Below are 142,731 nucleotides of genomic sequence, written 5' to 3'. Positions count from 1 at the left end.
GAAGGGGAATGGGACTTTATTGGGGGGCATCTGGGGACATGGCCATCTGGGTTAGGGAGGACTCAGACACACTGCCCCCAGAAACCAGCATCATGAGGGGCTGCCTGAGATGCTTCCCTAGTGGGGTCTGTCCCGGCATGAGGAGTGTAGTCTGCCCTAGCTCAGCAAGTGACCATGTCGCCCTCTAGTGGCTGGCCACAGGGCGGATAAAAGGCTCCTATTGCTACCAGCTCAAGGAGCTGAACGTCCCGCCCACAATGCCACATGGGCAGCGTTGCCGGTGAACATGTGTCTGCACACACACGACTTGGCTGAAGTGTGAGCAGTGCAGCCAGGTGTGTATGGGGCCTGAGGAGTGTTGGGACTTGCCGTTCAGTGCTCAGACAGTCCCCTGGGACAACGGTCTGAGCAGATGGGGGAGATGGGAGCAAAGCAAATCAGGTGGACAATGTCCCTGTGGGGTGGGGAGGACCAATCTGGGGGTCCCCCTCTGCTCTCACACTTCAGATCCCCCAGGTGACTGCCAGAGCTGCTTGAGTGACTCAGCCCAATTGAAGTGGCTCTTTGGGCTGTTGACTTGCAGGGTTGTGAGGTGGACTGGAACAGCCGCGTCTCAGACAAATCGTGCTGTGATGAGTCCGTTCACACAAGGCAAAGCTTCCTCTCCTCTGCTTCCCCTTTGGGCCGATGGAACCATGCACTGGAGGGGCTGGTATGTCAGGCAGCGCCCAGGTAAGTGGGATGGGATGACACTGACCAGAGGCTGAGGGCTCTTGAGGGGAAATCTACTAGACTCGGGTGGGGGGACAGTTTTCCAGGGAGCCCCATTGCTTGGGTCTTTTGAAAGTGGACGGGGGCAAGTCCAGATGGGAGTAGTCCTGCACTGGCCAGGGACAGGGACGAGTGCAGAATACAGGTCCCCATTCTGCTGCTCTCCTGTCCTCCTTGGCTCCCTCCTGGCTCAGCATCGTGAGCGCCAGCTGGAGAAACTGAGGCAGAACCATGACTTGCCTAAGGGCACACAGCAGATCTGGGGCTGCTAGAGCTCTAGATATGTCCTCTGCCCACTCAACCATTGCTGCTTCCCCAGGAAGCGAGTCTGAGCCCTCCTCAGCGCCCACAGCTCATCCCTCATGTCACGTGAGAGGGAACGTGTCTCTGTGTCACACAGCGAAGAGGGCATATAGAATCATAGAATCACAGATTATTAGGGTTGGAAGGGACCTCAAGAGATCATCTAGTCCAACCTTCTTCCCTCCATCCTGCCATGGAGCCCCGAGTGCACCACATTGCCTTTCCCCTCATTTGTTGGAGATTGGTCCTGCTTTGAGCAGGGGGTTGGACTAGATACCTCCTGAGGTCCCTTCCAACCCTGAGATTCTATGATTGTTTCGCAGGCCCCATTCCTGGGCCCAGGAAGCAAGACCTCAGAGCAGCTCTATATGTCGCTTAAGTCAACGCAGGTTACGTCGCTCAGCAGTGTAAACGCCCCCTGAGTGACATAACACGTTTTCCCAGGTCACACATCTGGTTCTAATCCCAGCTCCGCTACTCACCAGCTGTGCGACCTGGGGGCACGTCTGTTTCCCTTCTCATCCTTTGTCTGGCTTGTCTGTTTAGACTGTGTTTGGGGCTGTGTTTGTGTAGCACCTAGGCACAATGGGGCCCTGAGCTCAGCTGAGGTCTCTAGAGCCCTTAGAGCGCCCAGCGCCCCTTGAATCAAAGCTCTGCTGAGCCTAACAGCGCAGGTGCCACTCCCATGAGCAACCATGGTAGCGCTCCGCCACTACCAGCAGGGGGGAGCCAGCCCTCACAGTGTCTGGCCTGCAGAGCGTGTCCGGGTTGCACACTGATGCTGCAGGGCACGATTTAGTGCCTCTCCCCTCCCCGAGTGGTTGGAGTTAATCCCAGTGACTCTGGAGGCTCAGGGAAGTTAGTACTGCATCCTCCCACTGTCGGAGGGGCTGCTTTGGTTCTGCAGTCTCATTTCCACATTCCCGGAGATCACTGACTCCGAACTGGAGTTTGTCCCGAGCACAGGTCCCATCGCTTGGCAGGTGGTTTTGGCCAGGTGCACGTGTGCAAACGTGGATCTGGGCATGAGGGGGTGCACAGAGTGTGTGCAGACATGGGAGCGCACACCCCTGTGCTGTACATGCACGTATAGTGCGCACATGGGTGTGCAGCTGTATAACGGTGTGTGTGCAACAGCCTGGCAAAGTGTGTGCCACAGCCACCTCTAGTGGCTGGTCCCCTCGAGGATAACAGCCCGCTTCTGCCAGAAGTGACTGGAGATACCAGTGGGAGAGACGGTGCTGAAGGTCTGGGGGTTGAACTCCGCTGGCCACCCTGAGGGGGCCATTCCACGTGCGCTTACAGCCGAGAACACACGTGATCACACCGATGTGAGCATGACGTGCGAGTTCACGTCCTGTCCCAGCAGGGACGTGCACTGAAACACACACAGCGGTGGTGAGTGCCGTAAGTCACATGGCATTGTGTCCGCACTCTGATTGGACGACTTGCTGGCTAGTTATGAAAACGATCCACTTGGAGCACAGCAACGGCACCATGTGACTGAACCAACACCATGAGAACTGCCTAGGGCAAGAGATCTCCAGCTTTAGCACCCAGGCCCAACACATGTCACCCATGTCACCTCCTGCCTGGACACAGGAGGGCAGGGGAGAGCGGGGCAGGGGCACGCTCAAAGCCTGTGCTGTTCTTGTTTGAAGTTAGTCCAAGAGAGAGGAATCACTTAGAAGGGTTTTTGTTTCTCTCTGCCTGCCTCCCACTGGGCTGAGACTCAGGGAGTTAGATCCACACACCAGAGTCTCAGCCACCTCAAACGAGCTCACTGCATCGACTGTGGTGGAATCTCCTTCCTCAGAGGTTTTTAAGGGCAGGCTTGACAAAGCCCTGGCTGGGATGATTTAGTTGGGGATTGGTCCCGCTTTGAGCAGGGGGTTGGACTAGATACCTCCTGAGGTCCCTTCCAACCCCTTAGATTTTATGATTCTATGCTATCAGTTACTGTGTCACTCGCTGCATTCAGCTAGGAGCATAAAAACATAAGAGCTGCCATACAGGGTCAGGCCAACTGTCTGTCTAGCCCAGTATCCTGTCTTCTGACAGTGGCCAATGCCAGGTGCTTCAAGAGGAGTATATAGAAGAAGGCGATTTTGGAGGCATCCATCCCTGTTTTCCCCTCCTGGCTGTCAGAGGTTTAGGGTCACTCAGATCATTCAGTTGTGTCCCTGCCCATCTTTGCTAATATCCATTGACAGACCTATCCTCCATGAACTTATCTAGTTCTTTTTTTGATTTCATCTGTACTGATGGCCATCACAACATCCCCAGGCAATGAGTTCCACAGGTTAACTGTGAGTTCTGTGCAAAAATATTTCCTCTTGTTCATATTAAACCTGCTGCCTATTAATTTCACTGGTGACCCCTGGTTTCTGTAGTGTGAAAGAGAGTAAATAACACTTCTCTACACAGGTTTTCCACACCATTCACAGTTTCATAGGCCTCTATCATATCACCCCTTAGCTGTCTCTCTTCTAAACTGAACAGACCTCACCTCCTCATATGGAAGCCACTCCAGATCCTAATCAAGTAAATTGAGGCTGATGTGTGTTATGCCAAAGCACTTAGATAAAGGGGTAATGCACAGAGAGCAAAATATGCACTTTCTATCTCAAATGGTAGTTGGTTTAGATAAAGGGAAGCACAGAAGAGCTAAAAGTCAACTCTCTGGGAGAGAGCAGAGGGTGTGTGTCATTCATGTAACAGTTTGCAGCAACTTAGAGTCCCGAATGGACTCCGAATGCAGGGACAGTGGGCAGCCATTTAAAGAAAATAAAGGCACCACTGCCTTCATGAATGGCCAGGAGTTTCTAACACATTACTTCCCCTCTGGGTCAAAGCTGTGGCGTGTAGCTGCAGGGTTTCTTAAAGGCTTTTGAGATGTTGTGAGCTGGATAAGAGTTCTGTGTATTTTCCCTGCAACACTTGCAGACATCAGAGAGCATCAGGCCTTATGCAGGTGCCTCAGCTCCAGGCAGGGAGACCCCAGCCCTGATCTCACGGCTTGCAGGGAGAAGAGGAGGGGTGAAGTGTTGTGAGCAGGTGGGCTGAGCCAGCAGCTCAATCAGCCATTCCCAGTGAAATTTGGTATCAAAGCCAGTCTCTGGGCAACCTCAGGAGTGCAGCCAGCCTGTAGTAGATGGCTGATTGGCTACAACAGACTGTGTGATCTTGTACATCCTGCCAGGACCCAAGCTTCGTGTGGGTGCTCCTACTGCTAACTGAGACATAGATGCAAACAGGGAGGCCCCAACCTGGGCAGTACCCTGACACGGCATATGCCACTCTGCCTCCATCAAAGGCCATGCCCCATTCTGATTACCAGGCAACTCAGTAACCAGGTGATGTGGGTAACTAGCACTCCCTGGACACCCTCTAGGGTGTAATTGGACATTGAGCCTCCAGCAGTGCCCTGTCTGAGTGTGAGTTAACTCCCTGTGTGTAGTTCATACTTGGATACAGGATAACAGCCTACTACTGCTGCCAGCAAATTTTGTGCTCTGGTACTGAAGATGCTAGGTTCAAACCCTGCCGATGACCACTATGGAGGTGATAACAAAAGTGATGCCCCAAGAGAAACGTAAACAAAGTCCTGTGGTTCTCAGATGCTCTGGACAAGTTTCCCCTGTTAAACAGGAGTAGGTGTGTGTCTTGTCCCACTGTTGTGGCTGATCTGTATAGAAGATAACAGCCTTCTATTGCTACCAACTAATGGAGTTACTCCTTTACCTTCAGTGGCAGAGATCAGTGCTTTGGGACTGAAGGTCCCTGCATTCTCACCCTGCTGGCTGACCACTGGTGGACCCACTGTTGCCTTTGCTGGAGAGTGAACTGGACTTTGGATCCAATGGTTAATAGCTTGATCTACCGATTTTCAGCCTGCCAAGCTCCGACCTCCAATTGCTGAGAGAACAAACGGCAGCTGCTTGAATCGTGACTCCTTTAGCCAGTTATTTCCTGGCACCAGACTTTCCATGCATGTTCTTCTTCTGCTCTGTTGTCTTAAGAAGAAGCGATTTTTCCACCCGCCAGATTTCCAGGCAATAACAACGGGCTCTCTTATGACACACCTGCTTGTACTTCAGCACAAAGGGGAATTACAGTTAAAAGCATTGGCACAGCCTTGATGTCAGGGCTGTTTATTGTACGGAGAGGCACTCTCTGCTCTGTCATAATTAATCAGGGCATGTGTCCTGCACTCTTCATTAATAGAACATTCAATTCTTTTTATCTTGCTACCTCTCCCGGTCCAGGAAACAGGTCGGCTAACTAATCTGATTTGCCTGCTCGGAGTGGCTCACACAGCTGGGGAGAGAAGCTGAGAGCTGGAGATTTTCCATGACACCTCCTTGGTAATTTTTATGGCCCTTCCTTCGCTGCAGGGAGAACGGCTCCATTTTTATTCTTTAAAGCACTGATCGCCAAGCTGAGCTGAAATAGAACGTAGACCTGTAGACTTTAATGCCAGAAATGATCATCGTGATCATAGTCTGACTTTCTGTATAGCACAGGAGGTCATCCACCCACCCCTGCTTTAGGCCCATCACCTCTAGCTGAGGCACTGATGTCCTCAAATCACAACTGAAAGACTTCAAGTTACAGAGACTCCACCATTTACTTTACTTCAAGCCAGGAAGCGACCCATGCCCTGTGCTGCAGAGGAAGGCAAAAATCCCCTAGTGTCTCTGTCAATCTGATGGGAAGGAACATTCCTTCCCTACCCCAAATCTGGTGATCAGGGAAAGAATTCTCTGTAGCGACTCAGAGCCCTCCCCGTCTAGTGTCCCATCACTGGCTGTTCAGGATATTTGCTATTACCAGTCACAGATGGGCCATATGCCATTATAAGTAATCTCATCATACCATCCCCTCCAGAAACTTATCAAGCTCAGTCTTGAAGCCAGTTCAGGGTTTTGCCCCCACTGCTTCCCTTGGGAGGCTGTTCGAGAACTTCACTCCTCTGATGGTTAGAAACCTTGGCCTAATTTCAAGCCTAAACTTGTTGATGGGCAGTTTATTGCCATTTGTTCTTGTGTCAACATTGACCCTTAACTGAAATAATTCCTCTCCCTCCTTGGTGTTTATCCCTCTGATGTATTTATAGCAAGGAATCATATCTCCCCTCAGCCTTTGTTTGGTTAGCCAAGCTCCTTAAATCTCCTCTCGTAAGGCAGGTTTCCCATTCCTTGGATCATCCTAGGAGCCCTTCTCTGCACCTGCGCCAGTTTGAATGCATCTTTCTTAAACATATGAAAGCAGAGTTGCACAGTGATGAGGTCTCACCAGTGCTGTGGGTATAACAGTGCTAACACTTCCTTATCGCTACGGGAAATACCTCGCCTGATGCATCCTAGGACTGCATTAGCCTTTTTCATGGCTGCATCACATTGGTGACTCATAGTCATCCTGTGATGGACCAATATGCCCAGGTCTTTCTCCTCCTCTCTTGCTTCCAACTGATATGTCCTCAGCTTCTAGCAAAAATTCTTGTTGTTAGTCCCTAAGTGCAATGACCTTGTGCTTTGCACTGTTAAATTTCATCTCATTTCTAGTACTCCTCTGTATTGGTAATATTGTCCAACTTTGTGTCATCTCCACTTTTTGTGCCAGGATCAGTAATAAAAATGTTAAATAAGATTGCTCCCAAAATCAATCCCTGAGGAACTCCACTAGTAACCTCCTTCCAGCCTGACAGTTCACCTTTCCTCTCCCCTTTTACCAGTTCTTTACCCACCTTTCAATTCTCTTATTAATCCCCATCTTCTCCAATTTAATTAATAATTTTCCATGTGGGACTGTATCAAATACTTTACTGAAATCCACATAGATTGGATCTACTGCATTTCCTTTGTATAAAAAATCAAGTATCTTCTCAAAGAAAGAGATCAGGTTGATCTGGCATGATCTATCTTTCATAAAGCCATGTTAGATTTTATCCCAATTACCATTTTCCTCTATGTCCTTAGCTACTTTCTCTTTCAAAGTTTGTTCGAAGACCTTGCACACAGTTGAGATCAAACTAACGAGTCTGTAGTTTCCTGGATCACTTTTTAAAATCAAGAATGGGTACTAATATTAGCAATTCTCCAGTCCTAGGGAGCAAGCCCTGAGTTTACAGATCCATTACAAATTCTTGCTATTGGTCTTACAGTGTCATGTGCCAGTTCCTTTAATATTCTTGGATGGAGATTATCCGGACCCCCAATTTGGCCCCATTAAGCTGTTTGAGTTTGACGTCCACCTCAGATGGGGTAATTTATACCTTCATATCCACTCCCATTAGCCACCTTGCCTCTACCTCTAAGCTCTTCATTAGCCTTATTAAAAAATGGAGGCAAATATTTGTTTAGGCGTTGGGTCATGCCTAGATTATCTTTAATTTCCACTCTGTCCTCAGTGCTTAGCAGTCTCCCATCTTCTCTTGTTTTTTTTCTATTTACCTTTTACTGTTGGTTTTAATTTCCTTTGCAAGGTCCAACTCTGCTTGGCTTTGGGCAGTTCTCACTTTCCCCCTACACTTTCTGACCTCCAAGAGGCAGCTTTCCCTGCTGATTGTAATGTTCCTGCGTCTTAAGGCCAGGGCTCCCCTGCTTCAGCGGCATTGGGGAGTCAGTACTCACCTGGATTAATCGATTGGGAGTCCTGGCCTGCGGCTAGGCAGCTGAAGAAGTAACAGTGCGAGACCAGGGGTAGGGGGACCTGGCTCCACCCTGCTCCACCGGCTCCCAACCCAGGGCCCTAGATGCAACCGTTGACTGCGTCATGGGGTTGGTGGGGAAATGTGAGGTCACAGCCTCGCCTCCTGGCAATGGAACCAGACCAATGTTTTGTTTCCCTGGCATTCATCCTACCAGAGTCTAGTGACACTGGGGCCTGATTCCCAGTCTCCTTGCTGGGTGTCTCACTCTCCACGCCCTTTTCAGGTTGTTCAGTCTCCCGGGACAGCGGCTGGCCTCTCCAGGCCGGCTCACGAGAGACGTCACCTGCCACAAATGGGCATGGGCTCTGCTGGTTGCTCAGCTCCCTGGAAGGACGTCTGGCTCCTTCCCTAGTCTGGCTCCAACTGAGCTGCAGGGCCAAGCTCTTATACTTCCTGCCCTGCCCCCACACTCTCTGCCAGGGGATGGGGTGGGATTAGCTGGACCCAACAGAGTGACAGTCCCCTCTGGGCCAGAATGAAGCCACCCTGCCTCATGACACTGATCCATCCTTCTTCCATTCCTTGTTGGCTTTCTGCTTCCTCTTAATAACCAGCTTGAGATGCTTGATCATCTAGCCTGGTCTGCAACCCTTCCCTATGAATTTATTCCCCGTGCTGGGATGCAGGCTTCAGGTAGCTTCTGCAACTTTGACTTCAAATAATTCCAAGCCTCCTCCATGTTCAGATCCTTGAGCTCTTCAGTCCAGTCCACTTCACTAACTAATTCCTTGAGTTTTCTAAAGTCTGCACCTTTGAACTCAAGAACCCTAGTGGCAAACTTATTTCTGGTTTTTCCTGAGTTTAGTTTAAACCGAATCAGCTCATGATCACACAAATCAAGGCTGTCTCTACCACCAGTTCTTCTGTGAGGGCCTCACTATGCACCAATACCAAATCTAATATGTCATCACCTCTTGTTGGTTCAGTGACTATTTGGTGAAGAAATCTGTCAGCTTATCACATCCAGGAAAATCTGGATCCTACTATTATTAGTAGCACTTGTCCTCCAATCTATAGCTGGGAAATTGAAGTCTCCCATAATCACACAATTCCCAGTAGCATTTATTTAATTAAAGACATTAAAGAGATCTCTTTCCATACCCAGATTGGATCCTGGGGTCTGCAGCAGACCCCCAGCACTGTTCCCGTGCAGCCTCTGGGAGATTTCTTCCCTAAAATTATTTTGATCCAAACAGATTCTATTTTATTCATTCCATCGCATCTCATTTCTTTGCAGTCTGATGCATCATTAATATACAATGCTGCTGCACCACCTTTACCTGTAGTTCTGTCATTCCTGAACAGCACGTACCCTTCAATACCTGCACTCCAGTCATGACTCCAGTTCCACCATGTTTCTATTATCCCGAAAATATCTGGTTTCACTTCCTGCACCAGGAATTCTAGCTCCCCCATTTTGTTACCCTGGCTCCTTGCATTGGTGAGCAGACTTCTCAGTCGTTTCTGCTCGGCTTTGCCCGGACTCCTCCTCGATTAGGTCCAGTCATTCCACTGCCAGTATCTTGCACCAGCCTCTTAGTGTCACTGGTATTGGCACTACCTTTCCTCTTGTCCATTCTCCTGCCCTCTGCTGGGCCTTTCCCCACAGCTGGGCCCTCTCTTACCTGATTTGCCTCCCACTCATTATTAGAATCAGGAGTCGAGATTACACGAGCATCTCCCAGCCATCTCCCCGAGTTCCTGGTTTAAAGCTCTTTTAATCAGTTGTGCCAACCTCCATCCCAGAAGTCGATTTCCCTCCCGACTCAGGTGGAGTCCATCCCAAGGGAACAGTTCTCTGTCTGTGAGTGCCTCACATGGTCAAACATCCAAAAGTTCTCCTGTTCATCATTGTCTCACCTTCATTCTCCCCCTCCAGGGACAGGTAGAATCCCACTGACAATCACTTGAGCCTCCATTTCTTTAAGCATCTTCACCAGCCTGGCACAGTCTCCCTTGATGTGTTCCAGCAAGAATCTAGCCATATCGTTTGTTTCCACGTGAAGGACAATCAGTGGATTCGTTCCTGTCCCATTAGGATCCTCTTCAGCCTCAGGTCCACATCCCATATCTTAGCTCCTGGCAGATAGCACAGCCCTCTGTTCTCCAGGTCTGCTCTGGTGACAGGCTCATCTGTTCTTCTTAGTATGGAGTCCTCAGTCACATAGGCCTGGCTATTCTTGGTGGTGGTGCAATTCTCCAGCCTTTCTCCTCCTGTTCTCTCTGGTAATGTCTGATCTGCAGAAGGCCACACATCTGCTGTTGCAGTTGGAGTCAGAGGAGCTCAACACATCAGCCCTGATGAATCCACTGTTCTGGGGTGTGTGGGTAGTAATATGGGCTGTGTCTCAAGTTAGGCATCCAAAAATCAGTGGCCACTTTTGGAAATTTGGGTCATAACCTCCCTGTGCCTCAGTTTCCCCATATGTGACATGACTAAGGAATAATTAGCCTGTTTTGTCCTTTCTAATACACCCTGAGATCTAGGGATGAAAAACTCTACAAAAATGTTAAATTTTGTTGCAAGCTACTCTTCACAGCAGGGGCTTTCTAAACCTTTGCCTAGGGCTGACCTCCTGTCCACGGAGAGATTCTCCCCTGGACCCACCTTCCCCATCAGTTCCTGATTGTATGACATCCTGGGGTTACCACAGTGGCTGCTGGCATGGAAAAGTGATGCTAGTATTTTCTGTTTCTTTGCATGTGATTGGCAGCTGGATACAAGCAGGCGCCAGCCCCATGTGACCAGCCAGCTCTCTGTGCACCCCACCTCTGCAGACCCCCACTGTGATCCAGGCTCTGCAGACTGGAAAGCACACCTGTAGAGGAAACGCTTTGCAATGGCTGAAATGCAGCCATCTCTGGGGTGAGATGCAGCACCTGTTTAACTTCTCACAGCAACACCACACAACAGTTCAGGGCAGGAAGTGAAGAAGAACATGTCACACTGATACTTCAGGGATCATGTCAGGCTGTGGAATGGATGTGCTAGAGCTGAAATTTCACTTTGAGTACCCAGGTGAACCCCTCTACTCACCTGTAAAGCACTATGGACTCTTTCTCGAGCGTAAGTGAACAGGGCTTCTGTTTCAAATCTCATTCCAAGACAGCATGAAGCCGGGGTGTTGACTCAGAAGGGAGAGTGCCCCCTGCTGGATCTCCAGCACCTTGATCACATATCTCTCAAAGACACGGCTTTGCTGATTTCCAGGGGCCAGCCCCACCCCTTGTAAGGCACTGAAGTGTGGGAACTGTCTCTATCTGCCCCAAACCGCCTTCTTGGTGTACCCCAGCTGCCAGTGCCTTGCTGAGAGCCTGCTCCCCCTTTCTCATAGGCAGGGTTTGATTTGTCATGGAAGTGGTGCAAGCAATTTTATTTAATTTCATAACTAATGTGGCAAATCCAGCTCTGAACTGCCAGGCCCGGAGGTGTCAGAACTCAGCCCTGGCAAGTCCTGGCACAAATTAAGCCCTGCCCATGGGTTTGAAGCTGAAGAGCTGGTCAGCTGATGGAGTTACCCTGTGATCCCAAGAGGAGCCAAATGGGCCCAAGGAGGGAGAAGAGGCTCAGCAGCGGGACAGTGGGCAAAGCAGTGATGTGGGGGGCAGTGCTGTGCCTTGCCAGGCTGGAGATTCCCACATCCAACCCCAAGTTGTGGTGCTAACATAATGTGCACAGCCCTCAGTGGGCGGGCGGGCGCCCCAATCTCCTGCAGGAGAGGCCTTCAAAGGCGAGGTCCATCCAGCAGGCCAAGGTGTGATGCCGGCCATGGGTGTTCTGGGGGCTAGGGGAGTGGGCAATGAACGTGGGGCCCAGATAGCAGGTATCCTTCCCTCCCCCAGATTCAGGCCCTCTCTGGCAATGAGTGGCAGCCCTGCATGAGAGGGCTGAGCCCTGGCTGGGAAAAGCTGATCTCCTCAATGGACTCCCAAGGGTAGCACCAGACGAGCCACAAGGATCACCGTGCTCCTTCTGACCAGAGACTGGCCAAATCGCCAGCCAGAGCTGGGAGTTGAATCCCCTCCCATTTGTCCTTATTCCTAAGTGGAGTTTTCCTTCTCAGGCCTCGTCCCAGTCATAGAGAATTTTCAGGTCCAGTGCTGCCCTGTAAAGCCATCGGTTTCCATGATACCCGGGCAATCCCCTTGGTTTCAATCACAGCAGTGTAACCGAGGGCACCATCTGGCTCTGCGTTTGCAGTTTGGCTAGGGAATCTGTTGCTGATGCACGGGCCAGAATGAAATCTGGCTTGCTCTCCCCAAGCTGCACAGGGCCAGCAGGCCTAGAAGGTAGCGAGCTCTTGTTTTGGTCCATAGAGTCAGTTGATTTGACCCTGAGATGGACACAGGCCAAGGGGGCAGAGCTGCATGGTCACAGCGGGACAGACTCCAACCTACAAACATCCGAACCCATATACTGATGGGGCTGAAAAATCCAGCTCCCAGCTTGCAAAGCATGCTGGCCTCATGAAGGGAAGGGGATCAGTCGGGAACCATGAGCATTGCACCAGACGGCACCTCCTAGGTCATCAGACCCAGTCCCCTGCTATTGCAAGCACAGAATGCTGTTCATAAATGCATCAGACTCCCTCTTCAGAATCTCTCAGTTGTTTGCCTGTCAGCATCTCTTTCGAGGACGCCAACAGCCACTCTTCCCTGGACCTGATCAGCTAGAAAGGGCGGCTCTGAGCCAAGGCACGAGGCAGCAGCAGAGTCTGAAAGCTGCCTGCCTAACCTCCGCAGGGTCACCGGGGGGAAATGGTCTGCCTTTGACCACGTCAGGCTACAGCATCCTGGTCTGTCACGCGGATTGGTTTAGATCCTACAAGCGAAGCAGGGTCAGGGCTGGTTAGTGTGTGGATGAGAGACTGCTATGGGGAACGCAGCAAACCGCTGCAGGGACTGAGCCATGAACCAATCTGGGTCAGCAATGAACCAAACTCTAGGATGGTGCTAGCTGGCGATGCTCATAGGGCAACTAAAACCAAAGTCCTGACCCGGTCTGATCTGCTGAACGATCTCCTGAGTAGGGGTGTTAATTCCGGTATCCTGGCCAGAGTCACATTTGGATAATAACACTGCCTAGCTACAATTCCCTTCACATTATCCGCTGGAGAGAGAATCGTTCTACATGCTGCTCTACACTGCTGTGTTCCACCCCAGAGGTGGCTTCATGTGCAACTGTTTGTCTGTAAATGGGCATTGTATGAATGGCAGTTTTGTCATTGCTACCCACGGGGGAGGAGACTAGGTAAAGAATCTAGTGTTTCCATGATCATTCGCATGCTGAATCTTTTCCTTAGCTTGCGGCTCTGCACAGGCTCACCCCAAGACACGACTTGAATTAAAAGTTGCTAGTTGTGCTGGGTGATGGAAAACCAGGGAGACATGAAGCCAGCATTTTCTGGTTCTTGTCTGAAGTAGCAAAACAAGTAGTAAATTAAAGGTCCAGGACCTTAGTCAGGGTTGGAAGGCTCAGAATATCACCTCCATATTTTCGGTCTGTTTGCAAAGTCTGTGCAATTTCTTTGATTCCCATTCCCTTAAGAAAAGAAATTACACCAATAGAACTCATGTGCATGCAGGCCTGAGTTCACAGGCAGCCCTATAATAACAAACCAACATATGTAGTCCCCCCAACTGAGCCACTCTACAATAACAAACCAATGCACGCAGCCCACTTTAATTGAACAACCCTATATTAGCAAATTGGTGACTTTGGCCCACTCTGAATAAGCAAACCTATAACAAATCCATGCACTCAGACCCTACAATAACAATCCCCTGTATGGAGGTTGTCCCAGCTGAGCAAGCCTACAGTAACAAACCAACCTTAGCAATCCACCTCCAGTGAACAACCTTACAAAAACTAAGCGGTGTGCTTAGCCCAGTGCTCACGAGCAGTCTTACAATAACAAACCAGTGCACACAGCATGTTTTGCCATTATGAGAGGGGTGTGCAGCCTGGCCCAATTTGTCCTAATTGCCGATCATTGCCCAAGGGCGGCTGAGGGTGTGGGCAGCACGTGGGCAGATGTAGGTGCCTGGAAGGAGTTTGCCATGAAGCTCACTAGATTTGAGGTTGGATTAGATGAAGCATGTGTTGTTATTGCAGTGGGTCACAGAGGGTGAAATTCACACCAGGCACTGATTAAGCTGCACTGCCAGCCCTCTGTACGGGGGCGACTTGCACCCAGAGTTTTATAGGTGCCCGTTCCTAGCGATCTTTTCGCCATACAGAGACTGGGCCCAGATTCCAGCTGTTGCTTAGAAATGTTACACAGCTGCCTTAGCAATAACAGGGCTCTTTCCAGTCCAGGCTCCTCCCCGTGTAAGCAGCTTGTGGGTCAAGCCGGACGTTTATCTCTCCTGACAAGCCAGAGTCCTCGTCTGACAAATGGACTCAAATCCATCCTGTCACCCTGCCCGAGAGGAGAAACGCAGCAGGAGATCAAGGGAGGTTTTTCCACAGATGTCAAAACTGGCTCGATTCTGGTTGCGTAAATTCATCTGATTATACTCCAGAGACAACTGCAAACTTGCAAAGCTTTCCTGCAGGTCCCTGTGGTGCTGGGCAGCCCCTGGGGACCTCCCACTTCAGTGTGTTCTTGCAATTCCTATGAGGCCCTTGTATGGAGCTTTCCTTTGCTCCCATGGGTCCTTCACAGCAGAACATCCCACAAGGTCTCCGTGGTTCCTTCTAAGGGGACTAATGCCCCAGTCTCCCTCAATTCACAGCCTCCCTGCTGGGCCAGTTGGTCCCTTATGCGGTGCAATCCCTGACTGCTCGGCAGCTTTTCAGTGGCTTATCTGGAGGCAGAAGATTTCTACAGAGTCCTTCAGAGCAGAAGATCCATGCAAGTCCCAGTGGCTGTGTTATAGGTACCTCAGGGCCGAGCAATCCCAGAGACCCTACATGGCTTAGTCTGTCACTGCTCAGGGTAACTGCATCTGTATTCCTCATGATCCACCCAGGGTCCCTAGACTATACCCCAGGGTCCTCTGCCACCACCTCTCTTGGGTAGAGATCTGCATCTCTCTCCCTCCTCACTGGGCTTTGCCCAGGCTTCCCACTTCCTGGTCTACACTGCGATATCCCCAGCAAGCCATACGGCCTAAACAGACCAGCATCTGCACTTTGCTCTCTCCAAAGGCTGTGAACAACTGCACTTGCCAGCAGCTGTCAGTTACCACCCAGCCCTTTCTAAGCAAGCACATTTATTTTTAAGGTGAAATCATGAAAGAGAAAACATCTTTAAAACAATAAAAGAACCTACACTGCCTGCTAACAGGCTTACCAGAGAGCATCCCATCTCCAACAAGGGCTCTAGGAGGAATCGGGCCTTCCAATCCCACCAAGGGGCTTTTGCTGTCATTACAAGCCCATAACAGACCCCCATAAATAGCTCAGTGTTTCCTTTGTACAGCCTGGGCTTTTGATCTTCAGATTCTGGGAACAGGTAATCAGCAGACAGTGGTGCCTTCCTCAGGGCATAGCTTCAAAAGGCTGGGGTTTTGCATCGCTAGGGGTGGGAGTGGGATTTGCATTCACCTCCCACTAGATTTCACAAGGACTCCTCGTTGTTTCTCCCACTAGATATTTCCCAAGAAATCCCATAAGACCATTCTTGTCCACCACATTGGTCAATACAGTCCTTTCACCATCCAGGCCCGCCATCGTAAGTGACCATTGCATTAATACAGTGGACTCTGGCCACACACAGATGTAATTTGATAAGGTTGTTTCTAGGATATTGTAGGGAATTGCCCTGTCCGTCACAAGGTCCCTCCTTTCTCACAGCTGCATCCGAAGTAGGATATTCCCACAGCGCCCCTTCAAGCAGAAGAACCCTGCAGGTCTCAAGGAGGGATGTTCTGAGAGCAAGGACTCTGGGAGGTGACCATAAAAGCACCGCGGCTTGGCTGTCCACTCACATGCCTCAGGATGAATCAGGATTAACTCCACTCTAATTAGTAGGGGTTCCATTGGACAGATGATGGGCTTGATTTTATAGGACTGAAGGGGGACTTGGGAAAGCTGGTGGCAGTTCTCAGCTCTGCTACACACTTCTTGTGTGGCCTTAAGCAAGTTATTTAATCATCCTGGGTCCCATAGTCCTCATCTGTGTGTCATGGAGTTTAAGGCCAGAAGGGACCATCAGGACATCTTGTCTGATCTCCTGTAGATGACAGGCCACCAACACCACCCAAAGCCCTGACTGGGATGATTTATTTGGGGACTGGTCCTGCTTTGAGCAGGGGGTTGGACTAGATACCTCCTGAGGTCCCTTCCAACCCTGATATTGTATGAGTCTATGATCAGGGGCGGTTCCAGACACCAGCACACCAAGCTCGTGCTTGGAGCAGCAAGCCACGGGGGGCACTCTGCCGGTCACCGCGAGGGCGGCAGGCAGGTTGCCTTCAGCGGCATGCCTGCGGAGGGTCTGCTGGTCCTGCGACTTCAGCGGACCTCCCACAGGTGTGCTGCCAAATCTGTGGGACAGGGGACCTCCTGCCATGCTTGGAGCAGCAAAATACCTAGAGCCGCCCCTGTCTATGATTCTATAACACCAGCACAGGGAACCCAACAACTGAAATTAGACCAACGTATTACACTGAAAAGGGGCTGATAATACTTGCCTGCCACAAAGGGGTGTTTTGTGAGGTGCTAATTAACTATAGCAATCAGGGCCACATAAGAACCTTGATAGATAGATAAAATTGATGTGAGATCAGAATCAGGGCCGGGGTCTAGCGTATTGGTCAGGTGCATGCCGGGAATAAAGACACCACTTCATGAATTCCTTTCCTAGTGGGGTGTTATCTGAGACAGTGTGGTCCAGAGAACAGGGGCCCAGAGGTTAGGAGTCCTGGGGTTTATTTCAAGATCTGTCATTAATGTGCTGTGCTACCTTGCACAATTCATTTCCTTTCCCTGTGCCTCAGTTTCCCCATCTGTGAAATGGGGATAATATAATTGACTGATGTGTGCTTATTGCTATTAGCATTTTGACCCAGCCCATCTATGCAGTGTGAGTCCAGCTCAGTTGGAGAAAAAAAATGGTTTGCAAACTTTGGTTTGAATTTGTAAATGAGTTTGCTTTGCTTGTGTCCCTGCCACTTTTGTGTTCATTCCCCGTAAACTTTCTGCTGAATGAGTTTGCTGTCAAGAGAGCCAGTGAAAACAGTGGGTTCTGAATGAAGAGTGGGGAATATTCATGGGAAGTGAAATTCAAATTCACCTTTGTTCTGGGGACATGGATTGTGAGAGGTACGTGTATATGTATCTGCTCAGTTTGTATTATTATAATATTGTTGTCTTTGCGCTTAGGAGCCCCAGTCATGGAGCAGGGCCACATTGCTCTAGGTGCTGTACAAACTCAGAAAAAAGGACAGTCCTTGCCTCAAAGTGTTAACAGTCTGAGGTAGGAGGTATACAGACCCCGCACTGGGCCTGAAGGAGTTAAAGGGCAATACTGGGCCCAGATAGCCCCGCCCCTCTGGTCTTGACGAGTGTGCTCCAGGTAGAGGAGCAGGCTAAAGGGAGCTCAAAAGCCCAGGAAAAAGTGGTGGACAGGCTGCAGGAAAGCCAGACAGAAGGTTGAGTTTGAAGAGGGGAACACAGAGTGGGTGTGGCCCACAGGCCGAGCCTTCTCCAACCACCACCCGCTTTGAGAACCAGCAGGTCCTGCAGGTCCCTGCTCCTTTGGTTGTTTGGTTAAACTATTGGCTGTTTTAGACCATAACTGAAGGTTCACACAGGCACGAAGTAACCCAGGGTGGCAGAGTTAGACTCTCTGCAGGAAGTAGGGTGACCAGATAGCAAGTCTGAAAAATTGGGACTGGGGTGGGGGGTAATAGGAGCCTATATAAGAAAAAGCCCCAGATATCGGGACTGTTCCTATAAAATCGGGATGTCTAGCCACCCTAGCAGGAAGGACCCTGCCGGTGTTACTTCCTGCAGGGCCCTTGGCTGGGACCCGGTGAAGAGGGAGGTTCCAGGTCCCTCTACCACACCCTATGCAAGAGCAAAGGTCCAGATGCAGGTTGGGGCCAAAATACTTCCATCCAGAGGCAGGAACCAGGCACCTCTACTTCCTCCTGACAGAGAGCTAAGGGGCTGGAGGACAGATGCGCTAATTACTAGGCCACCTGCCTCTCCAATACCCCTCTCTCTGTCTCCTCCACAGAGGATGCAAGTCAGTTACAGCACCCAGCTAGGAGATGTTGTCCTTTAGCTCAACCTAGAAAGGCTCATGCTCTTAACTTGGGAGCTCATGGGTTTAATCACCAAACCTTGATGTAACCCCAGAGCCCCTTAATTCCAACTGGCCAGGAGGAGTTACAGGAATAGCCTGATTCTGGTATGTACATTCTAGTTCATGAAATAAAGTCATATGGGGGCTCAAAGGAAAGGTGGTGGTTCACTGGTCCTTCATGTCATGTGTCTATAGACAGGAAATATGTTTTAAACTCTATCAAGGTATTAGTCACCAGCAGAGATGAAGAACAGGTTTCCTGTCAGACAGGAGGTAAGAAATGTGTATAGCTGTCGGGATGTAAGTTAAGCAGCATAAGCTGGCACAATGGTTGCCCATTTTACATACTAAATCAAAATGTTAACCAAGAGATGTGACGGCAACAGGGAAGCAGCACACAAGAAAAACAAGCCACAGGTAGTTATCTTGCTTGTGAGCAAAGACAACGAAATTGAGGTAAAGAAGACCCCCCGCATCCTGCACCTAGGAAGAAAACAGACAATGCGTTTACGTTTGTGACCCAACCTTGCTGCATGAGAGAAACTTCTTTCTACAGGAAGTTAACCTGGTAGTTAAGTTAAGTCTCTAGAAAGCGTGTTGTGATTTTTTTTCACTATGTAACCCTTTGTTTCCAATATCCTCACTCACTATCTCCTGAATCTCTAGTCCTTGGTAATAAATGTCACTATCAATATACCTCAGTGCTGTGGTGTTCAGCAAAGTGCTGGTCCTGACCTGACTCTTACAAGCTGGCGTGTCCTGTTCCTTTGAGAAAAGCAGACCTGGTAGTTTTGTGAGTAGCCAATGTTGGGGCTGGATATTGAACATTTCAAAGGGACTCGGGATTGGGGTGCACCTACTGTTAACCTGCAAGGCGGAGTAAGGACTGGCATAGCCCAGAGGAGAGTGCTTGGGTGGTTGACAGGCTGGAGGTGTTAGGAAGCTGACAGCTAGCTAAACCCAAGCCAAATTCTCTCCTGGTGTACGCCGGGGGTAACAAGGTGACTTGTGGTCTGGAGCAGGGCCGTCTTTAGGAAGTGCGGGGCCCAATTCCAACAGTTTCGATGGGGCCCCGGCAGGGATGAATAAAAAACACACATGTAAAAAAACATGTGGGACTTGTACTCACCGGGCGGTGCTCCAAGTCTTCAGCAGCACTTCAGTGGCAGGTCCTTCACTCGCTCCAGGTCTTCGGCGGCACTGAAGGACCCACCGCTGAAGTGCCGCCAAAGACTCAGAGCAAGCGAAGGACCCACTGCCGAAGACCCAGAACGCCGCCAGGTGAGTAAAAATTAAAAAGATGCCTCTAGCCAGAGAAGGGATTCTCAATGGGCGCGGGGCCCTCTTAGGCATGGGGCCCAATTTCGGGGGAATTGGTGGAATAGGCCTAAAGCCGGCCCTGGTCTGGAGTACCCTGAAAACCATCACACTGGAACCATACTTTGCTCATCCAATCAGTGAATAGAAAAAAAATACCATGTGACTTCTTTGCCCAATGAACATCTCACTGAACAATCTGCCACCTCCTTCCTTCTTTTTGTTTCTCTTCTCTCTCTGATTTCCCTCCCATGTGTATTTCTGCCCCTAACGCACAGGTACGACTACAGAGTTGGTTTCACTGGAGCCTTCAGCAGATCCATGGATGTTAAGGCCAGAAGGGACAGTCATGCCCACCCAGTCTGAGCAGGGCTGTAGCGGTAAACAAAGAAGAGGGCAAACTAACCTTTTAGGTATTTCAGGGGTGTTTCAGTGGCACGGTATGCAAGAAGATTGTGCAGCGATGCCTTTATGATGAATTGGGTTTAGGCTAGGATGACATCAGGGGTGAAAACCAGACGTGCTGTTAAAATATATTTCTGGCTGAGTGTAACCAGCCAGTACGTAACATGCACGTCAGTTGCGGGGGTTGTGCAGCTAGGATTTGCTTGACACAGCAGAGTGGGAATGAGTGAACACTGTATTCCTTGAAGGAGAGATGGGTAAAATGCCATATTCCCCAAATGAGTAAACTGTTTACCTGTGTTTACTCTCCACTCTGCTACTAAGCCTAATCTCCGGCTTAGCTCAGGCAGGAGATGTCACCCTGTGATTCCTGCACCAGACCCAGAACTTGTGATTGCCCTAGAGCAGCTCCATTAGAGAGAGACACCCAGTCTTGATTTAAAGACTCCAAGTGATGGAAATCCATCCTGTCCCTAAGTAAATTGTGCCAGTGATTAATTACCCTCGGTGTAAAAAACCTGTGCCTGACTTCTAGGCTGAATGTGTCTAGCTTCAGCCTCCAGTCACTGGATGGCAGTAGAGAGATTATTACTTCCCTGCTCTATGTAGCCCAAAACACACTGGGCCCAATTAATCTCCACTAACTTCAGTGGATGAGTCGGATGAGTTGAGTGGATGATGTGCTGTGTCACATTGCAAGCTGGCTTCTCACCTGCTGACTGCTCCCACCCTCCGGTTTCCATATCTGGGAAAGCTGAGCTACCCTGTCTACTCTGCTTGTGCAAATGCATTCAGTCCCCAGGCCAACCTGCCTGGCAGGGGATCACTTCTGCTTAAACAGCGCCATACGGCACACGAATCCCCCCGTCTGATGCCAGATCCTGACTCACTCCTAAGACGATGACATAGATGCTCTTTGGGATGGGTGACAATGTGGATGGAGGCAGGCTCCTGTTTCCTGAGCACAATTAGCAATTAGACCGCATCACCATGACATCTCTGTAGCTGATGCTTCTGGCATGATGCACCGCTGGTTGGCTGCGTGCAGAGAGCTTTGCAAACAGCTCTCAGGACTCTTCAAAAGGAGATGGTTAAGACACAGGAGAAGGTGTCAGGAAATGGGGTTTCATTTCCCATCTCTGCAGCTGATATCCTGTCTGACTTTGGGGAAATCACTTAGCCTCTTGCTTTGCTCATTTATAAACTGATGGTAATGAGCCCTAGCACACAGGCTCATTGCAAAGCTAATTTCTTTGGTCTTGTAAAGTGCTTTGAGATCCTGGAATGGAAGACGCTACAGAAGTGCAAGGGATTGTAATGAACTGGGGAGGGGTGTATGTATATGAGGGGGGGAGACACCACTGCCCTCTAGTGGTTGGAATCAGAACCTGTATAGTATGTGTCATAAGCCCTATATTGCTAACAAGTACAAGACATACAGAGTTTACAATCTAAAGGGAAGATGACCTGAATTAGGGCCATAAACAGAATGAAGGAAGAGAGACAGGGAGATGGGAACAGATCATGTCATTCCTCAGCTCTGAGAGTAGGTTCTCATAGACTCATAGACTCTAGGACTAGAAGGGACCTCGAAAGGTCATCGAGTCCAGTCCCCTGTCCTCATGGCAGGACCAAATACTGTTTAGACCATCCCTAATAGACATTTATCTAACCTACTCTTAAATATCTCCAGAGATAGAGATTCCACAACTTCCTTAGGCAATCTATTCCAGTGTTTAACTACCCTGACAGTTAGGAACTTTTTCCTAATGTCCAACCTAAATCTCCCTTGCTGCAGTTTAAGCCCCTTGCTTCTTGTTCTATCATTGGAGGCTAAGGTGAACAAGTTTTCTCCCTCCTCCTGATAACACCCTTTTAGATACCTGAAAACTGCTATCATGTCCCCTCTCAGTCTTCTCTTTTCCAAACTAAACAAACCCAATTCCTTCAGCCTTCCTTCATAGGTCATGTTCTCAAGACCTTTAATCATTCTTGTTGCTCTTCTCTGGACCCTCTCCAATTTCTCCACATCTTTCTTGAAATGCGGTGCCCAGAACTGGACACAATACTCCAGTTGAGGCCTAACCAGCGCAGAGTAAAGGGGAAGAATGACTTCTCGTGTCTTGTTTACAACACACCTGTTAATGCATCCCAGAATCACCTTTGCTTTTTTTGCAACAGTATCACACTGTTGACTCATATTAAGCTTGTGGTCTACTATGACCCCTAGATCTCTTTCTGCCATACTCCTTCCTAGACAGTCTCTTCCCATTCTGTATGTGTGAAACTGATTGTTCCTTCCTAAGTGGAGCACTTTGCATTTATCTTTATTGAACTTCATCCTGTTTACCTCAGACCATTTCTCCAATTTGTCCAGATCATTTTGAATTTTGACCCTGTCCTCCAAAGCAGTTGCAATCCTTCCCAGTTTGGTATTGTCCGCAAACTTAATAAGCGTACTTTCTATGCCAACATCTAAATCGTTGATGAAGATATTGAACAGAGCCGGTCCCAAAACAGACCCCTGCGGAACCTCACTTGTTATACCTTTCCAGCAGGATTGAGAGCCATTAACAACTACTCTCTGAGTACGGTTATCCAGCCAGTTATGCACCCACCTTATAGTAGCCCCATCTAAATTGTACTTTCCTAGTTTATCGATAAGAATATCATGCGAGACTGTATCAAATGCCTTACTAAAGTCTAGGTATATCACATCCACTGCTTCTCCGTTATCCACAAGGCTCGTTATCCTATCAAAGAACGCTATCAGATTAGTTTGACTCGATTTGTTCTTTACAAATCCATGCTGGCTATTCCCGATCACCTTACCACCTTCCAAGTGTTTGCAGATGATTTCTTTAATTACTTGCTCCATTATCTTCCCTGGCACAGAAGTTAAACTAACTGGTCTGTAGTTTCCCGGGTTGTTTTTATTTCCCTTTTTAAAGATGGGCACTATATTTGCCCTTTTCCAGTCTTCTGGAATCTCCCCCGTCTCCCATGATTTCCCAAAGATAATAGCTAGAGGCTCAGATACCTCCTCTATTAACTCCTTGAGTATTCTAGGATGCATTTCATCAGGCCCTGGTGACTTGCAGGCATCTAACTTTTCTAAGTGATTTTTTACTTACTCTTTTTTTATTTTATCTTCTAAACCTACCCTCTTCCCGTAAGCATTCACTATACTAGACATTCCTTCAGACTTCTCGGTGAAGACCGAAACAAAGAAGTCATTAAGCATCTCTGCCATTTCCAAGTCTCCCGTTACTGTTTCCCCCTCCTCACTGAGCAGTGGGCCTACCCTGTCCTTGGTCTTCCTCTTGCTTCTAATGTATTGATAAAAAGTCTTCTTGTTTCCCTTTATTCCCATAGCTAGTTTGAGCTCATCTTAAGGGCTATGTTGCTTTTATGATGGAGACACAAGAGATTAAACTGAAACTGTGGAAATATGAATTTTCCACCCTCTCTAATTTCTGCTCCCAAAGTCCTATCATCCTGAAAAGTGAGAGGTCAGGTCAGGGTCCAGGGTAGACATTCTTAGGAACATGTAAATTCATTTGGCCTCGGGATTCCTGTGGTATGGGGCACCCCTAATAATCAGCCATTTTTAAAGTTGCAAAAATCCTATGCTTGTTTGTGCATCAATAGGTGAAAACGTACTGAAAGCACCAGCTGTGACCTAGACTGTGTCTGTGAGAGAGAGAGAGAGAGAGAGAGAGAGAGAGAGAGGAATGGACAAGAGATGATCAGGAGTGTGAAGGAATTGGCTCTCTGAAAGGAATTTCTGTTATACAGAGACTGTGGAAGTGCACCAGTGGAGCAGTGCTTCGAAACTTGTCACAATATATAAGTAGCCGTGCTGAAAGCAGTAAAGTGAAGGCTCCATGGAAGATTAATGTTTGCAGGCAGAGAGACTGCGGCATCCAAAACACACAGGCCTCACTCACATCACCCTCTCTTTATTAGCTAAACCTTATGGACACATCCTGTTAAAAACAAACTTGATCAATTACTCCTCCTGGGATGGCTTCTCTGCAGCCATGTGGAAGGATTTAGAGTCAATTAACTCCCTTAATTAAATGTATTTGAGTATTTTAATTATCTTCCTCACCAAATATGAACTTACAAGACAGCCAAGGGAACAAGATCAGAACATGTCTCTCTCTACCGCCAGTATGTTTCTTAAAGGGACAATGCCACAATCAAGCAAATTTTCAACAGTTTTAATGAAAGAGCCCATGTTTTTGGCAGTGTTGTGTGTTGGCCCTTTAAGGGACCAACACACAACAGCCTATTACAGCCTTTTCCTTAGCCTTGGATAGTAGTGGTCTGTTGTGTAGTGGGGACATTTCCAAGTTCAAATCTTGTTGCTGAGATAGTTGTAATTTGACATTGCTTTTACAAAACTCAGGATCAGTAGAAACACTGGGCATGTTTAGTTTTGAAAAAAAAAAACAAAAAACACCTGAGGGACCTGAGAACAGTCTTCACACGTGTCAAGGGCTGTTATAAAGAGAATGGTGAGCAGTTGTTCTCCATGTCCAATGAAGGCAGGAGGAGAAGTAATGGGCTTAATCGGCAGCAAGAGAGATTTAGATTAGATATTAGGAAAAGCTTGTTAACTCTGAGGGGAGTTAAGATCTGGAATATGCTTTGAAGGGAGGTTGTGGATCCCGTCACTGGAGCTTTTCAAGAGCAGGTTGAACAAACACCCTTGTCAGGAATGGTCTAGGTTTACTTGGTCCTATCTCAGCACAGAGGGTCAGACTACGTGATCTCTTAAGGTCCCTTCCAGCCATACATTTCTATGATTCCATGATTTCCGGGAGTGTTAAACCCCACCCCCCAAAAAACAAAAGTAGGTTTTAAGAAATCAGAATTTCTGCCAGAGTGTAACAATGCATGAGAAGCTGACAATGAAATTGACCAGAACTGGGAGAAATGTTTTCATCAAATCACTTTTTTCAACAAAAAAGTGGCTTTTAGACAAAAATGTTTCGGTCAAAAGTTTCAATTAAAAGCCTTTTTTAAAAACTCAAACCCTAAAATATTTACTGGAAATTGCTTTGAATGTTTGGTTTTCATATATGTTTTTTCATTTAAAAAAACCTGCTCTCTCCCCCACCCACGGAAATTAAAAAATAAACAAATATCCCCTCTGAATCTCCCACAAACCGTATTTGGTGGGTTTTGAGCAACTCCATTAAAACTGAAAGGGGAAGTGATCCAGTCTAATTGCACTGCCTAAAGCACATGCCCAAAGGCAGAAGCTGCAGAATGCCTAGGTGCTGCAGAGATGCATAGTGGGAGATAGTCTCTATCTGAAAAGCTCTCAATCTAGAGATACAAAGTTAAGTTGTTCTCTCCTTCTCAGATAGGGGCCCAATGAAGTGAGTGGCTGAAGGGCAGACAAGGAGCCTGTGGCTAAATCAGGAACTGAACATAGATCTCCCATGTCCCAGTTCAATGCAGTAGTCACTAGACAGCCTTTTCTCTCTCAGTGGAGGGCCAGTGCTTAGATTCCCAAGTGGCAAATATTTGGGAAGTCCCATAGCTAGACTAGATTAGCGTTACAGGGTATGTCTTTACTGCATTGTAAGCCTGGGTCTGTGGACCCATGCTTATAGACCTGAATGGGCTTGTGGGCTTGCACTTGATTGTCCACACTACATTGTAAACCTGGGTTTACACATTGCTGGACATGGGCCTCACAGCCTTGCTAACACGTCCATACGGCACTACCCTTCTGACTCAGGTCTGTGGCTTGAGCTGCGTCCACACTGCAAAATGCAACGGCACACTTCCGAGTCACAACAGGACTTGGGCTTGCTGAGTGCACCCAGGTCCTGAGTGCTTGCTGACCTGAGTCAAACAGATTTGTGCGGAGATGGGAGGGGGTGTTGGGCTCGATCTTGAGTCTGAGCCCAGGTTTACAACGCATAAAGACATAACCACACTGCAGGACTCTGTAGCAGGTGACTCACATTCCTCACCCTCTCCCTTTGCCGCATGCCCTTGCATCCGTGAGTCTCTGGTTAACAATTCACCACTAGATTCGTTGCCATCATAGGTTTCTCAGCAGCATTTTCTTTTGCACCGAGAGCTGGTGATGACAACCAGATAATTACCCCAGCAGGAGAGGTGGATGACAATTCTCCTCACTTATTTCCTTGGGATCATTTGCATCTTATTCCCAAATTAAGTCAGTGGCATAAATAACCACTAATTCTCCTGTAAAGCAGCTAATGCGCTGCAGGAAGGTCTGCCGTGCTCCCTAATCACAGGGAAGAATTTTAAATAGTTACAGTGGATTGTAAATATTTGTACAGCGATATACAAGGAAATTGGCGCGCTCGCAGGGTGAAATTCATCCCTGTCCAGGGACTGAATATGATGCGTAGGCAGCATTAAAGTCTCACTTTGGCCCGTAGGGCTGAAATAGGACTTAGTGGATGCCTAGATCTTGTGCTGAATTTCCTGCTATGATGTCGGAGTGAGAAGAGCATCAGAAACCAGTTCTCTTGCTCCGGAAAACAGGATTGGGTTAGTTTGGAATCCTCAGCCTTGGTTCCCCATGTGTTGTATGGAAGAGCTCGGTGCCGGAGGCCTGGTCTACCTTCAAAAGCTATGTCACTCAGGGATATAAAAACTCCACCTCCCTGAGCAGTGTAGCTAAGCCAACCTAGCCTCTGGTGTAGACAGTGCTAGGTTGACAGAGGAATTCTTCTATAGACCTAGTTACCCCGACTTGGGAGGTGGATTGCCTACAAGTGAACCCCTCTCCTTGGCGTAAGTAGTGTCTACACTGAAGCGCTACAGCTGTAGCCCTGCGGCTGAAGCTTTCCAAGTGTTGAGAGGCCCTGAGAAAGGGCTTTGCAGAAGCCAGCAAGCTGAGTGGGGAGTTGCCTAAGCTAGCTGGTAGGAAATGCGCTGGAGAGGGGCGAGACCTGTGTTCACCACAACAGTGTCTTAGGGTACGTCTGCCTTGCAATTAAACCCTGGTGGCTGGCCCGTATCAGCTGACTTGGGCTACGAGTCTGTTTAATTGTAAACGTTCGGACTCGGGCTGGAGCCTGTGCTCTGGGACCCTCCCACTACAGCCCAGGCCCCGGCCTAAGCCCATGCACTTACACCACAAACAGCCCCATAGTCTGAGCCTCACACGTCTGAGTCAGTTGACCTGGGCCAGCCATGGATGTTTAATTGCAATGGATTGAGTTTATAAAGTGATCTAGGATGGAAAGATGCTGTAGAAAGAGATAGACGAGAGGCACTGGTGACACTGCCTGCAATGACTCAAAAGCATGATTGCCTACCTCAGGTCAGACAAGTAGGAACCAGGGCACAAACCCCACATTGGCTGCGAGTTCTATACTTAGATTTCACCAACCAGTGATCAAGTGTAAACTCCCCAGGCACTATAAAAGCCCTAACATGGAGTCCCAGACAGTCCCCTTGGATACACCAACCTGTCTTGCCACCCAGGTGAGCCTGCCTTTGTGATAGATGGTCCCTTATGCCAAGAATCACAGCAATATTCAGGTTACTCTCAGTCCCAAAGGACCAGTCACTTACCCCAAGTCAATTGCACCTTAGATCTCACACCAAAGACAAGGCTTGTAGCCAATCCTGTAATCAACTATATAAAGATTAATGGAAAAGAAAACCAGGGAGTTATTTACAAGGTTAAAGCAGGTAAAAATAGACACACAAATGAGTTATACTCTTAAGTTTTAAAAGGTAACAGAAGCTTCTATAATAAGCAAGCTCTCTACGTCCTTTAGGGCTAACACAGGCCAAGCTTCTAAGGATCTCTTATTGATGCCTAGAAAACATTGCCCCATGGAGTCCAAGCAGCAGCGAGCTCAGCAATTCCTTCTTAGGGGTTTTATTCTCTTCTGGCTGATGGGAGCAGTCCCCTGAGTGAGGCATCATCATGGGAGGAGGCAGAATAACAACAAAAAAGTCTGTTGTCCTCTTGTTGATGGTATGTAGAGAAATTCCAGTTGCAATATCCACAGCAGTTCATCTGGTATCAATGGACCTTTCCTTTCCTTTCCTTTCCTTTCGGGAAGGGCGTAACACCTTCTGCTGAAGATCAACCCTTCCTGCTAGTTAACATCTCTCTCCTGTCTGGGCTCACAATGCACCTGTTCAGATCTGACCTTATAAGGTGGGATGTCAATAAGTGAGATGGAGCAACTCACCAAGTATTCAACCAAGTCTGAACACTAAGCACCTTTTGATAACTCTGATACCCACTTCAACAGCACTAACACACATGGGAGCTAGACAGAGTCTAGCTAGGTATCTGTCAGTGTCCCATGGAGACCTGGGGACCTTGGCATGAGCTGGCACCTGGTCTGCCAGTGTCACAGGAGCGCTATGGCTTTGGCAGCTCAGAGGAGAGCTGGGACCTTGGGATCCAAGGTTCTGTTGCATAAAGTAGCTACTGTGGTGGGCAAAAGGAGCAGCCCTGAAGTCAATAGCTAATGTTGCCCTCCAGTGTCCTACTCTGAATGTGTTGGGTGGGCTCTTATGGTAGACAGGATGGTGGGTTGCTACAATTCAGACAGCAACAAGGGAGAACAATCCTTTGCTAGCATATAACTTCCAGGGAGTGTCTGATCATAGAATCTCAGGGTTGGAAGGGACCTCGGGACAGGGGTGGCTCTAGGTATTTTGCCGCCCCAAGCATGGCAGGCAGGCAGGCTGCCTTCGGCAGCTTGCCTGCAGGAGGTCCCCAGTCCTGCAAATTTGGCGGCAGCCTGTGGGAGGTCTGCTGAAGCTATGGGACCAGCGGACCCTCTGCAGGCAGGCTGCCAAAGGCAGCCTGCCTGCCACACTCATGATGACTGGCAGAGTGCTCCCTGTGGCTTGCTGCCCCAGGCACGTGCTTGGTGTGCTGGTGCCTGGAGCCACCCCTGTCTCAGGAGGTCATCTAGTCCAACCCCCTACTTAAAGCAGGATCAATCCCCAGAAAAGATTTTTGCCCCAAACGGCTCCCTCAAGGATTGAGTTTATAACCCTGGGTTTAGCAAGCCAATGCTCAAACCACTGAGCTATCCCTCCCCCCTTGATACCAGAATCTGGTAGTGCCTTACTCCTGTATGCACTGGGGATGGGGCGTCTCATGAGATAAGCAGCTCTCAAGGTAAACCAAGGCAGATTTCTTCCTTTCAGGGTTTAATGTTATTAGATTAGATAGTGTCTCAGGGCTGCTATTGACTTGATGTGAACTGAGCATGTATTATCCGCTTAAAGAAAAGCTGTTGAGAAACTGGCAGAAAAGCAATTATTTGAAAGATTATTGCCAGCTGTGTTGGTGTGTGGCTCAGCACATTCCGCAACCTGGCTAAGGGAAGAGTCAGTGGGCAGGCCTCATGGACTGGGAACCCATCAGCGCTCATGAGTTAAACAGGATGGGACTTGGCCAGTATTGGAGTGGGAGACCTCCCAAGATGCTGTGAGAAGTGCGGCTGCTGCTCTGTCAATAGGGCGCACGACTCCCGAGGTGCTCTCTTTCAGATGCAATGTAAAACCGAGCTCTGGACCACACACGGTCATTACAGAGCTAATCCTATTTGCTCTCCAAGCAGAGGTGCTAGCCTTTGGGTCTTGCCAAATCCCATTGCAGGTAATTCCCTTCTTTTCCTTCCCCTCCCCTGCTTTGGAATACAGAGATTAAAATCACCCCCACTCCCAGGATGCGTTTGATTTCTTGCCCCTAATGTGTATCACTATCCACGCTGGAAAGAGGGTGGCAACACCTCTGTACCTTCCCAATTGACAGCTGGATGCCTGCTAAGCAGGGATCAGGTACTGAAGCAAAAATATCCATCTCCTAATATTACTTGATGTTGGAAAATGAATTCTTGTGGGTGGGCTCAAAAAATCCAGCAGCTGCACCTATTAGGGCATGGAGCAAGGAGACTTTGCTGCTGCTTACTTCTCCCTGCGTGGACCTGCTGAGGTCCTGTGCACAATATCCTCTGAAAGAAGTTCAGTCTGTTTCAGCCACAGAAAAGGTAGAGCATGGGCAGGGGCACATGTCCTCGCCCTCCCCGCCACCCCGCTGCAACAGGCCTGGGATCCCCCTGACCTTCCCACAAGGTTCTTGGCAGCTGAAGTTGTTTGTGGGTCTGTCTGGTGGAATTCAGGGATCCATGAGAGCGGGGAGGAACATTGGGGCTCTGAAGATTCCCTGGCAGTTGGGGGGTGGCTGAGGGGCTGTCAGTGGAATGTTGGGGCTCTGAAGGTTCTGTGGTAGTCGGGGTGGGGGCTGGAGGGCTGTCAGCGGAATATTGGGGCTCTGAAGGTACCATGGCAGTTGGGGTGGCTGAGGTTCTGTCAGTGGAATGATGGGTATGTGAAGGGTCCATGGCAGCTGGGGGCTGGCTAGGGGGTTCTCATTGGACTGATGGGGCTATGAAGGTATCATGGCAGTTGTGGGGTGACTGAGGGGCTGTAAGTGGAACGATGGGGCTCTGAAGGTTCCCTGGCATTTGGGATGGGGAGGGGCTGAGGGGCTGTCAGTGGAATGATGGGGCTGTGAAGGTTCCATGGCAGTTGGGGGATGTCTGGGGGGTTCTCAGTGGAATGATGGGGCTATGAAGGTATCGTGGCAGTTGGGGGTGGCTGAAGGGCTTTCAGTGAAATAATGGGGCTCTGAAGGTTCCCTGGCAGTTGAGGGGTGGCTGAGGGGCTGTCAGTGGAATGATGGGGTGGTGAAGGTTCCCTGGCAGTTGGGGGTGTCAGTGGAATGTTGGGGCTATGAAGGTTCCGTGGCAGTTGGGGGTGGTTGAGGGACTGTCAGTGGAATGTTGGGGCTCTGAAGGTTCCGTGGCAGTTGAGGGGTGTTGAGGGGCTGTCAGTGGAATGTTGGGGCTAGGAAGGTTCCGTGGCAGTTGGGGGTGGTTGAGGGGCTGTCAGTGGAATGTTGGGGCTCTGAAGGTTCCGTGGCAGTTGAGGGGTGTTGAGGGGCTGTCAGTGGAATGTTGGGGCTCTGAAGGTTCCGTGGCAGTTGAGGGGTGTTGAGGGGCTGTCAGTGGAATGTTGGGGCTCTGAAGGTTCCGTGGCAGTTGAGGGGTGTTGAGGGGCTGTCAGCGGAATGTTGGGGCTCTGAAGGTTCTGTGGCAGTTGGGGAGTGGCTGAGGGGCTGTCAGCGGAATGTTGGGGCTCTGAAGGTTCCGTGGCAGTTGGGGGTGGTTGAGGGGCTGTTAGTGGAATGTTGGGGCTCTGAAGGTTCTGTGGCAGTTGCGGGTGGCTGAGGGGCTGTCAGTGGAATGTTGGGGCTCTGAAGGTTCTGTGGCAGTTGGGGAGTGGCTGAGGAGCTGTCAGTGGAATGTTGGGGCTGTGAAGGTTCTGTGGCAGTTGGGGGTGGCTGAGGGGCTGTCAGTGGAATGCTGGGGCTCTGAAGGCTCCGTGGCAGTTGGGGGTGGTTGAGGGGCTGTCAGTGGAATGTTGGGGCTCTGAAGGTTCTGTGGCAGTTGGGGGTGGTTGAGGGGCTGTCAGTGGAATGTTGGGGCTCTGAAGGTTCCGTGGCAATTGAGGGGTGTTGAGGGGCTGTCAGTGGAATGTTGGGGCTAGGAAGGTTCCGTGGCAGTTGGGGGTGGTTGAGGGGCTGTCAGTGGAATGTTGGGGCTCTGAAGGTTCCGTGGCAGTTGAGGGGTGTTGAGGGGCTGTCAGTGGAATGTTGGGGCTCTGAAGGTTCCGTGGCAGTTGGGGGTGGCTGAGGGGCTGTCAGTGGAATGTTGGGGCTCTGAAGGTTCCGTGGCAATTGAGGGGTGTTGAGGGGCTGTCAGTGGAATGTTGGGGCTCTGAAGGTTCCGTGGCAGTTGAGGGGTGTTGAGGGGCTGTCAGCGGAATGTTGGGGCTCTGAAGGTTCTGTGGCAGTTGGGGAGTGGCTGAGGGGCTGTCAGCGGAATGTTGGGGCTCTGAAGGTTCCGTGGCAGTTGGGGGTGGCTGAGGGGCTGTTAGTGGAATGTTGGGGCTCTGAAGGTTCTGTGGCAGTTGCGGGTGGCTGAGGAGCTGTCAGTGGAATGTTGGGGCTCTGAAGGTTCTGTGGCAGTTGGGGGTGGCTGAGGGGCTGTCAGTGGAATGTTGGGGCTCTGAAGGCTCCGTGGCACTTGGGGCTGGCTGAGGGGCTGTCAGTGGAATGTTGGGGCTCTGAAGGTTTTGTGGCAGTTGGGGGTGGCTGAGGAGCTGTCAGTGGAATGTTGGGGCTGTGAAGGTTCCGTGGCAGTTGGGGGTGGCTGAGGAGCTATCAGTGGAATGTTGGGGCTGTGAAGGTTCCATGGCAGTTGGGGGTGGCTGAGGGGCTGTCAGTGGAATGTTGGGGCTCTGAAGGTTTTGTGGCAGTTGGGGGTGGCTGAGGGGCTGTCAGTGGAATGTTGGGGCTCTGAAGGTTCTGTGGCAGTTGGGGGTGGCTGAGGGGCTGTCAGTGGAATGTTGGGGCTCTGAAGGTTCTGTGGCAGTTGCGGGTGGCTGAGGGGCTGTCAGTGGAACGTTGGGGCTCTGAAGGTTCCGTGGCAGTTGAGGGGTGTTGAGGGGCTGTCAGTGGAATGTTGGGGCTCTGAAGGTTCCGTGGCAGTTGCGGGTGGCTGAGGGGCTGTCAGTGGAATGTTGGGGCTGTGAAGGTTCCGTGGCAGTTGGGGGTGGTTGAGGGGCTGTCAGTGGAATGTTGGGGCTGTGAAGGTTCCGTGGCAGTTGGGGGTGGCTGAGGAGCTGTCAGTGGAATGTTGGGGCTGTGAAGGTTCTGTGGCAGTTGGGGGTGGCTGAGGGGCTGTCAGTGGAATGTTGGGGCTCTGAAGGTTCCGTGGCAGTTGGGGGTGGTTGGGGGCTGTCAGTGGAATGTTGGGGCTCTGAAGGTTCCGTGGCAGTTGAGGGGTGTTGAGGGGCTGTCAGCGGAATGTTGGGGCTCTGAAGGTTCTGTGGCAGTTGGGGGTGGCTGAGAGGCTGTCAGTGGAATGTTGGGGCTCTGAAGGTTCTGTGGCAGTTGGGGGTGGCTGAGGGGCGGTCAGTGGAATGTTGGGGCTCTGAAGGTTCTGTGGCAGTTGGGGGTGGCTGAGGGGCTGTCAGTGGAATGTTGGGGCTCTGAAAGCTCCGTGGCAGTTGCGGGTGGCTGAGGGGCTGTCAGTGGAATGTTGGGGCTCTGAAGGTTCCGTGGCAGTTGAGGGGTGTTGAGGGGCTGTCAGTGGAATGTTGGGGCTCTGAAGGCTCCGTGGCAGTTGGGGGTGGTTGGGGGCTGTCAGTGGAATGTTGGCTCTCTGAAGGTTCTGTGACAGTTGGGGGTGGCTGAGGAGCTGTCAGTGGAATGTTGGGGCTCTGAAGGCTCCGTGGCAGTTGGGGGTGGCTGAGAGGCTGTCAGTGGAATGTTGGGGCTCTGAAGGCTCCGTGGCAGTTGGGGGTGGTTGAGGGGCTGTCAGTGGAATGTTGGGGCTCTGAAGGTTCTGTGGCAGTTGCGGGTGGCTGAGAGGCTGTCAGTGGAATGTTGGGGCTCTGAAGGCTCCGTGACAGTTGGGGGTGTTGAGGGGCTGTCAGTGGAATGTTGGGGCTCTGAAGGCTCCGTGGCAGTTGCGGGTGGCTGAGGAGCTGTCAGTGGAATGTTGGGGCTGTGAAGGTTCTGTGGCAGTTGGGGGTGGCTGAGGGGCTGTCAGTGGAATGTTGGGGCTCTGAAGGTTCCGTGGCAGTTGGGGTTGGCTGAGGGGCTGTCAGTGGAATGTTGGGGCTCTGAAGGCTCCGTGGCAGTTGGGGGTGGTTGAGGGGCTGTCAGTGGAATGTTGGGGCTCTGAAGGTTCTGTGGCAGTTGCGGGTGGCTGAGGAGCTGTCAGTGGAATGTTGGGGCTCTGAAGGCTCCGTGACAGTTGGGGGTGTTGAGGGGCTGTCAGTGGAATTTTGGGGCTCTGAAGGTTCTGTGGCAGTTGGGGGTGGCTGAGGAGCTGTCAGTGGAATGTTGGGGCTCTGAAGGTTCTGTGGCAGTTGGGGGTGGCTGAGGGGCTGTCAGTGGAATGTTGGGGCTCTGAAGGTTCTGTGGCAGTTGCGGGTGGCTGAGGGGCTGTCAGCGGAATGTTGGGGCTCTGAAGGTTCCGTGGCAGTTGGGGGTGGCTGAGGGGCTGTCAGTGGAATGTTGGGGCTCTGAAGGTTCTGTGGCAGTTGGGGGTGGCTGAGGGGCCGTCAGTGGAATGTTGGGGCTCTGAAGGCTCCGTGGCAGTTGCGGGTGGCTGAGGGGCTGTCAGTGGAATGTTGGGGCTGTGAAGGTTCCGTGGCAGTTGAGGGGTGTTGAGGGGCTGTCAGTGGAATGTTGGGGCTCTGAAGGCTCCGTGGCAGTTGGGGGTGGTTGGGGGATGTCAGTGGAATGTTGGCGCTCTGAAGGTTCTGTGACAGTTGGGGGTGGCTGAGGAGCTGTCAGTGGAATGTTGGGGCTCTGAAGGCTCCGTGGCAGTTGGGGGTGGCTGAGAGGCTGTCAGTGGAATGTTGGGGCTCTGAAGGCTCCGTGGCAGTTGGGGGTGGCTGAGAGGCTGTCAGTGGAATGTTGGGGCTCTGAAGGTTCTGTGGCAGTTGGGGGTGTTGAGGGGCTGTCAGTGGAATGTTGGGGCTCTGAAGGTTCTGTGGCAGTTGGGGGTGGCTGAGGAGCTGTCAGTGGAATGTTGGGGCTCTGAAGGTTCTGTGGCAGTTGCGGGTGGCTGAGGGGCTGTCAGTGGAACGTTGGGGCTCTGAAGGTTCCGTGGCAGTTGAGGGGTGTTGAGGGGCTGTCCGTGGAATGTTGGGGCTCTGAAGGTTCTGTGGCAGTTGGGGGTGGTTGAGGAGCTGTCAGTGGAATGTTGGGGCTCTGAAGGTTCCGTGGCACTTGGGGGTGGCTGAGGAGCTGTCAGTGGAATGTTGGGGCTCTGAAGGTTCCGTGGCAGTTGGGGGTGGCTGAGGGGCTGTCAGTGGAATGTTGGGGCTCTGAAGGTTCCGTGGCAGTTGAGGGGTGTTGAGGGGCTGTCAGTGGAATGCTGGGGCTCTGAAGGTTCCGTGGCAGTTGGGGGTGGCTGAGGGGCTGTCAGTGGAATGTTGGGGCTCTGAAGGTTCCGTGGCAGTTGAGGGGTGTTGAGGGGCTGTCAGTGGAATGTTGGGGCTCTGAAGGTTCCGTGGCAGTTGAGGGGTGTTGAGGGGCTGTCAGCGGAATGTTGGGGCTCTGAAGGTTCTGTGGCAGTTGGGGAGTGGCTGAGGGGCTGTCAGCGGAATGTTGGGGCTCTGAAGGTTCTGTGGCAGTTGGGGAGTGGCTGAGGGGCTGTCAGCGGAATGTTGGGGCTCTGAAGGTTCCGTGGCAGTTGGGGGCGGCTGAGGGGCTGTTAGTGGAATGTTGGGGCTCTGAAGGTTCTGTGGCAGTTGCGGGTGGCTGAGGGGCTGTCAGTGGAATGTTGGGGCTCTGAAGGCTCCGTGGCAGTTGCGGGTGGCTGAGGGGCTGTCAGTGGAATGTTGGGGCTCTGAAGGTTCTGTGGCAGTTTGGGGTGGCTGAGGGGCTGTCAGTGGAATGTTGGGGCTCTGAAGGTTCTGTGGCAGTTGGGGAGTGGCTGAGGGGCTGTCAGTGGAATGTTGGGGCTGTGAAGGTTCCGTGGCAGTTGGGGGTGGTTGAGGGGCTGTCAGTGGAATGTTGGGGCTCTGAAGGTTCCGTGGCAGTTGGGGAGTGGCTGAGGGGCTGTCAGTGGAATGTTGGGGCTGTGAAGGTTCCGTGGCAGTTGAGGGGTGTTGAGGGGCTGTCAGTGGAATGTTGGGGCTCTGAAGGTTCCGTGGCAGTTGGGGGTGGCTGAGGGGCTGTCAGTGGAATGTTGGGGCTCTGAAGGTTCTGTGGCAGTTGGGGGTGGCTGAGGGGCTGTCAGTGGAATGTTGGGGCTCTGAAGGTTCTGTGGCAGTTGGGGAGTGGCTGAGGGGCTGTCAGTGGAATGTTGGGGCTCTGAAGGTTCCGTGGCAGTTGGGGGTGGTTGAGGGGCTGTCAGTGGAATGTTGGGGCTCTGAAGGTTCTGTGGCAGTTGGGGAGTGGCTGAGGGGCTGTCAGTGGAATGTTGGGGCTCTGAAGGTTCCGTGGCAGTTGAGGGGTGTTGAGGGGCTGTCAGTGGAATGTTGGGGCTCTGAAGGTTCCGTGGCAGTTGCGGGTGGTTGAGGGGCTGTCAGTGGAATGTTGGGGCTCTGAAGGTTCTGTGACAGTTGAGGGGTGTTGAGGGGCTGTCAGTGGAATGTTGGGGCTGTGTAGGTTCTGTGGCAGTTGGGGGTGGCTGAGGGGCTGTCAGCGGAGTATTGGGGCTCTGAAGGTTCTGTGGCAGTTGGGGGTGGCTGAGGGGCTGTCAGTGGAATGTTGGGGCTCTGAAGGTTCTGTGACAGTTGGGGGTGGCTGAGGGGCTGTCAGTGGAATGTTGGGGCTGTGAAGGTTCCGTGGCAGCTGGGGGTGGCTGAGGGGCTGTCAGTGGAACAATGGGGCTCTGAAAGTTCTGTGGCAGTTGGGGGGTGGTTGAAGAACTGAGTGGAAGGCTGTTGAATCAAAGGAGCTGTGGAAGTTATTGATTTAATGAATCAGTTCATTTGGATTGATCAGACAAAGAGGGTGGGGTGAGAACGGGGCAGTTCAGCTGCGTTAGGCGGGTGGCTGTAGGAAGAAGGTGGGTGAGAAGTTCTTAGAGCTTTGCTCTGCAAGTGGAAACCTCTTTCCCCTCTAAGTTGACCCAGCTGACGGGGGCCCCTCACGGCCCAGAAGAGGAAATGTTGGATGAGGGGCAGGAGTAGGGATTCTCCACTTGGTGGCTTGTCGGAGAATCCCCCATACCCTCCCCACAAGGTGGCCCTGGTGGAGAAGCACATGCAGTGCTGTAGGACAGCCCGTCCCCAGGTATTCCCCCTCCTCCCCAAAAGGCTCTTGGACCCATTTTGCCAGCCATGTGCTCAAGAGATTCTCTCCCTGCCTTAGTGATGCCTGCCACTGCCCTAAGCTTTGTTGGTTCTTGTTTGGTGGGCTCCAGTCCGTCTTTAGCTTTCTCTGGTAGATTTGGAGATGACGGGATCTGAGCTGGAGCTCAGTAGCTGGAAGGTCCAGGGACACTGGCACTGCACCTTGCAGCATCTTTGCCAGTGTCAAGGTTTTTCCCCCACTTTGAACTTTAGAGTATAAATGTGGGGGACCTGCATGGACCCTTCTAAGCTTAATTCCTAGCTTAGATCTGGTAACGCTGCCACCAGCCAGAATATAGTGTCTGGCACACTTTCTGTTCCCCCAAAACCTTCCCTGGGGAACACAAATCCAAACCCCTTGGGTCTTAAAACAAGGAGAAATTAACCATCCCCCTCCTTTCCCTCTCACCCAGACTTTCCCCTCCCTGGGTTGCCTTGAGAGGCTTCACACCAATCCAACTCCTTGGATCTTAAAACAAGGAGGAATTAACCATCCCCCCTCCTTTCCCCCCACCAATCCCTGGTGAGTTCAGACTCAATTCCTTGAATTTTAAAACAAGGAAAAATCAATCAGGTTCTTAAAAAGAAAGCTTTTAATTAAAGAAAGAAAAGGTAAAAATTATCTCTGTAAAATCAGGATGGAAAATGCTTTACAGGGTACTCAGATTCATATAGACCAGAGGGACTGCCCCCGCCCCCCCAAGCCTGAGATTCAAAGTTACAGCAAACAGAGGTAAAAATCCTTCCAGCAAAAAGACACATTTACAAGTTAAGAAAACAAGCATAAGACTAATCCGCCTTTCCTGGCTATTACTTACAATCTTGAAACATGAAAGACTGATTCAGAAAGATTTGGAGAACCCGGAATGATGTCCCGTCCCCTCTCAGTCCCGAGAACGAACAACGAACAACACAAAAAGCACAAACAAAGACTTTCCTCCACCAAGATTTGAAAGTATCTTGTCCCCCGATTGGTCCTCTGGTCAGGTGTCAGCCAGGTTCACTGAGCTTCCTAACCCTTTACAGGTAAAAGAGACATTAACCCTTAACTATCTGTTTATGACAGCCAGGAAGCAGGAGTGAGAACTTAGCTGGTCTTTGGTATCTTTCCATTTACTTCAGTGGGTTTTGGATCAGCCCCTCAGATACTATTGTGCTTTATTAATAATCCTGCTACAATCAGAGGCAGAAGCCCAAGTCAGGACCAGGGTGGAGGAGAAGGATGGCTGAGTGATTAGGGCACTAGCAAGGGTTCTGTTCCCTGTTCTGCCCCTGCATGAACCTGAGCAAGTCAGTAATCCACCCTGTGCCTCAGTTTCCCATCTGCAGAATGGGGAGTAGCACTACCCCGCTTCCCAGCAGTTATCAGGATAAACACAATAAAGATCATGAGGTGCTCAGAAACTATGGTAATAAGTGCTGTGTAGGTACTGAAGATAGGTAGATAGCTAGGCTGTCCTATTAATATAGAATAAGAGCCAATCTGGATTGCCTTATTGTTCTGTTTGTACAGCACCTGACACAATGAAGTCCTGGTTTATGATTCCAAGGCACTATGGTAAGACAAATAATAATAATAAAAGTAGAGACAGGGTGGAAAGATGAGATCAAACTTATCTGATGAATTCTGGTATTTCTCATCAGATCTTAAGTGCTGACATACTCCACTGATGGACACCAGTAGAAGACATTAGCTAGCTAGATCTCAGCTCCTTAGAGGGATGTGATCAGAGTGAGAAGACCCAGTGGCTGATCAAACAAAGTAGAAGTCCTGGAAAAACACAACGCTGCAGCTTTTGACATGGGAAATGTCAGGAGGCAGGAAAACATGCTTTTCCAATTAATAAACCTTCACATTTCAGAGATGCAAATTTAAATACAAGTGCAAAGAAATGGCCGATGCCATGGACCCCACTGGCAGACAGATGGTTTAGGATTAGATCCCTGGTCTCTCAGATCTAGGTTCCCAGGCCCCCACACTCCTTGCTTGCTTCATTCCCACACCCTTATTTCCCTCTGCTCCCATCCCCTTTGTTCACCATCTCTTTCCTAGGGTTCTTTCTCTGCTCTCAGACCTCTCTCTAACTGCTGAGGGGCCCTTGGCTCTGCCGACTCCCCCTCTCCCTAGTGGTGCTGCTCCTGGGCCCCCATTGTCTCCCAATTCATTCTCTTTGCAACAGTTTTTCTACCCAGCTGCTCCTAGTCCCTCCCTGAATTCCCATCTCTCCTGGCCCTTGTTTCTGCTCCCATGCAGCATGTGCAGCCCATCGCTCGCAGGCAACTCTGCAACAACAAGCCAGCATGTGCACAGCGAAGGAAATGATTTCAGGAAGGAAACTGCGAATTAAAAATCAGGGTGCAGTACTGCAGAAGGGAGTTCAGGAAGGGGACCAGACTGGCATCTTGCAGCTTGGTTGCCTATAGCAAATATTTCTCATAGACTTATCTGTCTACTGTGAAGATAAAATTCAGCTCCAGCTTGAACCTGAGAAGCAGTGTGGTCCAGTAGGCAGGGCATGGGCCTCAGGACTCCTGGTTTCTAGTCCCATGTCTGCCAGTGACCTTGGGCAAGTACCTTCCCCACTCTTCCTTGTCTATTTAGCTCTTTGGGGTAAGGACTATCACTCGCTATGGGCATGTACAGAGAACCTAGCACAGGGGTGGGTAAACTACAACCTGGGGCCTGCATCCGGCCCTCCAGACATTTAGCTCTCATCGGGTAGTAGAGTTTGGGGCTTGCCCTGCTCTGGTGCTCCAACTGGGGAGTGGGGTCAGGGGCTTGCCCCGCTCCACATGGCTCCCAGACGCAGCAGCATGTCCTCCCTCCAGCTCCTACACATGGGGCAGCCAGGGGGCTCCACATGCTGCCCTCACCCCAAGCGCTGACCCCAAAGCTCCCATTGACTGGGAACCATGGTTAATGGGAGCTGCAGAGGCGGCGCCTGCAAACGGGGCAGTGTGCAGAGCCGTCTGGCCGTGCCTCTGCGTAGGAGTCTAAGCGGGGACATGCCATTGCTTCTGGGAGCTGCTTGAGTAAGTGCCGCTGGGAGTCTGCCCCTCTGGCCCTCTCCTGTGCCCCAACCCCTGCCACAGCCCAAGCCCTGATTCTCTCCCACCCTCCGAACCCCTCTGTCCCAGCCTGGAGCAACTTCCTGCACCCCCAACCCCTCATCCCCTCATCCCCGGACCCACCCCAGAGCCCACACCCCCAGCTGGAGCCCTCACCCCATATCCCCTGCACCCCTGCCCCAACCCAAAGCCCCCTCCCGCACACTGAACTCCTCATTTCTGGCCCCACCCCAGAGCCCACCCCCCCTGCCAGGGCCCTCACCCCCTCCTGCACCCCAACCCCCAATATAATGAGCCTTCATGGCCCCCCATACAATTTCCATAACCAGATGTGGCCCTCGGGCAAAAAAGTTTGTCCACCCCGACCTTGCACAATGAGGCTGTGATCTCAATTAGGTCTGTGACAATAGTGCAAAGAATCATAAGTAATCTGAATATATTCCAAATCATCCCTTGAGAAGAAAAGGTGGAGGCAACTCTGAGCTTTAAATCAGACTTTATTTCTCTCTAGAATGAAAGTAAAACAGCAGTACAAATATGCTTTGGTATGAGAAACAGATAACCTTGGTCTGATGGTGTTTAACTCTCTCCATGTTTAAAGATGAAAAAGATGCTAAGAGAAAATGTCCCAGAGGCATCAAAACCCTGTTCCAAATTCCCCCAAATGCTCCTTTACAATAGGTATTTATATATTTATAGAAATATGATGAATATACCTTCATCTATAATAAATATCTTCTCATATCTAACAGTATGTACATGTCATCAAGTATTAGAAACATGTTTTCTTTCATTAAAAGGTGAGACACAGGTTTGGCTCGTGCTTTGAAAATGCTGCTCTGGGAACAGTTGCGTTCCATCATCTGTCACCGCTAACCCAAATGAATCAAGCTTTGGGTGGGTTAGAAAATCACCATTGTGGACTTTGGTGGAGAATCCACTGCTTAGTGTGTTACCGTGTCCCCCCCTGGAGGTGCCAACAGCTATAAGAGCCTGCTACGGCCTCGCAGCTAGCGGAGTGATGCCTTTTGCGCTATGCTTTGGGTGCAGAAGTTCCCGAATATGATCTCTGCTCATGGCTTTGGTGTCAGTGTGCATGGAGCCATGGAGGGATGGAACTCGGGAATCTACCGATTGGGAAGAAGGGATAAGGGAAAGTGAGAGGGACAAGAGATTTTGCTTTTGCTTTGCAAAACATTTGGCATGAAAATGAAACCAGACAGCTCTCTACGTGCACCCACATAGAACGCCCAACTGCTCCGCGGTTCCCTCATGGCAGCCCTGGGGGCTGCAGCCCTGGGTACAAATTATTTCTGCCTTGTCTCATTGCCCATGGAACGTCTTATCTGGGCAGAACCTGGGCACTCCCAGTATCAGCTTTTCAGTTAGTTTGGTGAAAACCAGTCTAGTTTTCTTTTCTTTTTTTTGTTTGTTAAAAAGTTGTGTCCAAAATGTTTCCCTTTTCCCCTCCATAATTTGAGCTGTACATGTGCTCTCCCTGTGTGTGTGTGTGTGTAAAGCACTAGCTTCCATTTTTTAGGCAAAACCCAATTTCCCCCAGGAACTGAGTGCAACTGATCTCCCTCCCCCTCCTTCACCTTTTCCATAAATATGCACCTTTCCTGATGAGGGTTTCCACCTCTGCCTGCTGTCCCCCCTCCGACCGCACCCCAATAGTCAGAGTTTATGCAGTACATCAGCCTGTTTGACTGCATCTTGCTTTTAAGGGTAAGCTGCATACCAGATTTCAGTGACACAAGATAAGTTCATGGAGGCTAGGTCCATCAATGGCTATAGCCAAGATTCTCAGGGACACAACCCCATGCTCTGGGTGTCCCTAAAGCTCTGACTGCCAGAACCCGGGACTGGACGACAAGGGATGGATCACTTGATAAATTGCCCTGTTTTGTTCACTTCCTGTGAAGCATCTGGCACCAGCCGCTCTCGGAAGACAGGATACTGGGCTAGATGGTCTGACCCAGCCTGGCTTTTCTTATGACATTGCCAATCTGTGACAAATGCTCAGACTGAGCTGAGCTAGAAAGGCAGATGACAAATGCCTTAGAAGCACCTGCAATTGCTAGATGATCTCTGGCTATCCCAGGGCCAATCTGTACATTCTTACCTACAAGCTGACCTTATCTTCATTCGTTGGGATGCTGCCATGCACACTTCCACTGTGATTGGCTAGCACTGGCTCTGTAACATCCCCCATCATGCACTGTGATGTTAGGGCATGAGCTAACCTCATGGGTAAACGCATTTAAGTTGTTGTTAGCAAACGGCCCAAGCTGCCCCCAGTCTCGAGATCCAACCTCTCCAACATTTAGGAGGACAAAGAACCCTAGATCTGAGCTGCCCAGATGTTGGCTCTGACTCCAGCCTCAGGCTTTGCCGCTTGGCTCCATCTGGTTATGACTACAGCTTCACTTTCACAGATTGCCTGTGAACTACAGGCAAATGTAATACATCCTCCTTCCACCAAGAATCCCATAGGACACACCCCAGAAAACAGATGCACAGAGCCAGGGAGTCAGCGGGTAAGTTGCACACTTCTAAACACCAACAGCAACAAACACCTCCCTCAAAGCCCTCCAGCCACCCAGCCTGAGGCTTCCCCGTGGATCCCTCACTATGAGGGATCAAGCATTCCTCATCCAACTCAACCTTCTTGAGAGAGACTACACGGTATGCACACAGAGAAGACAGGCGTTTCTGCCTCTGCATCAGCAAAAAAATGTGCCATTGGCCCTTGAAATGCAAAGGAGATGTACAGCCGGCTTTGGCTACAGTTGCTAGAGATGGGCCCCACTGAATTCAAACACCCCTGGGCGGCTGGCCTCTGTCTTTATAATGGGCTCCGCCTAAGCCCCACCTATGAAACATTTCATCTCTGAGGGCATGTCTACACGGCAATGTAAGTCCAGGGCTAGTGGGACTCGAGCCAGCTGACCCATGTTAGGGGACCCTGGGCTTGAGTAGCTACACTGCATGTTAACCAGGCCTGCTAATGGGGGGTAATTGCCCCGGGGCTCGGGGGATTTAAAAGGGCCCAGGGGCCCCTGGCTGCAGGGGCTCTGGGCCCCTTAAAATCACCTGGGCGGACTGCAGGGCTCCTAGGCACCCGGGGCTTGCACTCAGTTTCCAATCTGCCGGGTGGTGCTACCTCTGGCTCTGCCCAGGCCCCGCCCCTACGCCATCCCTTCCCCCAAGGCCCCACCCCCACTCCGCCTCTTCCCACCATGCCCCTTCCCCGCCCAATTCTGCCTCCTTTCCCAAGCACACTGTACCCTTGTTCCTCCCCTCCTCCCCCCAGAGCTCCAGATGTCGCGAAACAGCTGATCCGTGGCAGGCAGTAGGCACAGGGAGGGAGGAGGAGGTGCTGATTGGCAGGGCCCACCAGCGGGCAGGAGGCACTATGGGGAGAGGACTGCCGGTGGATGCTCAGCACCCACCGTTTTTTCCTGTGGGTGCTCCAGCTCCGGAGCACCAATGGAGTTGGCGCCTATGTGCGCAAAAGCAGCTGAGCGGGCATGTGGAAGCCCTGGCTGTGCTGGAAGAACGTGCCCAGCAGTGCAGCCATCAGCTCACTGGGAAAAGCAAAAGGGTCTGGACTCTGGGTCCTGGCTTGAATTGAGACCCTCCAGCCCTGCAGAGTCCTGGGACCCTGGGTCTGAGCCCTGGGTTAGCACAGTTGCAGCGTAGACCCAAAGGGGCTTAGCCTGGAGGCGGGGCTCCAGCCTGGGCTTACATTGCAGTATAGGCTGAAAGGCCACGCCCATGTGCTATAATAAGCTGGACCCAAACCTGGGATCATAATGGCCCTGAGAGCTGGGTCTGAACTTTGTGCTTGAATTCTAAGTTTGGAATGGGCTGAACCACCCCTCAGGTCTAAATCCACCCTCAACTCTGGGCACTTCTGGCCCAGCTGTGGACTTGGGATCTCCCCCGGCCTTTTCTCTGCAGCAAGATGCGTGGATAATGCATCGGCACAGGGAGCACAAAATGGAAGCCTGTTTCCTTGCAGGATTGTTTCCCTCCGTCTGGATTGTTGTTGCAGGGCTGCTCCTGAGCACTGGGCCGTGCACACTCATTTAGACTGGAGTTGCACAGGAGTCCTGGGCTGTGCACGTTTGTTTGCAGAAATAGGGTTTCTGGGACTTGGCTCCTTGTTGTCAATTTTAGTTTAGCAAGTGCACTGAAGCGCAGGGCTGGCGCTTCCATTTAGGCAACCTAGGCGGTCGCCTAGGGCGCCAGGATTTGGGAGGGCAGCAATTCGGCGGCAGGGGGTCCTTCCACGCTCTGGATTGGCAGCAGCAATTCTGCGGCAGGTCCTTCACTCGCTCCGGGACTGGCCACCAAAGTGCCCCGAAGACCGGGAGCACGGAAGGACACCCCCCACCCCGGCCGCAGAATTGCCGGGAGCGTGGAAGGACCCCCGCCTAGGGCGCCAAAAACCCTGGCACCACTCCTGCTGAAGCGTGGCTTGATAGATCTTTAATGCATGTCCTGGACACAGACGTCTCTGTGATGCAGCAGTGACGAGGGCAGCACCCGGCAGAGATCTGAGACAGATTTCTCTTTGCCTTTCTCCCCTTCATATGACTCAGGGAATTTGTTTTGCTTTTGGCCTCCTGTGTTGCCGTACATGGGACAAACAGTCACACGCTGGGATGAAACCTCAGTGGAAGCATCTGTGTCGAAAGAAGAAGCGATGAAGACTGGCCCAATGTGTGGTAAAATGCTGGCACCATTGAAATCAACGGCAAAATGCCCCCTGATGTCAGAAGGGCCAGGATTTCACCCTGGAACTTTTGGAGACATATTATTTGGTGGCGTTTTGAAATGAATCTCGTGGGCAATCTCTCACTCCTAACTCGGGGTGGGGGAGGGGGAGGGCTGATCGTTTGTATTGCCGAACCGTATTATTTTTTTATTGAGGAAAACAAAAGTTTCTCATTTGTGTGATGTATCAAAAATGGCCTATCTGGAGCTGATGGTTTCTGTAATTTGACGTGGCTATTTCACAGTTTTCCTTAGTGAAAAGCTGAGCGATGGAACTGGAAGAAGGAATTGCCCGGATCTGGCAAAACCAGCCATGGGACCTGCATGGTCTCAGCACCCTGGAGGTGGTAGTCACACCTGCCCAACAGCTAGGTTGGCACAAAGGTGCTGGAGGCCTGGGGCAAGCTGCCTTCCAGGGAATTCCCCATGCAAGTGGGCTCCATGCCCAGTGCAGAGCCAGTTCCACCATCTCTACATCACCTCCATGGGAGCCCCAGGATCGGAGCATGTCAGCAGGGGGCGGACAAATGCAAGTGGATGTTTGGCCTGGGGATTCTTATGTCGTGGGTATTTTGTGAGCAATAGGAGCCATTGAGGGAGGGGCACAGGTAGCACACCCTCAGGGCTGTCCTAGCCTGCACTGGGGGCCACAACTGCCCCAAGACTGGGAGAGAGGGAGCCACCTTCCCTCCGTCCCTGAGCCAGCGTCACTGCTGACACAGAGATGTTAATGGGTGCTCCGTGTGCCGAGGGCCCATGGACGGGTGCTGGGCTGTGGTTAGGCAGGGAACCAGCTGTTCGGACCTGCTGGGATATGTTTCCACATTGTCACTTGACTCCTCTTGCTGCCCTGGGCAAGCCACATAACCTCTCTCTGCCCTCACGTTTCCCTTCTGTCAAAGGGGGCGAATGACCCTTCCCCACCCTGGAGTGGGGCTGGCAGGCTCAGCCCCTTAATGTCTGTGAAGCTCTTTGAGTCCTCAGCTGCTAGAAACGTGCAAAGAAAGAAACATAAGGGGAAGGGGAAAAGGCAGGTCAAATTTTGGGCCCTTCTGTCTTTACTGCTGCCTCTTTAAGCCCTGGGCTCACTGGGAGGGGCGAGGTGTCACTGCAGCCCTCACCTTGCTTTGAGATGTGCAGGAGGGTGGTAAATCCTGGACGAGGCTGTGGGCTGCTCCTGGCATCCCCATGGCTTCCTGGCCCGCCAGGGGCCTTTGATCCCATGCCAGAATCTGTCCCTGGTAAGGACTGAACATTATGATTCCCTTCCGCCGCCTGTGGGGTACCTCGCAGCATGCTCTGGGCTCTCCCCCGGCCCAGCAGGGGCTTCACCTGAGGCTAAGAGCTCACCTGGGTTATGCTGAAGATGCGATCAAGATCACAGTGCAGAAAGGAGAGGGAAGGGTGGGCGAACCTGCCTGGTTATCCCCCAAACCAGGGTGTCTTTAATTAACCCCTTAGCCACAGGACATGGGCAGTAACCAAATCAGTCCTCTGTCTTCACCCTGCCCATCCCCACCATCGCACTCCTTGGCACTTGGATGGAGCCTTCCATCCGCTGGGGGGCTCAGATTTGGGGGTCATGTTTGAGAGCCATCTCTGGTTCCCACTTCACATGCCCTGTGCTGCGTTTGTCCATTGCTGTCCCCCCTACCCAGACATCTCACGTTGCCACCGACAGATGCAGCAACGGGGACAAAAGCTGAACAGGAGATCGGCAACTGAACTGAAGCAATGATCCAGGTACAGAATTGATAATCAACTCTTCTTCTGGTAGAAGGGGAAGAAAGGCACCCAGTGCCATTGGGCGCCCACAAACAGTTAGCAGAGCCCTGCCTGCCCCAGCCTCACCCCAGCAGCAGCCGCTTCCCCACACAAGTTACATATCGAGAGGCGATGTACCAAAAAAGGCACTGGGGGGATACTCCCCAGATGGGGGTGTGGGAGAAGAAAAGAGGGTGTGGCAACCCTCTGTGTGATGGTTGTGCAATGCGGTAGCCCCATCCACTCTAGTCCCAACTCTTCCCCGCCAACCACAAAGTAGCAGCAGATCTTACCTGCCGGTCCCTTGCTCAGATTTCATAAGAAAGTGCAGTTGTGGTCATGAAAAGGAGCATAGCTGTATAGAAACAGCCCCTTCTTACCCATCAGATTTGCCCCACTGGAGTAGCCCAGAGTAGCGGCAAATGAATGTTTTATTCCCATGAGTCCAGCAGAGCTAATCAGGGGCGACTCTAGACATTTTGCCGCCCCAAGCACAGCAGCATGCCGCGGGGGGCGCTCTGCCGATCGCCGGTCCTGCGGCTCTGGTGGACGTCCCGCAGGCGTGCCTGCAGAGGGTCCGCCGGTCCCACGGCTTCAATGGACCTCCTGCAGGTGTGCCTGCGGAGGGTCCACTGGTCCCACGGCTCCACCGAAGCTACGGGACCAGCAGACCTTCTGCAGGCACGCCTGCGGGAGGTCCACCGGAGCTGCGGGACCAGCGGACCCTCCGCAGACATGCCGCCGAAGGCAACCTGCCTGCCGCCCTCGTGGCGACAGGCAGAGCGCCCCCCACGGCATGCAGCCCCAGGCACGCGCTTGGCGTGCTGGGGCCTGGAGCTGCCCCTGGAGCTAATGCAGCTATAGAGGAGGGGGGCTGGAATTTGATCTTTCACCATGAACCGAACGACTGAAGTTCCTGTAACGGTAGTTGATGTGAGAGAAGGAAAGAGCCCAGCTTGCCTCTCAAATGCCCTGGATCCCACTAGGAAAAGCAGCACGGCAACTGGCAAAGTGAGTGCTTTCAGACGGTCCCGTTTCAGAGCAGAACCAAATGTAAGGGGAGGCCACGGCAGCAGCTTCTTCGGAGCATCTTAGGAGAGAATTCTTTCCAGCCCAGCAATGAGCAATTGAGATCCCTTTGTGGCTAAGACTCAGCAAGACAGATGGTTTCGTTAGCCACCCATGAGTAAATGGCAAGATACAGAAACTTGTCCACAACATCCACTCCCATTTCATTATTGCTTACCATGGAAGAGACTTAGACACCATCAGCGACGGAGCAGACACACCCTTGTTCAAAACACAACAGGTTTCTATTAAATAATAAACAGACGGGGTCAGTGGCTTTTATTTCCCAGGCTAGTCTTGCACTGGCTAGGGGGTCTCTAAGCTTTCCTGACATGGATGGATGCACTGGTTTAGTTTAGGGGGTGCTGACCCAAATGCAAGAGAAGGTACCTATCTCCTCATCTTCAAGGAGCCATTGTAGCTTTCAACCTCCTCTCAGCTGCAATCTAGATAAGCCACAAACCTGTGGTTTGGTGAATAAGAAACAGTTAAAAAAGGGGCCCTCCTGGCCCAGATCTGATTTCCATCCCAGCCCTGCCTGAATCGGAGAGCTGCCTACGTGACACTCAGCTTGTTGTCTCAGACGCGGTGGCAGGATCACGTGCATAGGAATCTAAAAAGCTTCTGCCTAAGACCCTCTTAGCCTGATTTGCTTGGTGATGCAGCCGCGACTTTTAACAAGGATGCTTTGCTGCCCTGGAATCCCCCCCTTTTTTTTTTTCTGAATTGATGTTAGCAAATGATGTCGAGGGGACAGGAACAATGTTGGAGAAGGAATGAGCAGATGGGCCGTGGCTACTAATGCGCTTAGATCCAAAAGTCAGAGGTGGGAACCATCCAGAAGTGGGAGTGAGTTGATTTGACTTACCCGGGATAGGGTGGAAGGGTGGCAGCCAGAAAAACAGCCATTCTAGTCGGAAACATCAAATCAACTAAGTCTCTCCCTATGGCGTGTAAGTTACGACTCACTCTGCCTTATCAGTGTGTCAATGGTACCAGTGTTTCTATCACCTCTGGTTTTGATCCACCAGTAGAAAACATAAAATCCTTTCCAGCTGGCCTAAGAGCAAGGACTCGTCCCCGGCACAGATGGGTGTTGCCAAACCTCCCCACAGGTTGCAGCAGAGTCCTGCGTCCCATGGGATTTGAGACCAGCCCATGGGATTACAGAAGGATTATGTTGGGCATCATGTCACAACGCCATTGACGTCATGACATGTAACAATGATGCAACAAAGCGCCGACGCCATGGCGTGATGTGAAGCGGCAGATATTAACAGTGTGGCCACTTTGTGAGCCGGTAGGCGGCCGATGCTAGGAAACTGGAAGTGCATCTTTTAGAGAAACACAGCGAAGATCCTGGGGAAGAGAAGATAGAAACATGAAAAAGACCCCTGTCCAAGGCCCCCGAGGACATATCTTGAGTTCTGCTTGCTTCTTTGGCTGGGAAGCTTTTGTGTGTGCAACTGACCGACCTGCATGGAAGGTACAAAATTGGGAGTGTGCAAAAACACACATGCACGTCCACTCTCTTACAAGCTCCTCTTAACCTCCATTGCAGCTGCAAAGCTAATCCCAACATGTCTGATGTTCCGGCGCGTCTGGTTCACCAGGGCAGTGAGGGGGGGAGGTTAGAAGCACAGCGGGGTGCACAGCCCATGTATTTAGCTAGGGCAGGGTGTGGGCAGGGCGATGTGCTAAGAGGACACTAGGTCCACCTGCCAGTCCAGAGAGGTATAAATAGAGAGATGCAAACGGAGAAGGACCTGCCTGCACCAGAGCCGTTCAGGTGCTCACCTCTCCGTCGGCTGTTGAAAAAGCTATCTGTATATTCGCTTCAAGTTTCACATTTCATGGAGTTGTTGCAAAATGATGCAAAAGAGTTTCTCAGTGAAAGGAACATTAGAGACAGCTTACCAGCTTACACATGTGTATTTCTCTCTCTCTATATATATGTCCATATACCCATGCACAGACATACTCGTCTGCATGTACATTTGTGCATCCAACATACTCCCAGTCTGTCGGGCTGTCCCTTTTGGTATTTGTCTGTTGAATGGGAATAAAATCTGAAGGTTTTTCTTCATCTGGCTTTGCTGGTCTCCATAAGTTTCCTCTCTATATTAAAAAAAGAAGGGTCCTCAGTGTTGTGTGTGCATTGGCGGGGGAAGTTACACAGAGCTACGGCGCTTCATGAAGCCCTGCAAGGCCGAGAGGCTGTGGAGTCCCGTGGAGACGGAGCTGATGGCCGAGCGCTGGGCGTTACAGAAGCATCTGTTGGATGGGGTGTCGGGGTAGCGGCTAGGCGGGGAGTGGCTCTGCTCCACGCATGTGTCCGAGGTGGACAGGTCCCTGGGGATGATCATAGGGATGGAGTACTGCAGCTTCTCCCGGCTCTTGTACCACAGACATGAGCACATGGACTGGAAGTGGAGCACCTCCGCGTAGACGTTGCGGAATCCGCCCCCGCCCCCTCCCCCGCCGCACCCGCCCACCGCGGTGGTAGACGAGGTGGTGTCTGTGGTGTGCACGCTGCTGGCCTGTCCGTTGTGGGTGAGCAGCGCTCGGTGTTCAGCATCCCGCTTCTCATCCTCAGCATTCATGGTCATGAAGCGCAGCACCACCAGGTTGAGGAAGGCCCCAATGACGGTCAGCCCTGTCAGGATGTAGACGAAGCTGAAGGCCACATACTGGGGTTTGGTCTGCAGCGCCTCATCCTTCTGGAGTGCCACGTAGTCCCCAAAGCCGATGGTGGTGAGGGTAATGAAACAGTAGTAGTAGGCGTGGAAGAAGCTCCAGTGCTCGTAGTAGGAAAACGCCGCGGCCCCAATGCACAGGGTGCTGATGCAGGAGAAGAACCCAATGGTGACCATGTTGGCCATGGACACCTCTGCCCGTCTCATGCCAAGGCACTTCTTGATGCGGTGCAGAAGGTATTTGACAAAGGTGTTGATCCTCTCACCCAGGCTCTGGAACATGACGAGTGTGAGTGGGATCCCCAGCAGGGCGTAGAACATGCAGAAGACTTTCCCACCATCCGTGCTTGGCGCCGCATGGCCGTACCCTACGGAGCATAAATACAAAGCACATTGCCTGGTTAGTACACTCCAGACACTACTCTCTTCCCATCTTCCCTTCCTTAGCTATTGTTCAGGGGTGTCCAGATTGACCATACCAATGGATTCCCCTAAATGCGTTGGAGCAAACTACCAATAGAAGTGGTGGATTCTCCATCTCTTGATGCCTTCATGGCTGCCTTTTTGGAAAATGCTGTAAGTCAAACACAAGTTACTGGGCTCAATGAAGACATAACTGGGTGAAATTCTCTGGACTTGATATACAGCTCAGACTAGAGAATCTAACAGTCCCTTGTGGTCTTAAACTCTGTGTCTCTATGAATCCTTTCTGCAGGATATTACTATTATTTATCTTGATTTATTTATTATTTATATAGCTCCTAGAGACCCCAACCAAGATCAGGACCCCATTGTGCTGGGCACTGCACAGTTACATAGAAAGAGGCAGTGCCTCTCCCATAAGGATTACAATCTACATGGACAAGACAAAGGGTGGGAGAAAAGACAAATGCTCAGTGCCCAGGACATCTGCTGTTATGGTACTTGCAGCTTCTTCAAGGGATGATTAGAAATTGCTTGTCAACTGAGTCCAACAGCAATAAAAACCTGCAGCTGATCAGCTTTATCTTCATCCTGCAGTTACAAGGAATAATTACAGATGGCTTTACAGACTAAGAGGATAGCATGACCTCAAAAAAGAAAAAGGAAAAGAAAAAGAAAAAGAAAAAGAAAGAACATATAAAGCCTATGACATGATCAAAATGCCAGCAAAGGATCACAAGACCTGGGCTCTGAGAGTTTCACTGGCTTCTAAGGACTGTACTGCTGCCTCTGACTTGGAGGAGAAGACTTGCTAGTAATCAGTTGCCCTGATCCGAGATACGGGCCAGGACCAAGACCTCAAAGCTCACCATCCCCTACCCTTTGTTTGAATACTAGCTTGTCTTAGAACACATCCTTGAGAAATCACATCATCTAACTTTAGACACAACGCATCTTACATCTCGGCAGGGGGTTAGACTAGATGGCTCTTGTGGTCCCTTCTAACCTTATGGTTCTATGATTCTAACCTGGGGTGAAGCACTGGCCTGGTTGAAGTCAAAGGCAGAACTCCCATTGACTTCAATAGGGCCAAAATTTCACCCACACGACTGGCACTCAGTGTGGATGGGTGCTGGGGCATTTAACATCATGTCAGTGGGTGGTGGTCAGCTTAACTCTATGGTTTTAGTAGGCTTTACCCATGAGAAGCTGACACAGTGTTAAACATCACGGTGCCTGTCTACACTGACAACAAAGTCATATTTAACCTCTTAGGTAACATGACTTTGGAAGGTCATGACCTCATTATCTAGTGAAGACGAGCAGGAACTTGGATCCAGATTTGGGTCTGAACTTGGCATTTCACCCCTTTACTAACACTGAACTGAACCCCTGGATCTAAACGTCCCCCTAAATTCTGGAGAAGGGTCCATCCGGATGACTGGAGATGGCTCACTCACTAGTTACCCTGTTCTGTTCATTGTCCCCATAGCACCTGGCGCTGGCCACTTTCAGAAGACAGGATACTGGACTAGAGGGGTCATAGGTCTGTCCCAATATGGCCGTTCTAATGTACTTCTTGTCCTACCTTCAGTGGACATGGAGAACAATTGATCACCATCCTCTCTATAACAGCCCAGAACATATGTGAAGACTGTTGTCAGGTCCCCCACAATCCTCTTTTCTCAAGGCTAACCAGGCCCAGTGTTTTTAACCTTTCCTCACAGGTCAGGTTTGCTAAACCTTGGATCAATTTTGTTGCTCACCTCTGGACTCTCTCCAATTTGCCCACATCTTTCTCAAAGTGTGGCACCCAGAACTGGACACAGTGCTCCCGCTGAGCCCTCCCCAGTGCTGAGTAGGGTGGGATACTTACTGCCGTCGTCTAACATATGACACTCCTGTTAATATACCCCAGATGGAGCCTTTTTCACACCTGCATCACATGGTTGGCACATGTTCAATTTATGATCCACTGTCACCCCCAGATTCTTATAACGCCCATAAGTTATGGCAGAACAAAGCCAAGAACTGAGCGGGTCATTAAGATGCCTGTTTCTGAGGAGGTGGGAGAAGGGCTAGTAGAGGAGATGGAGTTTGAAGGCAAGTGCGACGGGAAAAGGGATGCTTCCCCCAGGCATGAGTGAAGGCATGAAAGTGTGTGTGAGAGGAAGGGATGGCAAGGTGCAGACTCAGCAAGGGCAGGAGCAGGAGGAAATGAGATGGGTGACATAGAGCAGGGAGGGGGGTGTTTTCAAGGTGAGGCTGAAGAGCTGGAGATGAAGAGTCAGAACTGTAACAGGGTGAGAAAGGCAGCAACAGGGTGGGTGGCCAGGCAGGAAAGCCAGAGAGAAGGTTAAACTGATGAAGGCAGGAGACAGCCAATGGTCACTTCTGATGATCTTGATGGTCCCCTCTGACCTTAAAGTCTATGAGTCCTTGAATCTAACCATGGGGTAAGACAAGGGTGGGGAAAAACTCCATTAGCTCAGCACGGTGTCTCTCCATCCCCCCTTCTCCTGCCCGCATCCTGGCTCCCTTGAAATGCCCATCAGTTCCTCTGACAGCGAGCTCTCTGGAGAAGGGACTGGCACCTTTGTTACGTGCCCAGACAGCCTCTAACACATGGGAGCGCTGCTTCTGGCTGGGGTTCCTGGGCACTGCCTCAGTGAGAATCTGGAGCAGTCGGGGGCACCCGTGCAGTGCCCCCAGGGACATAATGTTCAAGCAAAGCCCCGAATCCATCTGGATTTCAATTAATCTGTTTTCTGCACAGTACAAACCACGTGCCAAATTCTGGTAAAAGGCCTTATTCCTTATGTCTGCCACCTGATTATCTGTATCTAATGGAGCCTGCGGGAAGCCCTTGTGGGATATGCGCTTGACTCACAGACTTGGCAGGGATCAAAGAAACCTGGTAACAGCCTGTTTCTTCCTGACTGGATACCCTGGTCATTGGTCTCTGCAGAAGCCCATGCTAGACCCTCTGCCCCTGATTATAATGCTCCTAAGCAGCCTGGACACCATGCACACAGAGAGGGAGCAGCAATTGAACAGGGGGTTTCCTGTGCCCATATCATGCCCTGAGGACCTTTTGGCTTTCTCATAGCTAGCAAGGGCAGGTCAGAGGAGGCGGCTCAGGGGTCTGAGCTGCAGGTTTGAACTCTTGGAACCACAAGGTGGCTTGCCCCATGGGCTGGACAGCCTGGTGCTAGGCCAACCTGAGTCCAGAATGAGCCCCCCACCCTGAGGGGAATCGGGCACTTGGCCATTAAGAGAAGCAGGTGGCTCCACTAATGACGGAGAGGTGATGAGGCCCAGGAGGCAGGTCCTTATCCAGGCAGAAGTTCAGCCCAAGAATGAAAGCTGGAGGGGAGGGGAGGGACTCTAAGCTGAGCGAGGACAAAGAGAGCCCTGGGAGAGACCCTGACTAAGCAAAAAGAAGGAAGAAGAAGCTGAGAGTCTGGGTAGAAAGGCGCCTGGGTGAATTGCAGATCAGGTGGAGGAATCATAGAATCATAGACGATTAGGGTTGGAAGGGATCTCAAGAGGTAATCTAGTCCAACCCCCTGCTCAAAGCAGGACCAACACTAACTAAATCATCCCAGCCAGGGCTTTCTCAAGCCTGACCTTAAAAACCTCTAAGGAAGGAGATTCCACCACCTCCCTAGGTAACCCATTCCAGTGCTTCACCACCCTCCTGGTGAAAAAGTTTTTCCTAATATCCAACCTAAACCTCCTCCACTGCAACTTGAGACCATTGCTCCTTGTTCTGTCATCTGCTACCACTGAGAACAGCCGAGCTCCATCCTCTTTGGAACCCCCTTTCAGGTTGTTGAAGGCTGCTATCAAATCCCCCCTCATTCTTCTCTTCAGCAGACTAAACAACCCCAGTTCCCTCAGCCTCTCCTCATAAGCCATGTGCCCCAGACCCTAATCATTTTTGTTGCCCTCCCCTGGACTCTCTCCAATTTGTCCACATCCTTTCTGTAGTTTGGGCCCAAAACTCGATGCAGTACTCCAGATGTGGCCTCACAAGTGCTGAATAGAGGGGAATAATCACTTCCCTCGATCTGCTGGTAATGCTCCTGCTAATGCAGCCCAAAATGCCGTTGGCCTTCTTGGCAACAAGGGCACACAGCTGACTCATATCCAGCTTCTCGTCCACTGTAACCCTTAGGTCCTTTTCTGCAGAATTGCTGCCTAGCCACTTGGTCCCTAGTCTGTAACCGTGAATGGGATTCTTCTGTCCTAAGTGCAGCACTCTGTCCTTGTTGAACCTCATCAGAATTCTTTTGGCCCAATCCTCCAAATTGTCTAGGTCACTCTGGACCCTATCCCTACCCCTCAGCGTATCTGCCTTTCTCCACAGCTTCATGTCATCCGCAAAGGATGGAGGAGTGGAGCCAGTTGTTCAGTAGAGGGACCCAGAGTAGAGGGTGAGCCTGAAGGGGAGGACATGAGATGGTGACCCAACTAGGGGGGCTGAGTCAGCAGAAGTCATAGCACCAGAGGCACCGTCCATGGGGCGGCCCTACAGAAGGGACAGAGCTCCCATGCCATTCCTGGCCATGAGGGGCTGGGTAGTGGTGAGTGGACTCATTTATCGTTGGCTAGCAGTTATCTCCCACCCCAGAGTTGGCTGCATTTCAGTGGTGCGGTGCATATGTAGCTGCAGAGTGGTGTGGAGATGGAAGGTTCTATGGGGCGAATTATCAGAGGTGCTGAACTCCCAAACTCCCATTGAAACTGTGGAATCGGGACTGGTTTGAAAATTAGGCCCTAGGAGCCTTTAAAGTGTCATTAACAGAACAGTCCAATGATGGCAGGTTACAGCTCACCTGCCTCAGGGCATAAGATCGCAACCAGTTCAGATCAGGAAGAACTTCTCCGCACTCTGACAGGGCTGCCCTCCTTACTGGTATCTCCCACGCAGCCCTGTCCCTACCTAAGACCGAATACCAGACTAGATGGGACCGTGATCGGATCTGGTGTGAGAGATCAGATGGGCCAGTCATCTGATCCGATATGCCAGAAGACTGGATGAGCTGGGCCAATGATCTGAGGCAGTTTTGCAAGGGGCGGGATACCAGATAGTCTGATCTGGTTTGTCTGGTCCGAGGCCTGGAACCTCGGCTGACATCTAGGGGGTGTCACTCCCATGGCTTCAGTGGAGCTATGCTGAGATCTGCCAGCGGAGGATCTGGCTCTTGAAGCCTAAATGAGCCTTGCAGCGAGACCCTGTCTCGCGCTGATTTCTCTCTTCAAAACTTCGTATTTATTGCAAAGCTCTGGGAACTGCTGATGGAGCTTTGGTAACCAGATCAAAAGGCCGTTCCCTTTCGCTTCCGTAAATACCTCTGTGCGGAAACCTTTCGGAACACCCACCAGCAATGCATCACCCCAAATCCCAACGGCTACCCCATGGCAGCAGCCCAGGAGAAAAAGGGAGGGACTCATTTTCCTTCTTCCCCCAGCAGTGGAAGCGCACCAAACTCATGACAGGCAGCGATGTGTCAGGGAATGGGGCGAGGTCTTGTGGTGGTGAGAATAACAACACCTCACGTGTGGGGACAGAATTGTGTATCCATTACAGCAGATCTAGGCCAGGGCTAAAATAACCCCCTCCTGCTTTCGCAGCTGCTGGGGCTCTGATCCTACTGTGGTTGAAATCAGCAGGAGATTTGTCATGGCTTGGCATTCAGTCGCTTTTGGGCCCTGATCCAGAGAGAGGCTGAGCACCCACAGGTCCTGTTGACCTGAACGAGGTGCGTGGGCAGCTCAGCCCCTCTCTGGATCAGGACTATAAATGATCAGGGTGCAGCCAACTCTCCAGTTCTGTGCAATGTCTAAAAAGTTGTATCTTTGCAAACTACGGCATTTGGTGACACATTCCTCCCCGATCTGGGCAGTCAGGGATGTGGGTGTGCGGAATCAAAGCAAGGGCTGGCTTGTAGCTGGGCTTGACTTTGTAGCCCAAGCTCCAGAGTTCAGGTGGGAGGTTCTAGACTTGTGCCCAGCTCGAGTGTGATGTGCAAACCGGGAGGGCAAACAAATGGAGAAGCTGCTTTTCCTGAGCTTTGAGAACCTTGAAGACAGGGCTGGTGCAAGGAAGTTTCGCACCCTAGGCGAAACTTCCACCTTGCACCCCTCACCCAGCTAACCCCGCCCACCCCACGGCAGCTAACTCAGCCTCCCACCTGGGGAGCCCCCCTGCAGCAGCTACCTCCCCCACCGCAACAGCTAGCCCTTCTCCCCCGTTCCCCCACGGCAGCTAACTCTGCCTGGGGAGACTTCCCCCCCCCCAACCACAGCAGCTAACCCTGCCTGGGGAGACTTCCCCCCCCAACCACGGCAGCTAACCCTGCCTGGGGAGACTTCCCCCCCCACAACCACGGCAGCTAACCCTGCCTGGGGAGACTTCCCCCCGCCACCACAGCAGCCAACCCTGCCTGGGGAGACCTTCCCCCGTGGAAGCTAACCCTGCCTGAGTAGCTCACCCCAGCTCACCTCGGCTTCACCTCTTCCGCTGAGCACGCCGGCGCTGCTCTAATTCTCCTCCCCACCCAGGCATGCGGCGCTGATTGGAGGAGATTTAGAGTGGGCTGTGTGCTCAGCGGAGGAGGCAGAGTGGAGGTAAGCTGGGGCGGGGAGCTGTTCCCCTGTGCGCCCCACCCGTTACTGCGGACAGCACTCCCCGCGCGCCCCCCCAGCTCACCTCCACTCCACCTCCTCGCCTGAGGGGGCTTTTAGGCGCCCCCAACCACTAGACACCCTAGGCGGCCGCCTAGTTTGCCTAAGTGGTTGCACCGGCCCTGTTTGAAGATTCCACCTGACAGCCCTTCATGCCAGGGCTTTAGGGCAGCAGTGTGGAACCCAAGCCAACCTCTCAGCTGCTGAGAGTGGTTGGCCCTCATGTGAAATCGACAGCCTGGCATCTGCCCCAGCCCTGAACTGCTCCCCCGGCCCAATTTCCCTAGAGCCAAAAGGAGCTAGAACCTCCAAAGTTTCAAGTTCTGCTCTAAATCCAGATCCCACCATTGTCTATTGGGTCCTAGATTCTTAGGCAGGGAAGGACCAGTCGCTCATCTAGTCTGATCACCTGCATGGCACAGGCCACTACATTTCACCAAATGTCATCCTTTCGTCCAGCCCAACAGATTGTGCTTGGCTAAAGCATCTTCCAGAAAGGCACAGGCGGCACATGAACCCCCCCAATCGGGGATGCTAGCCCCCCAGCCCCGCCCCGTATACCCAAGGCCCTGCCCATACCCTGTCCCTTCTGCCTCCCATCGCCCACTGAAGCCCCAAGCCCTCCCGCCCCCTGCCATGGCCAGACGAGCCCTGGCTGAACTGCACTGAGCACTTGCCCACCCGCCCCGAGCTCCAGGCTGCTGGCACAAGCTGAGCCTCTGCTGGCTTCGGGGCACCGGGGGAGAGAGGGCGGGACCTCGGGGTGGAGCGTGGGTGGGGCCATGGCCAGGGGTAGGCCTGGCCTATTCTATCTGGGCACCATCCATGCAGAAAGGTATCCCGTCTGGATCTGCAGATGCCAAGAGATGAGAATCCACCGCTTCCCTTGATACCTTGTTCCCATGGCTAATCGCCTGCACTGGTAAAGATTTGTGCCTAATTCAAATGTCTTGCTTTAATGTCCAGCTTTGGTCCTTTGTTCTGCCTGTCTCCGCTAGGCTAACGAGCCTTTTTATAACCAGCATTTTCTTCCCAGCAGGCCCTTCTACACTGACCAGGTCACCTCTCAATCTCCTTTGACTGAATCCTGTTCCTTGCACCTCTTGGCGGAGTGTGAGGGCCACCTTGGGGAGCAGCCAGCCAGAGGGTGGGTGCCCACCACCCTTCCCCATCCTTATATGGGAAGGTGGCAGGAACCTTGTGTGCGTGGGGAACAGATGCTGCATCTGCCATCCCCAGCACTCTGTGAGCAGACCTCTTGGCCCACTGCTGCTGGGTGGGGGCCCTCCTCACTGCATGCCCCCCACCATGGCAGTGGCTTCTAAGGCCACCAGGGAGGCCTGAGTTAGACACAAGAACACCCCCCATCGCAGTGTGGCCCCGATGGCTCTGGGAGAGTTCTGCAGGTGGCCCCTCTGGCACAGCTCTCAGGAGGTCTGATTCAGCTCAGGATGCCCACGATGCAGCCTGGGGGTCCCCAGCAGACACTTGTGTCTCAGGCCTGCAGGAGGGAGACTCTGCAAAGCCAGCTGCCCCATGCACACAGCACTCCCCCTCTTCCCATCCCCCTTCCCAGCTGCCATGTCGTGATGCATCACCCTGCGAGCTGGGAAGCAGTGGGGAGGGAGGGGATGCGAATGCCAGTGCTCGCCTCACCCTCCCATAGGCAGCTTGTCCTCATTAGTCCCCAGTCTGCAGGGAGCTGTCAGTTTGCTTAACTGCAGAGAAGCAGGGAACGTGTCAGTCACCAAAAGAGATGGCTGGTTAAAAAGCAGCCAAACTTTGCATGTCGGCCTGTCGGATCTCCGCAGCCCCCCAGCAGCCCATGTCTGCCTGGCAGCTCACTCCGCAAAGATCACACCTCGCTTTGCAAGGGGAATCTCCTGCACCTCATAGGGGCAAGGAGCTGCTGAAAAGCCTGCCTGGTTCCCTGCCCTCATCCCAGCCCGACCCTGCATCCATCGTTATGGGAAGATGCTGCGCAGAATTGGTTGGAAACACTGCCCAGACACAATTTTTTCTGTGAATCTTTTGGCTTTTGTCCACATTTCCCACCCACCCCCAAACTGACAATTTTTGAGTTTGGCTTTTTGACACAACCTCACAATTACTCAAAGAAAACATTTTGAGTTTTATTGGCCAAAATGGCCATTCTGTTGAAAAGCACTTTTCCATCAGCAAACCGTTTCCGTGGGGGGTTTCCCAGTCGGCTCTAGTCTCAGTTCAGCTAGGATCAAAGTTTCTCTGGTGTTTTTTTCCCAATCCCTTTACTACCTTCCTCACAATGGACCCAATTCGCTTGAAATTTCACCCCTGGGATCTTTGCCTGAGGTTGCCCACTCCTGGGAAGCATGCGACTGACCAGGTGAAGTGTTGGGCACAGTGAGGCAAGGCCCAGGATATGGAGACAAAACATAAATCAGACTCAGGGACTGTAATAGGAGGCCAAATAAATTCTTCAGGGCCCTACAGATGTTAACAGCACTTCTATCCCTGGCCCCCTCACTTTCCCATGAGCGTAAACCTGGTAACCTGTCATCTATACCACACCACTGGAGTTCACACAGCACTCAACACCCATTCAGCAGACACCCCAGTTGTCAGGGGAACACCTCAGTGACATTTAACATAAGAACATTAGAACAGCCAGACTGGGTCAGAGCAAAGGTCCATCTAGCTCAGTGTCCTGTCTACCGACAGTGGCCAATGACAAGTGCCCCAGAGAGAATGAACAGAACAGGGAATCATCAAGTGACCCATCCCCTGTCACCCACTCCCAGCTTCTGGCAAACAGAGGCTAGGGACATCATCTCTGCCCATCCTGCCTAATAGCCACTGATGGACCTATCCTCCATGAATGTATCTAGTTCTTTTTTGAACCCTGTTATGGTCTTGGCCTTCCCAACATCCTCTGGCAGAGTTCCACAGGTTGACTGTGCGCTGTGTGAAAAAAAGCCCTGAAAAAATTGAACAGCAAGGATCACAGCTGGGATGTAACCCAACCCCTCCTACCACTAAACCTCCAACAAACCATTGCTACATCAGGTGGCAATCACAGCCTTACTTCTTTCCTAACTTCCCCAGCAAACTTGGCCCCTTATGGGTCCATCAAGGTCTATTCTTCACTTCTTTGTGGCCTGAAATAAAACAACCTGGAACATATCCACAAAGTTAATCTCTCCAGCCCTGGGTCCCTTTTCCTGGCACCACTTGTCGCCCTATCCCCTCCCCTTCTCCTTGTGGTTTTGCACCCACTGGTTGAGTTGTGTCTTGAGGGAGACTGGAAGCTCTCAGAAAGGGAAGGGCTGCCTTTTATTCCTGCATCTGCAGGCCAGCAGGGACCAGTATGCCCACCTAGTCTGACCTGCAGAATGAGCTTCCTGCACCTCGCCCAGGAGTTCTGGCTGAGCTGGAGTGTAGCTTTTAGAAAGAGACCCCCACAGTCTTGATTCAAGTCCTGCACTCTTCCAAAAAAAGGTCCACCATGGGGAGGAGGATGATTTGGAGAGTGAGCCCGGCCCATGCTCATTCTGCAGGGATGGCCCTATCCTGTGGGGCTGGGCCTGGCTTCCTGCTCCGGGGGCTGCGCCCTGGCACATGGGATCCCAGCATGACTCACTCCAATCTGGCCTGGCCACCCCCCATAGTGACAGAGGGGCAGCTGGGGCAAACCAAGTCACAATGCCACTTGGAAAAAGGGGGCCAGGGTCAAACTGCCCCTTTCGCTCCCCGTCCCTCCTGGGGTGGCCCTGAAGGTGATTCGATTGAGGTGTCTGTGCAGCATCCAGCACACTGGGGCCTGATCCGGACTTCTGGGTGCTAGCAAACAAGGCCTGGTCCGTTGAAGACTCCCATGGGCTCCAGTACCACCAAGCTGCCCAGCTCTGCACCTGAGCACTGGGGAAGTACTGCTCTGTGGCTTGGTTTGCCTCCCTCTCTAATGGGATAAACCAACATCCTAGCTCTGGGCACCCACCAACCAGGGGAAAATGCAGAGCCAAAGGGTGGGTCTCTGTGGAGATCTGCAGGCCTTGTGTCCCTTTCCCGTTGGTGTTTTCAGTCCAGGACTGCTCGCCATGGTGCAGGCGTCCAACAGATGCTGCTTCTGTAACATTTTGCATGGTAGGACTCCCGCCACCATGAGCCATTCCTCACTTGTGCACTGCTGGGGATGTGCATGGGTCCTTCTTTGGGATTCCAGAGATGGTAGGAAGCCACCGAAGGTGTTTTGAGCAGGACTGGACGTGGCTGCAGCATCAGGTGAAGTAGAGATGTTTGCTGGCATGTGTTGGCTAGGCGGAGAGGAGGGAGGTGAGGGTAGGTCAGGCTGGAAAGGAAGAAGTGGCCATAACTGAGGCACAAGATGGTGAAGGCCTAAAGGAGGTGCCGGAGAGTGAGGGGCGGGGTTTAGTGATCGAATCTGTGGGGTGGAGAGAGGAGTTGAAGGGGAGGAGGCTGGAGCTCTGGACAGAGAAATGTGAGGGACGGGAGGCTTTTGGGAGGAGGAATCCAGTCTTTGTCCTGTAGAGTTGGAGGGACACTCAAGAGGAGAAACAAGCCTGTCTCCTGTGACGAGGAAGGATGGTCTCAGAGCTGAAACACGGCACTCACGAAAGCTGGGCCCGTTTCCCAGCTCGGCTGTTAGCTCCCCATGGGATGTTGGGCAGGTCCTGAGGAGTAGGTCTACGCTGGATGTGTACTGCCTGCTCTGGCACTCATCGAGCTAGCGTGCTAACAGCTGCGGAGCCACGGAGGTGCGAGTGGCTGGGGGGACTCACCACCTGAGTGTGCACCTGGCACTCCTGATGGGTCTGGAGCACTCGTGGTGGCAAGCCACTCGGGGCTGCAGGCTTGTTTTAGCACATTAGCTTGATCCAAGCTAGCGTGGGTATGTCTCCTCACGTTTGAACTTACCCCTGTGGCTCAAAGGGGTGATGGCTTGGTGGGGAACATCACTGCCTTCCAACCAGCTGACCTGGGTTTGATTTCTAGCCTACACAGCAGCTGGCTTTGGGGGAGGCTCTCAGGGTCTGATTTTTGCTTTGGCTGTGAGGGGTTCTGGTTCAAATCCTAAACCTGCCTTGGCTTTTTCAAGAAGGATGTTGACAAATTGCAGAGGGGTCAGAGAAGAGCCATGAGAATGATTAAAGGATTAGAAACCTGCCGCATAGTGATAGACTCAAGGAGCTCAATCTATTCAGCTTAACAAAGGGAAGTTTAAGGGGTGACTTGATCAGTCTCTAAGTACCTACGCGTGGAACAAATATTTGGTGATTGGCTCTTCAATCTAGCACAGGTCTAACATGATCCAATAAGTTGCAGCTAGACAAATGCAGGCTGGAAATGAGGGATAGGTTTGTAGCAGGGAAGGTAATTAATCTGTGGAACAATTTATCATAGGGTGAGCAGGGACCGCAAGTCTAACCCCTGCCAAGACGCAGGATTTGTTGCATCTTAACCATCCAAGGCAGATGCTCTCCAGCCTCCTTTTGAAAATCTCCAGTGACGGAGCTTCCACAACCTCCCCAGGCATCTGCTCCATTGTCCTGCTGGTCTCACAGTGAGGGAGTTTTTCTTGAGATTTAATTTAAATTGGTTCTGCTGGAGTTTGACCCCACTGCCTCGCCCTGCCCTCTGTGGCAGGTGAGAACTTTTCTCCATCTTTTTCATGGCAACTTTCCAGGTATCTGAAGACCACTATCACGTCCCTCCTTAATCTCCTCTTTTCCAAACTAAACATGCCCAGTTCCTTCAGCCTTTGCTCACATGCCTTGCATTGCATCCCTTGGATCATCTCTGCTGCTCACCTCTGGGTCCTTTCCAGTTTCTCTCCACCCTTTCTCTACATTGGTGACCAAAACTGGACACAGTACTCCAGCTGAGGCCTGACCAGTGCCGAGCAGAGGGGTACTGTCACCACCCGTGACTTGCATTTACCGAGGGTTGTGGTGGATTCTCCATCACTGGCTACCTTTAATGCAAGATCAGCTCTTTTTCTACAAGATCTGCTCTCGAATGATTGTGGGGCATGTCTCTGGCCTATGCTATAAAGGTCCAATGAGATGATCAGAGTGGCTTCTTCTGGCCTTGGACTCTAAGAAATTTGGACTCTAAAATCGTTAGATTGTAAATTCTTTGGGGCAGTGACTATCGCCTATTTTATGTATGTACAGCATGTAGCACCACAGGATTCTGATCGCCACTGGGCCCTCTAGGAGCTACAAGGAAAAATACATAATACACCATGCAACTAACAGGTGGCATTGTCCAGTGGCTAAACCACCAGATTAGCTTTCTGGCGACCTGGGTTCCATCCCCGCCACTGACCAGCTCTCTGACTTTGGGCCAGCCCCAGCCTGCCCAATATCGAACGCATCTTTCTTCTCCACTCCACCCACACCTTGGCCAGTTCCTCCGCTGCCTGGCTGGGGGAACGGTCCCTCCCCAGAGCGCTTGCAGCTGTGCAGGGCTCTGGCAATTCCTGTGTGAGCTGATTAGTGGAGAATGCAGTCTGGCATGCTTCCTGCCACTTTATTTATAGTGCTGAGTTGCTCAATTATTAAATACTTCGACAAATATGTTCGGAATCAAAGATGCAGCCGTGTTCACCTACGTGTGAAAAACATTTTGACGTGACATCGTTATTGGCAAACAAGGGCCCTGAGATAATTTAGCATCCTCTTGTTTTTGAACTGTAATCTGCACAGGTAACTCCCCCACCCCAGTCTATCTGGTTTCCATATTCCCCGGCCTATTGTGTCATCTTATTTAACCCCGAAAGAGCTGCACTCTCGCTCACTCTCAGGCACTAGAAAAGAAACGGGAGGAAAACTACGATCACCCCGGCTGCCCAGTTTTGACAGTAGTCTGCACATCTTGCAGGTCTTTGAAAAGGTTAAAGAATCAGACCCAAACAAGCTGAAATCCTCATTTTGTATATGTATTTTGTATATGGGGAAACCGAGGCAGGGAGCAATTAAGGCACCAAAATCGCCTAAAGATCCTGAAATCAATGTGGGAGTTAGGCACCTGAATATCATGGTGATTCTGGACGTGACTTGTCTAAGGTTGTCCAGGGCCAGGAATAGGACCCATGGGTCTCTTGCTTTAGCCATAAAACCAGCCTGCCCTTGAGACACTCAGGAAAGGGGACTGCACTGCCTGGACTGCCAATTTCAGCAAGAATTGTGGGGTCCAGGACTCCTGAAATTCTCTGACTTATCGAGGTCACAGGTAGATTTCTTGAGTCCAAGGCCAGAAGGGACCTGCTGCCCCAGCCCTTCCCACCCCCTAAGGCCCAGCCTGCCCTGGTGTGAATGAGGTGCACTAGCGTCTTTACTGAGTGCTGAGAATTGACTCTGACTTGGGATCAGATCCTCCTCCCCAGCTCTCTGGGAGTAGCTAGCGTGGGGGACCAGCCTGGAAGAGGTCCCATTTCCCAGCTGGCCAGTCTATCTTAGGTACTTGGATGGCCTCCATTGCCGCAGTATCTGAGCACTCCCAATCTTCAGTGTGTTTATCCTCCTAGCAGCCCTGTGGGGCAGGGCAGGGCGATTATGCCCCTTGCACAGATGGGAAACTGAGGCACAGAGCGGCTAAGTGACTTGCCCAGGGGCATCCAGAACGTTTGTTGCAGAGCAGCAAATCGAGCCCAGCTCTCTCAAGTCCTAGCTTAGCATCCTAACCCGTAGGCTTTCCTTCCTCAATGGACACACCCAGGGGACAATGCTCCTTTCTCTGCTTTGAATCACCCTTGCTCCGTAAAGCTGGCAGCCTCAGCGGATGCGTTTACACTGCATTGTTAACGTGGGTCTGCGGGAGCCCGTCTAAGCCCATGTTTGAGCGTCCACACTGCCTTGTAAACCTGGGCTTACAATTGCAGGCCCTGGGTCTCACAGCCATGCTCATGTGTCCACATTGCACTAGGCTTGAGTCTGTCCACACATCAAACTGACAGGCTTTGGACCTGAGTCATAGCAGGACTTGGACTCCAACCCACCTCCTGAGCAGGTAGGAAACCAAGGGGGGAAACCGAGGCACAGAGTGGGGAAACCGAGGCACAGAGTGGTGAGGTGACTTGCCCAAGGTCACCCAGCCAGCCAGATATGGGAATGGATCCCAGATCTGCCAAATGGCTGTCCGGTGCTCTAACCACTAGGAAAACTGCTACCCACGTAGACTGAACCAAAGCCCTGAGGCAGTAGAGGAGGGTCATGCAAGCCTCGTTATTAGGGCCCCCAGGAGACAAATCTCAGCTTCCAGTTAAAATTAAGCCTTCAGCCTTTTTCTTGGCGAAGGTAGCCAAGAATCAATGGACAGATGGCCTTCACCCCCCTTGAATCTCTAACCCGGCTGCAGCTGGCCCTGTGCAGAGGAACCTGGGCATTGCCAGAGGGCATCAGACCAGGGCATCATCCACTCCCTGTCCTGGCTCTGCTGAGGACACTGGAAAAGCCCCACTGTGGGTGGCTGTAGCAGGGGGAAGGTTCTCCCCAGCCCCCGGCCTGAGGTAAGAGTCACCTTCTGAATTCTGATCCTGGCTCACGCCATCATGGATGTTCTCACAGTGCGTATGAACACCTGATCCTCTTGTGAATCCAGGCCCAGTTCAGTGCCCTGCCCACCGAGCCTGCTGCCCGCCATACAGCCTGATCCGAAGCCAGCGAAATGCCCCGGAGGCCCCCAAAATCACTAATTGCGTCTGTAAGTCTGAGCCAAAGTGCTGTGGATCTGACTTGTTAGCATTCACGGGCATTTACCTGGCTAGGGCTGTCGGTCTGCGAGTGGCGAGGCCGGAGCTGGGGAAGGACAGACAATGGCTGGGAGAAGGGAAGGGTTATTACCCCTCTTTTACAGATGAGGAAACTGAGGTACAGAGAACTCAATGGGAGTTAGGAGGCTAAATACCTTTGAGGAGCTGCGACCTAAGTGACTGGCCAGCGCGGGTCTGGCTGCAGCAATCAGGCCAGGAGCCGGCTGCTTAGAGTTTGCACAGATCTCTCCGGCTCCCTCACAGCCGGACGCAGAGAGGGAACCAGGCCCCTGGGTCTGAAATATTCTGCAACCACGCTGGCCAGTCACCTCCTGGTCTCAGCCTGCCTGCTCTCCTCAGTACCCTGACAGCAGAAAGTCATCAGGCTGCTGGGGATGGGACGCGGCTGCTGTTGGAATGCCCCGAGCCCCCAGCTGGGACCGCGGCAGGGCCTTTAATCTGCAGCCAAGGGCCTGCTTTCCTTCCCGAATTCTTAAGCCTCTTAATAGACGCTGCTCATGCACCCGGGCGCTGTAGCATCGTAAATCCTGAGCCAGAGGCAAACAGGAGAAGCTCAGAAGAGGGAGCAGCTCCCCCCCATCAACTTATTTCTTATAGACGAGGAGTCTAAATTAATCCCCTTCCCCCCACCAACTCCCCCTGATGCCCGCATGCCCTGCTTATTTATGGGAAAGAGGCATGTGGGGAGCAGGAAACAACTACGGCCGAGTTCAGCTGGGCTTGTTAAAGTGCCAGTACCGCTCTGTGCTGGGGCTGGAACTAGAGCCAGCCTGACAGGCTGCTCCTTCTATCTGCAGATCCTGGTGCGTGGAAAAGTCCCACTAGGGCATCGCTCGGACAGTCAGCTAATGCCAGGTTGTTGCCTGCAGTCGGTTCTCCCCAGGACTGTCTGTTGGGGCATCTCCCATTTCATTTAGGGACTACCATGGAGTGTGGGGGAGTCAGGGCCCTGCACCCCCGGCTTCCTGCGATTCACCATGACTCTCAGCCAGCCAGTAAAGCAGAGGGTTTATTTGGACGACAGGAACACAGTCCAAGACAGGCCTTGCGGTACAGACAACAGGACCCCCTCTAGTTAGGTCCATCTGGGGGCCCCAGGGAGGCCACAGCCCTGTTGGTTGGGGCTCCCCTCTCCATTTCCAGCCAGCTCCAAACTGAAACTCCCTCCAGCGGACTCACTCAGCCTCCCGCCCCGGCTTCTCCCGCAGCCTTTGTGTCCTTTGTCCAGTTTCCAGGGCAGAGGTGTTACCTGGCCTCCAATCCCCCTCCTGGGTTCTCATGTTACATGCTCAGGTGTCCTCCCTTCCCCAATGCAGCCAGTTCCAGCCAAACTCCCCTGCACCCTTCCCAGATTAATACTCCCCACCCAGCATTCACAGAACACATCAAGAACATTCCCACTTCGGCACAGGGACCTCTTCTGCCACCTAACAGGACTCTACAAATAGGTCACCTGGGGAGTAAGGAGCACTATCCCCACTGTGCAGGTGGGTAAACTGAGGCACAGAGAAGCTAAGGCCAAAAAGTGGCTTGAAAGAAAAGCAACAAAATCCTTTTGGAAAGTTAACCTCTGGAACCGATTCCCGGGGTATGGAGCAGCTTCTCCATCGCCTGGTGGCTTTAAATCAGGGTTGGGCGGTTCTTTTGTAAAGAGACACTCTAGCTCAACTGGACGTGCTGACGTGGGTGCAGGAATTACTCGGGTGAGTCCCTGCCCTGTGCTATAAGGGAGAACAGGCTGGCTGGGCATAGCGCCCCCTCTGGGGCTTACCACCAAGGAACGTATTCAGTCACCTACATAAGATTCTTCAAGCACCTAAATATGGACTACGGTGCCTAAATTCAAGGCAAGTTTGAAACACTTGGCCTGAAGGGCTCAGCCCAGCTCACACACCAAGTAGCTGCCACCTGTAGGAACAGACAGAACCCAGGCGTTCGGGACTTTGTCCCCTGCTCTGTTCCTCCGATATACTAAGCGCACAATGTAAAGTGGGGCTCATTGTTCGGCTAGTACAGAGCGCGTTATATCAACGCCTGGCCGTGATGAGAACTGAACTGGCCTAGGGTTTTCCCCCAGTGCTGTTGTCATAAACAGATAGCTAGGGGTTAATGTTCTTTTACCTGGAAAGGAGTAACCTGAAACACCTGACCAGAGGACCAATCAGGAAACAAGACTTTTTCAAATCTGGGTGGAGGGAAGTTTGTGTCTGAGTTCTTTGTTTTTGTGTTTTGCCTGTACTCTCTCTCGACTATGAGAGGATTTCTGTCTCCTGCTTTTCTAATCTTCTGTTTCCAAGTTGTGAGTACAAAGATAGGTTTGTTTTTTTTGTATTTACATGTGTGTAGTTGCTGGAGTGCTTTGAATTGTATTCTTCTTGAATAAGGCTGTTTATTCAATATTCTTCTAAGCAATTGACCCTGTATTTGTCACCTTAATACAGAGAGACCATTTTTATGTATTTTTCTTTCTTTTTATATAAAGCTTTCTTTTTAAGACCTGTTGGAGTTTTTCTTTAGTGGGGAACTCCAGGGAATTGAGTCTGTAGCTCACCAAGGAATTGGTGGGAGGAAGGAGTCAGGGGGGGAAATCTGTGTGTGTTAGATTTACTAGCCTGACTTTGCATACCCTCTGGGTGAAGAGGGAAGTGCTTGTGTTTCCAGGACTGGAAATAGGGAGGGTGGCGTCCCTCTGTTTAGATTCACGGAGCTTGCTTCTGTGTATCTCTCCAAGAACCCAGGGAGGGAACACCTGGAAGGGAGAAGGGGGGGGAAATGGTTTATTCCCCTTTGTTATAAGACTCAAGGAATTTGGGTCTTGGGGTCCCCAGGGAAGGTTGTTGGGGGGACCAGAGTGCCCCAAAACACTCTAATTTTTTGGGTGGTGGCAGCTTTACCAGGTCCAAGCTGCTAACTAAGCTTGGAGGTTTTCATGCTAACACCCATATTTTGGACGCTAAGGTCCAAATCTGGGAAATATGTTATGACAGCTGTTCACTCCTGCTAAACTCCATCCCACAATATCCTGCGATTCTACAACTCGTCAGCCGGCACAAGCCGATCAGAAACTTGTCAAAACTGAGATCCATTTGTTCTGCGTCTTAGTACAAGCTAGGGAGGGACCTTCCTGGACCAGTCCCCGAACAAGGCACAGAACAGCAAGTTAAGGAACCGGGACGAAATGGTGGGTTGGATTTGATGTGCAAAGAGTTGTGTAGCTTGTGAAATCATTCTGTCACTCCTCCTAGCTGACAGGTGATGCTGGGCGCACAGTGGCAGTGTACAGTGCACGCAACAACGCTGCACAGGCCTGCTTCCCCGCAGAACCAGTTTTCTGCACCATAATGTTATTGGCTACTTGGTCTCTTGAGCATACGTCAGAATGAACCAAAGTGTGGTCAAGCACTGACTGTCCATTGCACCAGCTGCACTGCTGTTATCTGATAGGCGGCCTGGAGGGATGGGGTGGGGTGGAACACCAGGCTGAAGCCAGCAGGCCACGTGCAGAGGTGCTGGACTGGACTGGCTCCCTGCTCGGGGGTGAATGATCAATGTAACAGCGTGCTGCTCGGTGGCCCATTGTGCATCCCCAAGGCACAGTCTGCCTGCCTGGCCCCAGCTGGCCAGGACAACGTCAGGGCTGCGCTGTCCGCTCCTGTGCACGGAGCTCCTCTGGGCAGTGAGAGAGAACTGACAGCTTTCCTTAATGCCAAGCCAGATCCAGGGCTGCGGTGGAAACAACTGAGCAGCTACCAGCCGCTGGGACTGCACTAGCAGAGCAGGGGTGGGGCAGGTCAGCTCCGTCCTGGAGGGGAAAATCCAGGGGCCTGCAGGAAGTGGCAGTTCCCTGGCCCGAGTCAGTCCCCTAGCCCGGTGCCACCTCTCATAGAATCATAGAATATCAGTGTTGGAAGGGACCTCAGGAGGTATCTAGTCCAACCTCCTGCTCAAAGCAGGACCAATCCCCAGCTAAATCATCCCAGCCAGGGCTTTGTCAAGCCTGACCTTAAAAACCTCTAAGGATGGAGATTCCACCATCTCCCTAGGGAACCCATTCCAGTGCTTCACCACCTTACTAGTGAAATAGTGTTTCCTAATATCCAACCGAGACCTCCCTCACTGCAACTTGAGACCATTGCTCCTTGTTCTGTCATCTGCCACCACTGAGAACAGCCGAGCTCCATCCTCTTTGGAACCCCCCTTCAGGTAGTTGAAGGCTGCTATCAAATCCCCCCTCACTCTTCTCTTCTGCAGACTCTTCTTTCTCTTCTCCTGGACTCTGCCTGCTTGTGCATCGCCTGGCACTTTTTGCAGAATAGGGGGCGTCAGTATGGGTCAGACTCCAGCTACCGTCTACCTTTGGACCCTCGTGCTGGGTTAATCAGCTCGGGAGCTCAAGAGAACAACAGGGTCAACCTGTGTCTGGAAGCCTCCCTCCAGAATCCCCTTTAGATTCAGTGCAGCCCAGTCCTGCCTCTCCTGCACCACAAGGAATGCGACAAGAGACTGTTGCTAGCACCAGGGCAGGCCCAGCGTGACGTCCGGGTGTCATCTCAGAAGAGAGGTCCCTGCGGGAGTGAGTGGGCCTGGCACAGCCTGGCTGTGTGCAGCTGTCCCGCAGTGTGATTACGGCCATAGGTTATGATGGGCTGGAGGAGGGGGAGAGCCGGCCACTCTCCAAAAGTCGACATGGCTTTGGGGATGTGACGGAGAGGCTGGCCGCATCCTGCGGGGCCCCTCCATGCTCCTGGGAAGTTATTGGGAATGTGAGAAAGCCGCCTCCCCTGCCAAGCCAAACGGACGGATTTGCTTCATCCGTGGCCTGATTTATAGCTGAATCCCCCTGACAGATTCACAGCTCCCTTGGCCAGGCTGCATTCCTCGGGTCAGACTCTTTGGCCGGCGTTTTCCCTTTTGACGACAGGGCTCTCGTTCTGTGTGCAGAGCCTGGAACATGCTCACTGCCCAGAGACCCCTGACCTCCACGTGTTTCTCCACTCTGCCTACTTCCCACGGCTACGCTTCAGCCATGCTGAGCTAACTTCCCAGCATGCCCGGCGTTACCCTCAGCCTGTTCTCTAGCTGCTGTTCGCCCCACTATGCTCTGTCGTCCTTCCTCTCCTTCTCCCTCCCCAAGCGCCTGCTGCTTCGGGTGTGGCATGAAGGCCATAGGCCCCCCTGGGCTCACAAGTGGGGTCAGCTTTGCATTTTGCAGGGCAGCTCAGCACATTGGATGTACACTGGGGGGGCAAATCCTTTGAAAGCCTGCTGGAGAGATCTTTGGCAAACCCACTCCAGTTGTGGAGCCTGTGAACAGCAGGTCCAGAAACCCGGCCCTCTATGTTCAGTCTTGACTTCCAGATTCATAATTAGCAGCTGATGAGATGTCAGGCTTCAGTACCCAACAAATGGCCACAAGTCTGGAGTCATCGCTTCCCTGACGAACTCGTCTGAAGAATAACAATAGCGGCAGGAACACTAGCTAGAATACCAGTTTTAAGGGCTGTCAGCACTCAAGTACCAGGGCATAAACTGCTCGCCAGCTGGGGGTCAGGAAAGAATTTCTTCCCAGGGGATAGTACCTTCCAATTAGATGCATGACGTGTGGTTTATGTCGTCCTTTGATGCATCTAGCATTCGCTTCTTACACTAACTTGTCATATCTTCCTATTCAGAGCAACCGGGGGCTTTCTTATAGGATCACAGGAAAACAGCAAAGAACACAAGTAAAGTCACTGGGCCAGAGCACAGTGTGTGCATCTCCTCCTTCACATGCTCTGCCTCACAACATGGCAGCCGTCTCTGCACACCCTGAGAAATTTAAAGGGGCAGGACACAAAGCAAGAATATACAGACTGCATAGTTACATGCCCCAGAAGCTAAATGGGGCATTGGTCTTGTCTCCTTTTTGGGACCTGCTTAGAAATTGGCTCTTTGTTCTGTGGGAGCTGGTGGCTAACATTGATTTGGCTAATGTCCTAGAATAACTCATAGGCTGTCAGGTTAGAAGGGACCTCTAGGATTATACAATCCAACTCCCTCTGTCAAGAAAGAAGGACCCTGTGAAGCTATTGACCGCAGAATCTGATGTCATTCTCCTGGCAGACATGTTGGAAACCCCATTGCTTGAACTGTTAATAATCCAGGCTGGGCAAAGGACTGGAAAATAGATGGTAGGGTTGATGTCCCAGTGACTAAATAGGTCTCTTCCATCTCTCATCCTGTTGGTAATTACCCACCGAGTCTTGGCAGTGCATTGAGCCATGCTGAGGATCCTGACTCGGGCCGACCTGGGGGGATGGAGAAGACAGACTCTCAGTGGCACTGGGTCAGCTGGGAGGTGGGTTGGGGGCTCCAGAGGTGTTAGAGGCCATGCTCAGGCTGAGACCAGGCTGTCTCTCACCCAGAAGCCCCAGGGGCAGGGCGAGTAGAAATCCCTGAGCTCCATCCAGAGCCCTACCACTCACATTTTGTGAGGGGAGGCCGACGCGAGATGTTGATTTGGGCTAGTGACGGTCCGTGCAGCGAGCTCAATGCCCAGTGGGGAATTAGGAGCCGGTTTAGCCTTGTAGCCAAAAGGCTTCATATCATATGGCAGTGGCATTATGTCCCAGTGACCGTCGGCCTGAAATTGGCAGAGCTGCAGAGCTAATGTGTGTTAATTCATCCTGCATCAGCAGCATGGGCGAGGGTGTCCTTCGGCCAATGGCAGCTGCTGCCAGCTTTGGGCACTACCACCAAAGATGGGCACAACGTGCTGGGGCTGATCCATCCCAGCCCTGCTTGCACGGGCTGCACCTTTCAGCATGGCCAGCCTCTTCGTGAAACGTGCCGTGCACTGCACACGACAGGCCCGCGGCACTGACAGGGAGTGCCGGATCTGGGGGAGCGGGATGAGACATTGGGAATCAGGAGCTAAGGGAAAACAGAGAAACACAGCCCTGCAGGGAAGTCAGGCACTGCCTCTCCTTCCTGTCTGCGTCGTTTCCCGCTCCCTTTGCCTGTCTGTCTTCTCGGTTTCAATTCTGAGCTCACTGGGCCAGGGGCTGTCTCTTGCCACATCTATGAACAGTGCCTCGCGCAATGGGGTCCTGACCTCCAAGGGGGTCTCCGTGCTTCTGCAGTTCAGGTAGCTATGGGATGAAGCCCAGTGCGGTGAGCACTGTCCTAAGGGCAGCTGCAGGAATTCTCGCTCTGAATAGGAGTTGGGGGGCCGTTGGTTCCTTATGGGAAGCTGGTGCATTGCATGCTCAGCTCTGCAGTGCCGGCAGGCGCCTACTGAAAAGTGAGACCAGCCGCGTGGGCTGTCTCTGGCCTGCAGGATGCATTTTGAGCCATCCAGCTGCTATTTCAGCGAGCTGCCCATTTAGTGGCATTGATTTTCTGTGCAAAAATTAAAACCAACCACCCACCCCAGCCAAATCATGAACGTCTCGTGCCAGGCAGCAAAGTAGAATTAAAAGCCACTCTGGGTTATAAATTCTGCCTCTGCTGAATAATACATAACCAGATTCTGTTCGGTGGTATCTTTAACACATGGTACATTTCCTCAGCTGACTATTAATAGCATATGAGCTATTTTTTCCCCTCTAAGTTGTCAGGTTTTGGTGTCACTTAACACTAAATAGAGAGGAAAAACAGCTCGTCAGAATGAGTGATACTAAAAATGAACAGCTGAGGGATGGGGTGGGAGGTGGAGGGGTCTTTTAGAAATGGCAACATGACCCATGTCAAACTCTGCTCGGCTTTAGTAAAAGAATGGCCAGGTCAGGGGCCATCTAGCCAAGCCCCATGCCTCTGACGGCTGCTGCAACGGAAAGTGAAAGAAACCCTGCAGTGACAGCAGTTCCTTCTAACCCCTACCAGGTAGAGGTTGGTTAATTCCCTGAAGTGGCAACAAGATGGTCCATTGGCTACAACACTCACCTTGGACTCAGCAGATGTGGGCTCAATTTCCTGCTCCACTACAGATGTTCTCTGTGACCTTGAGCAAGTTACTTAGACTTGATGTGCTTCAGGTCCCCATCTGTCCAACAGGGTCTCACAAGCTACTTCAGTGCTGGGGGCCAGATAAAGACCATAGCTAAAAGCACGCAGGTCGATTCCTCTAAGAGAGCTTTGGATGCTCTCTCTGTCAATGTCCTGCCCTTTTTGGAATCCTGCTAAGCTCTTAGTCCCAACGCTGTCTTGTGGCAATGGGTTCCACAGGTTCCTTATGCACTGAGTAAGAAAAGCATTTCCTTTTACCACTTGCAGTGTTCCATTGGCCAACCCCTGGCTTAGTGATGGTGAGAGGGCAAACAGGAGCAGCCCCTGGGCCTTCTCTCCACCATTCACTGTTGTGTGTCACTGTCACGTCACTTGTTATTCGCCTCTTCTCTGAACCGAACCAACCAGGGCTTTTCAGTCTCTTTCCATGGGACAGATGGCACTTCAGGTCTTAACTCCATCTCACTGCCCATCTCTAACCCAAGTCTGTCTCTGCAATCTCCTGTGTGAAACAAGGCGAGCAAGCAGAACGAACACATATAACTTCATATAATGGCCCTTCTGGTCCAGTGACTCTGCTGTCCCATCTCACCCCTCATGCCACAGCCATCTGGGGCCAACTCTGCTCCAGCGTCCTAGAGAAGGCAAGGACGGTCTCCAGATCTGCAGCCAGCATGAAGCACAGCTGGGCCCCAGCAAAAACCCAAAAGCTAAAATAAGCCCAAGCCTTGTAGAGTAACCTTGAGATTCCTTCTGTGCCGGCATGTTCGCCGTGCTGAGCGTGGCATTTCTGAGCACTGCTGATGGATGGTATGGCCGAGCGCTTCCCACCCTCCCAGACTACACACCCGCGGGACAGCCCTGTATGCAGAGAGACCCAGCAGCCACTGCTGCGGCCAGGGTGCTCAGACACATGCAGCATCCAGAAGGGGTAGCCTTTGCTAGGGTCACTTAATCACCGCTCTGAGCAGCTGGCCAGGGAAAGGATGGAGGAGAATCATTGATCAAGCATTAAAAATGCCAGTTAGCTAATTTAATCCCATGCATCCACCTATCTCTAGAGCCAACCCTAGCGAGCACCAAGCTGTCTGCCACTTCCGACACTGCTCTAGCTAGACCTAGCCTGGGCTTGGAAGGGGAGATGAATGACTCAGGAGTGGAAGCAGGCTCTGGGGTGAGGCTGGGAGGCGAAGTCTGTCTGGGGTGAGGATCTAAGATGGGGGGAAAGGAGGGATTGGGGGAGATAAGTTAGCGGCGTGAGCCCCATGTAGCCAGCTGGCTCCCTGCAGAGCCCCGATTAGACGCTTGGAGGGTTAAGCGCTGAACGTCATGCAGCACACGTCTTCAGAACGAACTCATGAGGAATCGGCCCGGCTCCTGCCAGGTTTCTGTCTCTTTCATACAAACAACGTCCTTTACAAGATTGAATGCAATCGAAGGCGCAGCGGGACCCAAGATGAAAGGGAGACACTCCCTCTGAACTGAGACGCAACCGTTTATCTGAGGAAACGAAGATCAAACTCCGATTTATCTGCTCTCTGGAGAGAAGACGCACGGTCAAGGGAGTTCGTCTCCTCTGCGTCCTATGTGCTGAGCAGGGCTCGAGTTGGAGAGGATGCAGGGGCTGGTTGCCCACTGTAATGCACTGCATGTAATGGGTGCTGGGCTGGAGACAGAGAGCCCACCCTGGAGGGCTGCGTTCTGCCCTCAGCTCCACCACCAACTCCTTGGGTGGCCTTGGGCCAATCCCTTTGCCTCGCTGTTCCCCAGCTGCAAACGCAGGCTACTGAAGTGCCTCTCCGGGCAGTGGCCATCTCAACATTTGTACAGCACTCGGCGCAACGAGGGGCCAATCTCGGCCGAGGCTGCTGCGATAGACCTAATACTAGATGGCTAATCACTGCAGCATGGCCAGTGACTCGGGGGCTCTTTGCAGCAAGCTGGGCTGGGCCTTGGAGCAAAGAGGGAATGGAGCCCATAGAGGCCTGTCAGCTGGCCCAGCTCCAGCCCAGGTCAGCAGCACCCAGAAGTATTCACTTTTGTTTGGTGGCCTGGCTGAAATGAGGCAGGGAACGGGGTCTCAGCCCAGCTGCCAGTGGGACAAGGGTGCACTTCATCAGACCAACTCCCCCTCGGCTGTCATGAACCCCCTCACATGAGTGGCCTCAGTGGAAAGGCCGAAAGCTGGCAGAGCTCCCCTCCCCCCAGGGTAAAGATGCACGCCCTGCTGCTCTGGGCACAGGGGCATTCAGCCCCCAGGGCTGCGATGCTGGCTCCTGGTGGATAGGTTGGTCCCATGGCTCCCCTCTAGCACTAACACCTTCGCCCTGTCTGGCTCGTTCCCTCTATAACCCTCCCTGCCGCCAGTCCCCTCCCTGGACCCAGCCCCCTGACGGGCAGGAGCATGCAGGCTAGAAGCCATCATGCTCTTATGTTATCATCATAGAACCATGGAATCATGGAATATTAGGGTTGGAAGAGACCTCAGGAGGTATCTAGTCACCAACTAAATCATCAGTGGGGGAGGTTTAGGTTGGGTATTAGGAAACACTATTTCACTAGGAGGGTGGTGAAGCACTGGAATGGGTTCCCTAGGGCGGTGGTGGAATCTCCTTCTTTAGAGGTCTTTAAGGCCAAGATTGACAAAGCCCTGGCTGGGATGATTTAGTTGGTGCTGGTCCTGCTTTGAGCAGGGAGTTGGACTAGATAGCTCCTGAGGTCTCTTCCAACCCTGAGATTCTATGATTCTATGATCTCTACCCTTCAGCATACTTACCTCTCCCCCCAGCTAAGTGTCAAACTTGCTGAGGGTGCTATCCATCCCATCATCCAGATTATTAACGAAGATGATGAATAAAACTGGTCCCAGGACGAACCCCTGGGACACTCCACCTGATACCGGCTGCCAACTAGACATCGAGCCATTGATCACTACCCATTGAGCCTGACAATCTAGCCACCATCAATGCAGTGGTCTGGGAGCTGACCTGGTCTGTGGAGTGGCGGCTGGGAGTGGAATTGGAAACGTTCATAATCCTCCAGTCCTGGAATGCCTGTTTCCCCAGTAATCCCCCCTGGGATGCCTGTTTCCCCAGTAATTCCCTGCGAGGTGCCGGCAGGGCGCCAGGGCTCTCATTGGAGAGATTTGGGGGTGCTCCAGGCTCTCCTTCACACAGACCCATGCCGTGGCCAGCAGCTGGTCTCAGCGCATGCCTGAGGGCTGAGTTCATAACACACAGGAGGGGGGAAGGGGTGTCGGCTTGGGAGGCAGAGACATTCCCAGCTAGCCCCTGGAGAGCTACCCAGCAGCAGCCTGCCCTTCCCCATTCTGCCCTCTGCACCCGCCTCCCAGGACCCCAGGAGCTGCCCCACTCGCAACGCACGGAGCTGGGTATAGCAACGATAACGAGTTGACATTTGGACAAGGTCTCCCGCCCCAGAGGGCTCCACAGACTGGCCACACAAAAGGCAGCCACCTCTAGGGTGGAACATCATGGCGATCTAGCACAATGGTGTAGGAAAGGAAGGACAGGAGCCTTTGTCAGGCAGGAGGTAATTCTCCTTGTATGAATTTGCCTGAGACGCTGGGGTCTAACGTGCTGACTCTCAGGAGAGGGCCACAAATGGTCAGGGATGCATTTTTCCATCTTGCTGGAAAGATTCCATCCGCAGCGCAGCGCCCCCTAGGGGGCATCAGGCTCCCAGGGGACAGTGTCCCCTACAGCGTGACCCATCAGCAGCACAGCACCCGTTAGCGCAGTGCTGGGGAAACCGAGTCCACACTGACTTCAATGGAAGAGCACATGCTATCGAGTCACCCACCGTACTCCCTGCAAACCGGGCCCATTTGTGCTGCATTAGGGGCAGTGCTGACTGTGAGGAGAGACTGCCAGTGCTTCATTTGTGCCACAGCTTGCCAGGGCTGAGCCCTGGCACCTCCGGGTTGGGCAGTTCATACCCTGGCACCTCTAGGCCTGGCAGTTCACAGCCCGGCACTCCCGGGCCTGGCAGTTCAGAGCTCTGGCACCTCCGGGCCTGGTGGTTCAGAGCCCGGTACCTCTGGAATTGGCGGTTCAGAGCCCAGCACCTCTGGGCCTGGCGGTTCAGAGACCGGCACCTCTGGAATTGGCGGTTCAGAGCCCTGCACCTCTGGGCCTGGCGGTTCAGAGCCCAGCACCTCTGGGCCTGGCGGTTCAGAGCCCGGCACCTCTGGAATTGGCAGTTCAGAGCCCTGCACCTCTGGGCCTGGCGGTTCAGAGCCCCGGTACCTCTGGGCCTGGCGGTTCAGAGCCCCGGTACCTCTGGGCCTGGTGGTTCAGAGCCCGGCACCTCTGGGCCTGGCGGTTCAGAGCTCGGCACCTCTGGGCTTGCCACATCAGTTATGAATGTAAAAAAAATTGCTTGAGCCCCGGCACCTCTTTCATTACAAATTAATCCCTGGAGAGCGCCCCCTGTAGATCCTGCCCACTCACTGCACTGCCCTGCGTCTCTCCTAGCCAAACACTGCCAGGCCTGACCATGCTTCGCTTAGGAGATTTGGCAAGATCCCAGCCCCCACAAATGTGGAAGCCCTAAAATCCTGACTGTCCTACACGAAAGGAGGCTCTTTAGATACAGGAACTCAGTGTTATTCAATGGCCTTGGGAAGGGCTGATGGGAATGCAGGTGTGGACTGGCACTTTCCATTTCAATTGCTTCCCGTGTAGCCAGGGGTCTGGCCCGCGAGCGAGCTAGATCGGGCAGGGAGGGAACCAACCGGCCGCAGGGAGCTGCATGGATGGCCCGGGGCGGGTGTCCGGGTGGGATCTGCGGACAGTGAACCCAACAGCTTGGGAGGTGCGCGGGCAGATTCTTGTCTCATGTGTGGGTGGGTGGATCGGTTCCCTGGGGGCAGCCTCGCCCTTGACACCAGGCTGCGTCCGTTCATGTCCACAGGGATGCTCCTTCCCAGCCTCCTCCTCATTCTCTTCTCCGCCCGCCCGCCCTTTTCCTCCTGCAGCCCCGCGCCCGCTGTCAGCTCAGAGCTGTTGTCTGGCCGCTCCAAGCCCCCAGCCCCGTGGTGCTAGGGCGATGGAGCCCTCGGTGAGCTGGGGGCCAGCCAAGCAAACACAGGAGCAGCCGGTGTCATGGAAAATCCCAGCAGCAGCCAAGGGGAGTGTTTGTGCTGACAGAAACTGGCAATTTTTCGCTTTGTGTGGGAGCCTGGCCAGGCCCGTCCTGTGCGGGTCTCATTCCAAGCCCTTCCCCCCAGCTCCAGGCAAACATTCCTCACACACCCCTGCCCTCGCTCGCTGGGTGCCTCCCCCTCTTGTTAATGCAGCAGGGTCACTGCGACCAGGGCTCTCCCCCCAGCCAGCTTGCTCTGCACAGCCACCAGGAGCCAGGCAGTGCGTGGACGGGGACCTCAGCCCCAAAGGGGAGCTGGGTGGAGAGCGCCATGGGGGCTCTGGGTTACTAACAGGCTCGGCTGGAGACTGTGGGGCTGTGCACATTGGAAACGCACCCAATGAAATGAGAAAAGGGTGGCGAGTCAGCGGCCTTGATCCCCCACATCCAGCTGCCTGTCTCCCAGGCCCAGGATGGCTTTTACTCCTACCCGCCTGCCTCCACAAGAGGCTCTGCCGTTCTTCCCCTGTCCCAGATGCTCAGATTTCTCCCTCCCCCTTCAGGGTTAGAACATCTGTCCCCAGAGTTTAAGGCTAGAAGATGCCGTGAGAGCCCCCAGCCTGACCTCCTGGCTAGCATGGGCAGATGCCCCACACTGGAGCCCAAAGACGCCAGTGAGATCAAAGCAGAGCAGGGCTCAGGAGATTCAGGGCCACAGGCAGAGAACGGGGGGGCCGAGCTGGTCCCGCTGCCCAAGGCCTAGCAGAGACTCGACCGTGACGTGCCCAGGGGAGAACAGAAGGGTGCAGCAGTGCCCGAGGCCCTGCAATAGCAGGGAAACGGCATGAGATCCACCTAGCTGATCCCAGCAAGTGACCTACACTTCATGCTGCAGAAGAAGCTGAAAACACCCCAAGGTCGCTGCCCATCTGAGCTGGGGGAAAATTCCTTCCTGACTCCACACACGGGGATCAGCTAGAGCAGGGGTTGGCAACCTTTCAGAAGGGGTGTGCCGTCTTCATTTATTCACTCTAATTTAAGGTTTCACGTGCCAGTCATACATTTTAACCTTTTTAGAAGGTCTCTTTCTATACGTCAGTAATATAGAACTAAACTATTGTTGTGTGTAAAGTAAATAAGGTTTTTAAAATGTTTAAGCAGCTTCATTTAAAATTAAATTAAAATGCAGAGCCCCCCAGACTGGTGGCCAGGACCCGGGCAGTGTGAGTGCCACTGAAAATCAGCTCACGTGCCGCCTTCGGCAGACATGCCATAGGTTGCCTACCCCGAGCTAGACCCTGAGCTTGTGAGCAAGAACCAGCCAGCTGAGCTCCTGAGTGAGAGAAGGCTCCGTGCCACCTCCCAGCCCTGGCCCACCCTGGTCAATGTTCTATCTCCATACAGGGACATCCCTGATGCCTCAGAAGGGGAAAAACAAACAAAAAAAATGCTTGGGGGAGCAGGGAGGACAGTCCTTCCTGACCCCTGCCCGTAATGAGCTGAAACCCTGAAGCATGAGATTCTAGGGAGGCGCTGGGACTCGGGACTTCATCCCCACGGGAGGTGCCAGGATTCGGGGATTCAGCCCCAGCACTTGCTATGAGACTTCAGTCCCGAGTCCCAGCAGGTGTCACAGGGCTGAAGCCCAGAGCCCCAAGCCCCCTTCCCCCATGTGGGGCTAAAGCCCCAAGCCCCCTTTCCTCACCCAAGGGGGCTAAAGCCCCAAGCCCTCTTCCCTGCCCACAGCGGAGCTAAAGCCCAGAGCCCTGAATTGGGTGTGTCTGTGGGGGGGGGGGGGGGCTCCAGGGAATAATCTTTAAGAATTTAAGCCCTGCCCAGAAGGGATCCTGGAGGCTGTGAAGCCCTGCCCCCATGTCCAGGTTTGCACATACGTGCATTTGCACAGGTGCGGGTGCCCACCTCTGGGTGCGCAGCTGTTTACCCTGAATCTGCCACCAGCCTCCCCCCAAGCTGACAGGGATGGTGGGTTATCTAATAGAAACCGTGACAATCCGCCCCCGCCTCACACCCCCCGGGAGGATTTTGATGGGATTGGGTGACAGCCTGCTTGGCTCAGCTAAGCCATGGCTGGAGATAATGACTAACCCAGTGGCTGAGGACACTTGTGCTCAGACCAGCTCTGGCCCACGGTTGCTGGCCGAAAGGGCTCCTGGCCAGCAGTCGACATCACAGCCTGGCCAAAGGGGCCAGAGCTTGAGGCCCCATAAAGCTAGGGGGTGCTCATGCTGGGGATACTGAGCTAGAGGGCACCAGGGACCCAGAAAAGAGCAAAGCAGGGAGAGTGCTTGGGTGGGAGACCACCAGTGACACCCCCGGGTGCTGCGGGAAGTGGGTGCACACTCTCCCCTTGCCCAGCCGGGGGGGTGCTGTGCTGATGGGAGTGGCCACCTTGACCCTGCTGGCCCTTCTGCAGCCCCCCCCCATTTAAAGACATACCCAGCTGTGGCTGAACCTCCCCCTTCCAAAAACAGGCCCCCCTCCCCACTGACCCTGGGGCCAGACCTGTCTCCCTGCCCCACCCCCCATCTCCAAATTTCAGGAACCCCAGAAAGCCAGCATCAGCACCCTGAGCTGCATTTCCCTTTCCCTACATCGCCTCTGAGTTGGTCCCCCACCCCCAGCCCTCCTGGCATCATACCCTTTGTGCTCCTTGGTTATCCACCCCTTCACACCCTCAGGGGCCCTCTCCCCCAGTCCGGGTGGGCACCCGGGTGGGCGGCATCTCATTGTGGAATGCAGCTCATCACCGCCCAGCCCCTCTGGCTGACACGGGGGCCGGGAGGTGTCTCCAGTCCTGACCCTGGAGAAGAGCTCTGGGGATGGGGAAAATCCAGGCAACCCCCGAGGGACTGAAAGCAGATTTGCAAGGCAGGCGGCAGCAGGCACCTCGGCAGCCAACAGTACATCACACAGCCCCTCACATCCCAAGAGGGGAGCAAGCGAACCACACCCGGTGCAAACTCACCGCTCACTGACATGCAGCCACCTCTGAGCTGCAACGAGGCAGCTGTTTACCCGCACATGCAACAGCTTAGGGCCAAGAACAGATCCTACCCTGCTGAAACAGGGGTAGTGTTGGACCGGGAGCACCCAGTGCTTTGGTGAAAGTGGCCCCTGTCACCTGACATGTAACATCCCCATCCAAAATGCTCTGGGCCATGAGCCACGTAGCTCACCGCTCAGCGAGTGCCACGTCCGTGGTCTGGGGCACTGGCCAGGCAGGAGGACCAGGCCTTTAGCACAAGTGATTCCTGCTCTTAGCTCTGGGAGTCCCAGGTTTAGTTGCTGGCAGCTGCTTTTCCCCTCGCCCGGAGGGGAGTTCTCCTTGGGGAACTGAGTGAAGAATTGGGGCCCAATATGCTGCTTTCTCACACAAGCGAGTGGAGGAAACTGCCATTCGTCATAGATCTGCTGCTTATTTACCTCAAATACATCACCAGATTCATCCATTCCATCCTCACCCACAACTTACATTTAACAAGCAGTGTGTCCAAACCATGGGACCAGCCACGGGTATTACAATGGCTCCCCAACAAACCAACCTCTTCATGGGTCACCTTGAGGAAGAATTTCTGGACAAATGCACCATAAAGCCAGTGAAATACCTGAGATACATCAATGGTATTTTCATCCTTTGGATAGACGACCTAAACTCTCTCATAGATTTCCACCCAAAACTTCAACCACCACCAGCCTCCATCCATCAAACTCTCTCTGGAACACTCCCACACCAGCATCAACTTCCTGGACCCCACGATCAGCTTCAACAATGAACCCTACAGACAACCATATACAAGAAGCCCATGGATCACCACACCTACCTTCATAGATCCAGTCACCACCCCAAACACACCAAGAAATCTGTTACCTACAATGAGGGACTCAGATACCACTGAATATGATCCAAGGAGCAAATCAGGGAAATGCACTTTAACTCACTTAGAACTGTCTTCACTAACCTAGGATCCTCCACCAGAGAAGTATATCACATCAGGGAGCCTAAGAGAACCTGCTTCAACACTGCAAAAAAAATCCCAGCAACCACACAACCCTAGCTCATACCTACTACCCCACACTGGGGCCCGTATGGGGAGTCAGAAAACAATTACAACCCATATGTGATGGAGAACATATCTTGAAATAAATCTTTCCTGAACCCCCTCTTCTGGCCTTCAGACAACCCCCAAACCTCACCAAGTCCATTGTCCGAAGCAAGCTCCCCATAATCCAGGATGCACCAACTCAAAGCAGCACCAAACCCTGGCAGAACAGATGCAAACGTGCAGACACATCTCCACTGCTACAATGATCAACACCCTTTCCCACACACACATCTTTCAAGATCCATGAGTCCTACACATGCCTATATCAATCTGTGGTGTACCTCAACCAATCCTTCAAATGCCCCAACAATGGTATGAATGAAACCCGACAATCACTACATCCTTGAATGAACTCGCAGAAAAATGATAAACGACAAAAACACCCCATCACCTGTGGATAAACGCGTTTCACAGTGACTACCATTGACACCAACTGGGGTCCGGAAAGCCCTTTGTAAATGCTAAAGCAGCTTGGGTCTCAAAGCAGATCCAGTAAACCAGTGTGGGCTTTAAAAACCAGACTGTGAAGCCAGGCAGAGCCTGACTGTCCCACTGAAATTAATGGGCTTCCTCTCCTGGGTCAGGGCTCCTTGCAGAAGCCAGGGCAGACAGAATCAGGGCCTAAGTGCAATGGAGCACTCAGGATACACCCCAGAATAAGAGGCCAGGCCCTGAACACAACCTGATTCTAATAATAAAGGCTGTGACTCACCATAGCTCATTTAGGAGAGTGACAAGGCCAGAGGCCAAATCTGAGACCATCTTTCAAAGGACCTTCATGAACGTAGACCCCTCCTATAGACCCCTCCTAGTCAAGGAGCTTATGCCCAGCTCTTTGGAGTAACACACTCCAGTGGAGGATATGCTGGAGAGCTGACTGCAAATGAGCCTGTGGAACTCATTGCCACAAGATACGATGGAGGCCTGGTGCTTAGTAGGTGATAACAAAGGATTGGACATTACATGACTAATGAGAACAATTACAGATCCATTAGATAGAAAATACACAGGGAGGGTTTTAAATCCTCCTGTGTCAGGGCACAACTAATCTCTAAAAATAGGGAGTGGAGCAGAGGGGGTCAGGAAGAAATTTCTTTATAGCCAGACTATTCCAGACTTGCCTGAGGCAGGGGTTTTGTACCTTCCTCTGAAGCTGGCCACGGTCAGAGACGGGATACCAGGCTAGATGGACCCCATGTGTGATGCCCCGTAGCAATTTCTCTATCTCTCTTTCACTCTGTTATCTCTTTGGTTGCAAATGGCCCAGCTGCTAGTGCCCATATATTTAGAGTGAGTTCACTACTGATTTCTCTAGGACCAGTAGAAACACTCTGAATGAAACGTTTCCCCAAGATTTGGTCAAAATCTAAACTTTTCACAGGACACGTGGCACAAAGTATTCCGTTTCAGGTTGACATGAATTTCTGCATCTGCCTTAGTCAGGGCTGGACACGCCGGGGCAGGGAGAAACCACAGTGCCTCATGGGAGATGTAGTCCGGCCAGGGAGCAGAGCCCCTAGAAGAGAATGGGGTCATGCGGAACCCAGAAATACAACTCCCATGAGGAACCACGGTGGCTCAGCGGGATGCAGAGATTCACGTCAAAGCGAAATGATCACAATTTTTCAGATGTTTTCATTCCGCAAGAAGTTTCAAGATTTCAGGTTGAAATATGGGAACCTCCCGCAGGACAGAAATCCCGTTTTTCGATTGTTCCCCCAGGGCCAGGCTGCAGGGATGGAAGGTGCTAGTCTATCAACTGTCATCCCAGGGCTCTGGGGAGTCTCGGAAGCCCCGAGAAGAACCTCCAAATGGCTGGAGAGCTCTAATTGATGGCGGATTCAGGGGAAGGAGAGGGATGTTATGTAACTGCACAGGTTGGGTCTCTGATCAGCCTCCTCTGCTCTGTGCTGCCCTTCCTGCCCCCACTACATTCCTGGCCCTTCTCACTCCACACTCCTCTGGAGCTGGAGGTCTGTTTACATTCCTGGAGCACGGATTGACACATTTATTGTCTGCTCGGTGCAGCTCTCTCTCCTGCTCTGAAGCCAGGCTAGAATGGTAATAAAGACACAGTGTTTAGCACTTGCCTTTTACAAGCCCATTACGGACTTCCAGCCAGCGATGGAGACCTGGGCGTTTCGTGAGAGAACAGCCATGCCAGGGGAGCATATGGCCTTGCTGATACAACGACACAGACTCTATCAGCAGACTGGTTATTTCATTGACTTTCCAGGCAGGCAACATAGTCTGGTGCCAAGGACACTTACCCGGGATTCAGGACACCTGAGTTCTATTGCTGGCTCTGCTGTACAACCTCCGTGAAGTCATCGCTTTGCTCTGCGACTCTGTTTCCCCTTCTGCCCTGTGTCTATCTTGTCTAGTTAGACTGTCTGTTTTCTGGGCAGGGCTGGATGGATGCATTTGTACAGCAGCCAGCACCCTGGTCTCAACTGAGTGTAGAGATGGGAGAATTTTTTCAGCTTGAAACTTTTGGGGGGGGGGGGTGGAAAAACCCTGCAGATTCAGTGACGCGGAAACATTTTGCAGACGGGTGTTCACTTCGCCGAATTGTTGGTGTAATAAACCACATAGGTCCAGATTCCAAGAAAGTCAAAACACTTGGATTTTTCAGTTTATAACAAATTTCCATTTCAGTTTGATTTTTAAAAATCCCTCAAAAATGCTCAAAATCAAAAGGAAATGTTTCAGTTTGCACCGAACAAGATGCTTTGTTCAACCTTATGTATATATTTTACTTTTCAAATCATGGAAAATTTTGGAACATTTTGGTTTTGGTTCAACCTGAAATGATTCCCACCCCTTCCCCAATTTTTGGCATTGCCAGCGAATGGAACAATCCGTTATGCACACAGCTCTGGTTGGGAGTTCTGTGTGCTACTGCAACTGAAATAATAACTGAAGACGGGACAATCGCCCTTCCAGTTCCAGAACAAACCTGTAGTCTTGAATCCCATAATCTTATCCCCAAGGGTCACCCATGTCAGCTGCCTGAGAGGGAAGTGTGACACTCCCATCATACAGAACCAATAAGATCAATTTACAGCCTGACCCCAGTTGGTGACCTGTTTGTGCCCTGAAGAATAAGGATTTCCAGCGTTTGCAGTTTGATCCTCTGGAGAGTCTGCTCTCATTCAGCCAACTGACCCAACCCTTTAAGAAAAAATTGCTAAGTTATATCATGTAGCAATGGGTTCCACAGGTTAACATACTACATGACTCGCATTTATCTATTTATGAATTGGTTACTTCTTAATTTCCTGTTTGTGTCCCAGGAGCACAAGCCTGCCACAGCCCTCAGATTAAGAACCTCAAACATCCCGTATCATATATTATCTCTAGGGTTTAAGACCAGAGAGAGGGACCTTTACAATCATCTAGTTTGAACTCCAGCATAACACTGAGCATGAAATTTCATTTATTTCCATATCTACCCCAGTAACAGCTGGCTGAACTAGCAGGCACCTTTTAGTAAGGCAGCCAGTCATGATTTAAAGGCTTCATGCTGAGCTGTGCCAACGGCTAATTACCCTGATAACAAATGGCACCTTATTTCCAGCCTGAAATTGTCTCATTTCATTTTCCAGCCATTGGCTCTTGCTCTGCCTTTGTCTGCTAGACTGAAGAGCCCTTTCCTCCATGTGGGTACTTATAAACCCAGAGCAAATTGCCCTCTCCAACCTTCTCTTTGATGAGATAAATAGATTGAGCTCTGTAAGTCTCTCACTGTACAAAACACGTAGGTCAACCAGGTCGAAATGATCACTCCTGTTACAGAAGGGAAGAGAAAATAACAATCTGCAGCGTTTCCAATTGTTTTACACCCCTCATTTATTAATTTATTCCCAGAGAGCTGGGTAAGTGACTCTTGCCAACCTGTATTTTACTGCTGCTAAACAAACGGAGAATATTTTCTGGGACTTACCCAGAGGCTACCACCAAGGGGGTTGAAAGCACTTTATAGACAATGGTTATCATGATCCCCATATTACAGGTGGCAGATCAGAGGACGGGTCTCCACTAAGCACTGTTTCCAGTGTGGACGTAGCCTTAGGCATGGAGAGAGGAAATGACCTGCCTGCGGTCCCACAGCAAGTCGGTGGCAAAGCCAGGGAGCGAACGCAGGTGTTCCATCCCCCAAGTTTATGATCAGCAGCCCTCCTCACATCTCTCCCTTGCTCGGTCTCTTTTAGGAAGGCTGTGGACTGGGACACAGGAGAACTGGGAATCAGTTCTTGGCTGCACCATGGGCCAGGGACACAGGGTGCCTTTGTGAATCTGCCCCTTAAGTTTTTTGATTGCCTCAGTTTCACCATCTGAGAAATGGGAATAATAACCCTTTCTTTCACCCACCCTGGGCTTGTGCTATCTATGTAAATGTTGAGTTCTCAAGGGCATGAACTGTCTCTTAGGATTTGCCTTCTCCACAGTATCTAGCACAAACACACTCTGATCTCAGTTGTTATGAATACTTCGGTAACAGTTATGTCTTTGTCTATCATTATTGTCATTGTGCTTTGCATCACTGCAGCCCCCAGAGGCCCAGTCCTGGATCAGGCCTCCGGCATGCTAGGTGCTGCACAAACTCAGCGCAAAATGACACTGAAGAACTGAGAATCGAAATATAAGACAAGAGATGACAGATAGTGACAGACAGAGGGGCGAGGACAAGGAAACAATACTGGTCAGCAAGATGGGCCGTGTTCTTTTTCTCCTTCATGACAGACTCCTCCCCTCCACCCCTACCCAATTTTTATTCAAACCCAGGAAACAAAATGAACATTCTCATCTGCCGTTTGTTCCACTAAACTTCCCATGAGGAGGATGGGGATTTATTCAAGGAGCCAGCGCCCGCTGTAAATCCAGTGAGCTGCCATCCTCTCAGCATGAAAGCTGCTTGATAAATACTTAATCGGCCGCATAAATCAGGGCGCGGGAGGAGCGGGGAGCGATCGCCACGCCGGAATGCACCAGGTGTTCCCACTGCCAGCCCCGCTCACGAGAGCCCTGTGAATCCGTAGTGACCCGTGTTTTTTTAGTTGACATTGGTGAATAAATCACACCCCCCTTGGCGTTTCTGTTCCCTGGGCATGTGCTGTTTACGTGGTGCACTTAGTCAGTCTTTCCCTGGCCAGTTTAACGAGGCAGAGGCCTGCAAAGCCAAGGCGGGTGGGAGGCTGGAGTCTCAGTTGTTATTAATGGGTGTTATCTCTTTGGGACACAGAGGAGGAGAAATTTTATAGACCAGGCGGGACAGGCCCGGAATGCTGACAGGTTTCAAAGCGAACCCTAGAGGCTTTTGTTTCGGGAAGGATTTTTCCTGCAAAGCTGATCCCAGCCTTGGGGGCGCAGCCAGGGCTGTGTCACGAGGGGAGGTTTGGAGTTAGAGGAGGCACAGAGATGTGGCAAAGATGCTCCAGAGGAAGGGACCAATGTGATAATCCAGGGGTCCCCCGTGGGGGCATCGAAATGCGCCTGTGTCCTGGCTGGCGGTCGAGCGTCCACCAAAATGCCGACAAAATTCAGCGGAATTTCAGTAGCAATGCCTGTCAATGACATCGCCTGCCGCTGACAAGCGGCGTCATCACGAGGTGTTGTCATAACCTAGTCCCAGATTTGGACCGTAGCGTCCAAAATATGGGGGTTAGCATGAAAACCTCCAAGCTTAGTTACCAGCTTGGACCTGGTAAAGCTGCCACCACCCAAAAAATTAGAGTGTTTTGGGGCACTCTGGTCCCCCCAAACCTTCCCTGGGGACCCCAACACCCAAATCCCTTGAGTCTCACAACAAAGGGAAATAAACCTTTTCCCTTCCCCCCTCCAGGTGTTCCTGGAGAGATGCACAGAAACAAGCTCCGTGAATCTAAACAGAGGGATTCCACTCTCCCCGTTTCCAGCCTTGGAAAACAGAAGTACCGAGAGCTAATCTCTCTTCCCCCCTCACCCAGAGAGAATGCAAAGTCAGGCTAGTAAATCTAACACACACAGATTTCCCCCTGACTTCTTCCTCCCACCAATTCCCTGGTGAGCACAGACTCAATTCCCTGGAGTTCCCCACTAAAGAAAACTCCAACAGGTCTTAAAAAGAAAGCTTTATGTAAAAAGAAAGAAAAATACATAAAAATTGTCTCTCTGTATCAAGGTGACAAATACAGGGTTAATTGCTTAAAAGAAATATGAATAAACAGCCTTATTCAAAAAGAATACAATTCAAAACACTCCAGCAACTCCACACATGTAAATATAAAAAAACCATATAAATCACTATCTGATCTTTTGTACTTACAACTGGGAAACAGAAGATTAGAAAGGCAGGAGATAGAAAAATCCTTCCCATTGCCGAGAGGGAGTACAGGCAGAAGACAAAGAACTCAGACACAAACTTCCCTTCACCCAGACCTGAAAAAATCTGGTTTCTTGATTGGTCCTCTGGTCAGGTGCTTCAGGTTACCTCTTTCCCGGTGTAAGATACATTAACCCTTAGCTATCTGTTTATGACAGGTGTCGCCGCCGAAATTCAGCGGCATTTCGGTGGATGCTCGACTGCTGCCACAGTCGTTTGTCTGGCACCCACCAGACGAAAAGGTTGGGGACCACGGTGGTAATCTAATCTGAACTCCTGCGTAGCACAGGGCTGTAGCAGCCATAAAAAGCAGCCATAAAACAGCCTGCTCGGAACCAGTCACCCTGACGGAGCTGCTAACGAGGTGCATGCCAGGCACTGAGAGGGAGCAATGGGGTGGGGTAGCCTCAGGTGAGCTGTGTGACCAGTCACGGCCCAGCAACACGTCTTTTCCAGGGCTGTGGGGGCTGGTGGAAGTCACCAGCTGGAGTGTCGGCTGGAAGTCGCCACCAGGGGGAGCAGGCAGGGACCATGGCAAACCCTTCGAACCCCGAACACACCTGCTGTGGGGTGGGTGCGGCTCTGACTGTTCAGGGGACCCCGGGAGCAGGAGTGATGAGAAGCCCCCATTGAGCTCCCGGAGTGATGCAACCTGCAGGAGGAGGACTGAAGGAGCATGAATCAGCTGCTATGAGGCTACTGGGGGTGTCTGTTGGGGACACGGACACCGTGGGCGGGGATGGGCTAAAGGCCTGCCCGGAGGAGAGAGACAGGCTCCCCGATGCTGCAGGGTGGAGATGCACAGAAGCACTGGGAGACTCAGACAGGTCCCTGGAGGGATTCCGTACACAGAGTGAGCCAGGCACATGCACACACGCTGTGCTCCTGATCTTTCTCCTGGTTAGCCACACTCTTTTCATTATTCATGAGCCACGCCAACCTTGCCTCCGCTCCCCCGGCACAGAGGCTGCCTTTGCTCCTTGGGACCCCCATTAGCCCCTCCCCCCTCCCTTTTGTTAGTGAGATCTACAAGCCATCTGCTTGGAATTATACGGTGGTAGCATTGCTTAGTGGTTAGAGGCATCACAAGCCCTCCCAGCTCTGACACTGACCTGGTGGATGACCTAGGGCAAGTCACTTTGCGTTCCTGTGCCTCAGTTTCCCCATCTGTAGCCTGACCCTCTCAGGAGGTTTATGAGGCTGGAATGTTTCTAATGCTTTGGGATCCTTGGGCTGAAGATGCTGCATCGGGGCAGAGGGCGGTCACCGCCTGTCAGTCTGGAGAAAGGCAGGAGCAGGGCTGGGGCAGGGTAGCAAGCAGGGCTAGAGAAAGGCAGGAGCAGGATAGGGACAGGGCTGGAGCAGGGTAGGGAGCAGGGCTGGAGGAGGGTATGAGCAGGGCAGGCCCAGGAGCAAGCCCAGCTGCAGGTGTGAACCGTGAGCATCCAGAGCTCAGTTGCTATTGATGGGCTCCCGATCAGGCTGGCTGACGCCCGCTCAGTCAGGCAGAGTGGTCCCCCAGGCGGCCCTGCTGAGCTCACTGGCTGCCCAGAGACTGGAGGGTCTGGAGAGAGAAGGTCTCTCCATCCAGCCAAAGGGCCTTTGTTTCTGTCCGTTCCCCAGCTCCAGCCCTGCTAGTCCAGATCAATTTGGTCGGCTTCACAGGCGGTCAAGCCAGACTCCCGAGCCAGTGACTCTGCCATTGTCCTGTAACGGCCCTTAAGTAATCGCCATACAGGGGTTGTCTTGCGCTATTTCTCCTCTTCCTGCTTGTTTTCCCAGCTATCCTGGTTATTTAACCTAATAAAAACACCCCAATAGCCAGGTCGCCGTGCAGGGGCGCTGCAGTTCTCCAAAGCAGCTCCACATCCACTGTTATGGAATAACCCATCCACAGGGAAAAGTCCTTCAAAAGCCCTGTTGGTTCAGATATGTGTTAACCACGAGAGACTCCAGGCGAACGGGGCAGCCCCACATGCTGCATCATCCGAGCACCCCACGGTCACCGCGTCTCCCTCAACCCATGAGAGGAAGGGTGGCCTACCTGTCAGGACGCTAGCCAGACACATGAGGGCAAATCCCAGCTCTGCTACAGGCTTCCTATGTGACCTTGGGCAAGTCACTTAGCCACTCTGTGCCTCAGTTTCCCACCTGTACAGTGGGGATCATAACCTGGCCCTGCCTCACAGTAGGGTTGTGAGAATGAATACAGTTAAGATTGTGAGGTGCTCAGGCACTAACGGGGGATGTGTACACCTGAGACTGACAGACCCCCTTCATAGCAGGGTGTGACTGTGTTCCAGGCCTGGCAGAAGGGATGGAAACCGCGGCTTGGCTCTTTAAAGATCCCATGGCAAATTTCACAAGAGCAGAGATGACAGGCCTGGTGTGCGGGCCTGACCCCAGCGTGGGTAACTGCTTTCTGGCAGTTACTCCCAGTGTGGCAGCAGTTCTCGTGCTTTTCCTGGCTGCGACCCCATGGTAAACGCTGACAAAGCTGTGAGGGTCGTGGTGGATAATCAGCTGAACAGGAGCTCCCAGTGGTGGCCAAAAGAGTTAATGCAATAACTCCTTCTCTTTCCCTTCATATCTCTCCCTCACCCCTTTTCTGTCTTTGGTCCCCATTGCCTGTCCCCACACATGCACCCCAGGGCTGCGTTCACATTGAAGCGTGGATCCAGGGCCCAGCCTGGTGCAGGGAGCCTGGACTTCCCCAGTCTGCAGGCCGGCAATAGCCAGGATCAGGGCACGAGGGAGCGTGGCGGGGGGGGGGGGGGGAAGGGAGTGCTGGCTTCTGTGATGTTATGAGTGTGATATAATATCTCACTGAAATCTGACAGGACCAGAAAGAGTTAATTACCTCCCAGACTGACCTGGCCCATGGGTGAAGCTTAAGGGCTGGTTAGGAAGATCTGTAAATGAACAGAGCTTTGAAATGCAGCCTGCAGTGTTAGAGATCCAAGGGGAGCTGTTTGCAGGTCTTGGGATGTAAGCAAACAAGTCTTGTCTATTGCTATAGCTTTGATTCAAAGATTTAAAAAAAAGGATTATTAACATTTAGGAAGACACTTGAGGGAAATTGTCTATGTGTCTCTTTGAAGATTGTGGTAACCTGTATCTGAACTGTTTAATGGATAAATTACCCGGTGCTAATTGCCAGGATGACTGGGAGAAGGAGAGTTAAGCCTATTGTTTTCTCAGACCTAAAGGCTGCTGGAAATGTATAAAAACCTTGGGACACGATCCTTCTGCATCTCCGATCTGCTTTGGGTTTCAAGAGGGGGAAACCTTAAGCCACAAGGATTGAGATCCCCGGTCACTAACTGGAGTCACCCTGAATATGGACATTGGACTGTAACCTATGGGCTATTTCTAAAAGGACTTTTGGCAACTACAAGCTCATCTCTGCTATGTACCTGAACCTCAAGAAGTGAATTCAAGTCTGTCTATATACTGATCTTTAAACCAACACTCTCTCTCTTTTCTTTTTTAATAAATTTTAGCTTAGTTAATAAAAATTGGCTCTAAAAAAACAAAACCCCATGATCGCGATCAGATCTACCACTGCCACTTCAGTCTTCGGTGGCAGTTCGGCAGCTGGTCCTTCGCTCCGAGAGGAAGTGAGGGACCTGCTGCCGAATTGCCGCCAAAGAGCTGAACGTGCCGCCCTGATCCTGCTTGCTGGGCTGGTGCCTGGAGCCGGCCCTGCTGAGGCTGGGCACTTTAAGGGAACTGCGTTGTTTGGACTTCTGAGTAACCAGTGAGGTGCTACAGAAGCTGTTCTGCGCTGGCTGGTAAATCTAAGTATTGGAATATTCACCAGCGTTTGGGGTTTGTCTGTCCCGTTCTGTTTGCAATTCACCCTAATTGAGTGACCTCAGCTGGTTCCCAAGGGCAGCACTGTCACAGCTTCATGCCAAAGGCAGATCTGAAACCCCGTCGCCCCAAATTCAGAGGGGTTGCGAGCCCTGCAGCTGGGAGCTAAGCACCAAACAAAGCAAAGGTTTGTCGAGGTGGAGCTCCCTGCCCCCAATCCAGGCCTGCACCTCTGCGCCCATCTCCTCTATATCCCTGCCAGCTCCCTCTGCAACCTCCCCTGAAGTCCCGTCTCCAGGGGCCTGTGACACTTGGGCGTGGCTCAGGGCCAGGCTGCACTCAGAGGGTTTCCCAGCGCCCGGCTCTGCATGGGAAAGCCTGACAGAAGAGGCTTGTGATGGGGTATCGCAGGGATGACACCCCTTTCCCCGCAGCTTTCCTGGGCCATCCTCAGATTTGTGGGCCACCTTTCTACTGCCCTGGGCAGCACCCCCCTTCACGCCCTATGCCAACGGCTTGACGTGAGCTGGAGAAAAAAGAACACTAGATCCTGGAGAGAAAACGTGCCAAGCCCGGACAGTGGAGCACCGAGAGACCCGATCCCTGCGATTCCAGCCGTGGTTCCAACTGACGGGGGCAGATGCACCCCGAGGCTAGGGAACGTGCCCGCTGGGGATGGCACGGGACGAGGACCTGCCACCCCGTCCGCCCTGGGGAGGGAGGGCAAGAGTCTTCCCCTCACCGGAGGCTGCTGCTAGGCACCTGGAATGGCGCTGGGGCAAGGCCAGGGGCTGCCACCATGGAGGCAGATCAGCACTTGGGGTTGGGGGGATTGAGAGCTCAAGCTGTCTGGCGTGGCTGAGGGGGGCGGGACAGCTGTCTGCAGCAGGGGATAGAGGCAGTGAGGGTGCATCTGTATGCATTCCAGCATGTGTGTGCATGATCCAGTCTGCATGTGTGTACATGGTCGAGTCTGCATCCCTGTGCATTCTGGCATGTGTGTGCATGGTCCAGTCTGCACTCATGTGCGTTCCAGCATGTGTGTCCATGGACCCGTCTGCATCTGTGTGCGTTTCGGCATGTGTGTGCATGGTCCAGTCTGCATCCCTATGCGTTCCAGCATCTGTGTGCATGGTCCAGTCTGCATCTGTGTGCATTCTGGCATGTGTGTGCATGGTCCAGTCTGCATCCATGTGCATTTTGGCATATGTGTGCATGGTCCAGTCTGCATCCGTGTGCGTCTGCGCAGAGCTGCAGGCAGAGAGGTAGCCAGGGGGGCATTGCACTGCTTGGGATCCTACAGCAGCCAAAAGCACTCTTGTTTAATACACAGCTTAGCAGCAGCAAGCTGGGAGGCTGGGCTGGGCCGGGCCACAGGAGCACTGATCCCTGTCCTGTCACAGGCTCACAGCTTAACCACAGGGCAAACCACTTAATCTCTCAATGCCTCAGAGCCCCCTCTGTAACGTGGGCATAATGAGGTTTCCTTTGTCTCTTTAGCTTGCAGGGATAGCTCCTAGTACTATTGGGCCCCGATCTCCGCTGAGGCCGCTAGGCCTTGCTGTGTAAATAATAACATATGTTTCCATGGTTCCCTTCCTCGCGAAGGAGCCCAAAGTCCACAGGGAAATGTAAGGGTCACCTCACCTGCCTCTGAAATGCAGCCACCTCTGGGGTGAGCATGGCAGCTGCTTAACAGTGCCCAGCAATGGCCACCCCATAGTTCTGGAAGTGAAGGGCCCTCTGGCAAGGGGAATTGTGGGGGGCGCACAAGGTAATTACCACCCGTCAGACGTGACCTGAATCCTCTTCATGCAACAGGAGTTCAGTGCCGCCAGGAAATCAGAGCTCCAGTCTCACAGCTGAGGGGAACACAGCTCCTCTGACATCAGTGCAGGCCTGACTTCCCAGGAGAGCCCAACCCAGGGAATCACTTCTACCTCTTCCCGAAGCACCAGACGAGGTCTCCCATCCAAGGGCTGACCTCACACAGTCCCTGCTTAGCCTGTAACAGACTCAGAGGGCTGCTCCAATACCTAACTACCTGGGGTGCTGTGCATACCACACATCTATTTCTGGGGCCTTGGCCACAGAATTAGGCTCCAGAATCCAAGCTTTCATTTCACAAATATAAAGGCTGTTTTCAGCCCCAAGAGCAGGAAGAATCTCCTAAAAGCCACGCACCAAATGTAAATAACTGAATCTGCAGCCAGACTGGAACAGTCACTCAGAAAGGTCTGAATTGCCCTGTTCATCTCAGGAGGGTGTTGACTCTGAAACCTAATGATGTCCTGCCTAATGGCACCAGTGTTCACTCTTTAACTGCTAAACATTTCAGTGGAAGCAGCCAGCCTCCACTTTTGTCCCACGATCTGAGGCTGCTTGGCCCCACTGCCCCTTAACAAAGCTACCAGAATGAACCGGCTGCTCCCCTGCCAGCTGCTACACCGCTGCTCTGTGCTGTCCATACAAAAGTCAGTGGCAGATGAAAAATGCAGGAGCAGGGGTAAAATAAATGAAATCGAAGAGTAAAATGAATCGCGCAAGGGGAGCTGTGCCGAGTGTATTATTCATTTTCATATCTAACTTAATAAAACCCCCTCCAGCTTTTCCAGTTACCTGAGTCTGTCCCAGAATTCCTGCTCTGCGGCACTGGGGAGTAGCTGGAGTTGGGGTCAGTTTGCCGCAGGGCACATGGGTATGGAGGGAATGGGATGCGTGCACCCCAGGTCTATATGGGGGTGCGAGCACAGCTGGGTGAATGTGTGTGTACACACGTGGGATGCATGTGACTGTCTCTGTGTGTGTGCACGCGCACAGCTGGCAGAAGGCAGATCTGAACGGCACTGGTTCTGCCATTGTTGTCTCTTAGGGGTTGGGTACAACCTGCCTCCCTTACAGCCCCTCCCAGCTGCGAAGAGGAAGGCCCCCGTTCATGCCGAGGGCTTGATTTCAAAGGTCCTGACGCTCGCTGCTCAGGGAGCTCTCACAGCGGGGCAGGTACCGGCTGGGGAGTACGGCTCCAGGTTTAGAACCTGTACTGAGGTCAGGGGATTGTTACCCAGGCTGGGCCGGGGCTCGGTTCAGCCCCTTCGCAAGGCAAGGCCGTTCCTGCCCTGCATGGTGGAGACAAGCCAAATCCATAGCAGCTGCCTTTCCTCGCACGGCTCGGCTGCCTCTTGGCTGCTCGCTAAGGCTCATTTACTGAGCACCAGGGCATCCCAGCCGTTAGCGCAAACCCAGCCAGGAATCAGGACCGAGACGTACAGGAGACGCTAAAGGAACCTACGTTTGGCTGGGATCTCTGGCTGTGATGGATTTCTCAGCCTCTTTGCTGCCTATGCAGGACGCAGCCTTGAACATGACCCTAGGCCCAACTGGCCAGGAGCATCAGAATAACCAGAAAGATCTGCCGGGTCCCATCTCGTCCAGCCCCCAGGGCCAGCGTGGGATCATTCCCTCCAGTCTGTTCTGCAGGGTTTAGCCCAGGCAGCTTTAAACTGGCCCACGCAATGTGGTTTTAGCCTGGTCCCTTGGGACACAGTTCCAAGGCCTCATACTCCTCAGCTCCAATCTCCTGGCCCCCAGTTAGACCCGCTTGGACACCCCTGCCCTCCATAATTAGCAACTAACCTAGACCCTTCCACCCACCAAGTTCAAAGCCCACTAGAGACAGTCAGGAATTCAGCCTCACAGCTCCTAGGTAGCATTGTGAGCCCCTTCCCCCAGATGGGGAAACTGAGGCACAGGCAGTCATGCAAGGTCACACTGGGGGAGCCGGCAGCACCTCTGGACATCAGGTCCTTATTTAGGAGCCTGAATGTGAATTTAGGGTCCTGTCTGGAGGAACCCAGGTGGGACAGCCGTGCCCCGAGGTCATACAGCAAGTCAGCTGCAGACACACTGAGCCTTGGCTTTACCCACTGCAACATCCTCCCTCTCGCTCCGGGACCCGGGATACTGAGAGAGGGAAGAGGCTGGTGAAAGAAGCAGGAGCCCCTGGAGGTTGGGGGTGGGGGCATGTCTCAGGGCAGCTGGGTGGGTCTGATGTTCTGAGATGTCTAGAGATGGAAAGGAGCTATTGTTCATCTCTTTGCCCAAGCCCCTCACCTGGGCATCAGGGCAGCACTGTTCCCTACGCTGCATTTTCCAGGGCGGTGGCCAGTCCCAAGTGGTGGGGTTCCCACCCTACACCTCGGCGACTCTTCCCCCATGCAACAGATCACCAGCAGAAAACGCCTCCTGAGGTGCCACCTCCAGTTCCCTTGGCACGTTTTTCTTCCTGACCCTTGGATGCCCCAGTGAAACGCTGCCCTCTGCTAGCTCCACACATCGACGGCTGCCAAGTGCTTTACTGTTCAGCACCCACCAGTGTCCCCATGCGAGACGTATCCAGAGAAGGGACTTGTCCAAAGCCACACGCCGAGTCAGTGGCAGAGTCAAGAACAGCTCACTGCTAACACCCCCTCCCCCAGACTGCTCTAGATTCCCCCCCCCCCCCGTTTTTGGCATTTGCCCCTTAGGGACATGAAGTCACAACTCCCATTGCTTGGCACTGCTCTGATCTGTATGGAGCATGACCAGACACCACCATGATAGGTCCCACATAAACAGTGCCAGAAACTATATTATTACCTAGGACTTTGCAGCTACTCTTATACTGCAGCAGGGATGGAATTTAGCTCCTCCTGTTGCAAACAGCACAGGCTCCTGCCAGCAGAGCAAAAGGAGAATCCCCATCATCTCTGCTCAGTATAGTGACTATGAAACACAACAGAGCCATGCAGGAAACAAACACAAATAGTGCAGTGCAAATGTGTGGAAACCCTGTTTGAGTGACAAACCTGTCAAGCCAAGAACAAACCTGGCAAAGGGAAATTCGGCAAAGCAGAGAGGGGCATTCGGGTTGCCGGCCGAGTGTGGGAGGCTCCCCACAACCAGCAAGTCCCTCTGGGGGGCAGACGGCGCTCAGAGCCACGGGGCTCTGGTTTTACATAGCACTACATAGCTGGCAGGCGAGTGTGCCGACAGACGCTTTGGACGTAAGACGGAGACCCCTCCACACTCTTCCCCCTAGACCACCGCTCAGGTGAAGAGACTCCATATACACGCTATCCAGTGATCTCCCTGCACCATGCAGCCCTCACCTGACCGCTCCCCCTTACAGTGCCACAGATAGGCCACATCCTTGGGGAACACGGCATAGGGAACAGTGCTGCCCGGCTGCCCAGGGGAGGGGTATGGGCAAGGAGATGAACCATGGCTGCTTTCCATCTCTAATCTGCAGGAGTCTAAGAACATCAGACCTGCCGCCGTACAGCCTCAGTGACTGCGGTGGGGCGGATCTAGGCGTGAAAGGACTCACCCCAACCAGGTGCTATCCGTCGGGTGCAATGGGTGTGGTGCCGTGTGCTTTGCAAGCAAGCCATTAACGACGGGCCGGAACCGAAAGCTCAGCTCTGCAGCCTCCGAAGCTTTGGGACCTTCTGCAGGCTTCGCGGGTCAGACCCATCCCTCGGATAATGGGCCGGATCCCCGTCGGGTGTAAGCCAGGGTAGCTCTGCTGGCTGAGGAGCTGCCCCCAGAGGTAGAAGAGGGGCGTGTGACCCGGGGGGGGACACCAGGGAGCTGCTGGCCCCTCAGGGCTCAGAAGCAATCAGGAAAGAGGAACACGTGGATGTAGCTGGAGATGACCCAAGGCCGGGGATATTAAGGACTGATGACGCTTGGCCAGCAAGATCCAGGCATGTGGCCCGGCTCAAATAGCAGGCCTGGAATGATAAACACTGGCGTGATGCAGAGAGGACAGCTGCTCCCAAATCCCCTTCAGCAGAGGTTACTGGGCAAAGCCAGCTCATTGGGACTCAGCTTCTACCCAGCCTGGCCAGCTCTTCCGGGCCAGATCCCCACAAGCCAGGTTTCCACTCGGGCCCGTTTGTGTGGGGCCTGCGTCCCCCTGGCCAGGGAACCTGGCTCCTAAGTGTCTGCGGAGAACCAGGCAGAGAGAAAGAGCCGGGCCCGGCTTCCCCCGACGGGCCGATGGCCAACCAGGGCAGTGAGCGACCAACAGCTGGGTCCCGGGCGGGCTCTGACCCACACAACAGCTGATTTCCCCCCGGGGCACCAGCGGGTCCGACTGCAAGCACCTTGGGGCAGGGACCTGGCCATTTCCAAACAGTGCGCTGAGCCAGGGGACCCCATCTCTGATTGAGCTACGCAGGGGAAGCTACCTGGGGTGGGGGAGGATTGGAGCTGGGGTGGGTTAGACGGGCCATTTTGGAGGTGTGGCAAGAGGAAGCAGAGTATGGACAGGGGTGGGGGGCACATCACATGAAGTGCCCAGAGGCAAAGGGATCTCCCGTGTGAAGGAGCCTCCGGGGAGGGAAAGGGGGAACATGTGCTGCAGGGGCTGGGAGGGATCTACCCGCAGAAGAGGATCTCGTGCCCTTCGCGGTTGTTCTGTCTGTAGCTGGAGTCCCTGCTCTTCCTCCCCATCTCCCAGCTGCAGCGGCACGAGGGGCCACCAGCCCCATGCAGCCAGAGTGAGAACAGGCTTGTCACCCAGCCCCCCCAGAGCCAGCCGCAGGGAGTCCATGGCGGGCGGCTGCTGTGCTCACAAGGCCGTTCCCTGGGCACACGCCCCCAGCAGGAACGGCAGGCACTCTCCTCCAGAGGTACCATCACACCCCCTTCTCGTGGGGCTGCACAGACATGGGACGTGGCACATGGCAGCACACACGGTCAGTTCCGGGTTCAGACGCTGCCCTGCTGTCATGCCCCAGGCACGTGCTGCTTTGCACACACTTGTGCATTCATGCCCTGGCATGTGCACCTATAACTCACATGCGTGCACACAGAGGGAGATGGTGCCCTCGAGTGCACATAACCCCTCTGTATATGCACATGCCCCCGCCATGGACCTGCACATCTCCTGGAGATGCAGGAGCCCGAGGCAGAGCTTTGTAATTAGCAAAGGGCCATTACCCATTGGGGTCTGGCCCATAGGGGTCTCAGAAAGCTCCTTCTCTTAGCCACGACGCAGATCAAACCACAGGCCAGCACAGAATCATAGAATCTCAGGGCAATCCCCTGCTCAAAGCAGGACCAACCAATACCCAACTAAACCCTCCCATTTTTTTGCCCCAGATTCCTAAATGGCCCCCTCAAGGACTGAACTCATAACTCTGCTCAAACCACTCAGCTAGCCCTCCCCCCACAGCCTGCTCGACGGGGAGTTAATTCCTTTGCTCAGAACACAGCCTCGTGGCCCAGGATTGGCAGAGGAGGCAGCCCGGGCCCCTTGCAAGCAGTAACTAGGGCAGTAAGGAACCCACTGGCTGGGGAAGGACACGACAGATGGTGACGCTGCCGTTAGCATCCACTGCCTGCTCCCGCCACAGGCCGAGAGCCCCACGCCACCTGCCCCAAAGAAGAGCCCGGCAGTGAAACTCAGCCATTGGGAGCGGTTTGCAGCGCCGCGATCCCAAGCCTGAGCTCACAGGGAGCTGCCAGGTGGGATGGGAGCAGGGGCCCATGCAGCCCAGCGGCTCGTCTCGGACACTGACCAGCATCAGCTGCTTCAGAGGCATGAGGTGCGACAACCTCTCGGTAATCCATGAATAACCTGCCTCCCTCGCCCCTCCTGGCTAGAGGCAGGGGAGGATTTCCCCCAAGTCGTGGGTTCTTGGGACAGTCTCCTGCCAAGCCAATTTCTCCCTAAGTGCTTAGCCCTGCGCCATCTGTCTGATTCAGCAGGCAAAGCCCCTTTGCCCCACTGCAAGCTGGCGGGGAGGGGGATAACCAGCCTAGGTTCTATCTTAACCCTCCCTCCCAAGGCTGCTAGGGGACCCTTCGGCATCACCTGTCCCTACCACTGTCGCGTCTGAGCACCTTGCAGGCTTTACTGTATTTATCCTGGCTGCCATCCCCACTGCACAGGAGGGGAAACCGAGGCACTGTTAGGCAAAGTGACTTGCCCAGGATCAGTCTGAGGCAGAGCTGGGAGCTGAGCCTAGGTCTCCCTTCGCCCATCCTAGCGCTCTAACCACTTGGCCATTCTTCCTTTTCCATGCAGGGACGCCCAGCGGCACCCACAAGTGGCTTGCCCAGCTCTGTGGACTTTCACAAGATTGCTCTGGATTGACACCAGATTAAATGAGACCAGAATCTGGTTCAATGTTAACTATACCTGAACAGGTAACCTAGTCCGGCTTTCACAGCGTGTAAAGGCAGCGAAAGCTGGCCAGGCGCATCTTGCAAATCTCTTTGCCCACGAGTGTGTGAAGCACAATGGGGGGGGGATACTAAATATACAGCAGCCTCATCGCCACTCTCTGCTGCCCATTTACCACCCCCCACATTCCAGCTGGAAGTCTGTCCTTGCACAGCCCAGGAAAACCCACTGCAAGCAGCCCAACTGCACTTTTCAAACAGCCAACCCATGAATTAAATCCCCTTCCACTGGATACACAGTGCACAGGTCTGATTTCCTGCCCAGCTCACATGTCCCTTAATAATGGAGCAAAGTTCAATGTAATAAATACATTGAAAACAAACCGTTCGCTGGACAGAAAGAAGCCTGGCTGCAAAAGCACTTGAATAATAAGCGGCTGAAGGAAGAGATTCCCTCTTCCAAAAACTGCCAGCAAAACTCCCTATTCTACCGACTGCCAGCTACATGGACACCATTGGTGGTGGCCAGATGGTGACATGGCTCAGTGCTGCCAGATGTCTTGGTATTATCGCACGGCTCCTGCTCTTCGCTGTTTTCCTTAAAGTCCCAGCTCCAGGACTCGGGAGTAGGTGAAAATCTCAGCTTCCATGTTCAGAGAAGCCAGGGCTGCAGAGCAAAGCTTGAGAATCTGACTCCTGAGCTGCACCAGGCCAGAAGATCAGTACGACGAGCCTGTGATGTGCTGTTTTTAGCAGGACATTTTCTCAAGATGCTCTCACGAGGGTTTTCTAGGGGGAAGGTCTGACTCATGAGTTTTGGACACCTGGGCTTGGCAATCACGCGAACGTTCCCCAAGCCCCATCTGCGGGGTGAAGGTCAAGGACCAGGCCGGGATTCATCCCTGCAGCAGACCAGTCGCACGCTTGCGTCGTTCCACTGATTTCAGCACTATTGCATTGGTGTTCGGTTGCAGTGATGCAGTAAGGGCACAGGCTCTTGATTTCCATTTTAAGGCAGCCTGTGAACCACCCAAACGAAGCCATTTTGCACCCAGGGCTTGTTGCCAGCAGAGAAAGTTGTGTCGAAATTCAAGGCAATTCCAGCAGACCCCTGTTCAGATGCAGGACTCGGGAGAGACCAGGTCGAATCTCGGTTTTAAAATTCATCGCAGGCGGGTTCACTGAGGCTCATCCAACAAGTGACTCACCTGAGAAGTTTCACGTGACGCTGATTTGGAAGAGCGTCCGGTGACTGCGGGCAAAGCATCGGTTTCGCATGGGGAGAGGCACAGCTGGGAGGCTATTCACTCGCAGATTGGGAATGTCCGAATAATCCTGGGGGAGGGGAGGCTTTTAAAATGTAGCAAAGGGCCTCATCTTCCATTGTTTTTAGCCTTTTTCCCCATTCAAAGAGCTTTCCAAGTGGAGCCTTTTGCTCCCCCTAAGCCCCGCTGGCCCTAAGGGATTTTGGTAATTCCTCTGTTATCCCTGTTTTATAGATGGGGAAACCGAGGCACAGAAATGTAGGCACAGAACCCAGGAGTCCTGAATCCACGCCCCCCCTGCTCTGATCACTAGGTAGCACTGCCTTTAAGATCAACAGCCTTCCTCTGATTGGCTGGAAAACACCCAGCAAGTCTGTGCTCTGCACCAATCCAAATGAGGAAATCTGAGCTCCTGTCACTTGAGCGTGGGCATGAAGCCTCCAGCTCAGATGGCTGAACTTCCAGGAGCAGGAAACAAAGCCCTTGGGACAGAGCCACTGTTACAGGACCGATGCCACGTTCGCTGGCAGTTCAGACAGGGCTCGGAGCAAACATGAGCCGGGTAATAAGGTGCCCCTTAGAAGCTATTATAGAGATCTCCAGGGCCCCTGGAGACATAGATTAGGAAGTGGTTCCAGAGATACGAGTGGCCCCGTGGGAAAGCCAAGACTTAGATCAGGGTAACTGCCAGCAGTGAGCAGAGCTGCTATGTTAATGCCAGGCGCAAGGACACCAGGAACGCTGTACATTCTGTACAGGGCATCAGAGGCTCAGCACCCAGTGCTGTGCTAACCCTCCCTCCCTGCCCCGCAGCACGGTCAGACAAATAGCTGCTAGCATGGCGTGGCTTCACCAAGCCCCCCAGCTGGCACTGGGCAAAGGTGCAGAGGTGTGTGAACAAGTGATGGTACCCCAGATCCATGCCCCAAAGCCCCTGGGGCAGACTCAGCGGGGGCGTCAATGCATGTCAGTACAGTACCACCTGCCTAAAACCAGCATGAAGTCAGCATCAGGCCCATGTCGTGTAGACAGGGAAAAGAGAGGGTGAAGACAATACCGCCTCCAAGTGTGCGCAGGAGAGAGAGAATCAACAGACCAGCAAGCGCTTGGGAGATGATGTCTGAGCACTTCAGCTCTGTTAAACTTTCTTGGACTTTACCGGCCAGATCCTCAGCTGACCTAAGTCAACATCACTGAAGGGAAGTCACTTGGCACCAGCTGGGGATCTGGTCCCATGCAGTTAACTTAAGCACCCATCTGAGCAGAGTACAGAGCAGCGGCTGGATCTGGGAAAGGATGGAGCAGGGGTATTTTACCCAGCTCCCGCTGCCATCCCAATGCAGCCAAAAGCTTCTGCTGGAAGGATCAGCAGTGAAAGAGCAAAGACATTTGAACAGGTGTTTCGCCATTCAGGGTCAGAGCTAACAGCATTTGAGATGAGTGTGGTGGTTGATGTGTTTTAGAGTGACGGCGTCTGCGGCCAAGTGAATGTGTGGTGCAACTCTGCTGATGCCAGAATGGTTACACTCGGGATGGAGCTGGCAATACCCAGGCGGCTCCAGGCACCAGGCAATGCTCTCAGAAGAGACGTGCTATTGGTTTTAAATTCTGTAGTGATCAAGAGGGCCAACGGAGAATTGCTTGTGCAAGGTCTCTCAGGTGCTGGGCCAATGGATTGGTCTCAGGGTTTGCTGGGGACTGGCTCAGCCCCACGTCAGGTTTGAAGGAGGAGAGAGGCATCTCCCCAGGGCACACAAGTGAGTAAGGAGCGGGAGAAAACAGCTTAAGAGCAGTGCTGCCCTGGACCCTGGATCTAAACACACCCAAGGATCGAGGCACTGGGGCTCTGCATCCAGGCAAGCAAGCACCAACCCATGGAGATGAATGGGACAGACACTGGGGTCATTTCCTGCCTTCATGTCCCTTAATGTCTCCTTCATCTCCTCCCCTAATGATCCTCCAGCCTCACCTTGATCACCTGACGCCTCAGGCAGATTGGTAACATAAATCTGTCACACCAGAGTTTGCCAACTTTCCAGTCTGGGCCTGTTGCTACTTTTTGCACCATTTTCATCATTAGCAGCAAAAAGGGACGTCCTTTAAAAAGTGGAGATTAAATCCAATGGGGGAAAAGAGAAAGCATAAATTCTGGCAAAGGAAGTGTAAACGCACGATTAGGAAGGCCAAAAAAGAATTTGATGACCAGCTAGCCAGAGACTCAAAAAGTAACAGCAAAAAAAAAAAAATTTTTAAGTACATCCAAAGCAGGAAGCCTGCTAAACAACCAGTGGGGCCACGGGACGATGGAGGTGCTACAGGAGCACTCAAGGACGATAAGGCCATTGCAGAGAAACTAAATGAATTCTTTGCATCAGTCTTCACAGCTGAGGATGTGAGGGAAATTCTGCAACCCCGAGCCAGTCTTTTTAGGTGACAAATGTGAGGAACTGTCCCTGAATGAGATGTCATTAGAGGAGGCTTTGGAACAAACTGATAAACTAAACAGCAATAAGTCACCAGGACCAGATGGTATCACCCAAGGGATCTGAAGGAACTCAAATGTGAAATCACAGAACTATCATGAAAGATAGGCCTATCAATGGCTATTAGCCAAGATGGGCAGGGCTGCCACACCATGTTCTGAGTGTCCTTAAGTTCTGTTTGCCAGAAGCTGGGAATGGATGACAGGGGATGGATCATTTGATGATTCCCTGTTCTGTTCATTCCCTCTGGGGCACCTGGCATTGGCCACTGTCGGAAGACAGGATACTGGGATAGATGGACCTTTGGTCTGACCCAGTCTGGCCGCTCTTATGTTCCCTAGATTCCAAGGCCGAAGGGACCATGGTGAGCATCTGCGCTGACCTCCCGCATGACCGAGGCCAGAGACCGTCTCTGAATTAATTCCTTATGGAACAAGAACCGATCTCTCAGCAAAACACCCAGCCTTGAATTTAAAATTGTCACTGGTTGAGAATCCACCACAGTTCTTGGGAAATTCTTCCAATGGTTAGTGACCCTCCCTGTTCCCTCTCCCTGCAGGAGCCGTCCGCTCTCCAGAGCTTCTGCCACAGCTTCCTCCTCCTACCTGGGACCTTCCAAGCTTTGTGAGGAGGCCCAGAGGTTCGCCACGCTAACACCTGGCCCCATCAGGCTGAGAAGCAGTTAATTATGACACAACCAGGGCTAGGTGAACAGAGATGGCTGGCTCAAGGCCTCTGAGCTCTTAAAGGGGCAGGCTGCCCTGTTACGATAACCTCTCTACTCCCGCTCAATATTTTTCTGTTCATCCCAGGATGGCATTAACCTCCTTGACTGCAGCATCGCAGTGGGAGCTCATGTTCACCTGATTATCCACCTCCAGCCCCAAATCCGTGGCACTGTCCCTGCTTTCCAGGATAGTGCCTCGTCCTGTGAGCATGGCTCCATGCTTTGTTCCGAGCTGCATGACTCTACCTTTGGCCATATTCAAACCCATGTGGTTTGCTTGCCCCCGGCATACCAGATTGCTCTGTATCCATGACCTGTCCTCGGCATTATTTACCATCCCCCAACCCTTTGGGGCATCTGCAGACTTTATCAGTGAGGATTTTTGATAAAAATGTTAAACAGTCTAGGGCCATGAACTGACCCACACGGGCCCGCACTAGAAACACACTCATTCGACAAAGAGTCCCAGTTTACAGTTCTGTTTTGAGACCTATTGGTCAGGCACCTTTTAATCTATTTAAATGTACCATGTTGACTGTGTATTGTTCTAGCTTCTTAATCAAAATGTCGTGCGGTACCAAGTCAAATGCCTTACAGAAGTCTAAGCAGATCACATCAGCACTGCTACCTTTAGCAATCAAACTTGTCATCTCATCCAAGAGATAGCAAGTTAGTTTGACAAGATCTATTTTCTATAAACCCATGTTGATTGGCATTAACTATAGTACCCGATTTTAATTCTTCATTGAGTCCCACATCAGTGTTTTGCTCAGGCTTGACATCAAGCTGACAAGCCTAAAATTACGTGGTCATCCCAGATACTCTTTTAAAACATTAGCACGACATTTGCTTTCTTCCAGTCTCCTGAAACTTCCCCAGTGCTCCAAGACTGATTGAAAATCAACACGAGCTGCCCAGAGATCTCCAGCTCTTCTAAAACTCACCACTAAAAGTTGTCTGGAGCTGCTGATGAAAAAATGTCTAACTGTAGTAGCTGCTTGTTAACATCTTCCTGAATTACTGTTGTAATGGAAAATATTTCATCATCATATGCTCTGAACACATCGTCCTTTTTCCACAAATACAGGACAGAAATAGTTAGTGAACACTTCTGCCTCTTTTGCATCATTATCAACAATTCTACCATTTCCTTCTAGTCATGGACTAATACCATTGTTGGGATTTCTTTTATTCCTAATATATTTCAAAAAACTCCTTGTTGTCCTTAACTTTGGTGGCCATTCATTTCTCAATGTGTCTTTTTGCTTCCCTGATCAATTTTCTGCAGTTCCTAGCTTCTAATGCGTATTCATTGCTGTGACAAAGCAGGGGGCTTTCTTGCTGTTTTCAACGGTTTGCATGCGGAGGGCATGGGACTCAGTTTCCCTGCGTGTTACTGGTTTTACGAGGTGGTGGGAGAGGGAGTTTGTTGTTACAGAGGGCCAGCGAATGGCCTGGAGAATGGATACCCCAGCAACTGGTGCCCTGGTGACTGGGAGGCCCAGCTCAGGAGTCACAGCGGTTCTGGCCAGTGGGAGGACAATGGGCTCTGGAGAGAGGACTCTGACCTGACCAGCTCGTTCCAGCCAGAGGGAAAACAAAGGGTGGAGGAGAGGGGAGGAGGCTCAGGTGGTCTGTTTACCTGGGACAGAAAACAAAGGACAGAGGTGGGGGTTCTGGGCTGGCAGGGGAGAGCAGCCAGAGCCCACCGGGATGCAGGGGAGACTGGGATGTGCAGTGCTGAGGGAGGCCAGGCCTGAGGCCCTGAGAGTTTCCTGTGCTGGGTTCAATAAACCTTCCTGTGTTACGCTGGCTGAGAGTCACTTCAGGCTAGAGATGGGGGTTGCATTATTCCCTCTGGGCGTGGAGGGCCTGGGGGGCCACGGCGAGAGACAGACGAGCTGAAGGCTCAGAGAGGTGTGGTTCCAGGAGGCAGAGGGGCCTATGGCTTAACCTCCGAGACAGAGTGGACCCCTGAGAAGGGCTGTTGCGCTGAAGGGGGTTCCTCCCAGGGACCAGACAGAGCCAGGAGTGAGCATGAGTCCTGCCAGTCCGGGACAATTGCTATCAACTTCTTCTTCCTTCCATTTGTTAGATATATTTATAGCTGCTTTCGCTTCCTCTCTGGGAAAAGGTGTGTTTTTAACCCTTCGTGCTCCATTTTTTCTGCCTCCCGGCCTGGCGGTGCTAATGGCAGGATGATCAGGGACTTTAGAGTCCAGGTTGTCAGATCAATGGGAAAGCTTTTTCTATGCTGGCTGGCCCAATCCAGGTTTACTGTGGTTCAGCCCATTTATACTACCCACCTGATCCCCTTTCAACAGCTCATCCTGGGGTAAGAGGGAGGGTCCTCTCGTGGATCAGTAACTGGTTAAAAGACAGGAAACAAAGGGTAGGAATAAATGATCAGTTTTCACCGTGGAGTTTCCCTGGGTTCTGTACTGAGCCCAGTACTGCACAACATATTCATCAATGATCTGGAAAAAGGGGTGAACAGCGAGGAGGCAAAATTTGCAGATGGTAAAGAATTACTCGAGATAGTTAGGTCTAAAGCAGAATGTGAAGAGTTACAAAGGGATCTCACAAAACAGGGTGATTGGGCAGCAAAATGGCAGATGAACTTCAATGTTGACAAATGCAAAGGAATGAATGTTGGAAAACATAATCCCAGCTATACAGATAAAATGATGGGGGCTAAATTAGTTGTTCCCACTCAAGAAAGATCTTGGCGTCATCGTGGATAGTCCTCTGCAAACATCCACCCAATGTGCAGCGACAGGTGAAAAAGCAAACAGAATGTTGGGAATCATTAAGAAAGGGATAGAGAGTAAGACAGAAAATATCATGTTGCCTCTATATAAATCCATGGTACACCCACATCTTGAATACTGCGTGCAGTTCTTGCTGCCATGTCTCCAAACAGATATACTGGAATTGGAAAAGGTTCAGAAAAGGGCAACAAAAATGATTAGGGACATGGAACAGCTTCCATATGGGGAGAGATTAATAAGACTGGGACTTTTCGGCTTGGAAAAGAGACGGCTAAGGGGGGATAGGATAGAGGTCCATAAAATAATGACTGGTGGGGAGAAAGGGAACAAGGAAGTGTTATTTACCCCTTCACGTAACAAAAGAACCAGGGATCACCCAGGGAAATGAATAGGCAGCAGGTTTCAAACAAACAGAAGGGATTATTTCTTCACACAACGCACAGTCAACCCAGGGAACTTGTTGCCAGGGGATGTTGTGAAAGTATAACTGGATTCAAAAACAAACTAGAGCAGTTCACGGAGGATGGGTCCATAGATGGCTATTAGCCAGGATGGGCAGGGATGCAACTTCACCCTCTTGGTGTCCCTAAACCTCTTATTACCAGAACCTGGGAGTGGAGAACAGGGGATGGATCACTTGATAAAATGCCCTGTTCTGTTCATTCCCTCTGAAGTACCTGGCATTGGCCACTGTGGGAAGACAAGACACTGGGCTAGGTAGACCATGGGTCTGACCCAGTATGGCCATTCCTACGTTTCTATGTTCTAAGTCTTCATAACCCCTCATGTTTTATTTGCATTTTGCCTCCCCTCCACATTCTTGGATTAAAGCCACCAGGAAAATGGCACCTCTGTCAACCAAACGGCTAAAACGCACCCCAGTGAGCAATGGTTGGAGACAGTTACAAACCATAACCCACTGAAAATACAAGTGTTGTCCCAGACACCTCTGTTGGCAGGAGTGGAATATGGCACAGAGCAATACAAGCTGCAAAGTCACCGTGATGGGGGTCCTGATTCCATCATCTCAACAAAGCATTCACTGGACGAGAGCCGTCGATATCCAACACCAGCAGCTGCCCCTCGCCTGTCCCAGGAGATGCCAGCTTTGTCCATGAGAGCCCAATGCACAAAAGACCAACCCTAAATTATTCCTTTGGAGTCTTCCAACCCAATGCGAAGCTGGCTTAGCATGGCGTCGTTTTAAAACCAGCAGAGGCACAAGTGCAGTAGTTTGCACTAGGTTAATAGATTCCAAGGCTGGACGGGACCATCGTGATTATCCAGTCTGACCTGCTGTACAACACAGGCCAGCGACCTGCCCCACAGCAATTCCTAGAGCTGAGCTTTCAGATCAACAGCCAGTCTGGAGCTAAACATCCACAGTGATGGAGAATCCCCCACAGCTCTTGGTGAATTGTGCCACCGGTTAATTGTGCTCATTGTTAAGAGTGGATGCCTTATTTCCTGAATCCGTCCGGCTTCAGCCTCCAGCCACTGGATCCTGTTAGACCTTCCTCTGCTAGACTGAAGAGCCCAGGATCAAATATTTGTTCCCCATGTAGGTCCCTAAAAACTGTGAACAGGTGACTCCTTCACCTTCTCCTTGTTAAGCTAAATAGAGTGAGTTCCTTGAGTCCGTCACTATACGGTATGTTTGCTAATCTTTTAATCATTCTCCCGGCTCTTCTCTGAACTGTCTTCAATTTCTCAACATCCTTCTTGAATTGTGGGCCCCAGCACTGGACCCAGGATTCCAGCAGCCGTTGCACCAATGCCAAATACAGAGGTCAAATAACCTCTCTGCTCCTACTTGAGATTCCCTGGCTTAGGCATCCCCTGATCACATCAATGTTTTTGGCCACAGCATCACACTGGGAGCCCGGGTTCAGCTGATTATCCACCACGTACCCCAAATCTTTCTCACAGTCACTGCTACTTATCTACCTACTGCTTCATCAATTGCAACCTACTAGAAAGGCGCTATTCTTTCTGCTCCAGGATGGAATGATTCCCCTTCTGCTTGATTTTGCTAGATCTTCCGTTTTACAATGGTATAAGGCAAAAGGCAAGGCAAGGAGGAGTATTACTTGCGGAGAAAGGGTGTTGGGTAGTGCTCTCTTTGAACAGGCACCAGGTTCCTTAGAGGGGCTAGAATCGTGTGGTAAGACAAATCCAGATCTCTAGGTCTGAAACGCTGCCATGTCCCCGACTCCTTTCATTCGTCTCCAGAGGTTACAGTCAGAGATCTACGCTCGTAGATAGGACGCCCCGTGTGGTCCAGTATAAGCATCGCACCACAGAGCCATGTTAAATCATCAGACACTAGGGATGAGCGGCATATGAGGTATTAAAAAAAAAAAGTGTTCTTTGAAAGCCAGATTTCTTTACTCAAGGCCAAACATTCTTTCCCCGCAGGACCGAAAGAACACGTACTAAAGAAGGTCAGGATTTGTTCTGTAATCAGCACAGCACAAAACACGTGGGAATGAGATCCCTCAACAACTGAAAACTCCTCATTCTGAAAAAGGATGTAACTCAAAAGCACCTGCTGACTAGTTCCAAACTTCATGAGAATTTTCCGCTGCAAAGGTCATTGACGGCAAGAATTATTCTTAAAGGTCTGAGATTACAAGTCCCAGTATGTAACACTTAACTCTTTGAGGACATTGTAAATGGACGGCACTTGGCTAGAATTTAGCATCTAGTTTTCATCCCTTGATCTCAAAGTGTTTTCCAAAGAAGGGTAAGTGTTGGAGCTGGCTGGAATTTTTCTGATAGAAGTTTTTCCATCAGGCAATGCCATTTCATTGCAGCCAAAACTTTCCAGGGGAATGGGTCAGTTTCATTTTGAAAAAAAAAAAATAATGGAAAAAGAATGTTTCAGTGCTGTTTCAAGCTGATCAGAATGGAACATTGCACCTGGTTTTTATTTAAAACTTGATTTTAGTTTATAAATTATAATATAATTTTTAAATGTCATAATAAGAACAAAGCTGTTTGATTTTTACAGAACAGAATGTGTCAGTTATCCTGACATGAATTCTTTTTCCGAAAATTCCATTTTGTGGGAAATTTTGAAATGTTTTGGTTTTGTTCCAGTTTGGAAAGAAAACAAATTTCAAAATGGCAGAACATCTGACCTCCAACCAGCTCTATTCAGTGTCGTTACCCCCACGTTACAAGTGGGGAAACTGAGGCACATAAAGGGGAAAGTGACTTGCTGAAGGACACAGAGTGAGTCAGTGGCAGAGTCAAACAACACTTTGTTCTCTAGACTCCCAGTCTTTTGTCAGACCCACTGAGCCACACAAACGGTTTTAAACCAACTCAACCTCAACAACAGTGCGGCTACCACAATGGTGTGCTATTATTTAGAGCTTAGCGTGTATTCCAGGCACACACAGAGCTCCCATTGGCTTCCATAGGAGTCTAGGTGTATAAATAATGCTGGCTTTAACCCTTAAAAAAAACTGCTGTGCTCCACCTGCGGTGACTGCATTTCAGTGGTGGCAAGTGATCTCTGTGCAGCACAGCTGTGTGACTGTTGAACAGCTGCTGCGCCCCACCCCAGAGGTGGCTGCATTTCAGTGGTGGGTGAGCATAAATTTTACCTGAGATGAACAAGAGGAGACATGATATATACCAAATAATGAATGGGACAGGAGAAGTGAATGAATACTGCCAGGTGCCGTGGCTCATGACACAAAACCAAGGGCCTCTCAAAGTAACCAAACTGTGGCCCATTCAACACACAGCAAAGGAAACACTGTTGCACAACACTGACCTGGCCTGTGGAAGGCACTGCCACAGGACAGCATTAAGGCCAAATGCGGAGCAGGATTTAAACAAGGGATTGGGCATTTATATGGGTTCTGAGAACATCTAGAGTTAGAAGAAGAATTCAGACACAACCAAGAATGTAGAAGGGTTAGTTAGCAACCTCCCCACTTCAGGGCATAAGCTGGGCCCTCTCCCTGTTGTGTGTCAGGAAGAAACTTTCCCAGTGGTTACTCCCGAATAGGGTGGCCAGATAGGAAGTGTGAAAAATCGGGATGGGGTGGAGGGTAATAGGAGCCTATATAAGAAAAAGACCCAAAATCGGGACTGTCCCTATAAAATCTGGACATCTGGTTACTCTACTCCCTAACAATGCATTGCAGAGATCTTTGCATCTTCCTCTGAACCACCGAATGCTGCACAGCGCCTGGAACAGAGGGACCTGGGATCTGCTCCCATCTGACAGTTCCTATCAAAGCTGCACAAGTTACTGCTGATTCTTTCAGGAAGCTGATTTCCAAGGGACATGAAATGCTGGTCCAGAGGGAAATGTGTCAGGCAAAAGAAATCTGCGGTAGGAAGGAACAGACGTTGTCCGCGGAGGGTTTATGGAAAGGGTCCCTGGTAGGGAGAAACAGATTGCAAGATCAGTACCGGTAATAAACGTCAGCAATTGAAAAGGGCAATTAGAGGAGGAGGGAACGCATGCAGCACCCAGCTGCACAGATGACTCCTGCTAACAGTCAAAGGCTGCTGGAGCGTATTCCCAGCTGGCCAGAGAGGAAAGCAGAACATGAGGCAGCTGAGACAGTCGAGGACTGTCGTGGGAGGAAGATGGGCAGGTTTGTCAAACCTCTGTGTAGAGACTGTCCTGAGGGTGAGGGGAGAGGATGGCAGGACACCAGATCTCCAGGATGGACTGGAGAGGAGGAGGCCAATGGGCAGCTAGACACAGTTCCTGGGTGCTAACCACACAGATGTGCAGCCAGCGAGGACTACGGTTCCCAGCACGCAATGCTCCATCGGGAGCCGAGACACGCCTGGCCACTTGGATCCAGGCAATGCTGTGCATGCTGCGGCCTGCACCGACGTATCCAAGAGGAGGTCAGCTGCAACCTGCTCTGTTTAATGCAAATGACAGGCCTCATGTTGCAAGCTGCCAGCTGCTTCCTGCACAATGCTGGGCGCCCTGGCTCCCGTTGCCCTCCGGAAGGCAGGAGCAGGTGTTTGGACGGAAGCCATGGCCCTGCGGGGTCTGTGCATTGAAGTCCTTGACTTGGGGTGCCCCAGATACTGTAACGAGGGAAACTGCTAGGGGGAAAGGTATCTAGAGTGGACATGGAACCCAGCCCTGAATAGTCAGGCTTGCTCCAGGAGGGATCCTGTCCCCACTCCATGGCTCACCACTTGCCCTGCCCCTCCGCCCCCAGCCCTGCACAGCCCAGATGGAAAGGGCCCCCAGAGGGCATGTGTGTTAGTGGAGAGGGGTGAGTGAGGAGAGGGAAGCAGAGGGCAGGGAAGGGGCAGGCAGGGGGGAAGACGGGCATGGGAGAAGGTACGAACCAGCTCAGGCAGCCGCAGTGTGGAGTCCAGACGCAGGGCGGGTAATTGGCGTGAACCCATCCCCATCTGCTCATGCTCCAGAGGAGAACACCGCAGAGCTTGGCAGGATTAGGGACAGCTGGCTGCCCGCTCAGCAGGATGGGGCAGGGCTAAGGGGCATCGGCAGGGCATGTGCACAGAGGGGTACAGGACTGGAAGAGTGAGGGGCTGCGGGTCAGGACTGCAGGGCATTGGCGCAGCAGGGTGGCACTGGGTCAGCAGGGGGTGCAGCAGCTAAGGGTTGAGTTGCCCTGGCAGATTGTTTTGGAGCCAGAGCGGGTGCTATTCCAGCTCCTGATTGAGGCCTGCCCCCGTCTGACCTCACTGTCCCTGTCTGACCTCACTGTCCCGGTCTGCACTGTGGCTTCATGCCAGCCCCCCTCCTCCAGTGTCAGCAGAGCTAGGAGCCACCAGCCACCTCCGGGGGGTTTAACACCACACCGATGAATCCTGCTCTGAGCCGGATTCCATGATAGAGGCTTGGAAACACCAGCCTCCTGTCTACACCAGCGGCTGCTAAGGCTGGTGGAGTTTAGTGGGGGTAGCCAAAGTCGGGAATGCTCAGGCAACTTCCCTAGCGTGGACGGGCCACTGCATCTGCCATGAATCTTTCCCTTTCCTGGGACCAAAGGAAGATCGAAGACCACATCAGTCGGAGGGAAAACATCAGACGTTGGTTTTTTGTTTTGTTTTGCTGGGTTTTTTTACGGGGCTTGGTAGCCAAACAAGCCCATTGTTCGAGTGACAGCCAAGGTGGCTTTATTCTAAGGGATGCTCATCTTCCAACTCCTTGGAGCCGCTTGCAGATATTTCCCCCACGGCGGAACAAGGCTCATGCAGAGAATGTGAGGTCAGTTTCAGATGGCTCTCAGTCCGAGATGGCCAGGGCGGACAAAGCGTCCTCGGCCACAGGGGTGTCCTAAACCCCACAACAGGGAGATTTGCTTCCACACAGGAAATCACAAAGAGCTGCCAATGGAGTCTTTGCAAAGGCGCTGGTTAGACTACACTAGCCCTGGGATGCACCAACCGAATCTGGAAGCCAGAGAGGGACTTGCTACCTGCTCTGGATCCGGTTTGCTCACTAACACCCCAGGCACCTCGCACCTGACTCTACTCCAGTTTCTGCAGCGGTGTAAATCAGGAGTGGCTTGACTGGAGTCACGCCGGTGTAAAAATGGGGATCAGAAATGAATCGCGGCGCTGAAATTGACCCTTCCTCGCTGCCTCAAACTGCACCCATTTGAATCTGGTTCAGAAGCGGGGCTGCACCTGATTCCGTTCCGACTGACGTTGCGGTATATCAGGAGCAACAGCACCGGAGCCAAACGGCGCGACAGGGGCCTAAAACAGGCGTGAGAGCAGATTCAAACCTGTCCGGCAGCAACTGGGCCAAATTAATGCTGAGTGGGCTTGTGGGTGTTGCCTGCTAACTTCGCCGGCTGGAAAGAGCCTTGCCCGGGTGGGGGAGGACGCGAGGCCTCACTTTGGAAATCGCTTCAGCTTCCACATGACACCTTTTAAAAATACCCAGGAGGGAGGAACCCTCCGCAGCCCCAGCAACAACAACAAAAGCAAAGCCCCGGGGAGTGGAACTCCCCCCTTGTTTTCATGCCTTGGAGAATCGCAAAACAAGTGGCTGATTTGCAAACAATCCGCCCCCTCCTTTGCACACTTGCAAATTGCAAAACAATTTTGATTCGCAAGTGCGTGTGTGTGTGTGTGTGTGTGTGTGTGTGTGTGTGTGTGTGTGTGTGTGTGTGTGTGTTGTCACGGTGCAGAAAAACCAGCCCCAGGGCAAAACACAGCGAGGAGTTTCCCAGGGGGTCCCCGACCCCAGACAGCTTCTTGGGGAGGAAAATTCCGTTACCCTCCAAGTCAGGCTCGGGCGCTGCCGCCAGTGGCTGCCCCATGCCCGCAGCGCACCCCACAAGCGAGTCCGGCTGCCAGCCGCTCCCCAGTTCTTTCCGCTAAGCGCCCCCGACCCCCTTTAATCACCCAGATCCACCAAAGCCCGCGTCGTCTTCCCTGCAATCAACTCGCCTGCCCCGCAGCTCCGCAACTCCCGCTCCGGCAGGGGAGACCCCCGGGCGTTTGGAAGGAGCCTCGGACTGGAGCTGACTCCGGAGTGGTCCCATCATTCCCGGTGCAAAGCGAATTAAAAGGGGAAGGGGAGGAGGGTGTCACAGGGGGTCCCACCACGAAGGAGCGGTAACAGCCTCCTTTCTCCAGCGACTAGCCTCACCGCCCCTCCATAAAAGCCGGAGGGGGGGACCCGCGCCCGCCCGCCCAGACGCCCCGGGGATGGGCGCGCCGGCCTTACCGATGGTGGTGATGACGGTGATGGCGAAGTAGAAGGAGCCGGCGAATTTCCACTGCACGCCGGCCTTGTGGGGCTTCAGCTTGAGCACCACCCACTCCAGCTCCTTGTAGCCGGCGCTGCTCAGGTTGTATTTGCTCTTCAGCTCCAGCTGCTTCTCCTCCAGCCGCCGCCGCTCCGAGGTCTCCTGCTCCGACTCCAGCGCGTCGAAGACGGCGGCGCCCACCAGCAGGTAGGTGAAGGTGCAGATGATGAGGGCCAAGGTCCGCACGTTCTGCCGCTTCATGGTGCGGCCGGGGCGCGGCGGGCGGCCGGCGGGGGTCCGGCGGCGGCGGCGGCTGGAGCGGAGCTGGCCTGGGTCATGGCTGCGCCGAGACACCCCCCGAGCCGAGCCGAGCCGCGCCGCGGCGCTGGGGCCCGGGCTGAGCTCGCCGCCGACTGGCGCGGGGTGGGCGGGAGCCGCGGGGAGCTGTTCGTTCAGCACCACCCCCAGGGGAGCCCGCTCGGCTCCCGGCCGGCCTTATAAGGGCAGGGACACGCGGGGAGACACACACACACACACAGCGAGCGGGGAGAGAGAGAGAGACACACACACACACAGGGAGACACACAGCGAGCGGGGAGAGAGAGACACACACACACACAGCCAGCGGGAAGAGACACACACACACACACACACACACACACACAGCCAGCGGGAAGAGAGAGACACACACACAGGGAGACACACAGCGAGCGGGGAGAGACAGAGACACACACACACACAGGGAGAGACACAGCGAGCGGGGAGAGAGAGACACACACACACACAGCCAGCGGGAAGAGGCACACACACAGCGAGCGGGAAGAGACACACACACACACACACACACACACACACAGCCAGCGGGAAGAGACACACACAGCCGGCGGGGAGAGAGAGACACACACACAGACACAGCCAGGGGAGAGAGACACACACAGCGAGTGGGGAGACACACACACACACAGGGAGACACACAGTGAGCGGGGAGAGAGACAGAGACACACACACACAGGGAGACACACAGCGAGCGGGGAGAGAGACAGAGACACACACACACAGGGAGACACACAGTGAGCGGGGAGAGAGACGCGCACACACACACACAGCGAGCGGGAAGAGGCACACACACACACACAGAGCCAGCAGGAAGAGACACACATACACACAGTGAGTGGGGAGACACACACACACATAGACACAGGGAGCAGGGAGAGAGAGACACACACCCAGGGAGACATACAGAGAGCGGGGAGAGAGAGACGCACACACACACATGCACACACACAGCAAGCGGGAAGAGACACGCACACACACAGCGAGCAGGGAGAGACACACACACAGACAGCGAGCGGGGAGAGAAAGAGACACACACAAACACAGCTAGCGGGGAGAGAGACACACACAGCAAGTGGGGAGACACACACACACAGACACAGGGAGCGGGAAGAGACGCAGACACACACACAGCCAGCGGGCAGAGACACACACACACAGCGAGTGGGGACACAGACACACACACAGCAAGCGGGGACACAGACACACACACACACAGAGCAAGCAGGGACAGACACACACAGAGAAAGACAGCGAGCGGGGAGACACACACAGAGACACAGCGAGCGGGGAAAGACACACACACACACTGAGTGGGAAGAGTCACACACACACACACAAACACACACACACACACTGAGCAGGGAGAGACACAGACACACAGAGCGGGGAGAGACACACACAGACAGAGCAGGGAAAGAACACACACAGACACACACACTGGAGAGAGACACACACAGAGGGGGGAAAGACACACACACACAGAGCCAGGAGACACACACACAGAGTAAAGAACAATATGCACACACACAAACAGAGCAGGGAGAGAGACACACAGACACACACATACAGAGCGGGGAGAGAACACACACAGAGAGGCACAGACACACACACCAAGCAGGGAGAGAACACACACACAATGGGGAGAGACACAGACACACAGAGAGAGAATGGGGAGAGGCACATGCACACACACACATACACACAGAGCAGGGAGAGGCACAGAGAGAGAGTTGAGAACACACACACACAGAAGCGGGGAGAGACACACACACAGAGGGAGTGGGGAAAGACACACAGAGGGAGTGGGGAGAGATACACACATACAGAGTGAGGAGAGAACATACACACACACACACAGAGAGCAGGCAGATCACAGACAAAGAGCAGGGAGATCACACACATAGAGTGGGTAGAGAACACACACTGGGAGACACACACACAGCAGGGAGATCACACACAGACACACACACAGAGTGGGAAGATCACACACAGACAGACACACAGAGCGAGGAGAGAACACACACACAGACACACAGTGAGGGGGAGATCACACACACAGAGAAACAGACGCACACGCAGCAGAGCAGAGAGATCACACACACAGAGTGGGGAGACACATACACACAGATGCACACACAGAGCAGGGAGATCACACACACAGACAGGGAGAGACCAGGGCCGGCGCTACCATTTAGGCAGCCTAGGCAATCGCCTAGGGCGCCAGAATAATTGGTGGGCGCCGTTTTGCCGGAGGGGGCGGCAGGCAGCTCCGGTGGAGCTGCCGCAGTGGTGCCTGCAGAGGGTCTGCTGGTCCGCGGCTCCAGTGGAGCCGCCGCAGTCCTGCCTGCGGACAGTCAGCTCCTCGCGTGGCTCCGGTGGACCTCCCACAGGCACGACTGCAGCAGCTCCACCGGAGCCGCGGAGCACCGGACCCTCCACGGGCACCACTGCGGCAGCTCCACCGGAGCCGCGGAGCACCGGACCCTCCACAGGCACCACTGCGGCAGCTCCACCAGAGCCACGGAGCACCGGACCCTCCACAGGCACCACTGCGGCAGCTCCACCGGAGCCGCGGAGCACCGGACCCTCCACAGGCACCACTGCGGCAGCTCCACTGGAGCCGCGGAGCACCGGACCCTCCACAGGCACCACTGCGGCAGCTCCACCGGAGCCGCGGGACCAGCGCACGGGGCGCCGAAATTGCCGACCACCTAGGGCGCTCAAACCCCTAGCACCGGTCCTGGGAGAGACGCACCCACAGAGTGGGGGGATCACACACACACGCAGGGAGAGACACACACACAAAGTGGGGAGATCACACACACACAAGGAGATACACAGGGAGGGGGAGATTGTACACAAGGACACACACACAGAGGGGGAGATCACACCCGGGGGGAGATCACACACACACACAAGGACACACATATAGGTAGGGGGAGATCAAACTCACAGGGAGGGCGAGATCCCACATGAGGGGGGAGATCCCCCACACACAAGGACACACACAGGGAGGGGGCGATCACACACGGGGAGATCACACACACACAAGGACACACAGAGGGAGGGGGAGATCACAGACACACAGGGAGGGGAAGATCACACACACACAAGGAGACACATACAGGTAGGGGGAGATCACACATGAGGGGGGAAATCCCCCACACACAAGGACACACACAGGGAGGGGGAGATCACACACGGGGAGATCACACACACACAGGGAGGGGGAGATCACACATGAGGGGGGAGATCCCCCCACACAAGGACACATACAAGGAGGGGGAGATCACACACGGGGAGATCACACAAAGACAAGGAGACACATGGGGAGGGGGAGATCATACACAAGGACACACACACACACAGAGGGGGAGATTGCACATGCGTGGAGGGATCACACACACACAAGGACGTACACTAGGGGGTGATCACACATGAGGGGGAGATTACACACACAAGGACACACACAGAGATGGGAAGATCGCAGACAGGGACACACACGTACAGAGGGGGAGATCACACACACGCAAGGACACACACGTGGGAGGGTCGAGGGGGATGCCAAGGGAGACAGCTGAGTGTCTATTGCATATAACATCCCAGCCCCCCCCCCCCCCGCCACACACACATTGCCTCTGGCCTGCTGTGGTGTGGTGTGGGGCCCTGGCTGTCACTGGTTGCAGAGCCCCCCAGGGGAGTGTGACTCCAGTCACCGTGCAGCCAGCAGGCTGGGGCAGGGCAGGGCGGGGAGATCCAGAGAATGGGGTGAGGGCAGCGGCTCCGGCTCTTTGTAACACTCTGGCTGCAAGCACAGATTTGGGTTGGAAGCAGTTTGATTCCTGGGCTCTGGCAGGGAAGCTCTGGGTCAGATTCAGCGAAGCAGCAGGGGTGGGGGAAGGGGCTAACGCACAGGGCACTGGCTTGGGGCTCTGGGCTCTGTTTCTGGCTCAGCCACAGACCGTGCCTCAGTTTCCCATCTGTAGAATGGTGATAAGGGCAGTGCCCTGCCTTGCAGGGGTGTTGTCAGGAAACATACATTAAAGACAGTAGGGGGCTCAGATACTGCAGTAAGGGGGCCAGACAAGCACCTATGTGAACAGAAAAATGTAATCATATAGTTTTACAGCAGCTTAAGTGAGAGCAGAAGCCAGTCCCCAGTCCTCTCTCACACTGAGCTCCCACTGACTTTGCTGGGGGTTTTGTGAGAGTGAGGGCCGCTGGGCTGGGCTCTTTTCACCCCCCCTCTGGAGCAGGTCTCTCATGTCACACACAGGTCCAGAACTGGTGCAGATCAGTCTGGCTCTCTACTCTTGCAGTCAGCCCCCGTTCGCGGCAGTGCATCATTCTCTGAGCACAGACCAGGCTACAGATTGGCAGTTCTTAGGGACTCTACATATCTTTGAGATCTGTTCCATGTACAGCACCATGCACATTGTCACTGGCAAGCAAACAACAATCATTTAGGCCTGTTTAGACTGGAAATGGGCACATCTTGAAAAGTCCAGAACCGGATCAGGATCAGAAATCTCCCGGAGTGCGAAGGGCATTTGGATCTGAGTTACTGGTAGAGGACAGCCTTCTCTGAAACAAAAAATAGACATTGCTGGAATTACGCTAACAGATCTGACCCTAATTCCCAGCTGGTGTAAACCAATGTAGCTCCAGAGCTTGGCTGAATAAAATCTGGTTCTTATAGGAGGATCTGGGAGCAGTACCTAGAATTACGGTTGTTCAACTCTTCCCAGCTTAACACCTTATGTTGCTTATGCTGTAATTTGGCCAAACTTTAGCTGGGCTGAAATTTGCCAGGCTGGGTACCTGCCTCGGGCTGAATTCTTCTGGAATTTTCCAGCCAAAATGGATCAGTTGCTTCTGAGAACAAGAGCAGCAACACAACACGCTATTGTGCCATTAACAAAAATGTACTGGCCATCTTCTCTTTAAAATGCTGTAACACCCCCCTCCTTTGGAGCAGGGACTTAGCATTTGGCCTTTGTGTCAGGAACGTGCCTTGTGCCATCCCTGTGGAAATCCACCAGAATCAGACCAATCTAAGTCTCCGGAAAATTGCAACTTCACACATGCTCAGCAGAGACGTCTTAGAATTTCACCCCTAACATCTCTGGCAATTCTGTTTTCACCGAGCACGCTCCATCCTCTCACAGCCCTAGTACCCAGGACACTGTGCGTGTGCCATCCTGCTAGGGTGCCTGAGCATGATCCAGCCCAGGAGCTCTCTCCAGGGCTCCCAGGTCCCCGCCCCACTCCCTGGTGTCCAGGCAGTGTGGAGGTGGAAGTCACCTGAGGTGAATGCAGAGAGGAAAAGAGCCAGCCTAGGGGTGGGAGGGAAAGGAACAGATTGGGACAAGGGGCCTGGTGAGAGTGGAATGAGGGAAGGAAAAGGTAAATTGGGCCGGTGAGCCAGGGTTTGGGGTGCAGACTGGAACTCGTAGGGCAAGGAGAGTGGGACTAGGGATGGAGGCTAAGACTGGAAGCTGGGGAGGGGACTGGGAATCAGTTGGTAGTGGAGGAAACTGAGATCAGATCAGTGGGTGGGGGGAACCTTAATTCTGGCCTTTCCCAACTTTTGAGTGCTTGACTTTGCAACCTTGAATGGTCTCTTACTGTTGGGGTTTTTGTGTGTCATTTCTATATATAAATAGCCAGGTCTAAGACAGCTACGGTGTCGATGTCTCTTCATCATAAGACAGACGAGCTGCTTGGTATTCTCGACAACATCTCATGATCTGAAATGAAAACAGTCTTTGTTAAAACTGGAAGGAATTGTATTAGCAGCCAACACCGTGAACAAAGAAAAGGATAAATTATAAATATTGGGCCTAAGCACATAGGCAATCAGCTGCCAACACCAGAAATTAATTACAATTGTACAGCATGCAAATAGCAATACTTTAATCACCTGAACACATGTAACTCAGATTAGCATTGTCACCCACACAGTCCAAAGTCTGGGGAAACAGTGGGATTAGAACCCAGGCATCCTGGCTCCTAAGGTTCTGTTCCACCCATCAGGCGACTCCACACACAGCCAAGCAGCTCCCTTTTAAACCACCTTTAAACACTGCTTGAAGATGGTTTGTATGCAAATAATGCCGAGCGTGAAAATGCTCCTGAACAGATGTGACCAGGGCTCATGGGGATGGGAAAGCAGGAGACTGATTTAATGCCACAGTCGCTCCTGGACCAGAACAGGACACCGACGGGTATGCTACACAGCGGTGCCGTAACAAGGGAACGGGTCCCTCCTCGGAGAGCTTCCCTGGCCTGCAAATGGAACAATTAGCTTTTACATCTCACTTTAAAAAAATATATTTCTTTTTTGACATGTAAAATCCACTCGTTTGACATGATCCAGGCACTCCTGGCTGGCTCCCCAGTTGGCAGAGAGTGGCGTAGCAGCACTGGTGCCAACGGAGAGCTGCTGATTTACCCCAGCTGGGGATCTGGCCTCGGTCAGCACTGGAACCAAATCAACTCAAATGGATTCCCGGCCCTTAAACAGCTGCAGAGCTCCCCTGCAGCCAGCCACCTCCCTGCCCCCTAAGGCGAGATCCTAGGACCAGATCCTGATCTCTAGGACACTGGTGTAAATATGGCGCAACTTCACTAGCCCCCATGTAAGAGAGATCAGAGCCTAGCTGAGGGTCCCCTGAGCCTCCTGGTACTGGTGTGTAGGGACTGTCAGTCATAGCACCTCTGCTGAGCCTGCCTGTCTCAACAGCACCCAGCTGAGCAGCCTGGCACGGAGGCCTGCAGAGATGCCCAGCATGGACCAAGGCAAATGCCCTGTGGGTGGGATTTGTCCCTACTTGGTGCCAGGGGGTTACTGGCACACAGCATGGGCCAGCGCTGCAGAGGACAGCAGCTGTAATGCCCTGTAGGCAGTGTCACCCTCAGCGCTGCCTCAGGGTTACCGCGTTCTGAGATGGACAGAAATCCAGGCTGGAGACTTACCAAACTCCTTCCAAGTCCGGGGGAAGCCAGATCCATCCCCAGACATCTGGAGTCCGGGACCGACACGCCACCCTGGTTTGCTTCTACGCCATCCCACTTCGATCTAGAACATACCTTTTAGCATGTCCTGCAGCTGTAAGCTGACAGGGCCCCACCACCGCCCCCACATACTGAGCTGTTCCAAAGGTTAATCACCCTCATAGTTAAACCTTTGCACCTTATTCCCCACCTTAATTCATCGGGCTGTGGCTGCCAGCCACAGGGATTATCAGTCACGATTGCGACCACAGCCTGCTCTTGCTATGAAAACGCTGCGGGAACGCATTACTGCCGTGACCCAGGAATTCTGAGTCTGCAATCGCTCAGGGCTTCCCCGTCACCAGCGGGGATAGGATCCAGGTCCTCCTGCTCCAAGAGACTCTCCCCCAGGCTGCTGCCATTACAGGAGCTATGACACACAGATGAGCAATTATGGCACTTCTGCATGGCTGCCAGACTCCTAACATCAATGGATCAATGAAGCCAGCCTTCGTTAGCACTAATGAGGGCTATGCATACTCTAGGAAGTGAGCCGCAGAAGTACCTGTTACAGCCTGAGGGACATTCTGAAACTGTGAAATGCAGCAATAATTGACTATTAATATTTAATCAATGGAATAAATCTGAATGCAACAGAAAGGAATTCTTTTCTCGGCCACTCCCCAGCTTCTAGCTATCTCAGTGAGCTCCCTGGCCATCCAGCTACTGGCTCTGGGGGGCAGCAGAAGAGGCCTGTTACTATCAGGGTTGCACTAGAGGTGCCTGCCTCTGCCTGTGCTGTGTCTAGCTGAGGGTACGTCTACACTACAGGATAAATTCGAATTAGCTTAAACCAATTTTATAAAACAGATATTATAAAGTCGATTGTGCGCGTCCACACTAGGCACATTAATTCGGTGGTGTGCGTCCGTGGTCCGAGGCTAGCGTTGATTTCTGGAGCGGTGCACTGTGGGTAGGTACTGTAAAATAATGAGGCCAATAACGTCGATTTGCATCCACACTAACCCTAAATCGATATAGTAATATTGATTTTAGCGTTACTCCTCTCGTTTTGTAGGAGTACAGAAATCGATTTAAAGAGCCCTTTAAATCGATATAAAGAGCAGTGTAGTGTGGACGGGTGCAGCGTTAAATCGATTTAACGCTGTTAAAATCGGTTTAACAGCGTAGTGTGGACCAGGCCTGAGTTGAAATTTGCCCCTGTAGAGAGGGTTCATCACGAGCCCAGTGCATCAGACATTTTCATATGGCTAAACGTAAACGTGTCCATCTGGGAACAGACTGCAGGCCGCACTTACAGGGTGGGGGACTCGATCCTGGGCAGCAGGGAGTCTGACAAAGATTTACAGGGCATTGTGGATAATCAGATGAAGATGAGCTCCCCATGGGCTAGTGCAATCCTGGGATGTATAAACAGGGGAATCTGGAATAGGAGCAGAGAGGTTATTTGACCTCACTATTTGGCACTGGTGCGACTGCTGTTGGAATCCGGTGTCCAGTTCTGGGGCCCACCATTCAGGGCCGGCTCCAGGCACCAGCCCAGCAAACAGGTGCTTGGGGTGGTCCCATGCCAGCTGGGACCCTCGCTATCCCTGGGCTTGCAAGTCTCAGGCAGGGCAGAAGACAGCTTTCTCCTAGGCTAGTCCTGCATGATGCCCAGGGCTGGCTTGAGGGGTATGCAGCCCTGGCCAGGGCTGGGAACCTCTGAACTAACGTATCTGTGGCCCAGCCAGGGCATCTCTGCCTTTTGGGAGCTGATACCCTGCATCCACTCCACCTCTCCCACACCGCTTAGCAACGGCGCTGGGTGATCCCCTCAAACAGCACAGACAGCGCCCCCTGCTGGCACCTCAGAGTGCTGCCCCATGGGTCACCAGGCCGGCCTGGTGCAGGCACCATCTGAGCCTGCTGAGGACGCTTGTGGGCATAACTCACGCCAGGGGCAAGAGGCGGGTGTGTGAGCAGGGGCAGGCTCCTGCGGGGCATGCCCAGATTTAACGCTCACCTTCCCACGGTCTCCGGTTAGGACCTTTCCTCTGCCCCCTTCCATTCACAGCCCCTCGCCGAGTGAGTCACACCAGCTCAGAGCCAGTGGGCCAAAATGGGTCAGGGGGAGAGCTAGGCCCTGCATAAGGGATCTGAGGGGCTGTGGGGCTGGAGGCTGCTGGCTGAGGAAGCAGATGTCTGTTGCCCCCAATTTAGCCTCCCCTCTGAATCGGGCCCTTTGGCTGCGACTCCTCAATTCACACTGCAGTGGTACAAACCCAGCCCCGGGGGCTGGGGAATGGGAACGGGGTGGGCAGCCTCGGGGCTGCTCTGAGTCACGCTTGGAGCTCTGCAAGCACGATGAGCGAAGGCTCTAGCTGGTCGAGCCAATGGCCGAGTGGCTGTTGACTTGGATGTGGAACTGAGCCCCACAGCTGAGCAAGCCCATGTAAAAGTACCGCTCTGGGCACATTGCTTTTGTTATCAAGGGCAGCCCATTGAATCAGTGGGTTCGAATCCCAGCTCCAGCACTAACCTCAGGTGAGTTTCTGGGCCTCTTCTAGCCAGATGGTGAATGCGTTGGGAAAAGGACCGTCTCTGTCTGTGTATCTGTTCCCAGTGACCCCACACAGACTCCCTCCCCACTGCCCAGTCACTCCACTGGTCTCCTCTTTCAGTGGTTTCTCGGATGCAGCTAGAGAGGAAAAACATCTGGCAGAAAATGAAAGTGGCCACAAACCCCTGTTCCCCATCATGCCCCGGCCGGCTCCTCCCAGCCTCCCCCTGGGCCTCGGGCAGCCTGGCACAAGGTAGAGCAGCCTGCAGGTGACCCTGATTTGCACCATGTGACAGAGTTGGCCCGGGCTGCCGGCAGAAGAACTTTGAGGCGGCTCTAAGCCCCTGTCCCCGGCTTGCTGGACCCAGCAGGGTGTGGGGAGGGGGAATTCAATCCTTAAAGCGAGACACCGGGATTTTTGGAGCTGATCTCCGCTGGGGCCTTTACTTCACTGTCGTAACACCCATCGTGAGTCCCAAAGTCCTCACCTGTTTCCTACTTTGCCGAAACCATCACGGTGTGACTGGAGTTTTGCCCAGGTGAGGACTGAGTGAAAGCCGTGGCGGGAGAGGGAGTGGCGTGCCAGGCTGAGAGTGGGTCCCGGGTCTGGGAGAATAACTAATTGCTCCCTGGTCAGGATGTGGGGACGATCTCGGCCCTGGAGGCTGGGTCCTCAACAAGGTGGTTAAGCTGCTCATTGCTGTTCTCTCAGGAGCTCGGCTCAGAGCAGGTTTTGGCCCCACGTAGCTCTGTTTTTGCTTACCACAAACACCTTGCTGGTTGCCAGACGGAGCCGGGCAGCGTTACAGAACAGAACGCAACACAATCTGTCCCTGCCAGCTGCCACCAGCACAAGCAGCCAGGAGCCCAAACCACAGCTTGGGGTCCTCCACTCAGCAGAACTCTCCTTGAGTTCAGTGGGAATCTCTGCTGGGAAAATATGTGGGCCTGTGCGCCGTTACCCTGCTCCTACGCTGGCAACAGGGGCAGGCTGGGAGGTGGCTTTAAGCCATCTGGAGGCAGTGTGGCCTAGTGGATAGTGGATTATCTACAAAGCTATGGGAAAAACGGTCTCCTCTGTCTCAGGGACAGAGGAAACCGTTTCCCCCATAGACTTGTAGATAATAAAGCCAGAAGAGACCACTTTGATCATTTAGTCTGAACCAGGGCCATGGGCTGCCCTGGAATTAATTCCAGTTTGAACCATGTTGTCAGATGCTACCGGTGTGGTGCTCTGCTCTGTTCAATGTTGATATCACTCGGCTGCGTGCGTGTGTTCCCTCTGTGTGCTGTCCCAGCTCTGCGCAGATAGCTGACACAGCAGATCTCGAGAAAACCCCCAATGACCACAAAGTCCAGTAAGGTACGAAGGGCACGTCGGCCAGGTTTATTGTCAAATGAAGCACAATGATAGTTCCCCTAGATTGTTACTCTAGTAAAAGGCATACTACTAATATGTGCCCCCTGGCAATGGTCTCAGCTGTCAGTGGCGGGACTTTCCACTGCCCCCTCGGGCGGACAAAGACACCGCCCCAGGGATACATTCTTATACACAGGTACAAATAAGTTACACATCACTCCTGACGTATTGAGGTACAACCCTTCTATGTAGCAAGGTACAACCCCTCTCCGCAGTAAGGTGCCGCCTCTCACCTTGTACATGTTGGTTTGAACAAAACAACTCTATCCATCATATTACCCTTTTGCCCCTGTCATTGGGATGGGTCAGCCTGTTCCTTGTTATCTGTGTGGAATGTGCAAGTATGCGAATGTTCTGATATCTGGTGTCCAGTACCTTTTAGGTGTGTCTCTTTTCGCAGCATCAGCCCTTTCCTTGCCAGCTTCTGTGAGCAGGGCCTGCCTCTGGCTCACAGCTTCACTTTGCTTTATGCTAGCAAAGTCTTGACTATTACTTTAGTTCAGGCCTCAGGCCTCATACTGGGCCTCTGATACCAAGGTTTATATCTTAGGGCCTCTTCTTACTACAAACCAGAGCAAATCTTTTAGAAAAAAAATCCCATCTTTATTTAAAAAGTTTCAGGGATGGAGGATCCATCATGTCTCTTGGTAAATTGCTCCAATGGTTAATTATCCTCCCTGTTAAATATTTGCCCTTTATTTTAAGAGCTGCCACACTGGGTCAGCTCAAGGGTCCATCTAGCCCTGTGTCCTGTCTTCCAAGACTGGCCAGTGCCAGGTGCCCCAGAGGGAATGAACAGACGAGGGAATCATCAAGTGACCCATCCCCAGTCGCCCATTCCCAGCTTCTGGCAAACAGGCTAGGGACACCATCCCTGCCCAGCCTGGCTAATTTTCAGTCTGAATTTGTCTAGCTTCAACCTCCAGCCATTGGAGCTTGTTAGATCTTTGTCTGCTAGATTGAACTGCGCTTTATTATCAAGTGGTGGTAGGTACAGATAAACTGGGGTCAAGCCACCACTCAACCTTCCTCATGTAAAGCTAAAAGGAATGAGCTCCATCTGTCTGTCACTATCAGGCAGGTTTCTAATCCTTTAATCATTCTCATGGCTCCTCTCTGACCCCTTTCCAATGTATCAACATCCTTCTTGAGCAGTGGGGCACCAGCATTGGACATAGGATTCCAGCAGCGGTCGCACAGTGCCAAAAACAGAGGCCAAATAACCACCCTCCTGTGATCTATTCCCACCTCTGCTGCTGGGTGACCTTCAGCAAGTCACATCCCTCCCTGTGCCTCAGTTTCCCTATTTGTAAATTGGCAGTAATTATACCAATCTTCCTCTGAGATCTACAGATGAAAATTGCTGTATCAGAGCTAGGTATTATTATGAGTCATCCTGGCTGTCTCTGTACTCTAGAACAATTCAAGACCCTGCTTGGCATCTGGTGTATTTAAGAGCAACCTCACAGCTGCTCTAATGTACACTCTGCCTCTCACAGCCACTGGGAAGCAGAGAACAGCTGCAGTGCAGCACACACTAGCCATACCCCGATCTGCTCCCTACATCGAGGGGCACACACAGCAAAGACGCTCTCTGCCGCTGTCTATTGGTGAACTGGAGGGAGAGATAGAAAGACTCAGACCTGATTTGCATGTTTCAAAGGCATGGTCCCAGTGTGGACTCTCTGGTTAGGTTTTGTGTAAGCACAGGGGTCACCCAATGCTGTTCTCCCTAGAGTGTGACAATGGGGCTAGAGACCTGGGGCTGCAGACCCTTCGCCTGGCAGTGCCGGAGCTGAAATCACCATCTGCCGTCATGGGGAGGGACGGCAGTGTGGCAAGAGGCAGGACAGAGGTGACAGCCGGGGGCTGTTCATGGAAGCCACACAGCATGCCCCATGAGTGCAGTGGGTGGGGTGGGGTGTGTTAAAGGGATATTTGTCCATCAGACATTCACACCAACAGCTGGGGAAACTGAGGCATGAGGGGTCACTAGTGATTTTATTGGGGCTTAGTTTTTCCAAGTTAGGGCAGTGTCCCTTTCCCCCTTACTGAGGTGTCATTGTTTCCTGGCCAGACACAGTGTGTGTGGCAGAGGGAAAGCCCTGACCCCAGGAGAGGTGTCTAGGTCTTTCCTCAGTTTCTGGGTTGGGGCTCAAATCAGCTTGCAACCTTTAAGGGGATCCTCATGAGATTTGAACCCAGTCCTTGCTGCTGCCAACTGCACTGGGCAGAAGGGCTGCATATAGACCTGGGGGCCACCTCCCAGCTCCCGTGGGCCTGTGCCAGGCCAGGGTTAGGAGCACATGTGAGGACACCTTTCCCAGCCAGCTGAGCCTGCCAGGGAGAGAGGGATCAGGCCGCTTCCGTGCAATCATCAGCCCTGTAACAGCATTAAACCCACTCCCGGCCGGGCCTTAAGCTCCTTGGTGCCCATCTGTCACGGCCCTGCCAGGAGCAGGCTGGCTCTCTGCACAGCACAGAGCGGAGCGGGTTGGGGTGGTGCCGATGGCAGACACACCTGTCCGGGAGCGCGGCCCATCCCAGGGAGCCAATGGAGGGGCTGGTAGCAACTCCATAGCAACGGGTGCCCTCGAAGCAGCTCCAAAAATCCCAGTGTCTCACTTTAAGGATTGAATTTACCCTCCCCACTCCCTGCTGGGTTCAGCAAGCCGGGGACAGGAGCTTGGAGCTGCCTCAATGCTCTTCTGCTGGCAGCCGGGGCCGACTCTGCCACATGGTGCAAATCAGGGTCACCTGCAGGCTGCTCTACCTTGTGCCAATCTACCCGAGGCCCAGGGGGGAGGCTGGGAGGAGCCAGCTGGGGCACGATGGGGAACGGGGGTTCGTGGCCCTTTGCATTTTCTGCCAGGTGTTTTCCCCTCCCTAGCTGTGTCAGAGAAACCACTGAAAGAGGAGACCAGTGGGGTGACTGGGCAGTGGGGGAAGGGGGTCTGTGTGGGGTCACTGAGGACAGATGGAGGATTGTGGGGGCAAGGCCCAGTGCTGGTTCTGGTGCATCAGGCAGCAGCGCTCCAGGGAGCCCACGTGGGGTGTGGAGGTGCAGGGAGAGGGGCTGAGCTGTGGGGCTGAGTGGGGCAGGAATGGGCATGTGGGAGAGAATGATGCTGAGCCGTGAGCTTTGGGAGGGCGTTGGGGAGAAGGGTGGGGCAGGGTGCAGAATTTTGGGGCAGTGTGGGCTATGAATGGGGGGCAATGGGAGATTGAGGAGCAGCTCTGCAGGGGGCCGGGGCTCGGGGCTCTTCGAGGGCAGGGGTAGGGTCATGCTGATCAGTGATGTTCACTGGCCAAGTGAATAATGACCAGGGTCCATGCAGGTACGTATCCAAACAGGTGGGGCCAGAGGCAATTTCAAGGTTCTGCGGGCGAAACTCTCTGCAAAAAAAAGAAATAAAAATATAAACCCTGGTAGAAATCTGGGATGGGGGGCACGAGACCCTGCTTGCCCCCCCCCCCCCAGTCACCTCTGCCTGGGAAATCCCCCTCAGGTTGCTAGCTTAGAATTAGGATTGCTCAGACGTTCAGTGTCACCGGCACAGTCACCAAAACCCAAGGGGCAAGATTCGGCTCTGAGCCACAGCACGGTGCATCTGGAGTTAGTTGGAGGGAACGCGACTGATTTACACCACGGCAAGTGAGAGTAGAATTGGGCCAAGGAAACCAACAGCTAAGGCCACCTCTGCTCGCTGCCTCTGTGCCCAGAGATCACGCTGTCCAAACCCACTCCCTGGCACACCCCAGCCACCTCTCTGCAGGAAGCCAAGCGGCTCTCCCCCCTAGTGAATATACCTGGCTGCGTGGACCATGCTGTGCGAGGCTCACGTCAAATGCTGGGCGAGGTGCATTAGTCCCTGCAGAGCAACCAAGTCTCCATCAGGGTCTGTCTCAGTTGGACCCGCTGAGGGGAACCCACGGGGGGGACGCAGGGGAGCTGAAGTGCCCAGAGGAGGAATGTCTCCAGCCTGCCAGATGCCAGGGGTCTCTCTCTTCCTCCAGGCTAAGCCACGCGGCTTCACCGCCTCCTTAGATGGGACCTCAGGGCCTTCAGCACCCCTGCTTCACACCGTAACTCCGCTGTACATTTCCCACTGAGGCAGAGCCCTGACGGATCCATGTCTGCTCCTCAGAGACTGTTCGTTAACTGGCACACAGCCCAGGCGGTGCTTTGGGTAGTCAGAGAACTGACAACCAAAGCCTTGTCTGTCCTGGTGACCCAAAACCCAGCCAAGCTGCAGGGAACCCCCTGGTTTGAGCTCCATCTCTCCATCCGTCTGACCTCCTGACCACATGCAAGGTGGGAGTCGTGACTCCTTCCAGCAGCCAACGCTTCTCCCCCACCTCCCGCCTTCCCAGTCCTTTGTTCTCCAGCTGGGGACACGCTGCTCGGCTTCCTGCAGAGAGGTGGAGCAATCTATGGCCATTGGTTGCTTGGTGATTGGATTTGCCCTCATCTTCATGGATTCTCTATTGCTGTGGGGTCGGCCTCAGCTGTCCTTTTCCAATGACCCCCTTAGTCCCAGACAGGTACGTGCCAGTCACACCTGTCTTAGCCTGCCCTGAAAGCAAACAGTCCTTTCCCACCCACTGGGTAACAATGCAGCATATAGGGGAAACTGAGTCACACATAGGTAAGACTGCTCATAGCACTGTACATCCATTGAGCTCAAAGCACTCGACAAAGAAGGTCAGAATCCTTATCCCCATTTTGCAGATGGAGAAACTGAGGCATGGAGTGGTGAAGTGACTTGCCTGAGCTCACCCAGCAGGCCAGTGGCTGAGTCAGGAATAGACCCCAGGTCTCCTGAGTCCCAGTCTAGGGTTCCTTTGGGATAGAAAGTACTCATAAACATAAGGCATGCAAGCTCCTATTCTTATTGCAGGGTGCTAAGGTTGAGTGAACAGCTGGAGCTGATGGCACTTTCTTATCTTCTGAGCACAGTAGTGTAACATCACTGGGAGTCACAAGGTAATGCTGTTACAGACACTGTTATTTATCTGACTATGTGGATGGCTAGATCTTGGAGAGATGCTTATTGTCAGCTGTGGTGCAGTTCTGATTAGACACTAAGCATTATCACCAGGAGCCTGTTTGACCCAGATTCTCAAAAGTATGTAGATGGGAGGAGTTAGTCACCTAAATACCTTCTGCCTTGGTCTCTCTCTCTCAGACTGAAATAATTTCATAGATGTAGCTGCTGCAATGAAACAAGGAAATGAACTATCCCAAATGTCAGAACCAGGTCTGACATTTTGAACAGACACTGCCTGCATTTAATCTATTTCTCTCTCCATCTAGGTACTTCCATGGTCCTCGGCGTATTGAGATCTATATGTTTCTTCAGACAAAGGGTCCATTATCAGAGAGGGTCAGGACGCAGGTGTTTAGGATCCTGCTCCATACGGCACAAGGCAGCGCAACCCCACAGGCAGAGTTATGGTGCTGGCAGGCCGACCTGAGGCTCTGCTGTGTTCTGTCACTCTGGCACCCATGGAATGAACGGCCAGTACAAGGGCCCTGCTGGGAAGTCTCAGCCCAGTGAGCTGAGGGAGTCCAGCCTCATGTGTTCACGGCAAATAGTCTCTTCACGAGCTAAATCCAAACCTGATGGGGCTTAGACGCCATCAAGCCAGGCTTCTGCATGACACAACTCAGGTCTGACCCACAGCCTCCCTGCTATCCCAGTCCCTCACCCCCTACAGCTCTGCCAATGCCCCCCAATTCTGACCCAGAGCCCCCTGCTATCCCAGTCCTGGGCCTCCCCTGCCCCTTACAGCTCTGCCGATGCCCCCCAGTCCTGACCCACAGCCCCCTGCTATTCCAGTCCTGGGCTCCCACCCACACCTCTGCTAATGCCCCCCAATCCTGACCCACACGCTCTGCTATCCCAGTCCTGGGCTTCCCCTGCCTCCTGCAGCTCTGCCAACGCCCTCGAATACCAGCCCCAGCCCCCTGCTATTCCAGTCCTGGGCTTCCCCTGCCCCCTGCAACTCAGATGAAGCCCCCCAGTCCTGACCGACAGCCCCTGCTATCCCAGTCCAGGGCCTCCCCTGCCCCCTGCAGCTCTGCCAACACCCTCCAATCCTGACCCACAGCCCTCTGCTATCCCAGTCCAGGGCCTCCCCTGCCCCCTGCAGCTCTGCCAACACCCCCCAATCCCGAACCACAGCCCCCTGCTATCACAGTCCTGGGTTTCCCCTGCCCCCTACAGCTCTGCCGATGCCCCCCCAATCCCGACCCACAGCCCCCTGCTATCCCAGTCCTGCGCTTCCCCTGCCCCCTACAGCTCTGCCGATGCCCCCCAATCCTGACCCACAGCCCTCTGCTATCCCAGTCCTGGGCTTCCCCTGCACCCTACAGCTCTGCTGATGCCCCCCAATCCTGACCCACAGCCCTCTGCTATCCCAGTCCTGGGCTTCCTCTGCACCCTACAGCTCTGCCGATGCCCCCCAATCCTGACCCAGAGCCCCCTGCTATCCCAGTCCTGGGCCTCCCCTGCCCCTTACAGCTCTGCCGATGCCCCCCAGTCCTGACCCACAGCCCCCTGCTATTCCTGTCCTGGGCTCCCACCCACACCTCTGCTAATGCCCCCCAATCCTGACCCACACCCTCTGCTATCCCATTCCTGGGCTTCCCCTGCCCCCTACAGCTCTGCCGATGCCCCCACAATCCTGACCCACAGCCCTCTGCTATCCCAGTCCTGGGCTTCCCCTGCCCCCTGCAGCTCTGCCAATGCCTCCCCTTTCCTGCCTGGTGGGACTGGCTGAGACCTTAGGACTGCAGAAGCCTTCAGTGCAATCAGGGGACCCAGCTGTGGAGAGACAGGAGCAGCTGATCTCCTTGCACCTTGTAGGCCTGGGGGGGTCCCTGCTCCTATTGCTGTCTAAGAGGAGGCTGCGGCTCAGGGCAGAGCAAGGGGGAAACGCCGACTCCCCGGCAGCCCTCGAAGGGAATGGAGACAGGAATTCCAGCATGTGTCTCACTGCCAGACACCTGCATGGGGTTGAGCCAGGGGCTGCACCAGTCTGAGCCCAACTCTGCCACTGAGTCTCCGTGTGTCCACAACCATTTTGGGCCTTAGTTTACCCAGCTCTAAAACCTACCTCCTGGGGCCTCGCTCTAGCTCCCTGCTTGGTCCTCACTCAGGCAAAATGCCCGTCAGTGTCCATGGGTCCATCGTCAGAGAGCAGGGCACGAAGCTCCAGCAAGTCAGCATTTTGGGTTAAGGGGGAGCACGGAGCAGGGGCATGGACTCAGGAAAATCTCCTGCCAGCGTTTGTGCCAGGTGCTGGCCCCCAATCTCCTTTTGGTGCTGCAAATGGGTGGGAGAGGAGATGGGGGCTTGTTCAGCCCCTGAGGTGCTCATGCAGGCTCAGGGTTGGAGGGGTTCACTCAGGCGGAAGGATGCAAGTAAGGGATCTGCTCAGAAAGCTTCCCCCTCCATCACCTACATCCACCCCCAATCCCAGCCACCAGCTCCCCTCCCAGTCCCTAGTCTGCCTGCCCCACCCCCATGGAACAAAGTGCCTTTGATCTGCTATGTTTGCAAACATTGTTCCCACCCAATATTTTGCACAGCAGCTCGTAGAGCTTTGCAGAGTCTCCCCATCCTGTCATTCCTGCTCAGAACACCTGCCTGTCCCAGCCCAGATGTGTGTGACTGATGTGCGGGAGCCCTCCAAATTGCAGTGCCAGCCAGCACAGGGCTCCCAATCCAGATCCAGGTACGGCTGCAGCTTGAAAGCCACAAATGTATTTGCACTCAAGCAAGGCAATTTATTCCCCCCAAAATGTTCCTCTTCCTCCCATTCTGCTGCACTGTTTCTCAGGCTCTTTATCCCAGGTGAGCTGTGGCAGCATCAGGCCGTTTCAGTCCATGAATCACAATTCACATTGAACATGAATAGGCAATGCCATTCTCATTACCGAGGGCCATGCTGATTAGCAATGCGCAAGACTCATTAATGATGCTTATCTGCTTCCATTGCTTTCCGACAGATGCCAAAGCGCTTTTCGCCACAAAGAGGCAGAAATCAGTTTGCCTGCCCCTGGAAATGCAGTCACCTCTGGGGAGAAACACGGCAGCTGTTTAACCGCACGCAGGAACAGTTCAGGAATGGAAGTGAAAAAGACTCCTGTGTCCAGCTGAAACTGCAGGTACAGCATAGGGAGGCAGAATGCAATTGGTCACAGTGGAATTAAGCCAAGCCACTGAGGTTAATGCACCACTGCTCTGAGGAAATGAGCCATGGAGTTTTTAATGAGCACAAGTGGTGAAGATCTCGGCCTTATCCCTCTCAAGTGGGGAGCAGGTGTTTAGAGTAACAATCCCTGAGGCACCAGGATGTGTGCAGAAATGCAAGCAGAATGTACAGCGGGAATGCCCAGGTTAGTTGATGCCACTTTTAACACACGCACACGGACTCCAGTTGTGAGCTGCTCATGCGATTTCTAGGCCAAGGGGTGACTTGTAGCCCATAGAGCTAGCTTCGTCTTTTATTGTTCTTAGCAGTAACACAAGGAACCTGCAGGCCTGTACCCTGCAAGACATTGGCTTAAGCAAGTTGGCAGAAGTAAAGTAGCCCATGACTCTTGGAATATATCAGATGGCCCCCTAGTTACCCTAGATTTTGCTCAAGAGAGGGAGTTCGCACATAATGGTACCAGGCAGCTGCAGGAACGTGGAAGTCTATAAGGACTGGCCACAACGAATCCCTCTCCTGTCATCCAAACTGCACTTCAAACACAGGGCGCTAAGGCACATCGTTCAGAGGGAGTTCAGCGTCGATATGCTGTGGAGGATCGGAGCCCTGGTGCTTTTAAAGGCACCGTGGATTTTGGACCTCTCAGTGCCCGTCTTGGGATTTCTGAGCATCCATAGCCCCCACTGACTTGGTTTGAAATCGCTGGCTCTGGGCACCTAAGAAAAATCAAACCCCAGGTTGGGTCCCTTTTATTGTTATGTGTTACCCAGTTGTACCAACCAGTCATGGGCCCCCATTGTTCTGGGTGCTGCCCAGACACATCCTGAGAGACACTCGCTGTCCTGGGGAACTCACGGTCAGCACAGACAAAGGGTAGGAGGGGAATGGGCACCAAGAGGGGAGGTGATTGGCTGAGTCAGTCAGAGATCATTGCAGGGGCAGGAACAGAACCCAGTGCTTCTGAGCCCCAGTCCAGGGCCCTGGTCACTGGGCAACATGGCTCTTTGATACATACCCCTTTCCCAAGCATGAGCCGAGCAGCGATTGCAAGGCAGCCATCACCTCAAGGGGCTGGCAGAAGGACAGGCGTGGCGCTCCGTGCCCCAGGGGCAGCGCGGAGGGAGGAGCGGACATGGTGGGCAGTGCAGCTGGGGCAGGAGGCGCAGTTAGGGATAAGAGTGCAGATGGCTCTGATGATGCTCAGGATACTGAAAATAGACCGGAGCGTCCAGAGGTGGCTGTGTGCGACAGTTCCACTTCTCAGGCCTCAGGGAGCTTTCTGCCATCTGGGGAAAGTTCAGTTGGGCACAACTTCCTCGGGGGCTGGTCTGAGCCTGTGGAACAAACTTCCTCAGAAACTAAGGACCGTCCTGACCTCCCCACCTTCCACTCCAAGCCCCAGGCACTGTCCATTTCACAGAGTGCAGCAGCCAGAAAAACAAGACAAAAAGTAAGAGCGCCAAAGAACCCCTGGTCAGGGTTCCTTCCTCACTCTGAACTCTGGGGCACAGATCTGGGGACCCGCATGAAAGCCCCCTAAGCTTATTTCTACCAGCTTAGGTTAAAACCTGCTAAGCTGCCACCACCAAGTGATTTAACAAGAACCAGGGTGGGACGTTATTGATATAAACTGGGACCACATAGAACATGGTTTGTGTGACGTTATTGATATAAACTGGGACCACATAGAACATGGTTTGCAACCAAGGTCCTGTAGTGGCACCAAATCTTATGTAAAGGGGGTCATATAAGGTGTCTAAGACCAGGTTATGGGTTGCTGGTTAGGATTATGCTGTCTGTATGTCTGTATCGTTTTGTAGTTGAAGTTATGAGCATTGGCTCTGTACTGTCTGTATTTCAAATTTGTGCTGTAGTTCTGGGAAAAATCCCAGACAAGTGGGTGTCAGCTCTGCCTAGCCTGCTTGATGGCCCATTAAGGACCATCAGCTACACAACTGACCCATTGAGAGGAGGCAGATACGCCTTGTAACTCAGCAGGGTGTGCAGGAACTGGCCCATGTGACTCCAGACTCCATTTTGCTGTAATTTTCCACAGTAAGAAAAAAGAAGTGTTCTTATACCTGGAAGTGCCTATATAAGGCTGATGCCTCATCTCCATCTGATCTTCAGTTCTGCTTCTTACCTCTGGAGGGACTTTGCTACAAACTGAAGCTCTGATCAAAGGACTGATGACCCATCCCAGTGGGGGATGTTCCAGAGACTTGATTTGAACCTGCTGTTTACTCCATCCCTGCTACAAGCCTGAACTAAGAACTTTGCCATTACTGTATGTAATTGATTCCATTTAACCAATTCTAGCTCTCATCTCTATCTTTTTCCCTTTATGAATAAACCTTTAGATTTTAGATTCTAAAGGATTGGCAACAGCGTGATTTGTGGGTAAGATCTGATGTGTATATTGACCTGGGTCTGGGGCTTGATTCTTTGGGATCGAGAGAACCATTTTCTTTTACTGTAGTGTTGGTTTTCATAACCATTCTTCCCCAGGACGAGTGGGACTGGTGGTGATACTGGGAGACTGGAGTGTCTTGTGGTTGGCCAGTGGGGTGAAACCGAAATCATTTTTGTCTGGCTGGTTTGGTTTGCCTTAGAGGTGGAAAAACCCCAGCCTAGGGCTGTAACTGCTCTGTTTGAGCAATTGGTCCTGAATTGGCACTCTCGGTTGGGTCCCGCCAGAACAACATTGTCACACAGGGAAAGGACCACTTGGAGTTCCTCTTCCCCCAAAATATCCCCCCAAGCCCTTACACCACCTTTCCTGGGGAGGCTTGAGAATAATATCCTAACCAATTGGTTACAAAGTGATCAAAGATCCAAACCCCTGAGTCTTTGGACAATGGAAAATCAGTCAAGTTCTTAAAAGAAGGATTTTATTAAAAGGAAAAGGTAAAAATCATCTCTGTAAAATCAGGTTGGAAAATAACTTCACAGGGTAATCAGATTCAAAGAGCCCAGAGGAAGCCCCTCTAGCCTTAGTTCAAAGTTACAACAAAACAGGGATAACCTCCCTCTAGCAAAGGGAACGTTCACAAGTTGAGAAAACAAAGATAAACTAACACGCCTTGCCTGGCTGTTACTTATAAGATTGAAATAGGAGAGATTGGTTCAGAAGATTTGGAGAGGCTGGATTGATGTCCGGTCCCTCTTAGTCCAAAGAGCAAACAACCCCCAAAACAAAGAGCACAAACAAAAGCCTTCTCCCCTACCCCCAAGATTTGAAAGTATCTTCTCCGCTTATTGATCCTTTGGGTCAGGTGTCGGCCAGGTGACCGAGCTTCTTAACCCTTTACAGGTAAAAGGATTTTGGTGCCTCTGGCCAGGAGGGGTTTTATAGTATTGTACACAGGAGGGTTCTATAGTTATGACAACCCCCTATGACTTTATATGGTTAAAATATGACCATGCGGATCATTGTTTCTACCACGGTTATACCCTCGCATCAAGTCTTGTTCAACATGTGTCAAGGTAGGTGTCAATGGGAAAGTTATGATTTGATGAATATGATTATCCTATTGGTATGCGTGCATCATTTTAATCTAAAGTTATGGAGATTGGCTCTATACCTGTATTTCAAACGTGTTTACTTCTGTGTAATCCCCATGAGGTATTTAGCCAGCTGTGTTGTGAAGGGACTATTCAAGCTGCATGGCCCATCAAGGAACACGTAACTCACCATGGGCCATGGCAGACGCCTGTCCACACCTGATGAGCTGTAGACGTTCTAGCTAGACTATGGCTAGGACTTAGTGACGCATGCAAGGGCACGTGACTAGTCCATGTGACCCCAAACTCCATCTTGTTACCTGTAATTTTCCACAAGTTGGAATAATGGGTTTCCCTCCACAGGGCAGATGCTATAAAAGGCCCTGGAAAAATCCCCATTTTGCCTCTTTCCTGCTCTGATCTCTGGATTATGCATTTATACTGATGGGAGCATCTAACCAAGGGCCTGAAGACCTTCCATTTGGAAGCAACCAGAGACTCAACAAGCCAGCAGTTTATTTCATCACTGCTTCAAGCCTGATCCAAGAACTTTGCCATTAATTGTGTGTATTTGATTCTTTTAATACATTTAAACTCTAACCCTTCTTTCTTTTTATAAATAAACCGTTAGATATTACATACTAAAGGATTGGCAACAGCGTGATTATTGGGTAAGATCTGAGTTATATATTGGCCTGGCTTTGTGGCTGGTCCTTTAGGATGATGAAATTGGTTTTAAATAACCCCTCATCATCAAGTCTAGTGTCTGGATGTTGAATTCAGGTCTGGAACACCTAAGGGGGCTGCATTTCTGACTTCTTGTTAGCCAGTGCAGTGACAGAAGTTTACTTTTGTTGCAGGTTGGGTATATCTTATAGAAGAATACCCACCAGCTTTGGGGTGTGTCTGCCCTATTTCTCAGCAGCTTGGGGATGGAGGGGAGGCAATAGAGGACCACCCAGGACAAGTGTCAGTCATGTCACTCAGAGCACAGCAGGAAGGCACCCAGACATCACATTGATGAGGCCGGGATAGCAGTTGGTATGGAACAGAGCAGAGCAGATCTCAGCATTGTCACAAAGGAAGATGAGGCAGCATTTGGATCTGGCTTGGGGGGCGGCACAAGGATTTGCCAGGCTCCCAGCCGGGAAGGGAAGTGGAGGAGTTCAGTGTGGGCCAGGCTGGCAGAGACCGCAGGGAGACAGGCCAGGCGGTGGGTCTCGCTAGAGGGAGAGGGGTCCGCAGGGGAGAGCAGGTCGGGGAGTCGTCCATGTGACGATGGCGGAGGGGGGAGGGGAGTCAAGAGAGACGCTGAGGAAACACAGTTCAAGGCAGCCCCTGTCCTGAGGCCCCAACACTCATGGTAGAGCCAGAGAGTGGGCTGGGAAATCCAGAGGGGCCTGAATCAGAGGTGAACCAGGACGATCTCCCCATTATAACCACGTTGCAGACAAGCAATCCCCGTCAAGGGCGTGCTGCACGTGGCTTCTGCCCTTCTCAGCCCACCGGGCCTCACAACGCCAGACCCGGCCCGGCCAGCTCAGCCACCTCCGAGGTGCAACCACTGCAGCTGGGGTGGGACACAGCAGCTGTTGCACGGCACACAGCAATGCCGCCGGACAGGTGTGGAGTTAGAAGGCAGGGGTTGTGGAAAGCGGCAGAATGTCATTCTCTGAGCTGGAACGTGGCCAACACCCCTATCCCAATTAAAAGGACCATAGGCCCAAATCTTCTAAGGCAGCGGTTCTTAATCTGGGGATCATGCCCCCCCAGGGGTGCGAGATGCCCTTCCTGGGGGTGTAAGACATGCAAGATTTTTTTAGAAGGTAAATCATTGAAAACACAAATTAAGCACAGGCACGTAAGTGCAACTACTCTGTTTCATCAGCCCATGTATTTATTAACATTATACATGTTCTAACGATTACAGCGGTATATTTTAACTGCGAAATTAAAATAAAGATATAATTCTATCTCTTCCATTCTGTAGTTATGATATATCTAGGTGTAATGAACTGACCTACAACAACAATTTTTGATAAGGGGAGTGAGAACATTTTTTGAGACCCAAAGGGGTGCAGGCTGCAGTAAAGGTTAAGAACCACCCTTCTAAGGGATGCGTGCAGCTAACGCCCAGTGACTCTAATCGGAGTTAGGCACCCATAAGGATCTGGATCTTACTGACCAGAGATGGTGGCATTTGAAAGACTTCCCTCCTATAGCACTGCACCATTCCCTTGGAGGGCCAGCTCCCCATTTTCCAGAAGCCCCATGAGGTCTCCCATCCATGTTCTGAACCAGCCTGACCCTACTTAGCTTATGAGCTTTGGCTGGAGCAGGGAAAGTCAAAAGAGCAACTGGTTATTTTCAATCCCTGGCTAGGACCAGCTGCCTATTTTATACCCAGGTAGTTGGCAGGTCCTGAGTGCTTCACATTCCCTGGATGGACTATTTACATTGCTGTCTTTTTAGTGACCAGCTGAGTGCAGAGAGCCTGCCAGAAAACTGCAAGGATCACCAGGCCAGGCGTGTGTTTCTCTGCAAACACGACATGGGCCCAGCAAAGAGAACAAGGCCGCTTTGGAAAGGGGGCGGCCACAGTGGCATTTAGGCGGAATAGTGATTAGAACAGACCTTTCATCCCGGAATTGCGGAGGTGGAGGTCTGTGTCTGCACCAGGTCAGCAGCGCAGCCATGGCCTTGCATTCCCCATGGCTCGGAAGATGAAGAGGCTGGAATCAATGAGATGTTCATGGGGATATGCCGGCCGCAGCCCTGGGGTTTTCCATCTGTGGGCACCCAGCACCTGTGGCAGCACAGCACGCCCAGCATATGCAGTTGTCCCTGGTGCAACGGGCAGCCCAGCGTGTGTGCTCTGGTACTGTCAGCGTCTGAGCAGGTTCAATCTCTGTGGCACAGCTGGCTCCAGAGTGGTACAGTTCCACCTGGGCACAGCTGGCACCAGCAGCAATAACTGAGTAGCAAGACCCCTGGAGAGAAATCTGTGTGGCAAAATAGAGAAAGTGTTTTCTCTCGCACCTCAGGCCTCCTCTCTAGGTACCTGCATGGCCCCAGACACCTTAGTATCTGAACAACTCACACCACTGCTGAGAGGTAGGGAAGCATTATCACTGTATTACAGACCTGGAACTGAGGCCCAGCGAGATTAAGTGACTTGCCC

General features: G+C 52.5%; 1 protein-coding gene and 1 long non-coding RNA gene across 3 annotated transcripts; one reads left to right on the top strand and one right to left on the bottom strand.

Moving 5' to 3' along the window:
• Positions 1–47,107: 47,107 nt before the first annotated feature.
• Positions 47,108–116,784, bottom strand: KCNK3 (potassium two pore domain channel subfamily K member 3). Of its 2 annotated transcripts, none has more exons than XM_030555090.1 (2): positions 116,487–116,784; positions 47,108–50,446 (listed from the first exon to the last, which is right to left on the bottom strand). In XM_030555090.1, exons 1-2 carry the CDS (start codon positions 116,767–116,769, stop codon positions 49,554–49,556), a joined length of 1,176 nt encoding a protein of 391 aa, XP_030410950.1. In that variant the 5' UTR covers positions 116,770–116,784; the 3' UTR covers positions 47,108–49,553. The 2 variants fall into 2 exon arrangements, with proteins under 2 accessions (XP_030410950.1, XP_030410951.1); XM_030555091.1 differs by lacking the exon at positions 116,487–116,784 and adding an exon at positions 98,729–98,872.
• An 18,639-nt stretch (positions 116,785–135,423) lies between these two features.
• Positions 135,424–138,138, top strand: LOC115648024. Its single transcript, XR_003999431.1, has 3 exons — positions 135,424–135,566; positions 135,841–135,999; positions 138,103–138,138. It is a non-coding gene; the product is annotated as an uncharacterized LOC115648024 (long non-coding RNA).
• The last annotated feature ends 4,593 nt before the right edge of the window (positions 138,139–142,731 follow it).

The sequence above is a fragment of the Gopherus evgoodei genome, chromosome 3 (genome assembly GCF_007399415.2).
Source record: "Gopherus evgoodei ecotype Sinaloan lineage chromosome 3, rGopEvg1_v1.p, whole genome shotgun sequence".
Taxonomy (NCBI): Eukaryota; Metazoa; Chordata; order Testudines; family Testudinidae; genus Gopherus; species Gopherus evgoodei.
Note: the sequence above shows the minus strand (reverse complement) of the source record. Positions and strands in the feature narration are given on the sequence as shown.

What these genes read in the sequence shown, in the direction of transcription:
- KCNK3 (XM_030555090.1), bottom strand. Translation starts at nt 116,769, where the DNA reads ATGAAGCGGCAGAACGTGCGGACCTTGGCCCTCATCATCTGCACCTTC. An exon ending in CACCGTCATCACCACCATCG is followed by an intron (nt 50,447 to 116,486) that starts GTAAGGCCGGCG and finishes TATGCTCCGTAG; the next exon opens with GGTACGGCCATGCGGCGCCA.